Genomic DNA, 121,896 nt, shown 5'->3' with positions numbered 1-121,896 from the left:
ACAGTTTGCCTAATAATAAACCTCAAACTAAAATTAAACAAAATAATAGTTAGGCTGGGCATGGTGGCACATGCCTGTAATCCTAGTACTCAGGCAGCTGAGGCAGCAAGAATGTGAGCGTGAGGCCAGCCTGGGCTACTTAGTGAGACCTTGTCTCAGAAACACAAACAGTGAAGAACTAACTCTTGCTAAATAAATCGCATCTATTCCTGCCTTGGAAAAGGTAATACAGTTGGTAGCTATCAGGCCGGATTCCTCACTACTGGCTTGTTTTGAAATACGGAAGCTTGAAAGTATGTATAATGGGTTAAGGTCCACTTATCTTGTTCTTTCTTAATCTTGGGGGCGTGGGGCGGGGGGAGTGTAACAAAAGGACATAGTATAGGTCGGCCCTTGCCCAAGAGCGGCAGCACCAGTCTTCACTCTGCTTTGGTCCTCGGTGTGATCTATGTAGCCATCACCAGGGTCCTAGATACAGTCAGCTCCACCAGGCAAACCCCCAGCCTGCGGAAGCTCCACTAGGTGACCTCCCTTTCGGAATTCTGACGATGGCCTGGAACTTCTTCTCACAGAGATCGAGGCCAGCAGTGCAATCCGAAGAGTTCTTCCATCACCGGCCATAAGGTTCCGGGGTGCGAGTGTGTGCGCGGAGGCGGGAGGGGACGGAAGCTGGTCCCCAGGGCCGAAGCAGAACCAAGAGCTTGGCCACCTGAACCTGGAACTGGCGCAGCCGGTAGGACCAAACCGCGCAGACAAAGACAGCAAGCTCCGCAGCCGGGGGCTCCCACAGTCCGAACGCACGTTCTGCTTCACCTTCTCGGGAGCCACCCAATGAGGCCTCAGCCTCTCCCAGGAAACGGACAGCAGCGGCGGGCCAATGGGAGGGCGGGCTGGCGAGAGGGGGGCGGGTTTGGCCCGGAGGCCCCGCCCCCGGGTCCGCAGGGCTGGGGCGGAGCCAGACTCGCGTCAGGTGGTCCCGGGCGTGCGGGGAGGCGGGGCGCGCGGGGCGGGGCGGGGCGGGGAGGGAGCGGCCAGCGGGCGGCGGGCACGGGCGGCACGAGCAGGTGGGAGCCGCGGAGGGGCGAGGCCGCCCGCGAGGGCGCCAGGCGGCGGGCACTGCGCCGCTCTCCTGTCCGCGGTGCGCGCTCGCGGTGCGCACCGGGCGTCCGCGGCTCTCGCGCGCCCCGCCTGCCCGGGCCCTACCTGCGGCGGCCGTCGGGGGCGCGGAGCCCCCAGCGCTGCCGAGCCGCATGAACAATAGGCGGCGGCGGCTCCTGCGGGCGGCCGCCCCGCACCCTATGGACCGGCCGCTCCATGGAGTCCTCCAGATCGCTTCTCGGCTGCCTGGCGAGCGCCGCTGCCGCCCCGCCGGGGGAGGATGCCACGGGCACAGGGGCCGAGGAGGAGGAGGACGAGGAGGAGGCGGTGGCCGCCGACCTGGGCTCCCACGCCGCGCTGCCCTACTGGACGGCTGTATTCGAGTACGAGGCGGCGGGCGAGGACGAGCTGACCCTGCGGCTAGGCGATGTGGTAGAGGTGCTGTCCAAGGACTCGCAGGTGTCCGGCGACGAGGGCTGGTGGACCGGACAGCTGAACCAGCGGGTGGGCATCTTCCCCAGCAACTACGTGACCCCGCGCAGCGCCTTCTCCAGCCGCTGCCAGCCGGGCGCCGAGGACCCCAGTTGCTACCCGCCCATTCAGCGTAAGGAGAAGGCGGCACCGAAGCCCGGTGGGGAGGGGAGGGGAGGGTGAGGCCTGGGGTGGGCAAGGAGAGATCAGGGGTGGGGAGTGATTGGCCGGGGTGTGAGAGCTGCAGGGGCTTTAGCTGGTGCCACCGAGAAGCTCCAGAGCCGCAGGCCCTGCCTGGAACACTGGGCTGCTTCACCTTCACCTGACTCGCGCAAACAGCAACTCGTGAAGCCCCCAGCACGAGTCTCCCTTCCCCTCCCTCCTTGTGCCCCTCCAGATCTGGAAGGGTTTCTGGAGAGCAGGTGGTTACTGTCACCAGTAACCTTAGTCCCCCACCCAAGGACCTGGCGGACCTCTTCTGTCGCTTGTCCCCGCCTCTTAAAGGTATTTGTCCTGAGAGAAGTGGAGGCGTCTCTTCGCCTGCCTGGGCAGGCTCACAAGTCCCGGAAGCATGTGTGAACGAACTCAAGAGTCAGGTGCCTTTGAAATCTCGTGTTGGTTTCTTGGGTTCTCGTCCTGTATCTCAAAGTTGTACTTGAGGAGTCTCACCAAATAATATGTTAGGAAAGGTGTGTATGTGTGGGGGGAGGGCGCACAATCATGAGTGGAGGAATAATTAGAGAGAGAAAGTACGTCTTTCCCTCGTGGGAGTTCAGGATCACCAGGTACAGTCCTTGTCCCATACAGTCATATCGTTCAGACAACACATATTTTTTTCACCCATAATCCTTGCCTATATTTGGCATTGGCCAAATCTCGGGGGGTATGGGGGCCCGCAGGCCCAGAGTTCCCTTCCAGGGCCTTTCTCCCTGTGTCCTGGTTTTCATCAGTTTTCCAAGAACCCCCTCCCTGTTCCATGCCCCTAACGAAATTTTCTTTGCTGTTTTTCAGAGGAGTTAAGTTGCCATTATAATTCCTTAATCATTTGTATATACTTGGTTATTTTAGAAGATGTGAATCTCTCTAAGTGTAGCTTATAGTATTTAAAAGTTTCCATAATTCCAGTTAGAAGACCTTACTACATACTTGGTAGTTAGTTCCTTGTTTTATGTACTTTGCATCCTACTTTAAGTCACTTTGATACTTAGTTTTACATTTTCATCTGCAACAGTTATCTTTCTGTTACTTATTTTTACATGAACAATTACATTACTTTAAGATGAGTTTTAAATACAATTGCAACTTCTTTTTTTCTTCTTTTCCTTCTGGTCCTTTGACTGTCAGATTGTTCAGATCTCTAGTTCTTCTTAGATCTGTTCCCCTTTCATTCAAAGTTTCTTGTTTATACATTTTGATATGTATAATGCCCGGAAATGGCAAGTCACTTTAGATTGTTTCTGGGTGCTACATATTTTTGGCATATTTGGCAACGCTGGTGGAGACATAGGCCAATCAAAGGTCCTGGCATGGTGTTTGGAATTATTGGTGTTGGAGATGAGCTTGGTTGATGAACTTACGTTGAATGAGGTTTTGAAACTCGTTGTGGGTGGAGTTCTGTGATGATTTTAGGGACAGCTAACGTGACAGTGTACAAGTTATGTGAAGTTCACAAGCAGCCTCTCAGTTCCCTCAGCATCTTGTTGTGCTCCTGGCTGTCAGAGCGGTCAGGAGTGAACATGACTTAGGTTAAAAGAACCTTTCCGCTGAGTGCCAGACATGACAACAGTGTGCTGCCTTGGGAGACGAGTCTCTGTAATGTGACCAGGACTCACCTTATTGGAATAGACAGTACCTTGGATGGAGTGGATTCCTAAGTCTGGAACCCAGATGGGAGGACCTTGTACTTGGGGAAAGAATTCACTTGAGGAGCTTGGCATTGAAAGTTCTGGTAAGTGCTCTAACTTGGCCTTCCTTGGGACTGGCATTATTCTCGATAGTTCACAAAGCTCCAGTCAAAAGCTCATTCTTGAGTACCTGGTGAGTGGTGGCTGCTATGTTAAGAACCAAGGGATAAAAGGATGGTAGGAGATGCTTCTGAACACAACAGGGAGACTGGTGAAGTAAATATGAAATTTTAGTAAGCGCTTTGAAAAGATAGGAATGTCAACTGGGAGAGCTCTGTCCACCAGTTGAGTTAGTGTCACTCAGAAGATAAAGATGATTGACAAAACCTTGTCCCCCCGGGATCTGGAATAGTAAAGCCACTGACAATTCTTCCCCAGAGTTACCCTTTTAAACTTCCCCTCGCCGGGCGGTGGTGGCACACGCCTTTAATCCCAGCACTCGGGAGGCAGAGCCAGGCGGATCTCTGTGAGTTCGAGGCCAGCCTGGGCTACCAAGTGAGTTCCAGGAAAGGCGCAAAACTACACAGAGAAACCCTGCCTCGAAAAACCGGAAAAAAAAAATTGTAAACTTCCCCTCTGGGACTTATAGCATGTGACATGTTCAGGATTGGAATACCTATGTCTAGTCAAGCAGTGAGAATCAGGTTTAGTTTTACAGTGTTGTTTTCAAGTGAAAATTTTGCTTCAAGCTTTATTCAATACAGAAGGGGAAATTACTCTTTTATCAAAGAAAAAATACACTAGTGATATTATAAGCCATTTTATATCCTGCTACTGTAGGTACCAGGGGTTGGCTCTCCATGGATGACAAATCAATATAACCTGAGAGATCTCTCATCCTCTATGTTGTAAAAGGCCAAAAGTTTAAAGCTTCAGTTTGTCACTCTGGGAGATACATAGCTATTAAAATGTTTCTTCTACACTAGTGTTAGTTTGTTTGCAACACAGCATTAAGGTCACTATTAAGTTACATTTGTTTTTCCTGAATTCACTACAAATGTAAGAATGTATTTTCAGATATGTTTAAGGTGTGTGTGTGTGTGTGTGTGTGTGTGTGTGTGTGTGTGAGCAGATGCATCAGATGCATGTACCCATGCACACATGTACCCGTGAACAGAGGAAGCTGGGTGTTCTCTAAAGATCTTTGCCTTATTACCTTCAGAGGGTCTCTAACTGAACCTGGAGCATTTTCAACTAGCCTCTAGACTGGAGGCTAGAAGTCCTAGCGATCCCCATATCTCTGTCTCCTGCCCAGTATAGGTTTGTTTTTTTTTTTTTTTCTCACTTATTTACCTTTCTTTTTACAGGATCTCACTATGTAGCCCATACTGTCCTTGAACTTATGATCCTCCTGCATCTACTTCCTGAGTACTGGGATTAACAGCTGTGTACCACACACCTGGCTCTGTATAGAAGACTTTGAAATTAACAAAGTATACCATTCCCTTGCCCCTAAGCCCACAAGGCGGGCTGGTTCAGTCAGTCTCCAAGCATACAATCTGGAGAAATAACATCTTGACTCCAACATGAAATAAGGTTTTGTTGATGTTCCTAGAAATAGCTTCCCACAGAAAATTTTTTAAAAAGTGTGCTGAATGCAAGTTGACCTGATTCTTGCTTAAAACCAGGTCTTGACTGGAGCAGAGAAGGAAAGGCAAGCCCTCATGCTCTCTGCAGCTGAAGGTCTAGTCCCTGGAAGCCTGTCGGAAGGGACTTCTCAGTAGGGAAAGGAAAAGAAAGTCCTTGCTCCCGCTCCAGGTTGTCTTTGTCTGTTGGAAAGCTATTTTTTGTACTTTTCTTGCAGGCTGGCTTCCTTATGTTTCTTAACTTAGTAGGGGAAAGCTGAGATCTTAGCTTCTGCCCCAGAGAGGTCACTGCTTTCTTTCCCTTCCATTTCATGCCTCTCTCTGCCCAGCTGCTGGAGGAGCTGTCCTTTTCAGCACCCTAGACCAAAGTCCCATCTTTTCTACCCTCGGGTAAACATTGAACACCCACTGTGTGTTGACAAGTATGTTTCAGAGCTGAGAAACAGAGGGTGCACATAAGAGAAGTAGTATAGTTAATTAATTCAAAGACTTAGTTGAGGAAATAGGGCGATCAATTCAATTCATTCAAGAGGCATGGAGCTTTTCTGGTAGAGAAATAAAATAAAAAGGCCATTCCTTGCCTCCAAAGACCAGGTAGACATGTATCTTTCAAAGAAGTTTCTAATCTCTCTTTACTGTCTGCATGTTTTCTCATTCGTGTGGATGACATCGGACAAAAGTTAGTAATTAGTCAGGATTCATTTTTAGGACTCAGAAACATTGAAGCTATTTTAAGCAAGAATTGGATTCAGCACAGGAAATTGGGCGCTTACAGACTTGTTGGGAGGGCTTGGAGAAGAGGCTCTGATGGGGAGTGCTCTGGGCACTGCAGAGCTGCACCAGCAAGCAAGTTGGCACTGTTCTCACAGATGAGGTTCAGCATCTGGAGCTGCTGTTGAAGATGGCAGCTTCAGGAACAGCCTCTTGTGTCTGCAGCCTGGAGAATAGGCAGCCACTTCACTATGGAACATTCATTTGCACAGCTATAGAGCTAGTGACCGGACACTGGCATGCTGCTGCAGACAGCCATGCTTGCCAGGAGAGGCAGCCAAAAAATGGTCTCCATCTCTCTTTGCTTGCAAATCTTGTGTGTCACTTAGTTCACGTCCAGTGCCTTTGCCATAAGGGATCCTGGGACTTGTAGTTTCTTAGCTTTCTAGCCTCTGATACCAAAAGGCGAGGTGCTAGAAGGATGTTGGGGTGGGTGCTGATTGCTAGTCTGCAGGTTCTGCCATGTCATTTGTTCTTCAGGGAACTCCCCCCCATACCCGAAAAGACAATAACTTTCCCCTCTTTTCTTTATTTCATGATATCAGGGACTGAACCCAGGACTGTGCAGATACTAAGCATGTACTTTGCCACTAAGCTGCACTACATCCCCAAAGGGTTAGTTAGTCTTGTGGAACTTGGAGGGTCAAGATGGGCTCTGCTTCTTGTGTACATAAAGACAGTCCATTTGACTTAGTCCCTGAGAGTTTTCTTTGGGCAGATCGACAGTTGCTTTGCAAAATACAAGAAGAGGAGAAGATTAAAAGAATTATGGTTAAGTAAGAACAAAAACTTGAGCCCTATCAGCATCCAAATGAGCAATGGAGTGTGATGGGGCTGACCACATAGGGAAGAACAGCCATCCAGTTTGCTCTTGCCCAAATCTAGAAACACGTCTTTGTTTCCCTAGGTTTGTTTGTTTTATTTATTTATTTTGGTAGTGTGTGGTTATTCTCTCTTCCAGAAACCCTACCCACCCCCTTCCCACCCCTTCTAAACAGATCTAAATTTGTTTGCCCTACCTAGGTAAATTTCTTGTATTGGTCACCCTTTAAATATTTGTCACAATGAACATAGTGGTGGCAGACAGAATCTCTGTCCTGTGGCTGTCATCGTGTCAAGGTTATAGGCAGTGAATGAGTAATTAAATAGTGATAAATCTTGGTGAGTCTTGTGGAATAGTTTTCTGCAAAGGTGTTTGATAGGAGCTTGCCCTCGTTTGGTCTTGAGGTTAGAAGTTTCTCTGTGAAATGGATGTTTAAGTTCAAATGTGAGGGATGAGTCTGAATTAGTCAAAAGAGAACAGGGTTTTAGGAGAGACACATGAAACAGCACTGTGCTCAGTTAGTTCTTAACATTCTATCTAGCCCAAGATAGATAATCTCTGGTAGCTACTGTTATCTTTTCCAAATGGTGCTGAAGGTATAATCAAGTACTTTAGGTTCAGATTCTAGATCTTGGAAGCAGGTTGAATGGTTGAGGTGACTGTCAAGGATAGACCTGAGGCACTGAGGTCCATCCACCAGAGTGAGATGTTTCCCATGAGGCTCCTTTCCTGTACCTCTCAGGAACTAAGATCCCGATAGAACCAAGTCCTGGAAGTCTTTCACATTGACTCAGTTCTTTCTGTGCTCAGTACCTCTGAGGCTCAGCAGGCCTGGGTCACTGCAAGGGCCTCCTTAATGGTTCTTCCTTTTGAGACAGGGTCTCCTTTTAGATCAAGCTAGCCTCAGACTTGCTATAGAGCTTCGGTTGTCCTTGAACTTGTGATTCTCCTGTCTCTATCTCTTTAGTGTAGATTATTGGCGTGTGCTGCCACCCTGTTTTATGTGGTGCTATGGATTGAACCCTGAGCTTCATGCATGCCAGACTCCACCTGCTTTGACTGAGCTGCACCCTGGTCCCTTAGGGGCTCTTTGCTCCAGACTTTCTTTCCCATTATATCCTGCATGGCTGTCACAGTTGGTATCCTTTCTAAACCACAAATCTCCCTTTCTAAACAGTACATGTTGCTTCTAGAGTAATTTTAAGTTCTTTAGAATTGCTCGGAAGCTTATTACCACCTGGTTATCCCCAACAAGGCTCGAGTCTTACCTCTTATCCCAGTTAACAGTCCAGCCGCTGTGGGCTCCCTAATGTCCTTGGGGTGTCAGGTACCCTGATGTTGCAGTAGCATGTGCCATGTTACTGCTCATGTCCCTCTCTCTGCCCAGATTGTCCTTTACCCCGCCCCTTCATTGTCTGATGAGATCCCCCTCTACACTTCCTCTAGGGCTCTTTTCACGTGTCCCTTTTCCACTCAGTCTTGCCCTCGTCCTACTGTGGGAGTTACTGTCCTTCTTTATCCACTGATGCTATTTCTCCAGAAGCTGTTTACAAACCAAACTGTAGCTGCTGTGTGTCTGCTCAGCCCTGGGTTTTATGCCACTCACCACCAAGAACAAATGAACCTAAGCAATTTTCAAAAAAGGTTGCCCCGGTATTCCTTTGGGTTAAAATGGGGTGGTCTTGTATAAGAGTCTCCTGATTCTCCAAGTAGGATTTACTTTACATTAAACACCTGTCGAATGCCTACTCTTTGCTAGTCACTAAGAATAATGCACATGAAGTTAACCACAGTCTCTGCTGCGTGTGGAGTTTACAGTGTGGAGACAGGGAGGTCCTGCTTTTCCTACCATGGCTGTGTTTGCCCATCCAGTGGAAGTGTGGTTAGTTATATGGTGTTCAAAGGAAATGTTTGACTTCCTGTTTTCTTCTTTCTCAGTGCTAGAGATTGATTTTGCGGAGCTAACCCTGGAGGAGATCATCGGCATTGGGGGCTTTGGGAAAGTTTATCGCGCTTTCTGGGTAGGTGATGAGGTCGCTGTGAAAGCAGCTCGCCATGACCCTGATGAGGACATCAGCCAGACCATAGAGAATGTTCGCCAAGAGGCCAAGCTCTTTGCCATGCTGAAGCACCCGAACATCATTGCCCTCAGAGGGGTGTGCCTGAAGGAACCCAACCTCTGCTTGGTCATGGAGTTTGCCCGTGGAGGGCCTTTGAACAGAGTGTTGTCTGGGAAAAGGATTCCCCCAGACATCCTGGTGAACTGGGCTGTGCAGATTGCCAGAGGGATGAACTACCTACATGATGAGGCAATCGTCCCCATCATCCACCGTGACCTTAAGTCCAGCAACAGTGAGTATGGAGAGCTGGGCTGGGCTGGGTATGAGGAGCAGCCACACCCTCACTCGGCGGCTTCAGTCGATGTGGGTGCCTGGTGGAGCTTTATATCAAAACATTCTGCCATTGAGTGGCAGTGTGAGGAAAGAGGAGGGAGGCCCCGAGGGGTCTGGGGTGGTGGTGGACTGGTAGTTTGCAGGCAGAGTGGTCAGTATTTGAGACTGATATATGCAGAAAGAGATTTATTTTCCTACTTGTGGGAAATGTGGATGTAATCCCCCAAAAGAGGATATCCCCTTTCTGGAGCAGCAGAGAAGGCAAACCTACACAGCCTGCATTTCAGCCTCCACATCTCAGCTGACTGGAGAGGCAGCCACCGGAAGAAGAGGTGTGTGTTTAACTGGGTCCCAGTGTACTACAGGTGGCGGTGGCAGTTGGTGAGCGTGACCTGACTGGTGGTGTGGTAGACCTCCTGGTAGCCCAGGGGTGCTATTAATGAATTCCATAACTAGCATGTAATTGCAGGGAACTGAGAAGTAACTGTGTATTAAATACACGGAATCCATAAACTGGGCTGTAAAGACGGTGTTAGGTATAATTAAATGAGAAGTTGGTAGAGACTTCAGGCTTGCACGTGGGCTGGCAGAACAGCTAGAAATGTGCTTCCTGGTGTTCTCCCTGGTCCATACTGACTGCGGAGAGGATACATGTGATGAGTGTATGTATTTAAGATCGTTTGGAGTAGCCTGTCCCTGAGAGGAGGGTATTTCGGGTGAAGAACTTTGGGGGTGACATGGACTCTTGGGACTACTCTCTGCATCTGTGTGCTTTGGGCCCAGAAGTTCTTCACACTTGGTTTTTTGTTTGTTGAGTGTGTGTGTGTGTGTGTGTGTGTGTGTGTGTGTGTGTGTGTAGCCTTGGCTGTCTTGGAACTTGCTCTGTAGATCAGGCTGGCCTTGAACTCAGAGATCCACTTGCCTCTGCCTCCAAAACACTAGGATCAAAGGCGTGCGCCACCACCTCACAAACCACTGCCCAGCCAGATTTTGCTTTTATCTGAGCTGTTCCTAGCATGGCTTATTTTTCTGTGGATGCTGTTGTGAGTCTGCTTTCCAAGATGCATTTTGCAGTTGTGTAAGTAGATTTGTTGTAGGAAAAATAGAAAATGGGAAAGAAGAGAGTATTTGCAATTCTTTTCCTTAGTGAGAAGGGATGTTTCTTTTTTCTTTCTTTTCTTCGAGACAGGGGTTTCTCTGTGTAACAGCCCTGTCTGTCCAGGAGCTCTCTTTGTAGACCACACTGGCCTCGAACTCAGAGATATGACTGCCTCTGCCCCCCAAGTGCTGGGGTTAAAGATGTGTGCCACCACCACTGAGCCAAGAATGAGTTTTATATATATATATATATATATATATATATATATATATATATATATATATATATATGAGAGAGAGAGGGGAGAGAGAGAGAGAGAGAGAGAGAGAGAGAGAGAGAGAGAGATTATACTTTGCAGATTCTTTAAAATGACCTTTGTTTCATTTATCCCTTCTGTCTACTCCCTGCCCCTTTAATAATAGAAAACTTCCTCTTTTTGAGAATATGAACAATTAGGTATATACTTTAACAGTGGGTGTGAAAGAATTGAGTTACATGAGTGAAAAAAATCTTACCTCCCTTTTCTCTTTTCTGTGACTTTATGGTTTTCTCATTCCTTGTCCAAAACTCTGCTCTTTAAATGTATTAACTGAATTGAAACTTTCAGTGTCTAAATGTCAGCCCAGAGGTACTTTGGGTGGTGGGATAAGAGGCAGATGCATTGGTTAAAAAAAAAAAAAGTGAGGTAGAAGCTGAATCCTCTTTAACTTTTTCTTATGTCCTTACTATTCTGAGAGAGCTAGGCAGGGTGAAATAATGTTATATAATTTGGCCCATTGAGAAATCTGGGCCAGGATAATGGAAGTGTAAAAGTTTACAATTTCCTTGATCAAGTTTAAACTTTGACCATAATCTGAAGCTACACATACAAAGTTTGACCTTCTACAAGATTACTGTTGTGAAAACAAGGCTCTTGCGAAGGAGACGTTGCCTTGCCAAGTTGTGCTGCTTACAGAAGAAGGCAGGAGCCTGTGTGCCTCTTTTCCGGGAGCCAGGGCTCTGGTTCCATCGGTCTTTGAAAGTGGAGAGCTTTCGGGGAAGGAGTGGACTCCTTAAAGGCCTTTGTCAAGACATAATGTGCTACCTACCATCCTGTTGGTGCCGATGTTGGTATAGGTTGTGGATCTTACGTGTGAGCAGGAGTTTGTGGGTGGGTGTTTGCCTGGGATTGTGTATGCCAGTGTGAGCCTCCTTGCGGTCATTCCAGAAAAAGTGTGCGACCACTTTGCTCATTGCTCCCATCTTGGGAATTGTGACTTCTTCATGTCTTGTAAACTGGGGACACTCTTCTGTTTTGTTTTTTACTAAGGGTTGTGGAAGGTTGGATGTTTGGTCACTGTCATATGAGGGCAGAATATTGGAAAGTATGTATCAGTTGAGCTTGAACTAGTCAAGAAAAGAATGTGGCTGTCTATGTGGAAAAGAGAAAGTAGTGGTAGGCATCAAGCAGTTATGAAGTCTTAGTAAAAAGTGGCTGATTGAAATGTTTTATTGTCTTGGTCATCTGCTTCAGTCATTTGCTGTTTACTGGCAGTGGGATGTGTATGGGGTAGAGTAACCTTCACTAGTTTGTAATTGGCATTGGGTGTCAGTTGGACTCTGTGTCACCTAAAAACAAACAGAGTGACAGCAACTGAGTGATGACCTCATCTACCCTTGAATAGAAGTCTGAGGATTTCAGGGCAGCTGCACAGTGCATTTAGAGATCCAGGCTCCTGTTTCTTTGCTTTTTTTTTTTTTTTTTTTTTTTTTTTTTTCTGAGACAGGGTTTCTCTGTGCAGCTTTGGAGCTTGTCCTGGAACTCACTCTGTAGTTCAGGTTGGCCTTGAACTCACAGAGATCCTCCTGGCTCTGCCTCCTGAGTGCTGGGATTAAAGGTGTGTGACACCACCATCTGGCCAGGCTCCTATTTCTTATGCCATCATCCCAGCACCTGGCTTCCATCCTCACTGTCTTCTTCTGGTCCGAGATGGGCATGAAGGGTACCCATTATTTGATTCAGGTACAGGCTTGAAGGAGGAGGAAAAGCAGAACCACAAAATACCTGCTTCCCTCAGCTGAGTCCATGCCCAGTAGATTCCCAGAGACCCCATTTAAATTCATGTTCTTGCCTTAATTGGCCAGAACATGCTAGCTGAAGAAGGGGCTTAGAAATAGAAAGGGGACCCCACTAATAATCGAGGTCTGTTACCACAGATGGGCACAGGTCACAGAAGAAGCAGCCAGCAGCCTCGCTGTGGAGGCTTCATACAGGGAAAAACCCTTATCTCGGTTATATAGTATCACACAGCCAAGGGAATCACCCAGGCCCTGAGATGGAAGACTCAGACCTCTTTTAAAACTAATGGCTTGTATTACTTTATGGTATTACATCAGTGACTTGAACATCACGGCTTAAAAGTACTTGTAAAAAACCATTGCCTATAAAAATGGGTCTATGTCGGCCTGTTTCTTCAAACTGGGGAAGACTAGTTACTTGTTACTAGAGGCAGTGGAGAAAGATGATCTGTTAAGGGAAATCTTATCTTCTGGGGGTGGTAGGTGGGGTCAGGATTTTGTGTGGTGGGTGGTTTGGTGTGAAGGCATTCAGCAAAATGGCAGTTGAATAGTTCCATAAAAAGCTACAAAGTGTGGCTGGTGAGATGGCCTAGAAGGTAGTGGTGCCTGCTGCAAAACTTGATGAGCTGAATTCAGTTCTTGGGACTTACATGGTGAAAGGAGAGAACTGACTCCCAGAAGTTGGACATAAACACACACACACACACACACGCACGCACGCACGCACGCACGCACGCACGCACGCACGCGCGCGCGCACACACACACACACAGAGTAAATAAAGTAAATGTAATAATAAAGTTATTATTTTTTTTAAATTATGAGGTTGGTGATATAGCTCAGTGCTAGCTAGGGTGCTTGCCTAGCATGCACAGGTCTTGGGTTCAAGCCCTAGCCCTGCCCAAAGTAAAAGTAAAATGAGCCAGGCAGTGGTGGCGCATGCCTTTAATCCCAGTACTTACGAGGCAGAGGCAGGAGTATCTCTGTGAGTTTGAGGCCAGCCTGGTCTACAGAGCGAGTTCCAGGATAGCCAGGGCTATACAGAGAAACCATGTCTTGAAAAACTGTAAGAGAAAGATACACGGGGGCTGCGGGGGGGTTGGGGGGGCTATGAAAGGGCCTTGGGAATTATATGGACTTACAAGAGAAGATAATGTTGCTACTTCATTTTAATTTAATATTTTCTTTCCTTCTCTTAAAAGACATGGGTTAAAACAATGTTTCTAGTATTTTTCTATGTGTTTATGAATTTTTAAAATGCCTACCTTTAGTATCCTGATAAACACACTGCTTGGTGTGTGCTTGTATTCCTGGTCCTGCCAGTTTCCTTAATTATGTTCCTGGGCTCTAGACTGGTGCTTGCCCACTCCTGTTGTTCAGCGGGGTATCTCACTGTTTCTTTATGGACAGTGGGGTATCTCACTGTTATTCTGTGGACAGCAGGATATCTCATTGTTACTGTGTGGACAGTGGGGTATGTCACTGTTACTCTGTGGACAGTGGAATATCTCATTATTACTCTGTGGACAGCGGGGGTATCTCATTGTTCCTTTATGGATAGTGGGGTATCTCACTGTTATTCTGTGGACAGCAGGGTATCTCACTGTTCCTTTGTATGGCCCTTTTGTAAAGCTTTTTAATTTCCTTATATTTATGAATAGTATCAGTCTGCTTGCTGAGCCATAGCATCCAAATTGTGTTCAAGTTTGGTTTATCTCCTGCCTGTGCCTTCAGTAGATCTCAAGTAGGTTTAAGTTTTGAAGGTGGAGTCTCCTATAGTCTAGGTTGGCCTTGAACTAGCTCTGTAGGCAAGGCTAGGCAACTCATTCTTTAATCCTTGCAGAGGTGAATGGAAATGTACTTGATTTGGGGCTAGTTAGACCTCCTCCCTTTTAGATGATAGCTTGACATTCTCCTGAGGTCCTTGCTGGCCCATCTCTGTCTTCCTCTAGAGGCGCTTTCTCCCTAGAGCTGGTCTCTGTCTCCCAGAACATACTGTCTTTTGCTCCCAGCATGGTTCCAGGGGCATGCCATGGCCCTCACTATGTGCATATAGAGAGTGAATGAATGAATGGTTACTTGAACTGGATTACTCATAGTTTCTTAAAATGTAAAATTTCCTTTTATCCAAGGATGCCATTTACAACTCACTTGCATAGAGCTTGCTTTTAATTCTCATTGTACTCTGCAGGGCCTTGACCCTTTCTGAGTCCAGCAGCCTGTTCTGGATCCCTGAGTGTAGCATTAAGCAGTATAGTCATTCCCACTCTTGAATGTCTCTGCCTCCTGTCTCCATGTCTTCCTAAGTGCCAGCCTGGCTAACTTGCTGTCCAGTGTCTACATGGAGTCAGCCACTGGCTGCCAGGACCTGCTGGAACAGCTCCTACTGCAGTGTCACTGGACTTCCTACCAGTCTGTTCTGGCCAGCCTCAGCTCTTCATGCTGACTTGGAGCTTACTTAGCCAGCCCTTCCTACCACCCTCAGCTTGCATTGTGTTACTTGACTGCTGCTTCTCTTGCAGCTCAAAGTCCATGTTCACCACCCGCCACGCCCAGTCCTGTGTTCATGTGTTTTGTGCCACCTTCTCTTAGGGCTCACAAGCTCAGGAAGCTGAAGATGAGTTTTCTTACAGCGTGGGGACTCAGTTGCCATCTTCCCTCTTGGCCTCACATTGACTTCCTAGAAATCTTCTCACTCTGGAGTACCTGGGCCAGACATTAGCCAAAGTCTCCTCCGCCTCAGTCTCCTGTAGGATTTTCCATGGGTGTAAGTTTGCTGGTTGATCCACTAGACTCTAGCATTTTGGTCCTAGACTCCTTTTTTTTTTTCTTTTTTTTGGTTTTTCGAGACAGGGTTTCTCTGTGTAGCTTTGCGCCTTTCCTGGAACTCAGTTGGTAGCCCAGGCTGGCCTCAAACACCGCCCGGCTTGGTCCTAGACTCCTGATAGGTCACATTCCTGCCTGTAGATGGAGCAGGTAAGGCATGGGCATAGGCACCCTGGACAGGGGCATTGTGGCCTCAGACTTGCCTGGAAGAGGATGAAGACTAGCTTATAAGCCTAAAAGTCTGGTGATAGTAGCACACGCCTTTAAGCCTAGCACTCTGGGAAGCAGAGGCAGGTGGATCTCTGAGTTCAAGGCCAGCCAGGTCTACAGAGTGAGTTCCAGGATAGCCAAGGGCTACACAGAGAAACCCTGACTCAAAAAATAAAAAAATACAAAAAAAAAAAAAAAGGCAGATTTCCTTTGGGTGAATAAAATAAGAAACCACAGCCTGGCAGTGGTGGCGCACGCCTTTAATCCCAGCACTCGGGAGGCAGAGTCAGGTGGATCTCTGTGAGTTTGAGGCCAGTCTGGTCTACAAAGCAAGGTCCAGGACAGACACCAAAATTGCACAGGGAAACTGTGTCTCAAAAAATCCAAAAAAGAAAAAAAAGAAACCACAGACTATCCCAGAGTGGATATGGGATTCAGCAAGGGATCAGCTGCAGGAACCAGCTCCTCATCTTCCTTGAGAAGTAGGCTAGTGGCTTTGTGTATGCCTCAAGAATGCACCCCCATGTGGTCAAGATAGCTCAGCAGGTAAATGTGCTTGCCACCCAAGCCTAACCTGAGTTAGAAAATATTAGAATTTTCAGATTTTACGGGGGAAAAGTATACAAATAGTAAAAACCTTGGACTTACCTTTTAGTCACTGGAAGCTGTATCTGAGTTTAACTAGTGGCTACCAGGCATGTCCCAGAGCATTGTGTTCGGTTGATGGGAAGTACTTTCTGCAGCCAAAATACATACATCATCGAATAAAGCCAGAGTGAAGCAAACAGCAAGCCAGCAGAACATGACTCTGCAGAAGAAAGCTGTGTGGCCAGTGGCCGGACCTGCGGGGATGCTGGCTTTCCCTTTCCCAGGCCCTTCCTGGCTCTCTCCTACACAGAGCTGTCTGCTTACCTACCTACCAGCCCACCTAGCCTCCCTCCCTGTCCCTCTCCTCTTTTACTTCGGTGGCACCGGACACTGAAGCCTGGACCTTGGGGAGTTCTTTACCTCTGAGCTATACCCAGAGGCCCTGGCTCTCTTTGGGTGTTAGGAATATAAACAGTCAGCTAGAACACAGGGTTAGGCCCTGCCCTCAAAGAGTTCCCTGTGAGGCCAGAGGGAAGGACCTTGATTGAAACAAACTCACACAGACGTTTAAAATCAAGGCTTGTCAATGACAAGAAGGGTGGTGGGCGACATTCGTCAGTGAGATCAAGGCACATGCCTCAACAGGGGCATTATGGGATTGCCTAAGGACGTTTTGTAGGAGAGTGATCTGAGGAGGGAAGAGCGGTTGATGACTAGAAAGTGGGGAGGAAAAGAGGGTGAGAAGATTCCAGAAAGAGAGCCCGCCCCCCCCCCCCCACCGCCCATGTGAGATTGTGGCTTGGGAAGGCGAGTGGTATCATTGGCATTCTCTTTGGATTCTTTTACTTCAGTTCCTAATGGCCACCAGCAGAGCTGAGGAACTGTTAGGCCTGAGGAGGGACAGTGAACCCTTGGGACCCTCGCCTGTTTCTCTAGAACCCTGCTGGTTTTCCTTTTCCGTCTCAGTCATCAGAGGCTTCTTTGGAATTTTCACATTGGGGCAGGGAGTAGTTCTAGACCTTGGGCACCATTTAGGCACTCACAAAGCCTGTGTTGGAGTTGAGGCAGAAGGTTGATGACTTAGTAAGGGTTTCTGTTGGTGTAAAGAGACGCCGTGATCCTGGCAACTCTTATAAAGGAAAACATTCCATTGGGGCTGGCTTACAGTTTCAAGGTTTAGTCCATTATCGTCCTGGTGGGGAACGTTTCAGCATGTGGCAGTCATAGTGCTGAAGAAGGAGCTGAGGATTCTACATGCGGATCAGCAGGCAGCAGGAAGAGAAAGTGAGCCACTCTGGGCATGGCTTGAGCATCTGAGACCTCAAAGCCCACCCCCAGTGACATGCTTCCTCCAGCAAGGCCACACCTACTCCAGCAAGGCCACACCCTGTGAGCCTCTTTCAAACCACCATGGCTGCCTTGTGTGGAAGACCATGGGAGAGATTTCTGGGATGTGACTGGGGACTCTGATTTCAAATGATATTAGAACTTTCTTCAAATTCAAGCTACCACTGCCCTGAGAGTTAAACATGTTATTTTTCAGTCTCATCCCTATATCCTCTATAATCAGAACAGGCAGTAAGTAATAATGACCACCATTATTATAGACAGATCCAACTATATCCTGTGTCCATCTAAAATAATCAGAGATGGCGGCAAGTTTCTCCATTTCTTGGAAAAAGGAAAAAAAAAATAGAATGATTTACTGAACGAGGTGCCTGGGTGGGGTTCATTCGGCCCATATTATTCCACATCACTGCTGCCGTCTGTACTGTCCACAGTTTATAGGTGAGACCAGAGCCTGCCCCCTTCTCTTTTTTCCTTCACATCTCTGGGATAATTTTCTATCCTTAACTTGGTGCTTCACCTTATTCTCTCTATGGTGTAGCTCAGGGTGGCTTGTGGACACAGAGCCATGAGATGAGCTGTCTAGTGTAGTCAGTAGAATATAGCCTCTTCCCTAGGCCCAGAGAACACAGCTCTTTACACGGAGTCCCCATGTGGGACCCTGGAAGCCTCTTGTAGAACCTTACTCTGCTCCTCTAAGTCAGGGTTGTTAACATAGGGCCTGTCTACTCTGGAACCTCTGCAGGGTTAGGGTGAGAGGGTTTCGTTTTTATTAATACAAGTATCAGAGATGGTCACAAGTGGTCATCAGCAGAGAGACCTTGAATTGGTCTCTCTGTTTTAGAGGTGGCCTGGGATAGTAGAAGGAATGTGAGTATTAATTGCATCCTTGAAATCAACTGGCTAGGCGTTGTTGAATGCACCTTGCAATGTCCCTAGAGACCTCAAATTCTTCCTCTGTAAAATGAGAGGTTTGGACGAGATAGTGTCTGAGGCCCTTCCCAGGATTAGAGTGAATGCCAGTGTTATTGGGGACAGGCAGTGACTACATGGTTTATCTGCATCTACACAGCAGATTTCAGTATGCCCAGATTCCCCCACTTCTAGGTCCCCTGAAAGAGACCCTTTGCTGCATAGTTTAATGGAGAAACAGTTGACAGGAACCTGTGCATGCTCCTCTGTCCCCATTGCTGCTCAGACTGTGACAGATGGCCTTTTGGAGACAGAAGATGCTCTGGTCACATGAATCACGATGGGATTTACAACAGACCAAGGACAATTGTCATCCTAAAAGCAGGACAGTTAGCTGTCTGCCACTTCCATCCTTGGAGCTAAGCAAAGGGTGTCGGTGGCTCATCTTGCCTCTTGCACTCTGAATCAACACAGGCCTTCTTCACATGGGGCTCGAGACCATATGTGTGGTTTTAATTGCGTTTTTCTGTATCCTCACCAACATAATTTCAGGAGGACCTGGGGCCCTGTGCGAGGCCCTGCGAGAGTAACAGAAATTAGACCTATTTTAAGCTGGATTTGGGTGCCTTCCTTTTTCCCCACTTTCCCAGTAGATTTGGGGAAGATATGGACCCTCTTTGGGAGATTTGTACGTTTTGATGGAAAGAACAATGGCTTGGGAGTCAGATTGGGAGATCCTGGTTAATTTTTTGTCAGCTTGATACAAGCCAGGGCTGCCTGGGAAGAGGGAACTTCAATTGAGAAAATGCCTTTATCGGAATGGCCCTTAGGCACATCTGTGGGACATTTTCTTGATTAATGATGACACGGGAGGGCCTAGCCCACTGTGGGTGGTGCCACGCCTGGGCAGGTGGTCCTGGGTTCTGGAAGAAAGCAGGTTGAACAAACTGGCTAGAACAAGGCAGTAAGCAGCCTTCTGCCGTGGTCTCTGCTTCACTTCCTGCCTTGAGTTCCTTCCTCCTCTGACTTCCTGGATGATGGACTGTGACAGGGACATGTCACCAAACAAAGCCCTTTTTCTCCCCAAGTTGCTTTTGGCGGTGGTGTTTTTCACCGCAACGGAAACCAAACAAGGACAGATCAAATCTTTTCACTTCCTAAGTACCTAATGCTGTCCAGGAATCTTACCTGTGGATGTAATATAAGCTGTGGACAATACAGACGGCAGCGTGATGTGGAATAATACGGGCTGGATGAACTCCACCCAGGCACCTCGTTCAGTAAATTGTTCTTTTTTTTTTTTTTTCCTTTTTCCAAGAAATGGAGAAACTTGCCGCCATCTCTGATCATTTTAGATGGACGCAGGATATAGTTGGACTTGAGTCTGAGCTGGCCTTTATAGCAGATTTATTTCCTGGGAAGCTGGAGAACGTGCTAGATCTCACAACCTCCTGATGATGGCGCAAGGCCCTCTTGTGGAAGAGCCCCATGGTTCCTGTTTCTTCTGGACTCAGCCTTAACCCTGGGTACTTGGCTTCCTGGAAAACGCTACTCATCTTGTCTGTTAGGACCTTTGGTCTGATGGAGTGGGACAGCTGGCCAGTTTCTGGCTCTGCTGGACTCTCAGTTGGTAATTCATATGCACTCCAGAACTAAGGCAGGGATTTCTTCTCTGCTGTCCCCTCCCTCCTTTTCTACTGCGGTCCACTGCTGAGGTCAAAGAGAATGCCTCCTTTCACATCTGGCTGTCCCATGCAAGCCTGTTCTACAGTCTTCTTTAAGATTTGGGGATAGTCAGGGTGAGCTGAAGTTCTCGGTTTCTTTCATTATTTTTGTCATCTTATTCTGGAAGGGAAGTCTAGTGTGTTTGCCTGTTTCCATCTCTGTATAGCAGCTCTGTTTTATACATCACTCCCCAAGTCTGTGGCGCACAGCATCTCCTAGGTCCCCCCAGACATGTTTGTGGTGTTAAGCACTGTAGAGTCCAGTCCTGTGTGTTTTCTGATGTGTGCTTCACACAGGGGCATCCTTTAAACTCACTCTTTTTCTTAGAGCCCCATCTTAGGTGGTGAACCCCCCTTTTCCCATGGAGACGACCCACGTGAGCTTAGCTGTGCCTGGCTTTGCGTCCCCTCTGGCTCTGCTGGCTGAGGACCTCGTGCAGAGGACCTGGTCTGTGTGCTGCCTTCATTTCTGCAGATGTGAAGTAGCAATAGTAACCACAGCACCTGTCTGACTTTGCAGGATGGAAGCGAGCATTAACTGGGACTGCCTAGATGAGCATGTGCCTGACACTCTGTGAGCTCGGGCTCTCCTCCGTCCACCATCAAGAGAGTCAGTCCCTCGGCTGCTGCCTTTTCTCCCCAGCATTCGGATCACACTTTGTGCTGGCGCCTCTGGAATTTTGTCTTGTGTGTGCTTTCTGGGCTTGGGTGTGTTCTCTCCAGGCACTGTGGATTTTAAATACAAAATGTGACATGACACACATACAGCTAAAAGACAGTGTAAAAATTAACATACAAAAGAAGTCACGTGCCACCCCTCCTAAACCCCCAGTTTATTTCTAGGAAACAAATTGCAATCGAGTTTTCTCTTCGTCTCCTTTTGATAATTTTTTTTTTTCTATGAAAATGTAAGAATTTCAATAGGGTTCTTTTTATTGTCATCTTTGTTATTTTCTTTTAAGAATTTTTTAAAATCGGAGTTCTTGACAACGAAGGCATTCTTGCTCCCCCTGCCCAATTTTGTGTATATTCTGTAGCAGCTGGCATGGGTCCTGGTGTTTGGCATCATCGATTCCAGGGTCCTTAAGAAATTTTACTCCCACATCTTGCCCCTAGTTCTTCTCTGGGTAGATTACAACTGCCTCTGTCAAGGTGCAGTTGTTCTCTTTGAACCTTTGTCTACCTCTTCCTCCCCCCACTTCTCTCTCTTTGTAGTCTGTAGTCCTGGCTAGCCTGGAACTCACTCTGTAGACCAGGCTGGCCTTTAACTCACAGAGATCCACCTGCCTCTGCCTCCTGAGTGCTGGGATTAAAGGCATGTGTCGCTCTGCCTGGTTTGAGCCTTTGCTTTTGGTTCCCTTTTCATAAACTTTTGGGAGCCTGGGACTCTGAGGAAGGTGTTTCTTGGATTGCCTTATGTAGTCATAAGCCTAGTGTTTTCCTCCAGGCCATAGTGTCCGCACATCCCTCAGCCACCGAGGCAGCAGGGCACTGTCAGTGTCCAATCCTAATAATCTTTATCTGTGGATCTTTGCAAGTAAATGTGCCTGTAAAGCAATGTAACAGCCAAAAATGTTGATATGAATTCAGTGGGCAGACCCAACTGTCTGCATCTTTATATTTGGTTCTCCTATTCTTGTCTGTGTGCCTCATCTCCTGTTTAAGTCATACTATACTTGCTGTCTGAATACTTAGAGTTTCTGCTTTCTCCATCCCATTCATCTCAGGAGGAAGAAAAGTACCATGTAGGGAAAATGGTGATAATTCTTAGTTTCCAATCATTCCTTACTTTCTGTGTTTGTTGATAAGAGTCGAGGTTATGGATCCTTACAGCTGTGATTTGAAGCTGAGTTAGGCATTCCTGAATCCCGTGGTGATACTTTAACATTTTTTTTAAGATTAAATGTGTGTGTGTGTGTGTGTGTGTGAGAGAGAGAGAGAGAAAGAGAGAGAGAGAGAGAGAGAGTGAGTTTTGTCTTCGTACACTGGTACCTACAGAGGTCAGGAGAGGTCATTGGCTTCTCGGAACTGGAGTTACAGATGTTTGTGAGCCTCAGCATGGGTGCTAGAAACTGAACTCAGATCCTCTGCAGGAACACTTGTTAGGAGCATAGCACGTGGGTTCTTGAGCCCACAGATCTCCAGAGAAACCAGGACTGTTATGCACATAGGAGTGTCTTTCCGATGAGAAAGATGAGAAAACCTGTCCTTCCATCCAGTCAGCTGAGAATTGGAAGTGATCAACAGCCTGGTGATCTGTGTTACCTGTGGGGCCAGGCCATATCAAACTCTTACAACAAAGACCCAAGGTGGCTAGTAATCTAAATGACCCTTATAGCCAGGGGCTTTCCCAAGCTCCCACAACCAGGACCAGAGGTGGTTAATAGCACAAACAACCTCTCTGCTGTCTTTATGACTGAGACTAGGCTAGAGACCCTTAGGCCCTTAAACTAGTTCAGGTAGCCTATCACTAGAACCCATCGTCTTGAAAGAAATGACATGTACCCTGAGTTGAGTTTCAATGTAATTATGCTTCCCTGTGCAACAAGGATTGTATCACACCAGGAAACTTTTTTCAAAATTATACTGGGCTAAATACATTGAGAATAAACGACTTGTTATTAGACTCCCCTAAGACTGACCCAGGTTGATGAAGTCAATCTGCTCGGGGTTTTCATTCTTATCTCTTCATGTTGTTTGCTCCTCTGTATGACACCTGCAGGGACCCCCCTCAAACAAGTGCTCCTCATCTGAGCCATCTTGCCAGCCCCATTCATTCAGCATCAAAATCTGTTACTTTGCCTGGAGCACAGCTAGGTCCAAAGTGTTGCAGATGGTAGTGGAAAGAGGATCCATGCACCACCTGAGAAATTGGGACGCCTAAGGCCTCATAAGGCCAAGGTCAACGATGGGGAATGAAGTGTATGTGTCCTTCCTGGTTACTAACACAAAATTCATCATTTTCTTTATTGTGCTCTGTTGAAGGGTCAAATGTTCATTGCTCTTGTGGGTTGTATAATTTTTTTCTTTTCTTTTCTTTTTTTTTTTTTTGGGGGGGGGGACAGTGTTTCTCTGTGTAGTTTTGGTGTGTCTTGGATCTTGCTCTATAGACCAGGCTGGCCTTGAACTCACAGAGATCCTCCTGGCTCTGCCTCCTGAGTGCTGGGATTAAAGGAGTGCACCACCACCACCAGGCATGAGTTGTATAATTTTTATGAAAAAAAATATTTTAATTATTTGGGCAGTAGACTCCTGGCTACCTACACAAAGGGATAGGAATGCTGGGGCAGAGGAGTAATTTTCTCTTAGCTGTTGACACGGTTGTGTAAAAAGAGTTTCCCTCTCAAGTACCATAGGAGACCAGCCCTTCTAATTACAGTTAATGATAAGACCAGCTTGCCTTTCCCCCTGTGCAGCAGCTGGCAAAAAGGGAAGAGACCCATCACATCCAGAGGTTGGCTGTGGACTCCAACTGCAGAGGCAGGTTTTCCCCATAGGAGTTCCCTTCAGATGATGTGACATTATTTTGACTTTTCTTAGCTTATTGGTCACACAGACAACACCAAGTGGAATAGCCTGGAGATGGGGGTGAAGAATAATCATATTTTCTATTTGGTTCTTTAGGACTTTACTTAAACAGCCAAATGTAGTGGCATATGTATATGATCCCAGCACTCAAGAGGCTCTAGACAGGAGTTCAAGACCATCCTCTGTGGAAGGGCCCAAAACAGCTTGACCACACAGCAGCCATGACAGGCTTAGACACAGCTTCTGTGACAGACTTACTGGCAGGCAACACCCAGATCTAGGAAAAGCCTTAAGCTGATACCACCCAAGGATCCACCCAGGGATGAGGAAGTACCTGACAGCCCAAACATTCCGACCATTAGATAAGGTGGCCAGATGTCCTTGAGTCTAGCACACACCTATTTTTATTTTACAGATATCCCTAGACAATTGTCAGCCAGTCAGGGTCCTGGACCCTGGAAATCCCTCACCCCAACCTCTGCTATGATAAAAACTCTGCCCCACCTGAGCTCAGGGCTCTCTGCATCAGACAGACAGAAGGACCGAGCCCTGGAACTTGAAATAAAGGCTCTTTGCTTTTACATGGGGAATTTGGTCTCCGTGGTGGTCTTTTGGTGGTCTCCGCAATCTGGGCATAACACCTCAGCCATAGGGAATTCCAGGTCACCCCGGGCTACATGAGCTGCCCATCTCAAAGCAACCTCAAAAATAAAACCTAAACTAATGTAAACATTGAAAAGAGTTTGAACACCTTTGTTAGATCCGTAGGATCATTCATTTGCGGGAGAGAGGAAGCCCCCCTTGGGAGCAGTGACAACACAGCTGAGTGTGTTGTCAGGTGTCACACCGGTGTGGCTGTCCCTCTGGGAGGGGAGGGGAGTGTGCCCTGTGGTGCCCACTTTTATAGATTAATGCCGTGAGAGAAATCTTTGACCTCACCGTTCACTCCTAACGCTTCCATTTGGGTCTGTTACTGGTGAAATAGCACCCAGCTGGCAGCAGAGAAAGCCCCAGTGTTTCCCCTGCTCGGCTCCCAGGGAGAATCTTGGCCTTACCACCCTGGGGCTTCTGAACTTCTGTAGTGGAACGAAGAGAGGGGACAGTGACTGTAATCCTGCAAAATTGGTGTGGCAGACTCTATCTGTCTCTGTCTCTGTCTGTGTCTTTCTGGGGGTTTGAACCCAGGACCTCACAGGCACTCTACACGTAGCCAGCCCCAGAGACAGTCTTGAAGAAGGAATTTAGCATGCAGTGGAGGAGCTCCTTTATGGGAAGATGCTGAGTGGGGTTGAAAGGGAGCATTTGAAGCCATGCTGCTCTGGACGCTGAGGGAAAACGAGTCAGACAAACTTATCTAAAATGTTGTCTTCCCCTTTCCTCCTGATTGGGCACGGCTCTGCCCTGGGGTTCTTACATGTGAATCTTTAGCTTAGGTGTGACTAGGTTATAGGAGCTGTGAATCTGGCCAATTGTGGGTTCCTTATACGCTTTTTGTTGCTTTATTTGATATGTAGTGTGCTGGAGGAGAGGCTGGGGACAGGAGGGTCACTGATCATGACTTTCCTGAAGAGTAAAGGTGTCCCCTCTTGGGGAAAAAGGAGACAGTTCTCTTTGTCCTCTTTTCGGTTAATTACATGTATTTATTGACAGTTTTATACATGTATGTTATGCACGGTGAGTTCTTTCTTTTCCCACACTCCTTTATCCCATCCCATCCCTATCCAAATTCGTATCTTGTTTGTTTATTTTGTGACCCACAGAGTTTAACCAGGGTTGTTTGTGTGGCCGTTCGCTTGGATTTATGCTTCACTGGTAGGTACACAGCTGAAGGCAGTAACTCCCCACATCCCGGAATCTATTCTTAGCTAGTAGTTCATTCTTTTTTTTTTTTTTTTTTTTTTTTGGTTTTTCAAGACAGGGTTTCTCTGTGTAGCTTTATGCCTTTTCCTGGAACTCACTTGGTATCCCAGGCTGGCCTCGAACTCACAGAGATCCACCTGGCTCTGCCTCCCGAGTGCTGGGATTAAAGGCGTGCGCCACCACCGCCCGGCTTAGTAGTTCATTCTTAAGGGATGACCCCTTCCCGAACCCACGCCTGACTGTTCGTGTCTGTTCTTGGTTGGCACTGGACTCTCACTGGCTGCAGACCCAGTGAGGCAACTGAAGCTGGTCTGAGTTCATGATTGCAATTGAGTCTTGCCCAGAAGATAGAGTTTCACAGCCCACCTCCATATCTTATGGCTCATAAATTCTTTCTATTCCCTCATCTGCAATGTTCCCTAGCCTTAGAAGGATATATATGTACGAATGTATGTATGCACACACACACACACACACACACACACACACACACACATACACACACACACACACACACACACACGCACACACACATATATATATATATCCTTCTATACATAAATAATAAAAGTAAATGTTGCCGGGCGGTGGTGGCGCACGCCTTTAATCCCAGCACTCGGGAGGCAGAGGCAGGCGGATCTCTGTGAGTTCGAGGCCAGCCTGGTCTCCAAAGCGAGTTCCAGGAAAGGCGCAAAGCTACACAGAGAAACCCTGTCTTGAAAAACCAAAAAAAAAAAAAAAAAAAAAAAAAAAAAAAAAAAAAAAAAAGTAAATGTTATATATGTGTGTTTATATAAATGTCATGCTTAGGACTAAGCAGTCAACATTCACTGATGAGCACCTTGATCAGCCATGCATTTCTGCATTCACTATAATCCTTTGGGGGGGAAAAAAGGGTTTACTGATTAACTCTAAGGGTAGCATTTGTCTGGGAGTGTAAACATAAACATCTAGTGGGCAGTCTTTGTTTGTTTGTTTGTTTGTTTTGTTTTTCACTAGATTTATAAATCCAGTAAAAAGCATAGGTTACCTCCCGTAGCCTCAAACCCAATCAGAGAGGGATTGGTTACCCCGGTAACAGTTGTTGCCAGTATTGCGCAGCTGCACGTGTCTTGCTGTCGGCTTGCTGCTATAGTTTGCAGGGTTCACAGCTGGGTCAGACTGTTGATGCCTTGTCTCTCTCAGCAGCCTGCTAGTGTCTTCTGGCACTGTGACAGCCAGCCAGCATGGAGGAAGTTTCCGCCTTAGTTCCAGTTTGATGCCTTTAGATCTTGCAGTCAAGGTGTATAGTGTCTGAAGCAACGGGATCTTATTGTCCAGTTCTGGTGGGTTACCAAGAGGGGTGGTCGCAGCCTCTAAGACTTCCTTAGCCATACCTCGTATTAGAATTTTTGTTTAATAATCAGTAGCTTCTAGAAGCAGCATTATAGAGCCTTTAAGGTATCTATACTTGTGTGTTGGTGTGTGTATCTTTTTAAATTGGGTTATGAAATACCACATTTCCCTATGACTTTTTTTTTTTTTTTTTTTTTTTTTGGTTTTTCGAGACAGGGTTTCTCTGTGTAGCTTTGCGCCTTTCCTGGAACTCACTCTGTAGCCCAGGCTGGCCTCGAACTCACAGAGATCCGCCTGGCTCTGCCTCCGAGTGCTGAGATTAAAGGCGTGCGCCACCACCGCCCGGCCCTCCCTATGACTTTTTAAAAAGATCTGTTTTAAAATTATGATAGAAATGCATGCTTCCCCACCTTCCCTTTTCTTCCTCCAACTTCTTCCATGCCCCACCTCAAGTTCCTGGCCTCATTTTTCTTTAATGATTCCAGCAACTGTATATGTGTGTATATATGTGTACACACCTATAAATACATAAATATAAAGCCTGCTGAGTCTGCTTAGTGTTGATGGTGTATCTATTTCAGGGATGACCACTTGGTATTGGATAACCAATGGGGGGCTCATCCTGGGAAAGACTAATTCTCTCTCTCTCTCTCAGCAGTCACTAACTGCCTGTAGTTTGTTTGTTTGGAGTGGGACCCCATGAGATTTCCCTGTCCATGTTCGCATGTCTATTGGTGGTGGTGTTGCTAGGTCTTGTTTAGGCGGCCGTATTTCTTAGATATCATAGGTACGGCCTCTTTGTCTTTTCTAGGAGCGCAGTCTCACAGCAGATGTCTTGGTCCTTTGGCTCTTACAATCTTTCTACCTCCTTTTCCTAAATGTCCCCGAGCTTTAGGCGCAGAGGTTGTGTTGCAGCTGCGTGCTGTGGGGCTGGGTACCTGTTGTGGTTTTCTGAAATATGCTCTCCATGGGCTGTGAAGAAAAGCTTCTTGGTGAGTGGAGGGAGCTATATTTACCTGTGGTAAATATTTAGAATGCAGTTACAAATTATGCTGGGTTAGTAAAGTGGTGGCAGTAGGTTCTCCTCAAAGATCCATAACCTCACTAGCCCCAAGTAGTTAACTCATTTCTAGCACCAGGCATGATTTCCCTTCTCTTGAGTGGGCCTTAAGGCCAGTGAACACCTGTTGGTGATGACCAGGATAGGAGCGCCACTATTGTACCTTTAGGGATATCCTGCCATGCTGTTGTTGTCCCTATGAATTGTTCATGTAGCTTTCTATTGGTTTTGCCCTCCCTCCTGGCTTTATCTTCCCCCCCCCCCAAAAAAAAGAAATATTTAAAAAAAACCCTTATTTCATCTTGAAATTCATTCTTGACAGGGAATAAGTCATTCGAACATTTCCTCAGCAGTTTTTCAGTATGTTTGTTCGGACTACCTGCGTTCCCACATGGACAAAAAAAGAATAGACTGTCCTCTTCTGCCCTGGATGCTCCACCTTAGGAATCAGTACGATTCTGAGTTTGCCCAACCATGCAAGCTGGACATGGTGGTTACTTATGATCATGCCACCAGTCAGGAAGCAGATTGTTCCTCTAGAACTGGGGCCAGGCCCTAACACTCATGGCCTGCCCCTACCTCCCCCCGCCCCAAGACTGCCTATTGGAGAAGAGAGCTCGTAGTTATGTTTGGAGGGAGACTGGAAAGGTGTATATACAAGTTTCATCTTCTCAGTAGGCATGGAGACGTGGGGAAAGGCAGAAAAGCCTCCATTAGCATAGTGTGAAGGATAGCGGGAGAGCAAAGCTTGAGATTGGTCTTCCTGCTCTTGGATGGAGAGGATGAGAATGATTCAAAGGAAGTTTTACTCTGTGTGCCCCACTTTTCCACAACCATTAGAGATACTCTGTGGTTCAGAATGGCACCTCCCAGTGTTTCGAGCCTTTGGGTCTGGGCCTCTTGCCCAGGAGGTCTGTGGTATCTGTGGTATATGGCATGGCTTCCTCAGATCCTTTCTCTTCTCCATATCCCGAGTGATGTGCAGGTGACAGCCTGGAGCGTCTGCATTGTGTGTGAGTTATGGTTCCTAACCAGTTTGACTACCTGGCAGGTCTTCCTGAAAATGGGGTGTGCTTCCTATTGTGTAGATGCTGTAGGGAATGCAGTGTGTCATCTGTCATCCACATAGCATAGGCATGACTTCTGTCACATTCTTTCTGTCCTCTGGAGGCACACTACAGAAACACACCCCAGACAACCAGGAAATGATGTGTGGCACAGTTCAAAATAATTTGCCAGTTTATGGCTTAGGGGTAGGTGTTGGTTATGCCGCGGCGCTGCCCCTTGTGGCTGGTCACTGCCCGCGGCGGCCATGCCAGCGGAGGAGCATGCTGATTAAAAGAATCATAGCCATGGTTACCTTTTTAGAGCTTTATTGGGGGCGGGGGGGGGGGGGAGAGAAAGAGAGAAAGACACAGAGAGAGACACGGCGGGGGGGGGGGGGGGGGGAGGGGGGCCGACGGGAGGAAGGAGCAGAAAAGAGAGGGGACAGAGAAGAGAGCCCACAGAGGGCCCACCCCCTTTTTAGGCTGGGAAGCCGGCGAAGGCTGATGACATAATTAAGGACCAAATCCTTACAGTAGGCAGAAGGAGAACTCAGAGCAAGGCCTTGGTGGAAGAATTAGGTCCTAAAAAATGGGGTGAGATTTAGGAGGTAATGGTGTGGGGGTTGGCAACAGGGGAGGGGGCTGGCCCCAATCGTGATGGGGCCAAGCGTTCATCGATGTTATGCCAACCAAACAGGAAATTCCTAAGCATGAAGTACTGAACATGAGCATGATACTTCCACACAGGCAAGTCTTTTATGTAGACAGCTTGTCTTCATGAGACCTGTCTCAGGGGGTGTGGTGGGTTCTGAATCAAGCAGTCTGGCCTTGGGCAAAGCCCTCAGCCTCTGAACCGTTTCCTTTTCTGTAACGAGGACGACCCTGCTCTTCACTCAGTATTGTCATGAGAAGTAAACGAAGTCATGAATGTAAGCTCTTAACGTGATACCTGGCACCTAGCAAACGCTCCTTCATTACAGAGTTCTTTTCTAAGAGCAGCTGCTTCTCCAGAAGCTGCAGATAGGGCTGAACTTACAAATTGTCGTCCACCGTTTTCATTACCACTGCTTCAGAACTGACCAGCCAGAATAAGATCCTTTTATTATGCTCATGGGACCTTGGGTCAGGAATTTGTAAAGGGTTCAGTAGGATGTCTCATCCCTACTTCTTGGTGTCCTAGACTTTAGCTGCCACAGGTAGAGACAGGGATCGTCCCTCTGAAGATGGTCTCCTATATATCTGGTGCTGGGACCAGGAAGCTTTGAAGGCTAGGACCATAGGCTTGGCCCTTTCAAAGCTCTGCACCATCTGTGGTAGCTCAAGGCTGCAAGCAAAGGTGTATCCATGAACAGGGTGGAAACTGCACCGTCTTTTCTGTTGTAGCTTAGAAGCTGTGTAGTACCACTTCTGCACACTCCATAGTTACAGGAAGCCTCCAGCCTAAGCAGAGGCCAGAAATGTCAAGGTCACACTGGAGAAAAGCACAGACGTGGGAGATGTGTGTGAACGCAGTGAGCGGAGCCTGGAGACCCTGGGGAGTCTCTGCAGCAGCCACAGGCTGTCATCATGCCAGGAAAGAGGAACCTGCTGACAAAACCCTCGAGGGTCCCGGTCTACTTCCTCATTCTTGGTTCTTCTTACCCTATTTATAGCTGGGTGTGTCTGGGCCTGAAGAGATGAGCTGCCCCTGGTCAATTTGAGCTGATAAGCAAGACAGGAAGGTGTTTGATTCCCGCCCCCCCCCCCCCCCCCTTAAGACAGGGGCTGCCTGAAAAACCCTGCTTCTGGCTTTCTGTTTCCCACTGGTGGCGTCTGTGTCTCGCTGGGCTTAGGGCTGGAGCCCCAGCTGTGTTATCTGGGCTTAATTTATACGAAATGGCAGTGACGGTAGACGTCTAAATTGACATCTTTTGAAGCGGTTATATTTTAGGATGTGAGAGAGAGAGAGGAGACTCATGCCGGGAGGCTCAGCTGGAGTGCTGGCACGTACCTTTCTGTTTGAATCACAAAGCAGCTTGTTCTCAGCAGTATGGGAGCCACGGGAAGGGGTGCAGTGGCCAAGGAGGAGATGAAAGTGAAGTCCCCATGGGAAGCTGGGGCTGGCCAGAGTCACTTTTCAAGGCTGACGAATTGCAACCTATAAATATATCGGTTCCCTGTCTTGTCCCCTGCCCTCCAGCTCAGTAAGGCCACGGATGTCCACGTCACACTGCTGAGTCATGTGGCAAACACAGGCGTGGCGCACGAAGAAGGTGGATGCTTTCTTTGATGTGTTTCTCATGCTCTGGTCCACATCTGTACATCTAGTTCTCCCCCCCCCCCCTCCATGGCACATACCAGACTTGAGTGGAGAATGCTGGAACCTTCCGGTGATCTTCCCAACCCTGAGAAGCTCGCCCTCTGTATATGAATTCATGGCCGTCTCTTCCTCTTAGCCCATCTTAGCCCATCCCCAAGCAGCAGTTGGCCTCAGCCATTTTATTAGTTGCTTTTCTCATCGCTGAGACAAATGGCTGACAGAGACAACTTAAGGAAGGGAGGATTTATTTTGGTTCACTTTGAGGAGGGCGTGGCAGGGAGAGTTGCCTTTTTATCCAGTCCAGGACTCTCCAGCCTATGGGATGGTTCCGCCCACATTGAGAGTGGGTCTTCTCTCCTTGGTTATCCCTCCCTCGGAACACCCTTACAATCACCCTGAGGTTTGTTTCCTGGGTGATTCTGAATCCAGTCAAGGTAACGATGAAGGTGTCCATTCCAGCAATCTTCCATCTCGACGGTTGTTAGGTTGTTCAGTGTGCCCTTACCACCCCTACTGCTCTTCAGTGGAATACATCTCATTGCTGCCATGGTGGTTACACTGAAGTCCAGATCTTACCGTATCTCTTCCCTGCTTAAAAACTCCCACCACTCTCGTGCAACTTCTAAGCCCCTTGGCATGATCTGTATCCTCTGGTCCTGTTCCCATCCTTCACCTTACCTTCTGCTCTCCCAAAGGATCAAATCTAGGGCTTTGCACACTCTACCACTGAGCTATATCCCTAGCCCTTCTCTCCCTTTTTTATTTTGACACAGGCTGGTCTTGAGCTTGTGGTTCTTTTACCTCAGCCTCTGAGTAGCTGGGATTACAGGTCTGCACCATCAGGTTCGATCTCTCTTCTTCAAGGATGTTCTGCTTCAGCTGCAAGGGACTACTTCCTGGATGTCTTCACACTCACCTTACCCTTTGGGCTGGAATCACATGATTTCCTCTGAAAGCCGAGAGTGGCTTTCTCTTGATTCTCCTCCCTGGACCAAGCCTCATCCTTTCTTTACAGCTCTGAAAGGGACGCAGTCTTCCTCCCAAGCACTTCTTCCTCAGTGTTTCAGTTTCCCCAGAACCTTCCACGGTAGATGTTCAAACAAGACGGGCAGATGAGGTAGAGTACTGTCATGAGAGGCACAGGGCACCCCACTTCACAACTTGCTACTCATGAAACCTAGGGAATAAATGCCACTGCTTTATCTGCAAATACAGTTCAGAAAGTATTTCTCTCAAGGCGTTCACGTGAGTAAGTTCTGTAAAGATGCTTGACATGGAATAAGTGCTCAGTAAATAGGAGTGATGGTGGTGGAAGTGGAACTTATAGCCAGTGTGAATGGAATGGACATGTGAGACTAGGGGATGTTCCTTCCTGTTTTCCTGTGTGGGATCATCTGCAGGTCCCTCTCCCTTCCTCTCCCTGTGCACACTGCTGACCTTCTTCCAGTGGCCAGAGCAGTTTTACCTGCCAAGGCCTGTGAATTCTCAGGCATAAGTATTGTCTGAGTGGACTTTTCTCTTGGTTTTAGCTCTGATCTTGGATAGGGACTGTATTTTTGAGGCTTTAGCTAACCCCAGAGCCCCACGAGCCCCCGTTTTCTCATGGGTACAGTGGGGACGCCATGTAGGTTGCAGGGTCTCTGAGAGGAGCGGATGAGGTAGTGTGGATGTGAAGTTCCTAAACTGCACCTAGGATATAGAAGGCAACAAGAAATAGTAGCTGCTGCTGTTCTTGTTGTGACTCCTTCCTGGAGAATTGAGTGGACACTGCAGTTAGGCGGGGGGGCCTTGATGTTCTACCCATTACTTCCCTCGGGCAAAGCTCAGTGTGTTAAGGGTCAGTGTGCTGCTAGGCAGGTGACTCCCTGGGCAGAGGGGGAGCCTTGTGCTTCAGGGCTCTACCCAGCTAACCTGGTCACTTCTGTTGGCCTAAGAATGGGTGACTGAAGGCAGCTACCTCCTCGAGCTCTTACAACCTTTCTGCCTCCTCTTCAACATGGATCCCTAAGCCTTGAGGGGAGGGGTTTGACGAAGACATCTCAGAAGGGGGAAAAACACGATCAAAAAATACTGCATGACAGAAAAAGTATAGGTGACTAGGACAATCCTGAGCTGCGCTGTGAATGAAAAAGTGATATAAAAGTAGGGGGGACATGGCTGCTCCTAAAGTATGGAGAAGGTTTGTATTGTAGGGAGAAAGCAGGCAGAAGAGTCCAGGCTGAACACGGCCGGCAGACTAAACTGGACCATGAGAAGAGAGATGGGGAGGGAGAGCAAGAGAGGAGCCTAGAGAGGTGGCCCAGGGCCAGGAGGCCAAGAGGGCATAGCCAAAATTGCTGAGTTATCTAGGGATCAGGCTGGGAGAAGGGAAGCAGAAGCCCCGCCCTTGGGAGGGAGGTGTTTAGGGTAAGGGGCGTGGTGAGAAGTTCTGGGAGGAGCCACAGGTGTTGAGTGATGCTGGGAGAGCTGGCCAATCAGCTTTGATATGATAATAGGCACCTCAGCCATGTATCCTGGATTTCAGTGACCTAACAGGATGGAGTAAGGACATCTACTTCTTGTGAATGGTGTGTCAACTGGTGACATAACTGCTCTACAGTATGGTTAAAGGAAGGTTTTTATTGTAGAGAAGAGAGGAGACACAGAGAGAGAGAGAGAGAGAGAGAGAGAGAGAGAGAGAGAGAGAGAGAGAGAGAGAGAGAGAGAGAACAGAGAGCCTATGAATGAGAGTATATAGCTGAAATAGCAGGGATATAAAGAGAATGAGTAACTGTGTAGAGGGAAGCCTGTGAGCTGGAGGAAGTGCGAAGGGCCAGGATGATGCTAGCTAGCATGAACTTTGAAATGTGTAACTGGTACTTGTGATACTGAGAGAGCCTGGAGGTCAGCATGTGCCTTGGTCTGCAAATAGGTACCACATAAACATATGTCCCTTCTGCCTTTTAGAATTTGGGGAAATGGAGTTCCCCTTGGACCTGACAACTGGAATCTCTCTGGTGGGGGAGTGAAGGCGGTTTCTTCCTGGGGGTGGTGGGTGGGTAGTGAGTTATGTTTCTCTCAGGGTTGGCTGAGGCTGCTGGTACACAGTGGGGCTGGAGCCCTGAAGTCTGAGCCGTGATACCTGATCTTTGCCTTGGTGCTGTATGTGAGTCACCGCTCTCCCGGGGCCCTTCCTGCTGTTCTAGGGCAGAGTCCCTGGGTGAGATACAACATTTTAGAACAGAGCAGGTAATGGATAGATGGTGACTTGTCGGTGGGTGGAGGGCAGTGGTTCTTGATGGGAAAGGGTAGTGAGACAGGAACTGAGGAAGCCACAGGGCCTGAGAGGCCGATAGGAAATGTGAGATGGATCAGTCTTGTCTTGTAGTTCTCATAGCCTAGAGTCTGAAGAACTGATGGGAGAAGGTTCTGGAGGTCCTGGATTGATGACGTTTGTTTGGATGCCAGCTGTGTTGGGCCTGCAGGTTGCGCATTCCTGCCATGAGAGTCACATTCTCGTGGGAACAAACATATCTTTAGGGTCCTCTGCTTTGTCCATTCTCATCCCTGCCTTTGTGAGCATCTTAGATTTGGCGGCCATCACAGCGCTGCTGTTCAGATGGTTTGCCTGAATTTGCCAGGGTTAAGGTGTCCTGTGGAGTTTGCAGGGTCTGGCCCTACCGCTCACAGCAAAACTCAAATCTTCTCTAGTGGTGTCACCCCTGGTGTAAGTGATGGGTTTTTAGCAGCCCTCTTGCCCCCAAGGAAAAGTCACAACACACAACAGAATCCACTAACGAGAGTTTTATCAAGACAAAGAGAAAAGGATAGATGTGATCAGGAAGGACACATTCCAGAAAGAGGCCGGGGGAACATGGGGCCCGCCTTATAAAGGCCAGGACAGCACCTGCGCACACAGGCCCACGTGGCTATTCCACGCATGTGCATAGATCACGCCGTCATGTCTGCGCACGACTATGTGACCTCATAACCATGGGGCATGGGTCACGCAGGACGTATGACCCGGAAATGACTAGGCAGAGATGACTAAGTGTCCTGCCGGGCATGCACCCCCATGGGGCCGTGGTTGGCATTCCTATCAGTAAGAAGGTGTTTGTCCTGCCTGTTGGCACTGTTATTCTAACTCTCAAGGTAATCTATTGTCTGGACCCTGGTGCTTTTAGTACGTTTGTCCTGAATTGTGCCTGGATGACTGGAGAAATGTCTACCAGCAAGCTGTTACCACCACACCTGGCTAGCGCTGTCCTGGTTTGATCTTACATACTTATGAGATTCCCAAACACTTGCTTTTAACCTGGGTCTAAAAGGCTGGCAAAGAGCTCCGAAGTTGTTAGCATGGGAGAGTTGCTCCTGCCCTCCACTAGCTGCAACACTTGGGAGAGCAGGTCCTGTACCTCACATGGGCAGTACAATAGAGCCTACCCCATTGGCAGAGGTGTGGGTGAGCCAGCCCTGAAGCTGTGAACATGGAGAGCTGTCCCCATCAATGCCTGAGGCAGGTGGGAGAGCTGGCCCTGAGATCATAAGGCTGGGAGAGATGTCCCTGCCCCTCATCAGCTGCAGCACTCAGGAGAGTGGCCCCTAAACCTTGCCTGGGCAACATAGTAGAGCTGACCCTGAAGGTGTAGATGTGGGGGATCCCACCCTGAGGACATGAAAGCAGGAGAACTGGCCCTGCCCCTTGCTCTTTGCTGCAAGGGGTGAACTTGCCAGGACAGTGCAGGAGAGCTCACCCTGGTGGTGAGGACAGGAGAGCTGATGGGCTGACCAACTGTGCAACTACCCAAGCCCAGAACCAGGGTTATGTGTTGGTCCGCCCCAACATCCACCCCATCTGTGATCTGCTGGAGCATGTGAAGGGGCTGGTCCTGCAGACCCAAAGCTGCAGGATCTCCACGACACAGGGCAACAGCAGGATAACCAAGAGGAGTCCCAGTGAGGGCCCAGCATTGATAGTGTAGCAGAAACCAGAGGCCTCGAACCAGACCAGTGACTCTGCAGTGAACACTTGCAGTAAAGATGTACGGACAAAAGGGTTTACTGCGTGACTCACTGGGTCACACTACAGCTTCCATGATGAGATTGATTTTTCCCTTCTTTTTTTTTTTCTTATTTTATTTTATTTTGTCAGGAAGGTTACAAGGGCAGAGGGCGGATATGAAGGGACGGTGGGAAAAGAATGGGATGGAGATGCATGATGGGAAAGACATAAAGAAGAAATAAAAAGAAGGAAAATAAAATAAAATATCCTCTACAGTGTAAAAAAAAAAAAAAAAAAGGCTGGCACACAGAACAATACTCAAGTAATTTGCTTTAGGCTAAGACCCCCAGGGTTCCCGTGGAAAGAGCTGTGCCCTCAGGGGTATAATTAGGCTTGGTATTAGCTTTGGTAGCGACTCTGCTAATCCTCTTCCCTTCTAAACAAAGGTCTTCTTTCTTTGTCATGACACCTGTCACCTGGACGGTGTTGTGCAGAAAACCATCTGCAACGCTGGTGTGGTCAGCACAGATGCCAGCACGAGTCTCTTTGGAACAGTAATTCTCAACCTGTGGGTCGTGACCCCTCTGGGGGTCGCATATCAGATATCCCACATTACAGATATTTACATTACGATTCATAGCAGTAGCAAAATTACAGTTATGTCGTAGCAATGAAGTAATTTTATGGTTGGGGGGTCACCACAACATGAGCAGCTGTATTAAAAGGTTGCAGCATTAGGAAGGTTGAGGACCACCGAATTACAGGTGGTCCTTGCCCAATTTTCTATGATCTGAGACTGTCCCATGACCAGAAGACGTGGCTCCAGTGCTGTAGAGAAACAGAGGGTATTGTGGAGACAGCTGCTCAAGCATCTGGCCTGGGTGGGGTGCCAGCGGAGCGCGGATGGAGAAGCCAGAGTGACATTGCAGGCCTGGCTGTTTCTCTTAGATACACGGAAAAGTCACTTAACTTTGAGCCCTAGCTTTCTCGTGGGTAAAACGGGATGCTCTGCAGCTTGCAGGGATGCTGGAAAGAGTGGGTCAGGTAGGAGGCGTGTGGAATTCCCACACTGCACCTGTGGTAGAGGAGGCATGTAAGACATAGTAGCCACCGCTATTACTGAGAGACTTAACTTTAGATAGTAATATAACTGCATGTCAAAATGGGATGAGTTTGACAGCATGGATGAACATAAGGAAAACTCATCACCTGGACTCTCCTTACACAGACAGATTCCCCGGTGTTGTGACAGATGTCTTTCAAGTGATTTCTCTATGTGACAGAAGACAGCATAGCCTTAAAATTTAAGTTGAACTATTTATTTTTGCATGCTACTTTTTATTATAATGTAGCTACAGATAGTATTAAATTGCCTACTGTATCTTCTGTAAGTGTGTGTGTATGTGTGTGTGTGTGTGTGTGTGTGTGGATGATGCAGGCACATACATGTCATGGTGCACATGTATGTGTCAGAGGATAACCTCAGGTGTCAGCCTTCTCCTTCCACCTGTTTTGAGACAGGGTCTCACGGTTGTTCTCCTGCCATATGGGCCAGGTCTGCTGGCCTGTGATCTTCTAGGGATCTCCCCGGCTCTGCGGGCCGCATCCCCCCCACCCCTCCATTCTCCATAGGAACACTAGGCTTACACACGCTCACACTATGCATCTTGCCTTTGCCTGGGTTCTGGGGATTAAGGCTCAGGCTCTCATACATTGATGCCAAGTGCTTTCAGCTACTGAGCCGCATCCCCAGCTTCTACTGTCTTTTTTTTTTTTTTTTTTAGATTTATTTATTTATTACATATACAATGTTCTGTCTGCATGTATGCCTGCATGCCAGAAGAGGGCGCCAGATCTCATTACAGTTGGTTGTGAGCCACCATGTGGGTTGCTGGGAATTGAACTCAGGACCTCTGGAAGAGCAGCCAGTGCTCTTAACCTCTGAGCCATCTCTCCAGCCCTCTGCTGTGTCTTTTGGACATCATTTTTGTTGTTGCTGTGTTGGGGTTGAACTCAGGGCCTTGTGCACACTAAACAAGTGCTGTACTACTAAGGTGCATGTCTGTCCCTGATGAAAGAATTTTTCAGTAGCGCGCAGATGATCTAGGTTAAAAAAGACAAAGCAGGCCACTCTTGCTTGGGTGTCTGTTTCACATGGCTAACACAGTCTAATTAAATGTAAAGTTCAGTACTACAAAATCTCTTTAAGGTAAAACAGAAATATAGCCAGACACAGTGGCATGCACCTGTATTCCCAGCCACTTGGGAGTCTGAGGCAGGAGGATTTCATGAGCTGAGGAGTTGTAGGAAAGCTAGAGAACCAAAGTATAGACATGGCTTATAATAGGTAGCAGAGGTCTCTGACTTCTTCCTGGCTGGTTAACCGTCTTGGAGTCTTGGTTCGATTTCTTTTTCAACACCCAGTGCTTAGCGTGGTTCCAGATTCATATGGATTTTCAATGTACAGACCTTTTCTTCCCCGTGTAAAAAGGTTTATATCAAAACTTATTATAGAACGTGACATAATACTTTAAAAATATACAGCCGAAAGCATATGTTTCAGGTTGGTTCATTTCACAGCAGCACAGAGGGGCTCTGCAAATCTCTGTATCGTGGTCTGGTTCACTGGGATGCTGCTTTTGTTTAGACATGGGGTTTTAATCCATGTCTGTTGTGGTTTGAATGTAAAACGTCCCTCACAGGCTCATGTGTTTGCACGTTGGGTCCTCGGCTGGTGGTGCTGTTTGGGGAGGCTGGGGAGCCATTTGGACATGGAGTGCAGATGGCAGATACTGGGCTAGAGAGTTACCGCCTACTTCTGGTTCCTGCCCTAGCTAGCTCTGTGCTTCCTGGGTGCTGATCCTATATACCCCATGCCCTGTACTCCCACTGTGATGGACTGCATCCCCTGAGCCATGAACCAGGGTAAGCCTCCTCCAGACTTGTTTCTGTCCGGCATTCTGACAGAGCAGTGAGGAAAGTGACGACACAGAGCATTGGTCTGGAGAAACAGAGCTGTGGCTGCCACGGGCCTGCCTGTTTAGTTCGGGCCTTTGAAACTGGTTTGTGGGAGCAATGTGGAAGAGTTTGAAGCTGTAGGCTGCAGGTGCCGTATACAGAGCTTAATGGGATGTTCCGGTGGAAGTTCTGAAGACCAGAATGTAGATAGACAAGTAGACAGCAGGCCAAACTCATGATGTTTTAGAGGGGAGCAAAGACTACTTTTGTGGTTAGTGTTTTTGTCAACTTGGTATAAGATAGAGTCATCTTAGGAGAGGGAATGTCAGTTGAGAAAATGCCTCCATCAGATTGGCCTGAAGAGGGCCTGGCCTGCTGTGGGTGGTGCCACCCAGGGGCTGGTGGTCCTGGGTTGTATAAGAAAGCAGGCTGAGCATGACGTGAAAAGCAAGCCAGTAAGCAGCACTCCTCCTTGGTCTCTGCTTCCGTTTCTGCCTCTAGATTCCTGCCCTGACCCTCTCCATCAGGGCCTGTGAGCTGTAAGATGAAACAAACCCTTTCCTCCCCGAATTGCTTGTGGCCGCGGTGTTTATCACAATAGAAACCTAACAGGGCGGATACAACACCTCTATTCCATCCCCAACTCTGCTGGCTCTGGGGTATGGTCCTGGCTTGATGGTCCTAGATGGCAGCTCTCACTGTCCTCTTCCAGGCCACACAGTGTAGGCATGGATGAAGGTTAAGGGCCAAAGGCCCTCAGCATTATGCCACTCATTAGTTAACTGGCTCTCCTTGGAGCAAGGAGACTGCATTATGTTGTAAGTCACCGTGCCCTTCTGGAACTGTGTGTAAGCGGATCCTGTTACTGTGCGGGGAGAGAGAACAACCGAGGTGACCGGCGGTGGGTCACAGCTTTCAGGCTGTTCCTGTCATTAATCGCAGCCCTTCCATGACAGGCTGCCAGGACCGCTAGTGCCACAGTCCATTTCTGCTTTGGTTTCAGTTTGACTTCTCTCACTGACAGAGTTGACTCTAAGCTCTGCTTTAACCCTTACTTAGATCTCTCTCTCTCTCTCTCTCTCTCTCTCTCTCTCTCTCTCTCTCTCTCTCATTTGTTTGCACCTCTGGAGTTGGAGGCCTAGGGATGCCCGCATGGGTAGGAGAAGGCAGCAGGCAGGCAGCTGTCGTAGAGGCTGGGATGTGCTGCCTTCTGTTTACCTAGTTTCTGGTTAAAGCATTGGAGTGAATGGTTTCCCCTGAAGGGAACAGCTCTATGTGTCTATAGGAAGCCTGGATATTTCTCCTTCTCGTTTTCAAATGTGCATAGGTGGTGGTGGTGTATTGATGAATGTAAACTCCCTCTAAGTCTTCTCTTAGGGCTGCACACTATAGCACAGTAGTCTGGAGCCCTGCTTGAGGACTCTGTTATGTCTGGCTTCTGCCTTTCCTGTGGACCAGCCTACTTGAATTCCAGGCTCCATATTTGAAAGTAGGCTTATTAATACACCTGCCTTCCTGTTTGTTGAGAGGGTTAAAGATGGTGATGGGTATAAATCACTTAGTGCGGAACCTGGCCCTGAGCGGGGTGGAGGGGCCTTAACCATTAGCTGTGGCTATGTTTTCTCTTCTAAGTCAGTGCACACTATAAGCAGCATTGTACAGACATCTTCTAAAGTAGAAAGGACATAGTTTTAAAAGTTAGAAATCATTAGTATAGATTCTTAGATGACTGATGGAAGGTCCTATAACAAGTATTTGTAGCCCAGTGCTGAAGAGATTTAAAAGAAGCATTCTGTTTTAGCTTGCTTTTTTTTTTTTTTTTTTTTTTTTTTTTTTTAATACTCAGTCAGGACACATGTTTATCCAGTACCTTGTGGTCCACGCAGGAGAGGCCATTACAGTTCAGCTTTGCTCTAGCTGAGACCTGGAGAAAGATCATTTTTGTGTTAAGTATTCCTGGCTTTGCACTCGTCTGTCCATTTTGATTCCCTCTTGTATCCCAAGAGGAGGTGGTTCTTTAGTGTCCAAAGACTCCATTTTCTGCACCCCTCTGTAGGCCTGAATGCTTGTGGGGAAGCCCAGCTTTGCTGGCTGTGCAGGTGGGACCCGGTGAGACTCTGCTGAGAGCATACACCCAACCAGGGCCCCAGATGCTGTTGGCGTCTTGTGCCGTGCTCAGGCAGCACCACACCTCTGCTGAAGCCTGGAGTCAGGGAGTCTAGGCAGTGAATCATTTGCCCAGTAAGCAAGTCTGGTCTCCCTTGGCCGTGCCTGAAGGGATGGAGTGGGCAGAGGGTCAGGACTGGGAGAGTCTGGGGGCCGTGCCCTGGCTGTATTGTTTGCCTGGTAGTGGTCCCTGGCCACTCTCCTGTTGGGCTCTTACTGAGTCAGGGCAGAGGGACTGCTCCATGTTAGCAGCAGCTCTGTGGGCACTTGTAGCTCCTGGCTGTGGCTGGGGTTCTAGATCATTCGTCTTCTTCCCTTGGAGGCATTGTGGTGCAGGAATGAAATGTTTCCGCTGTCACCTTGGGCACCCTGAAGGCTGCGGTGGCGAGAGCATGGACTTTTAGCTTTTCCTCTGGTGCAGAGTCATCTTCCCTAACTCTCCCCTTAGGTTTTTCCTTCTTATCTCAAGACAGTTGGCAGAGCTTGGCTGAGTCCTGGGAAGACTGATGAAGCTTTCAGGGAATTACAGACTTAGAGAATGTCAGGTAGAGAAATGGAGTCCTGGAGAGGATTTCACAGGGGTGGCGCTAGGACTTGACATCCTGGGTCCATGTCTGCTGCTGTTTTCTTCTTCCTGCCTTGCTAAGGCTCAGGGGTAGTTCTCCTTTAGGTAAAAGAAGCATCGACACTGTGGTGTGTCTCCGTTCCTCCCTCTTTCCCTCTGCCTCTTCCTGTGGAAGACACGTGCCAATATGAAGAGAATGGCCCGTGAGTCCTCTTGTACTCAGCCTCAACACTTACCAACTCATAGCTCTTCTTCCTTCTGTCCTCCACTCATTCCCACCTTTTATTATTTTGAAAATCACCAACACCCTGTCGATTCACGTGTAAATATTTCAGTGTGTCCCTTTAAAACTTAAGGTACACCCTTTTGAACACACGCACAGCTATGTGCTGAATCACATCAGCGAGCCAAGGATGAGCCTGACTCAGCAAAGACCTCTACAGACTAAAGCAGAGGCTGAAAAAGCCCTTCAGGAGGCTACAGTGCTGGAAAACAAACAAGAGACAGGGAGGAGACATTAGACCCGTCCTACAGAAGCAGCTGCCACCCGGGAGCGTTTGTACTTCTCTCCCCAAAATACCAGTGAGAAAATGGGGAAGAACTTTTACAACTTAGGAAACCATGATGGGGAGTAAAAACACAGTTGAAGGATCAGGAGACAGAGCTACATAGCTCAGAAAGAAAAGAGGAGCAAAGAATATGAAAAAAACAAGTAGATGAGGAAAGAGAAGGAGATTGGAGTGGTTTAGAGCGTGAAGGGGCTTGCCTCTAAGACCGATGACCTGAGTTTGATCATGGGAGGAGAGAACTGACCCCTGCAGCTGACCTTCAACTTGCACTTGCATGCTGTAGCATGAATGTCTCTACACATACACACAGACATGCACATGCACACATACACACACAAATAAATACAATTTTTTTTATTTCTAAGGCTGGAGAACTAGTCCATAAAACCCATTTCCAAACTAACAGATAGTGGTAGAACCTTTGGGACATGAGGCCTGGCTGTCAGAAGTAGGTCGCCGAGGGGGGAGGATTTGAAAAGATGTAGCTCCGTTTCTGGGCTGTGACATGAGGACAGGACCCACTGCCGCTCAGTCCTCTGCAGTGGGCACTGTACCCTCCTCGCTGTGTGGACTGAGATCCTCTGAAGCAGAGAACCTGAGTACATTTTTCCTCCCTTAGGTTGGTCCTGTCGGGTATCTTGGCCAGAGGGTGCCAAGTAACTGCTGTAGCCATTGCAGGCAGAATCTCCAAATTATCCCTCCCTCTGTAGCCCACACCCCGCATTGCATCACTGGGGAACCCCCCGGCCAAGGTGTTCCTTTCTCTGACTCTGCTCTCCTCTGCATAATCATCCCCCAACACTTTTCAACATTAACATGGGGAAGCAATAGAGAAAATGCATGGGTACATCTCAGTCAGTAACTGGCTAGGCAGGAGGGGGTTCTTGTCAAGAGCCTGACCCTGTGTGTACTTCCTGGAGCAGGGTATCATGGATTCTAGAAGAGAATGAGGTTTTTATCCTCCGGGAATCAGATCCCATGGCATTCTAGAGGAAAAGATGATAAACACTTAGATGCCCCAGCAGGGAGTATTTGGACGTGTGACCTATTGAATTGTGTGCAGTTGGTTTTGGCTGCTGAGGAAGGAGTAGCATTGGGATAGCAGAGAAGACGAATTAGTGGGCCATAGCATTGAGGAAATTGAGTTAAGCCTTAAAGACAGAGTTTCTTTCTCATCTCTGGACCACATGGCACAGATGTGGAGAACAAGGTTATGAGGTGAGAGGTGTGGATTCTGCTCCTGTCCCCCCCAACCCCTCATCAACCAGACACAACTGACCTAATCTTTTCACCTCTCTTTTGACTGGATATAACAGGGAGAGTCATCCCCCTGCATCTTAGAGAGGACTAAAGGATTCCGAAAGATGATTTTAGTAAGCAGCCATGTTCAGTTACACAGCGCATGATCCCAAATGAGCAGCTGTCCTATTTACGTATATAGCAGGAATGTATTACTATGGAGTAGTATTATCAAGCTATAATGTGACTAACCTTGAAAACATTAAGTGAAGTAAGACAGATATCATACCATATCATTCTATCTTATGAAGTATTCACAATCGGTAAGTCAAAAGCAGATTGGTGGTTTCTCATGCCTGGGAGGAGAGAGGAATGGGGACTGTTTGCTTAGTGGTTACGGGACTTCCTTTGGGGCGATGAAAATGTCCTGGAACTGATGCAGGTGGCAGCCATGCAGTGCCGTGGAGGAGCCGCACTCTACTGGATCGTTGGCTGTACAGTGCTTGATTGTATGTTTCCTATTTCATCTCAACTGACAAGTGTCCGACAGCATGTGAAGTGTACCAGTGCTGGTGCTGGGTAGACTAGTACGTCAGAACGTGGTAGCCTGCTACCGCCTGCTGAGGTGGCAGACTGGTTTCAGATTGTAGTCCCTCTTTGTTGATGAGGGTAGGACCCTAGGTCGTGGAGTCCAAAAGGGGCAAGTATGTGAGGTCAGCTGAGTAGGAGGTGAGTGGGATGGCGGTGAGCAGGTAGAACTGACCTGTAGCTAGCTGTCCTACTCCATGCAGACGGGCAGTCCATGGCTGAATCTTGCCCCATCAGTCTTACATCTCATCTAAGCCCTCAAACAGACTAATAGGAAACGCCATCTTTCTCCCTGTTCTACCCTGTTCCCACCACCCAGGGCTTTGGGTGCCTGGACCTCACTCGGTGTGTAGGAGAGGCACTCTCTCTGAGGACAGTCGATGGCTGGTGACCTCTAGAATGGGAATGGGGAATTTCCTTAGTGTCAGTCGCCTGGCTATTTGAATGTCTACTTTCCTGTTGTTTCTGCCTTGGAAGATTCTGGAAAGGTTATTTTTTTTTTGTTTGTTTGTTTGTTTGTTTGTTTTTGTTTTGTTTTGTCTCTAAATATGGAGAGGAAGGATTTTTTTCTTTCCTTGTTTTGTATCTGCTCAAGCTCCTGGGTGGGGGAAGCCAGGGTGTGGAGGGATGTGTCTGGAGTAGAGAGGGTGTGGGGAGGAGGGACGCTTAGTCCATTAGGTCTAGGGTGGGGTTGTTTTCTTTCCAGCCTCCAGTTCTGTAGCTACTGGTAATCCCGCCATACTGCTGCTTTTCTGAGCAGCACGTAGGACTTGGAGCTCTTTGGCCCCTATCCCTTCAAGATGTGACAGTTCAGTGGGTGGAGTAGGGGTGGAGAAGAGGGGTGTGGCTGTGTCTTGAAGCACCCCCTCCCATCCTTAAAGTTGACCCAAGTACTGCCATCCTAGGCTCTGTTCTTTAGCTGTGGAGGGGTCTTTGTTGTCAGGGTCTGCAGTGTGAGTGAGGCGTCTCGGTACAGCCTACTTCAGAGGCCCTATAGCACATGGAGGATAGTGAGAAACTTCTAGGTCAGCTTGGCACTCTGGGCTGAGAGTTAACTTGTTTTTACTTTTTTCCCAGGCCCAGCTGAATCCCTTTTAAAATGTAGTTGCTACACTGTCTCCAGCAGGTTTCTTCCTCACAGAGTGAAGAGGGAACCTTCCTTCTTGCTCTGAACTCCCACAGACACAGATTCAGGCAAGGCTGTGTCCAGCTAAAGAGCTTTGCTCACACAAAGCTTTTGAACCATCCCACTTAGGACAAGGAGGTTTGTCCTGCACTTATCCAGACAGCTCCCTAGTCCCCCACTTGGCAGAGTGTACAGTATGGCACCTTAGTCAGTTACGTTTGGGGTGATTTTTAGCTAGATTGTCTCCCACCAGGTTACATTTATGGCTGGGACCACCATATGGGTGAGGCGGCTTCTTCAGCTGCCTCCCTAGGAGAGCCAGGCTGCCTCCCACACTGCAGTGCTTTGGAGTCCTCCCTGCACCAGCTCATCCTCCTTGAGCATGCTCACTGAGGATATCATGAGTGTGTGTGCATGTGTGTGCCTCTGACCCTCCCCAGCTCATCAGCCATTTCTCACTTGGTTGTGGGGGGCCTCCCTGGATTATGATGAAATCTCCAGGACCCAATAGGCAGACTTACTTAAGAGTGTCAGGGGTGTCCAACCCACAGCATATGGGCTTCACGTGTGGCCCAATACAAAATGATAAACTTACTTAAAACACGCATTTTTTGGGGGGAGTGGGGATGGGTTATTTTTTGCCATATATATATGTATATACATATATATGTATGTATGTATGTATGTATGTATGTATGTATGTATATATACTGTAACTCAGTTGTATGGTTCCCGAACGTGAACTTTGTAGATGATGTTAGTGTCACTGTGTCAGAAGGTAGGTGGGATATGCTTGTAAGGGGGTCACAGATGCTGTTTGCACACTGTATCTGAAACTGTGAAAGTCCAACATGCATCTCCAGTCCCTGGGGCCTGTGAGGGGGTATAACCCAGGTGGCTGCTCCTCAAAGAGTCCTTATGACTCACAGCTCTTCTGTCAGTCACTCTGCGGCAGGAGAGCAGGCTCTCAAATCAGGCTGCCTGGGATCCAGCCCTGAACTGTGACACAAAGAGGGCAATACAGGCTGAGTTCCCCTAATCCTGAATGGGTAGGACCAGAAGAGTTTCAGAACTTGGGGTCCTTTTAGATTTGGAAGCACCTTTGTAGACTTTTACCTCTAAACTTTTTTTTGGGTAAGGGATGTTCAGCCTGGAATGCCTGCCTTGTGAGGGCATTGTGGGCACTTGAGATGATGCCAGCAGAAGTACACGGTGTGGAATGAACATGGTGTGGGTTCTGCCGTCTGCGCAAGATGGCAGAGCAGAGCCTGCAGGAGGTGGCGGGGGGATGGTGGAGGCCCTGTGATTAATGCTTATCTGTCTTCTTCTGTGTTGCTTTCTTCGTCAGTATTGATCCTGCAGAAAGTGGAGAATGGAGACCTGAGTAACAAGATCCTGAAGATCACTGACTTTGGCCTGGCTCGGGAATGGCACCGGACCACCAAGATGAGCGCGGCGGGGACATACGCTTGGATGGCGCCCGAAGTCATCCGTGCTTCCATGTTTTCCAAAGGCAGTGATGTGTGGAGGTAAGATCCAGAGGTGCAACCTCCGAGTTCCCGACAGGTCTGCTTTGCCTGCACATTTCTGAACTTGTGATTGAGGTTGCATTGGTCTAAGGCACCCCAAGTATGTCTGGATGACCCCTTGAATAATCTGTACTGATTTCTGTGTTGCTAAGGGATGCTGTGGCAATTGCTTCATCTCTGAAGGCACTTTATGTGGTAGATAGCTCCTCAGGAGAGGTCAGCAGATTCTAGGGGCACCATGTACTTCCGTCTCTGACCTGTAGGGTGGGAAGTCACCCTACACCAAGCAGTAGCTTGGCTCAGTCACATTGCTGGGCTTCAGCAGCTGCTACTGCTGGACTCAAGGTGAACTTAACCCGGTGTCCTCCCTGTAAGCTCCTGAGCCAATGCGTACTCTGTGCTGTCCTTCTTGATAACTTGGAAATTATCCTTTCCAGTTATCTATTTATTCTTCTACTCAGGACTCTGTATGTTGGACGTTCATCTAGAAATGGGAATAGATGGGTCCCCAGCAGGCCCTAAGAGCTGTGGAGTTACAGATTAGACATGGCCAGCTGTCTCTACTAGCAAGTGTCAGTCTAAGAGGTCACAAGGACATAGATTTAAAAAAAAAAAATCATGTTGCCATTGAGGGAGGATGAGCTGCCATAGGATAGACGTTGTCCTGTCTGAAAGACAGTAGTGACACCTTCACCTGTACAAGAAAAGACTGGGTTATCAGTGCACCTCAGCATAGGACCAGTGCTTCCTCTCACATGACAGAGTAGGCACGTGTGCGTGTGTTTATGTTTCTATACATGTGTATTTCCTTTAAAGTGACTTCCTTGAGATATCATTTGTATATCATAAAGCACACCCTTTAAAGTGTGTAGGTCAGTACTTGTTAGCATTTATAACGCTCACTTCAGGACTGGGATGTAGCTCAGCGGGTAGAGTAGTGTGGACAGGACTAGTGTGCACAGGACCCTGGATTTCGATCCTCAGCACCAGAGAACTGGGTGTGGTGGTATGGGTATGTAATCCCAGTACTCTAGAGGTGGAGGCAGGAGGATCAGAGGTTCAGCTAGTAGAGGCCAGCCTGGGATAGGCAAAACCCTGTCTCAAAAAACAAACAAACAAAAAAAACCAGAAACAAAGACCCAACAAAACCTAAACAAGCTGAAGTACACGAGTAAATTGAGCGTCATCCACTACTGTTAGCTGCTTCCTACACTGCTATACCACGTTTCCACACACCAGATGATTTAAAGCCACAGAGGTTTGCTCTTTCATAGCTCTGGAGGCCAAAAGTGTGGAACAGGTACAGCAGGGCCCTGTCCTAAAGATCCTAGAGGAGACCCCAGTCGACTTGTGGACTCTAAGTTCTAGAACATCAACAGATATCGTTCAGGCCTTCATTTAACCCACTGCGATCACTGTTTCCAAAAGAGGAGGCATGAGAAACCCCATGCCTCCTGCTTGTCATACTTTCTCCCCGTCTGACCTATTTGCTGTCTCCGGGTTAGACTCCCATGGCCATTTCACACCAGTGGACTCACACAAACTGTGTTCCTCTGTCACATACTTCTCACATTTAACGTAATCACAAGTCCACCCATGTGGTAGCTTCATTAGAAATGCATCACTTTTACGGCTTTTTAGTATTCCGTGATACAGGCAGGCCATGTTTGCTCACTTGCTCATTCATTACGTGATAGTGATTTTTCTCTTTGGGGATGTTATGAATAAGACTACTGTGGACATGGACACATGAATTCTTTTGCGACTGTGTGTTTTCTGCTCACTTGAGCATGTGCCTTCATGCATTTAAGTAGATGTGTAAGTTTTTGAGGGCCTAACAAAACGTTTTGTCCACAGATGCTCCGTTGAAATCACAGTGGTCCATTCCACTGACTTCTCCACTTCCATCTGTCACTTGGTGCAGCTCTTTGAGTTGTACCTAGTCTGTGAGGCAGTGTTTCACTGGGTTGGTGGGCTGTTTGTTTTTCGAGACAAGGTTTCTCTGTGTAGCTTTGGAACCTGTCCTGGAACTCACTCTGTAGCCCAGGCTGGCCTCAAACTCACAGAGATCCGCCTGGCTCTGTCTCCCAAGTGCTGGGATTAAAGGCGTGTGCCAGCATGTGCCACCACTGCCCGCTGCCTGGTTTCACTGCATTTTCAATTTGCATTTCCTGAATGACTGTTGAAGTTGAGTCTTTCTTGTGTTCATTGAGCGTTGTGTATCTTCTCAGGACACCTCTCTGTTCAACTCTTTTGCCAATTAAAAACTGGCTTGTCTTTTGTTATTTTTGAGTTTTAAAATATTTTTATTATTGCATGTATTTTAATACATGATTTAAATTTTTTTTCCACTCTGTATTTTTTGGCTAATTCTCAGTAGAGTAGTGTGAAACCCAAGTGGTTCTTAGTTTTCTCTTCTCGCCTGACATTTGGTGTCAGCCTCAGGAAGCATTGCCTCAGTCAGGGCTGTGAAGATTCTTAGCTCTGTCTCCTTCTAGGGATTTTATAATCTTGGTTCTCACCCTGGGGTTTCTGATCCATGTTGACTTGATTTTCATGTGGTGTAAGGTGGAGGCCAAGCTTTATAGTTTTGTATCTGTTCACTTGTGTCGGGACCACACATTGAAGAGACTGTTCCCTTCCTGTGGAAACACTCTGACATCTTTGCCAGAAACATCGCATGGGACATGGGAGGTTTGTTCCTGGGCTCTCAGTTCTCTGTTAACATGTCTGTGTCTGTGGGTAAGGTCTGAGGGTAAGCCAGTATCACTGTGTCCTGATAAACATGTGGCTTTGTAGTAAGTTCTGAAGTTAGCAATGAGAGTCCTCCAATTCTGCTTTCTAATGCTTTATAAATCTTAGCATCATTTTGTTAATTTTGTAAAATAAGCAACTGGGATTTTATTATTATTATTATTATTATTATTATTATTATTATTATTTTAAAGACTGGCCTCATATAGCACCTGCTGGCTTCAGATTAGATAAATAGGCAAAGATGCTCTTGAATTCCAGATCCTTCTGCTTTTGTGTCCCCAAGCACTGGGATTATAGGTGCCATCGCCTCAGTGGACACCTAGGATTTTCAGAGGAATTGCGTTTAACCTGTGAATTATTTGGAGGACTATGGACATCCTAGAGATAGTGTTTTTCAGTCCATAAATGTGAGACGTTCTCATTTGTTTAATTTCTTTCGGAGTTATTTGGTACTCTGTATATCCATTCTCATCTTGCTGTATGTTAGTTACAGAGTGAAGAACCTACTTGGGAGTAAGTTTTCCTCCTTGTCAAGTGTTTGACCTGATAGTTCACTGCTACAGATCTCTAAAAACAGCAGTCCCATTGCGGCTTAACACTCTCACTGTCTCACCACACACTGGTGAGACTGATGCTAATTAGGCCTCGTTGGTGTATTAATTAACCTGGTATGACAAGGAGACCCATCGATATGGAAGCTTCCATAAGAGAAGTGTATTTCTGCTTCAAGGAGTGGTCCAGGCAGCCCAGGTTGGCTGGACAGCTGTGCCCTGCGAGACCCAGGTCCTCCGGGTTCCCTTCCTGTCTTTGTCCCAGTGGTTTAATCTGAGCTGCAGTTACTTCTGTGTTATAGTCTGCAGGAAAGGAGGCCAAGCTTATCCATAGCCAGAAGCTTGTCTTTGATGTGAAGACAGTCTGCATGGTGTACACGGCTCCTCCGTCCTGTCTCATTGCCTGCACTCACTTGTACACAGCTCCCTATCCCATTACCTGCTCTCACTTGTACATAGCTCCTCCATCCCATTACCTGCTCTCACATGTACACTGCTCCCCTGTCCTGTCCCATTACCTGCTCTCACTTGTACACAGCTCCTCTGTCCCATTACCTGCTCTCACTTGTACACAGCTCCTCTGTCCCATTACCTGTACTCATTTGTACACTGCTCCCCAGTCCTGTCCCATTACCTGCTCTCACTTGTACACAACTCCTTTGTCCCATTACCTGATCTCGCTTGTACACAGCTCCTCCGTCCCATTACCTACTCTCACTTGTACACAACTCCTTTGTCCCATTACCTGCTCTCACATGTACACAGCTCCTCTGTCCTATTACCTGCACTCACTTGTACACAGCTCCCAGTCCCCTTGCCTGCACTCACTTGGCTCTGAAGACACCAAATGCAGCTTTGGCTACTGTGTGTCCAGCTAAAGCTCTCTTGGGAACAGGGACCCCTGAGTCACAGCTACTGGGCATGCTCTCCTTCCCTTCCCTCTCCTTACAGGATAACGTGCGTATTCTCCTGTCTCGCTTCTCTCAGGTTTTGTTCTTTACTCAGTTGCTGCTGCTGCTGCTGTTGCTGCTGCTGCTGCTGCTGCTGCTGCTATGATATGGACAGACTCACCAGGTTCCATGCCTGTTCTTGGCAGGAAGGGAGTGTGAGCACCTGGTTTAGGGTCTTATAGTGATAGAAGTGGCAGTCAGGAAAGAACAGGGCTACCGAGGGGCTTGTTTGTCTTCCATGGGGGAAGACTCTTTCAGCTTTTACCCAAATACCCTGTTAACAAGTCTGAGATTTGGGTCTTGTCCCTAAAATCACTGCTGGTGAAAGCCAGTTGAAGAGGCTGTAATGGGAGACATCTTAACAGGACAGGCTGAGTGGTGAGCTTCAGACCATTGAGAAACATCTTCCAGGAAAATACCTTGAATATTGTCACGTGGTCTGCCAGTATCTTAGTTGGGGTTTCTGTTGCTGGGGTGAAATAGAAAGCAACTTGGAGATGAGAGGGTGTATTCACCTTATGCTTCCACATCACTGTTTATCGTGGAAGGAAGTCAGGACAGGAACTCAAGCAGAGCAGGAACCTAGAGGCAGGAGCTGAGGCAGAAGCCATGGAGGAGTGGTGTTTACTGGTTTGCTCTTCATGGCTTGCTCAGCCTGCTTTCTTATAGAACCCAGGACCACCCGCCCAGGGGTGGCACCACCCACAATGGGCTGGGCCCTCCCCCATGGGTCACTAATTAAGAAATTTCTCTATAGGCTTACCTACAGCCTGATCTCATGGAGGCATTTCCTCAATTGAGGCTCCCTCCTCTCTGATGACTCTAGCTTGTGTCAAGTTGACATAAAACTAGACAGCACAACCAATGACTCTGTAGCTTAGATTGTCCTCAGGGAGGCTGGAGAAATGGTTCAGTGGTTAAGAGTGCATACTGGCCAGGTGGTGGTGGTGCACGCCTTTAGTCCCAGCATTTACTTGGGAGGCAGAGGCAGACAGAGCTCTGTGAGTTTGAGGCCAGCCTAGTCTACAGAGTGAGTTCCAGGACAATCAAGGCTATACAGAGAAACCTTGTCTTGAAAAACTAACAACAACAACAACAACAACAAAAACAAAGAGTGCATACTGCTCTTGCAGAGGATCCAGGCTTAGTTTGCAGCATCCACGTTGGGGAACTTAAAAACTTCCAGTGACTAACTGGAGAGGATCCAATACTCTCCTGGACTCTGGAGACACCTGTACTCACAAGTACACATTTCCTTCCCCCATAATTAAAAAAAATTAAGTAAATTTTTTTTAATAATAAAATTGCTCCTAGGACGTATAAGCCCTTGTTCCAGTCTGGTGGATGACTGCAGCTTGAAAACCTAATATGCCTGCCTCTTTCCAGCATTCTTAGCTCCTGTGCTGTGGAATTTTCTTGAAGACACGGTTTACTGCCTCCTTTATGTGGGCCCTCCCCCTCCACTCAAGCATACTCTGAATGGCTCTAAAAGATCTCTCGTGTTTACCAGAGGAAAATACCTGTCCATTGCTATTCATACAGCAACGCTTATGTACTGGAAACACATCACCAACTGTATGCTCTCGCTCCAGTGCAGCCTCTGCCAGAATGATTGACTGGCAGATCCAACAGGGCTCCCTGCAAGGGTGGACACACGTCTAGGAACTTGTAGAAAGCTGATTCTTTTACTCCTGCAAGTGCCACGTATTTAATTTTTACTGTGTGCCATGCACGGCCATACACGGGTCTCCATCCTCCTCCTCCCTCTCCTCAACTCTTATGCCTCCAGGTAGAGCAGATCACAGACGACCAACAGCCCAGCAGGGTAGAGCTTCCCTCACTGATGCTGCAGGGGGTAGAGCCCTGACTCCTCCCTCTTACAGGTGGCCTGAGACTTCTTCATTGGCTGCCTAGAGAGGCCTAGTGGGAAACCACCGGAGAAGGGATGCCGGGACACAAACCAGGCATATTTAGGTCTTTGAAACACACTGTACTTAGGGCCCAGACACTAATCATCTTTGCTTGGTAAAAGCTTCCAAGTGTGACTACTGTCTGGGTAAGTCACAGTCAAGGTTTGGGAGAAGTATAGTTTTTCTTTATTTCCACCCTGTCCTCCCGTTCCTCCTTCATTCCCTCTCTCCCTGCTGGGGGTGGAAGCTGTGGTCTGTATATACTAGACAAATACTCTATCACCAAACCACATCCTCAACTCTGATAGCATAATTCTTGATGGTGTTCAGGGGTTATGGTAGCACACCCACCGTGCATGCACACCTGCCTCATCCACACCACAACTCATATGTCCTTTTTTTTTTGAGAACTTCGTACGTGAGTACCATAGTTACATCATTTCCACCCCCCCTCCCTTTTCAGCTCCTCACATGTCTCTCCCACTCCCTCTCAAATTTATGACTCTGTTTAAATTATTACTGTTTTATACACACAACCTACTGAGTCCATTTAATGTTGCTTATATATACATGTTTTTAGGGCTGACGACTTGGGATTGGATAACTGTCTGGGGGCTTGTCCCTGAAGAAAACCAATTCTCCCTCATTCAGCTGACATTGATTGACTCTAGCTCTTCATCTAGGAGTGAGAGTTTCCCATCCACTTGGGCACGTCAACTGGCGTCATTGTGCATGTCTTGTTTAGGCAACCATATTGTTGAGATTTCATGGTTGTAGCTGCCCTGCTGTGTCTAGGACACACTATCCAGCAGCAGGTGTCCCGGGACTCTGACTCTTAGACTTTTTCTGCTTCCTTTTTCACACTGTTCCCTGAGTCTCAGGTGTAGGGGTTGTACTGGAGATGGACCACTTGGACACCCATAGTCACTTACTCTGCGTTTTGACCAGATGTCTGTAATAGTCTCCATCTATTGCAAAAAGAAGATTCTTTGATGAGAGGTAGGAGCTACAGTTATCCATCTATAGACACCTATTATGCCAAGTGAGAGGCCACGAGCATCCGAGGATTCAAAGCTATTAACATTGTCCCCACTCTTCAGGAATCATAGAAAGGCAAACAACCAACTACAATGCATGGCAGTTAAAACCATGGTAGGCTTGATGAGTACCTGATGTTCTCATCAGCTACCCACTAAAATCTAACTCCAGTAGAGAGACAAGACAAGCCTTACAGCTGCCCATTCCCTGTCAAGATTCATAACGAAAGTGACAGTATCTAGAAGTCTTAACAGAGTAAAGCCGGATGGCTGGACCACCCCAGGGGGCCATTTGTAGGCCCCCAGACTCAGTGCCTTGGTACATAGGCTGGTGCATTGTTTGGAGTCGTGCTAGATAATCTGGAGTGTTTCTGAGCAAACTGTGCTTGGTCATCTTTACGTGCTGACCCTTATCCTTAGAGCTCTGACTTTCCTCTGTCACTTCGCAGTCAGGAATTAGCTAAAGGTTATTTGCTTTTCCCACTCTGGTCTGGTTTAGGGTTTCCTCTTTGTGCCCTGGTAAGTCTGTTGTGGCTTACCTCTGTATCCTGTCCTCATTTTGTTTTTTCTGTACCTCTCACTAATTTCTCTATGGAAGACCTATGTCTTTTACCCTGCTTTCCAGTGTCTAGAGCTGGGCATCTATATATACACCACTAAACCCATCTAAGATTTCACTTTCTTCGATTGCCAAGTAGTGCTCATACTTGCCTACATCCTTGCAAGGATTCAGAATGATGTTGTAAAATGCCATACTCCCTGTACATGCAGGGTATCAGGAAAGGTGCCAGGCATGGTAGCACATGCCTTTAGTCCCAGCACTCCAGGAGGCAGAGGCAGGCAGATCTCTGAGTTCGAGGCCCGCCTGGTCTACAGAATGAGTTCCAGGAAAATCCAGGGCTACACAGAGAAAACAAACAAAGAAGCAAAAAATAAACAAACCAAAAACGAAGTATGATAGGTTTGGCAGAGGGGCACAGTGTCAGAGTGCTTGCCTAGCATGTGCAAAACTGTAGGCTCAGTCTCCAGCTTTGCAGGAAAATCTGAAGGAAAACAAGAGTCTAGTGTGCGGGTGCACACCTGTAATCCTAGCACTCAGAAGACTGGAGCAGGATAGGAAGTTTGAAGCAGCCTGGGCTACATAGCAAGGCCCTTTAAAAAAGCAAGGTATCCTGAAACATACAGGGTTGCTGATTATCATCATCATTTTGCCTTTACAAAAATTTTTAAATTAGATGTATTTATTTTATTTTATATGTGTGAGTGTTTTGCATGTATTTATTTATTTTTTAAAGATTTACCTTATTATGGGGGGTAGGGGTGCACATTACCCAGAAGATGGTGCTAGATACCCTGGAACTGGAGTTACAGATGGTGATGAGCTGACATGTGGGTGCTGGGAATCAAACCAGGATCCTTTGCAACAACAGCCAGTGTGCTTAACCACTGAACCATCTCCCCAGCCCCATTTTGCATGTATTTATATGTGTGTACTACGTGCATGCCCAGTGCCCATGGAGATGGGAAGGGGGTGTCGGATCCCTTGGAACTGGAGTTACAGATAGTTATTAGCCAGCATGTGGGTGCTGGAACTGATTCTGGGTTCTATTCAAGAGTAGCAAGTGCTCTTAACCACTAAGAAACCCCTCCAGATCCATCATCATCATCATTTAATTAGTACATCCTTTGTTGCAGCTGCACACTACTGAGGAGCGTTACAATAAATTTGAGGTTGGTGTGGCAGGTACAAGTAGAGCCTGCTTTTTGGATACTCACAGACTTACGTTTTCCTGTCCTAACTTATTCTTGGAAGGACGGAATGCTGTGTAGTTTTGCGTGGTTTTGGTTGTGGCTCTATAGACTAATTCTTCCATTATGGTTTGTGCTCCACATTTCCTGACTCATAGATGATAAAGACATGTTTCTGTGGACTTGCTAGGTTGGGAGACACTGAGTTCTCACATCTAGTGTGCTGCTCTACCCTGCTGACACAGTCTACCCTGTGGAACTTTACTCACAGAGCTAGACAGAGGCTTCTGTGAAGGTCCTATTTGTACCAATCTGGAGTCAGAAATGTGTATTAACCTAGCAGCAGACATTTAAAGAAATCTTTTGCAGGAACAAAATCCATGTTAAATAAGTGCTCATTGGTTTTCTGAAAAAAAAAATGTATCTGTGACAAAAGTTGTCTTAAAAATAGCAAGATTCTGTTTGGAGAGAGAGTCTCTTCTACAGGCATATTTTATTAGCACTAACAGAATCCATCATGGTGGTGCACGCCTGTAATCCTAGCCCTCAGGAGGCTGAGACAGGAGGATTAAGAGTTCCAGGCCAAGACTAAGCTACATAGTAAGACCTTGTTCTAAAACAATAAAACTGCTGTAGCCATTGAGTACTTATTGAAGCTCTTAAAGACTCATTTGATTTTCTGGCAACTTGTGAGTCTAATAGTGTTATTTGCTCTCTCCAGAGGAGGGATTACAGGCTCAGAGCAATGGAGTGATTTGCCCATGGATTTGTGGGTAGGGAATGATGGACCAACACTTTAAACCAGATGTACCTCGCTCCAGAGTCTCTGCTTTTCGCAAGTAGGCTTTGTGGCTTCCCTTTATGTTAGTGTGTCTCTTCCATTAGTCTTCTACGGGTTGAGGGTGATGTGGGATAAACCTTGGTAGCTGTTTTGATGAGGTAGTAGCTGTTGTTTCTTATGTAGTTTCTGTCTTGTTCCTCTCCCCAGCTATGGAGTGCTGCTTTGGGAGCTGCTGACTGGTGAGGTCCCCTTTCGAGGCATTGATGGCTTAGCAGTGGCTTACGGAGTGGCCATGAACAAGCTCGCCCTTCCTATTCCTTCTACATGTCCGGAGCCTTTTGCCAAACTCATGGAAGGTAAGGAACTCCTGGCCTGAGGAGAGCTAGTGGCTGTGTACCTTTACACAGCACTCAGATGACATTTCCTCATGTCATGAGGTCTGCTGGAGAAAGAGGAGATGGAGTATTAGCCACCCAGGGCAAGAGTCGGGAGGGAGAGCTGTTTCTAGACAGTGGCCACACCCTGCCAAAGCAGGTTCCTTTCTGCAGTGACGGTAGCAATTAGTAACTAAAACCTGCTGTCTTGCATTCCAGTGTCTCATTGTGTAATACAAAATAAGCTACAGTGGCATTTGTTCCCAGACCTGAGTATCCTGTGTGTAGAACTGAAGGTCATCAGGGAAGAAAGGGACTCTCAAATCACTGAGTTGGAAACAGAATTTGTGAGACATGTGAAGCTAAGCCAAGTGAGGAGGGAAGGGGCCTACTGTGTTGGTGGCCAGGCAGCGACTGGGTAGAATGCACTCTTTTGACTCACCCTGATGCTTTTCTCGGGGACGGTAGCTTGGGGGGGGGGGGGGGAATGGGGGCATAGTCACCCCTGGTGCACTTGTGAGCGGTTAGCTGCCAGCAGTATCGGGCACCGGCAGCTTTGTTCTCGCTTCCCTTGCACTGGCTCAGCAAGAGCGTACAGGGCAGCGCAACTGACTTCCACTTTCCCCTCTTCCATTCAGACTGCTGGAACCCCGACCCCCACTCACGGCCATCTTTCACGAGTATCCTGGACCAGCTCACAACCATAGAAGAGTCTGGTTTCTTTGAGATGCCCAAGGACTCCTTCCACTGCCTGCAGGATGACTGGAAACATGAGATTCAGGAAATGTTTGACCAACTCAGGGCCAAAGAAAAGGTAGAGAAGAGGGAAAGGCATGCCTTGTCTTAGCAGAACTGCTTCATTGGGGTTCTGGACTCAGTGCGCCCAGCCACTGATGCCAGTGCCTTCCTCCTTGGAGTCTGCTTGACTGTCCACAGCACAGGTGCAGCTGTGGACAGCTGCCAGCAAGTGTTTCCTCCTGCTACTTTAAAATGGACAGTTCTGGAAGGATGTCCAGGTTCCACAGGGCCCTTCTAGAGGGAGGGCCATTCCATGAAGGGTACGTCAGGGTACGTCAGCCCTGAGAGTCGCCAGCAGAGCATCTTGTGTGGTCTTTTGGAGTCAGTCAGAAACAGGATAGGAATTTGGCACCTCTTGGCTTGCTGGAGTCTGATTCTGGGTTTGGTGGCCATTCCTCCAGTGGCCCCTCTGTTTTTTTCTGTGGTCTGATCGATCCTAGCAGTCAGTGTCCACACGGGTGAAACTGATTTTGTGCAATTGTATGCCCTGTGCCGTCTGGGTAGGGCTAAATCCAGAGGTCTGAGAAGTCTTGGCTAACTTCCTTTTTCCTTCTCACTCTGTGCTGTAGAACTATGGGGGAGTTAATAGTTGTGTGATAGCCAGGCATGTTGGCACATGCCTGGAATCTCAGCCCTCAGGAGGCTGAGGAAGGAGGGTTGTAAGTTTGAGACCAAACTGGAGTACATCGTAAGTTCTAGACCGGCCAGGGTTATAAAGTGATTTCAAGCCTGGGCTATAGAGTAAACTCTGTCTCGGAGATTAAATGAATAAATAAATAGGAATGTGATAATAATCTCATTTTGTTTCTCACTTTGTTTTCACTTGAGAAGTTTCACGTAGTATGTGGGGCAGGTGCGATTGTTTCCATCTCACAGCCGAGGGCCAGTGGCTTCCACCTTCGTGGAACTAGTAAGTGAGGAAGTAGGTCCTTGAACCTGGGCCATCTGACTCTAAGCCCTGTGTTCTTTGCAAAACCATTGTTATACACCGACACAAAATAACTTCTGGATCTGAATCAAAGAGATTAGGCTCCTTCACGGCATAGTGATCCCAGGGGCAGTACAGCTGAGCTTGGCAGGTCATTCACGTGCAGTAGCGGCTGGAGGGAGCTAATGGCGAATCTTTAGGGGTCCCTCTGGGTGAGCCAGTGAGGCCTTCCTATCACTACTACTCATCCCAGTTAGGAGAACCTCCTCAAGGGGCTGGCTTTTGTTAAGACTGCTAAATCACCGACTCATGGCCACCTTTGTTTTGGATTGATAAAATCATAATATAATTTATAAGTTACACAAGCCAGTAGGAAAAATTAAAATTGGATCTCGTCAATAAGTAGTTACAGTCATCCTCCCCACCCCACTCCCATCCATGGCTTTGCTTTCTGTGGCTTGATTTAACTGCTGTCAACCACTGTCCGAAACTATTAAATGGAACATTCCAGAAGTAAACAGTTTCATGTTTTAAATTGCATGCTATTCTATTTTGTTTTGTTTTGCTTTGTTTGTTTGTTTGTTTTTTTTTTGTTTTGTTTTTTGAGACAGGGGTTCTCTGTAGCTTTGTGCCTTTCCTGGAACTCACTCTGTAGCCCAGGCTGGCCTCAAACTCACCGAGATCTGCCTCCCTCTGCCTCTCGAGTGCTGGGATTAAAGGCGTGCGCCAGCACCGCCCGGCCAATTGCATGCTATTCTAAGCGTCATGATCTAGTCTTGCTCTGCCCTTCCTGGGAACAGTCATCCTTCTGACACTGTGCATACTATCCCAACTAGGTATTATATTGATCTTGGGTTTCTTGTCGGCTATTGTGATATGGCAATTCTGGGTTCAGAAAACCCTGATTTTATTTAATAATGGTTCCAAAGGACAAGAGTAGTAATGCTGGTGATTTTAGTATAATATATTGCTATCATTATCCTCTATTATTAGTTGTTAATCTCTTACGGTGCCTAATTTAAAGGTTAAATTTTATGATGGAGGAATGTGTCTTATCTTTTATGATGTACTGTGTGAGACACACATTCTGTACTGAGGACCACTCTTCTCTCTGCTGGCTTCCCCTGTCTATAGGAGCTCCGCACCTGGGAAGAGGAGCTGACACGGGCTGCACTCCAGCAGAAGAACCAGGAGGAGCTGCTGCGACGCAGGGAACAGGAACTGGCTGAGCGGGAGATTGACATCCTCGAACGAGAGCTCAACATCATCATCCACCAGCTGTGCCAGGAAAAGCCCAGGGTGAAGAAACGCAAGGGCAAGTTCAGGAAGAGCCGACTGAAGCTCAAGGATGGCAACCGCATCAGCCTCCCCTCGGGTAGGTGGCCGAAAGAGAGCAGGGCTGGGGGGGGGGGGGGCTGGGGGGGGGGGCTGGGGGGGCGGGGTTTGCGGGAGTTAGGCTGTGCTTGGAAATGCAGACCATGGCTCTCAAAGCCTGTTGGGGTGGGCCGTCTTGCTCAGTGGATGGCAGGCTTTCTGGGGAACTGTTCCTTGTGAGTGACTGCAGAGTATACAGTGATGATAAACCCACTAGACCCAAGCTGCTCAAAGCGTGGCAGTCTATAGAGCACACTTCACTGGAGGCAAAAGCCGGAGAAGAATGGGTATCATCAGGGTGAGGGGGTTCTGGGGTGTTCACTTATGAGGAATCTTAACCCTGCAAAGTTGTTAGCCTCAGGTGTCTTTTAATAATTAGCCCTCGGTGCACTTAACGTTAGGCTAATATGTAAAAATCCATATTATAAGATTGCTTTATAGCTAGTCAGAACTACATTGGCTCCATAAAGGTACATTTTCAGTACTGTTATGGGGAGGGACGGCAGGGGGGATATGCAAAGAAATAAGAAACTGTGAATTAGAGTCTTGGTGGAGTGTAATGTGCCCAAGGGGACAGGTGAGTATTTCTATAGATTAAATAAGTTCTTCATGTTCTAAATCTATAAGGCCTTGGGTTAGCAAGTTTCTTAGACGTGTAAGGAAGCAAAGAAACATGGCATAGTCAGAGGAGCTATGGGTGATGTTTAAGCTTTGGGATGGTGGCTTGAGCACAGACAAAGGAATTAAGTCATTGAATTGAGAGACTGTGCTCATGGGAGTGCACACTGCTGTCATTGCCACACATGGGTTGTTGTTATTGTAGTTTTGTTTTGTTTTTGCAAGTATTTCGGTACCTCTGGAGCATCTAGGCTGTGCTAGGACTCTGCTGTGCACTAGTAATGCAGATAGGAAGCTGTTGTTCCCATCTGCAGGGAGAGTTTAGTCTAGTGGGCAGACCCCAGTGCCTCTCTGGTGGACGAGGAGGCTGAAACTCAGAACTTAAGAGCTAGAGTTTCATATTCTTCATGCTGTATCGAAACTACCTTTGAGGTGTGTGAGGATTAGGGTCATTTCCCCATTTCCGTTGAATCCCTGCATTCCCACCATGGGCTGGTTCTTAATACTCTGCTCTGCCTGCACTTTGGGAGCAGCATCAAATGCTTCCTGTTTGGTACCTAAAAAGGACACGGATGGTGACAGGTCATCTGAAGCATAATTTCCAGTACCATTTGCTGGAATAATCCACAAGGTGACAAGCACTGAAAAGCAGCTCTCCTTTGTAATCGCTCCACCTATATCCATTAAATAGGGAGCTTTATGAAGACTGCCATCTGTGGTGTGTTCATCTTGGCACGCGTCCCTTTGGGGAAAAAGAGATGGCTCTGAGAGAGAACATTTCCCGGATAAACAAAGCTTTTCGGGAAACCGAGGCCTATCCCTCAGGCCTGCCTGCCAGGAGACGTCGGGTTTCTTGAATGAATTTGACTGTGTGATGATCCTAACACACGCATTTGTCTCTCCCCAAGCAGATTTCCAGCACAAGTTCACAGTGCAGGCCTCCCCGACCATGGATAAAAGGAAGAGTCTCATCAGCAGCCGATCAAGCCCCCCGGCAAGCCCCACCATCATCCCTCGCCTTCGAGCCATCCAGTGTGAGACAGCTTTTCCCCTGCTCTGCTCGGCCCCTGGTTAATTCAGGCTTGTTCCAGCCATAACTGCTGCCACCTCCCTCAACAGTGTGTCCACACACGCGTGTCCATTTGCTGACCCTCAGCCCTCCTGCCCCTTGTCCCTTAAGTTCAGTGTTGGCTCCACTTTCAACCGTCAGATAGCAGCCCAGGGGCTCGTGGGTAGGGGAAGCGCTTTAGTGAATCGCCGCAAAGCAATTTGGAAACTGGAATGATGCAGATACAGACTGGTGCCCACCTTGAGGACCTTCATACTGTTCGCCCTGTTGGGCATCACTGACCTTTTTCAGTCTGTACTTCCCAAGCTGAGGCTGTCCAAAGCCTAGGTCCTAAGAAATACTGTCAAAGCTTTAGCATGTGCCAAACCCAGACTGGTTTTATTTTCACTATAGGACTTCCTTGAAAATAAGTGTGTGTGGTCTGTCTGTCAGTTTTGGAGAGACTTCTCTTACTCAACCCTTGTTATTCACAGTGACGCCAGGTGAAAGCAGTAAAACCTGGGGCCGGAGCTCAGTGGTCCCTAAAGAGGAAGGGGAGGAGGAGGAGAAGAGGTTCCCAAAGAAGAAGGGCCGGACGTGGGGACCAGGAACACTTGGGCAGAAAGAGCTCACCTCAGGAGATGAAGGGTAAGAGCCAGCTGATGTGAAATTCTTAAAGACTTAAAGACGGGCACAGCGTTTTAAAATACGATAGGAAACACTATGTTTCTCTCGTGTGTATTTTAATACTTTCTGGGAAAGTATACAGGTTTTGTTTTATTTTATTTCATTTTTTTTAAGATAGACTAGCCCAAGCTGTCCTCAAGCTCTCCATCCTCCTGCCTCCACTTCCTGAGTGTTGGAATTACAAATGTGCATGAAGCTCTTCCTGACCTTTCTAGAGTTTTCCAGTCTCCTAGCTCTTGTAGGGCAGGAATTGCCAAGCTCTTTCCACAAAAGGCCAGATGACGTTTTAGGCTTCTGGGTCCGCGTGGTGACAGAGACATATGAAAGCTGCCCTGGACTTTGAGTAGTACATACATGAATGAGTACATGTAGCTATCTTCCAGTCAGACCTTAGGAAGACAGCTGGCAGGCAGGAATGGATTCAGTCTGCTGGTCTGCTGCCCCCTACAGGTGATCTCAAAGCAGCAAATAGCCCAGATAGGATGGAAATGTAGGAAGTTGGGCTAAGTCGCCTACTTCAACCTGAGTCTTTCCTATGAAACAGAGGAAAGGGAGGAAAAGCAGGGTTTGCAGGACTTTCTCCTGTTAACCTGTTAGACGGAGGCAGCCACCATAACTCGGCCCTGATAGTGCCCTAGACTATACTGTGGGGCCCCTAACCACATATGTTAGTGCCCTTCCAGGTAAAAGGTCTTGGTGCTGTGTCCTCATTTGTAGGCTCAAGGCCTGGGAGGCAAATTCTCTGTGTCAGTTTTTCACAGGCCAGGGAGACTTCTGGCCATGAGACTCAGCTCCACATCTAACTGTGGGTGCTCGTGTTTTCTCACCTACAGAATGGGCCTAAGACTAGTCCCCAGCTTGTGGAGTGGATGTAAGGGTTCCTTGTGAGGTGCATCAATTAGCTGGCTCATGGTGAACGTACAAAGTTATCAGCTGGGATGATGATTCTCTGCCTTTCATGCCATCTACTTAATACCCGAAGTGTGGCCATCATGGTTTGTATTTCTTCTAGAATACCCCTGGCTAGTCTAAGTGTGAGGATTGTAGTCCTATCAGTTTTCAGTGATTTCCCATTAGTCACTGAACGGGGCCTCCAAACCTGTCAACCGGCTTTGGTAATCTTTTGAATACTAACATTTCACATTCAAACTCTTCCTGTGTCTAAGCTCAAGGGGGGAAAAGCAGCAATTTGATTTCTAAAGAACCAGCCCTGTCAAGTAAGGCTTTGAAATCACAAAGCTCCTTTGAATAGAAAATGTACACTTGGAGGACAAGCTGCCTGTGCTGTGTGTGAATGCAGAACTTAAGGCCTTGGAGGGCAGGTCAGCAAGTCTACAGCACTCAGGAGAGCAGAGGAGGGATGAGAGCCTTGTTGTCTGTCTGTCCTTCGTGACCTGCCTTGGAGAAACGCAGTCACCCCGAATCATTTGCTATTTCTGACATTAATTCTGAGGTTAACCAGGCTAGCTATGGATTCTGGTAATTAAAAATTTTCAACTAATTTTTCAGTGAACATACAAAGCAATGTGTTTCATTGTAGAATTTTCATTCATATGGATCATTACAGTTTTTCTTATACCCTCACCACCTTCTCCTCTGACCCTTTCTTGCAGGTCCCTTTCTCTTCTCAGATAGGATTCTAGTGACTTTTCTGGTTCTGCTTCACTTAAAGTTTTTGGTTTTTTGTTTTGTTTTGTTTTTATTGTTTTTTGTTGTTGTTGTCATTTTTTGTTTTTTGTTTTTTTTGGTTTTTTTTTTTTTTGGTCTTAATAGTAAATTAACCTTCTTTTTACACTACAAAATGCTAACTTTGCACTTTTCTTTCTCCTTACATAGATTTGTCCTTGCAGACTTTTGAGTCAATTAAGAAGCACGTGCCTTGATTATTTTCATTATTCTCAATTCTTATTGAAGAAATGAAAGTGTTTTCTAGCAAACTTGAGTCCAGATCTCTTTGATATCAGAAATGTTAGCGATCTCTCCATGATAGTATTTCTAATTTTAGTGTCTGTTGACTGAAGAAAATTTATAATGAGAAAAACCTTGGATTCAGCAAAATGAATTCCCATCTCCCCTTTTTATCCAACAGTACATGTCTGTGGGAAACAATAGTTCACTGTAGGCAGCTTGGGTATTTTCAGATTCACAGCCCCTTACAGTTGCCCTCTGGCTATCCAGTCTTTTCCTGGGGTGGGTTTGCTGATTGGAGAAGCCACCTGACTGGTCTAGCCTGAGCAGTCTGAGTGTGGGGGAGGGTGAGCTGACGGTGGTCTCCACTGCCTCTTGCTGATCCTCTTTATTCATTGAAGTTCCCCCCAGAGACGGGAAAAAACTAATGGCTTAAGTACCCCATCAGAGTCTCCACATTTCCACTTGGGGTGAGTCTGCTCTCCACCCATCCATAAGCTGTATTGGTAGCAACTGCCCTGCCATTTCCTTGTTCTCATTCCTCATCACTGCAAGGGATGAGCTGATTGTGTTTTTAAGAGCGGTACCCCGGTGCACCTTGGGAAAATCCCTCTGTTTACCCACCCCAGTTGATGGGATGCTCCTTGCATACTGTTTCTAGAGAAGGCCACTTGGCTATATATCATTGAGCACTGGCTAATTTTTTATTTGCTAATCTGGGCTTCCTTGGGCCCCGTACTAGAGGAAATGTGAGAACACTGCCGTCAGGAGTCCCGGGCTGTGGGTTTAGCAGCTTGCTTCTCTCCAGCTCGGTGTTCTGTTTGAAACCAGTGGAGTCTGGGATGTGTCTTAAGTCACCAGTGTCCCGGCAGCGCCTAAAACAGAGTTCTGAGGCCAGGGAGAAAAGTGAGCCTTCTCCCTCCCTCTGGTGGCTTGGGGCTCTGAGAGGACAGGCTTTCGGTGAACAGGTAGAGTCCCCTTGGATTGATATGCTAGGCTTTCAATGCCACCATAACGTGCCGATGCCTCGATGCTCCCTTTTATTGCCCTCTAGGGCAAAGACCAGTGCTTGCAGACCTCAGATCCCCCTTTGTAAGGGAGCCGATGGGGGATCCATTCTATCTCTGGAGAATTGCCAGACTTCCCAGTGAGCTGATGGCAGGGTTTGAAATCAAGCGGCCATCCTTTGTCACGGTGCCCAGATAAACGGAGGGCTGGAGTCCCACGTAGTGTCTTCCCCATATATGTCTGTCCCAAGTGCACTGGGTTGGTGCAGCTTTGTTGCTTGATTTTTTTTTTTTTTCCTTTTGAAGAGTGAATGGCTTTGGAAGCTTAAGCATGCGAGATAGAAGCGTGGAAGGAGAACCTGAGAAACATGAGTGGAGTGGCCCGGGCCATTTCTGCGGGTTCATCTGCTCCATGCTTGCTTTGCACTGCAGGTGTTTGCACTGAAGTACTTGTAACGTAATGAGTGTACTGTGTCCAGATCCTGTGGGTTGATTGCCTCTCCCTTAAGAAGGGCTCAGACGAGACCTTCCACAAGCTTGGTCCTTACTCTGTCCGCTTGCCCGCCTGCTCACTCGATCTTTCCATGGCTCCACAGCATGTGAGGGGCTGGATTAGACCACCGCTTTGCATCTCCTGGAGCATGTACACTTGTCTGTGAAGTAGGTGGGCTCGGGACAAGTTGTCTGGTCCCCACGGCTTTTCAGTGTGATTAAGTGGACAGACGTTTGCCGAATGCCCGTGGAAGCTAGAGTAAGAGAAGTCGCCAGTGCTGACAAGTCTCCTCTTCATTCTTCAGCCTCAAGTCCCTGGTAGATGGATACAAACAGTGGTCATCCAGTGCCCCCAACCTGGGGAAGGGTCCGAGGAGTAGCCCCGCCCTGCCTGGGTTCACCAGCCTTATGGAGATAGGTAAGTATAGCTTTTGTCTTGGTTTTCTCCCTGTTTCCTTAGAGGATTCTTGACCAGACTTCCAGGATCGTTTAAGGGTTCCTAGTATTATCCGTAGTGTTTGTCTCAGATTTGTTCCTTACCTCTGATCCTCTCCTCCGTCCCTTCCATTTTATTGTAAACCATACTTTCCTTGTATTATAGCCATGGAATCTATCTTTGGCTTCCTGCCCCAAGAGTCCAGCAATCATCTCCCCAGGGCAGTGAGCAAGGATGAGGACTTGAAGTAGACCTTTCCCCTTCCCAAGCCTTTCCAGTGTTACTCTCTGGCTGTGAATGGTGGCTGAGTTCTCTAGAAGCTCCCCCAGTATTCTTTTCTCTGTAGATTTCCAAGTCATAATAGGCCCATCAGTGGAACAGATTGCCCTTCACCCATGTAGAGGATTCTCATTTCTTGTGCAGACCAACTTTAAGACATGTTGCTCAGCATAGTGCTAGAAATCCAAAGCTCTTTTAGTTTTTTTGTTTTTTGTTTTTCGAGACAGGGTTTCTCTGTGTAGCTTTGCGCCTTTCCTGGAACTCGCTTTGGAGACCAGGCTGGCCTCGAACTCACAGAGATCCGCCTGCCTCTGCCTCCCGAGTGCTGGGATTAAAGGCGTGCGCCACCACCGCCCGGCTGCTCTTTTAGTTTTAAGGACAAAAAATATTCGAAATGTTTCTTTTATCTGGTATTCTAGGAATGCATACTGCATGTTCTTGTAAGAGTACCTATGAGGCTAAAGGTATAGCCCCGTGGCAATGTACTTGCCGAGTAAGGTTGTCTCTGGCATTATACACACACTCAAAGGAGTCCCTATGAAAGAGGCAGCAAATTAGCAGATCCCCTTTTCTGCAAGTAGAGAAATGGGCTCTGGGATGCAGATAAGTTTCCCATGTTGGTCTCAGTTGAATGTGGCAGAATTGACCAGGACCCATTGGCTCAATGCCCAATTTCATGTCCTGTATCTCTGACACAGAGTCAGGCTGGGAGGAGGACTGGACTCTTCATTCTGTATCTCTCTGCCGTTTATCTGATTTTCACAGAGGATGAAGATGGGGAAGGCCCAGGGAGTGGAGAGAGTCATCTACAGCATTCGCCCAACCAGTCCTACCTCTGTATCCCATTTCCTCGTGGAGAGGATGGGGACGGCCCCTCTAGTGATGGAGTTCATGAGGAGCCCACCCCAGTCAACTCAGCCACCAGTACCCCTCAGCTGACGCCAACCAACAGCCTCAAGCGCAGTGGGACCCACCACCGGCGCTGTGAGGTGGCTCTGCTTGGCTGTGGAGCTGTTCTGGCAGCCACAGGCCTAGGGTTTGACTTGCTGGAAGCTGGCAAGTGCCAGTTGCTTCCGCCAGAGGAGCCTGAGCCACCAGCCCGGGAAGAGAAGAAGAGACGTGAGGGTCTTTTCCAAAGGGCCAGCCGCCCTCGTCGGAGTACCAGCCCCCCCTCCCGAAAGCTCTTCAAGAAGGAGGAGCCAATGATGTTGCTAGGAGACCACTCTGCCTCCTTGACCCTGCTCTCTCTCTCCTCCATCTCCGAATGCAACTCTACCCGCTCCCTGCTGCGCTCGGACAGTGATGAGATCGTAGTGTATGAAATGCCAGTCAGTCCAGTGGAAGCTCCGCCTCTCACCTCGTGCGCCCACAACCCTCTCGTTAATGTCCGAGTGGAGCGCTTCAAGCGAGACCCCAACCAGTCCCTGACGCCCACCCATGTCACTCTCACAGCCCCCACGCAGCCGAGTGGTCACAGGCGGACTCCTTCTGATGGGGCTCTTAAGCCAGCAGGAGCCCCTCCAGCGCTCGCAAGCCGGAGTCCCTCCAGCAATGGAATGAGTCCCAGTCCTGGGACAGGTGAGTTCGGGCCACTTCCTCTTTTCTCTTCGCTGCTTTTGTGGCCCCCAGGGAGTAAAGATGTTTGTAGGTGGCTCATTTCCTCTTTCTGCTTCAGGATTGGGATAAGCCCAAAGAAATTTGAATTTCTTTTCTTGCTCAACCACGCAAGAGATATGATCTGGGATTGGCAAGGGTGTCCAGGGCTGGCTGACGTCTCTCTGCCCTGGACCATGGGCATCTTCTCCTGAGTGTGAAAGGAGACAGGCTGGTTGCAGGAAGAGCCAGCATGGACCCAGTGGCACGCTGAGACCCTGCTCTGGTGCAGGGCAGTGGTCCCAGCGGCAAGCTTATTGTTCCTAAAGATCCTGCAGCTACAAGGAAGGAATCTTTACCACACCTAGGAAGGGTGTTTTCTGCCGCATGCTTGGGCCCTGCCATTATGGCGTGAGCTCAGAGACACACCTAAGGTCAGCTGCCACTCACCCATTATGTTCGCTGTCACTCCTCCTTGAGTCACCCCTGTCCCTTCAGACCCGGAGACGTGTCCGGCGGGTGGCTGTCCACATGCACGAGCCCGCCTTGCATCCGACCCCAGAGACTCCTGGGAATTCATGCTTTCAGCCTAGGGCTTTGCTGCCCTTGCTGCCCTTGCTCCCTAAAAGCCCCGAGTCTGTCTAAGAAACATCCCCTAACCCAGTGAGAGAAGCAGAGGTGGCCACAGCCCCTCTGGAGAGGTTGAAGTGTGCGGGACAGTTGTGCCCCACCAGTTTGTGTGGCTCCTCCTCCTGCAGGTTTGTGTGTGACCTCTTTGGGAATAAAGACAGCATGAGTCATCTTTACGTTTTTTGCTACCCAGCTCTTTTCCTGTCGTATGATTATTACATGGATGAACAGGGAACAACAGGCATTCCCTTAAACCAGGGGCCCCCAAACTGTTTTGGGAAAGGACCAGATGGTAAATATTTTGGGTTTTGTGGATTGTACAATTTTTTTTTTTTTTTTAACTCAGCTATACTACTGTAAATGGAAAGCCGCCTTGGAGTGTATCCAGATTATGTCCCAATAAAACTTTACTTACAAACACAAGTGACCATCTTAAAAGTCCTTTCCCAACCTTTGCCTTAAATTGGTCCATTATCCATGTGACCTCCCCTCACCCCCCCCCCATATGTTACTATTACTTGACCCAAGGCTCCTTGGTTTCTAGTTCACGACCATATCCCTAGCACCTTGCAGCACACTGCATGACCCACAGTAGGTGCTCTTTAAACATTTAGTTCCTTTGGCCCACGTGCCTAGGCATGTGGCAGCATGGGGAAGGTGCGTATCTCGCCCGGAAACATGACGCCATCATCTGATGTCTTTCCCGTTGTCTCTCTGACCAGGATTGTTGAAGACTCCCAGCCCCAGCCGAGACCCAGGTGAATTCCCCCGTCTCCCTGACCCCAATGTGGTCTTCCCCCCAACTCCGAGGCGCTGGAACACACAGCGGGACTCCACCTTAGAGAGACCCAAGACCCTGGAGTTTCTGCCTCGGCCGCGTCCTTCCGCCAACCGGCAGCGGCTGGACCCGTGGTGGTTTGTGTCTCCCAGCCATGCCCGCAGCGCCTCCCCAGCCAACAGCTCCAGCACAGAGACTCCCAGCAACCTGGACTCCTGCTTTGCCAGCAGCAGCAGCACTGTGGAAGAGCGGCCTGGACTCCCAGCCCTGCTCCCTTTACAGGCAGGGTCACTGCCCCCCGCTGAGCGGACGCTTCTGGACCTGGATGCGGAGGGGCAGAGCCAGGATAGCACGGTGCCCCTGTGCAGAGCTGAACTGAACACACATGGGCCTTCCCCTTACGAGATCCAGCAGGAGTTCTGGTCTTAGTGTAAAAAGGGTCAGGGTGGGCAAGGGGGAAGCCGGAGGAGATGGAGGGAGCTGGCTGGCACAGCCCTGTCTCAGTTAGGCCCCCTGGGATCCAGACCTCCTCCTTGCACTAAGAATGCACTTTGAAGATGGAAGGGATGGAAGCAGGGCCAGCCACTTCAGGGGGTCTCCTGCCCTGCAGGATCTTTTTTCCACGTTCACTGGAGGGGTTGTGTCAGCTCTGGCTGTGTAGGAGAGGGAAGTCATGTCCCCACCCTCCCTCCAGTCTTCCTCACCTTCAGGGTGACACTGCAGAGTCATCCAGCCAAATCTGTCCGCTGCCTCTTCTCCCTCAGCCGGAGCTGTCCTGGAGTCCCTTTGTCAGCCCTGAGTTCTGTACTGATGTTCTGTGATTGATTTAGCTTGTCTTCCTTTAGTATGTGATGAATGTCTTGTGTCCGAAGTCCTTTTATGCTAGCTGGTGGGGACAGGTTGGCCTTATGAGGGCCAATGGGCTTGAAAGACCTGGTACTGCCTACCCGTGCAGATGTCAGTGAGAACTGAGAGTGTGAGGAGGGAGGAGAGGAGGCAGTCAGGGGAAACGGTCAGGTTGGGTAGAAAGGGCCCTAGAGTCACTCCCTGGTTTGAGTTTGGGTTTTAGAAAAAGAGGCAGAAATCAACACCTGCTGAATGGCTCCATCTACCCCCTTGGGTTCAGGCCATGGCTACACCAGATGTGAATATGAGCGTATTCATCTCAGGAATAGCTGTTTGGGAGACGCACTCAGTGATGCCAGGTCTGAGGTCAGACACAGCTCCTGCATGGACCTGTCTTGTTGGGACTCTGTTGTTCTTTCCTCTAGTTCCTGGAATCAGTGGCCTGTAGGTTCTATGTAATTCACTGACATATCTGAAGTATGTCAGGATAACATATGGGGGTGGGTCCTGGACCTTGGGATGTGTGCACCTTGTGATGTCCTTGAAGTAAACGGAACCCTTAGTAATAACTCTGGGTGTATGGAGGCAGTAGCATGATACAGTTCTTCAAGTGCTCGGTGGTCTGTTGATAGGTGCTGACCAAGGCCACCTCTGTCTCTGCACAGACAGCCCTTGTGCTGGGCCCTGTACTGTGAGCTGGACAGCAAGGCCTGCCAGAGAGGCTAGTGCTGACGTGTTTAGAATGTGTTTCCTGAATTTGAATACTGAGTTTCGTCTAAAGCTTTCTCACGAATTTTCTTCGATGTCCACCTCCTCTGGGCCCCCTGTGTTGTATGTGCACCATGGCCCTTATGTGACAGTAACAGCTTGGTTGGGGTCACAGTCCCGGGTGGTGTCGGAGTCAGTCTGCAGGCTCCCCGTATTGGCTGCCTGGATGCCCATGGGTTAGAGTAGTACACGTGGTACAGGTGACAGATTTCATGCCTGCTGTGTCTCTGTAACTGATAGACATCCTGGCCTGGGAGGCATGTTGGTTTCCACAGTTTTTTATGAGCCCATTTGCCTTTGGCTTGACCCTGCAGCCCCCTAGACTCGACGGGGAAGCGGTGCTGGTGGTGTCAGCCAGGGTTTGGTTGTAGAGTCTCATCTTCCCTCTTGGTTCTGTGAAATGAGGATGTAAGAGATTACTACACACACACACACACACACACACACACACACACACACACACACACTCCGACTCCTCAGATAGGAGAGGAGAGCTTGTGAGCCCTCTCAGAAGCCCCAACCAACTTAATGATGATGCTTTGTCCGTGAGGACTAGACAGTCTGTTGTGTGCCCCTCTCTGGGTCTTTGAAAACCCCTGTTGCTAAGCCACAAATATATCTGCACACCTTGGCTGCACTAAGGCTTTAAGGTGGGCTGCAGCTGGCTCCAGCCCGTGCTCCAGCCTGGGCTCCAGCCCCACGCAGGGTTTCTTCTCCTGTCCATGTTTGGTTGTGGACATCTTTCTGGGAAAGATGGAGTGTTACAGATGGAATATACACTGTGTGATAACTACCTGCCATTGAGTGACAGGTGGAATATTTCCTTGTCCACCTAGTGTTCAGACAGAGGAAGGCTTTGTTAAAGGAACGATTGTACCTGCGAGAAGAGAAAGCAGGGCTGTGAGCGTATGTTAAGATGGGGGGATTTCCTGTTCAGTTCCTCCAAACCTGTGCAGTGCTGGACCACTGTCTGCCACGCTTTCCGTGCGAGCTTGGAGATGGGATGAATGTTAAGGAAGTCAGTTTGTGTGACGTAGGTTCCCTCCCTCTGTGGTCATGGTTAGGACAGGCCTGGTAGCTGTGGATAAACTCACTTGAGTGACGGCCGCCAGCTTTCCCTTCTCTCACTATCTCTCCTCAAAGACTTGCTATCCTGCGGCTGCTAACAGGACCTTTGCTGTCTCCTCAGGTCTTCAGTTCCCAGTGCTTACCCTTGGGGAGGGAATCCATACAGTTGGAACTGAGTAGATGCCTCCATTATCCTTACTGCTGTTTCTAGGAAGCTGTGGTGGGCGCTCTTAACTTGGCATTCTTTGACATCCCTGTGATCTGGTAGGCGTCATAATAACAATAGCATACATTTGGACAACTCGGAATAGGGTAGCTTTTCCTTCTGGCCTTTACAAAATGACATCATTTTCCTTCGCATTCGATACCTGTGTCTCAAAAACAGACAGACAGACAGGCGCTGTTTGGATGATTGAGTCTGGCCACCAGGCTCTGAGACAGCACAGGTTGGCCCTGCTCCTCTGTTCTGCTTTCCTTGCATGACTCCGGTCCTGTGTCTTGACCCCTCTCAGGTTCCCTTGTAAAAAGGAAGTCTATATTCCTCTCATATACTTCCCTTGTGAGGGCAGAGGAACCCTGTGGCTCCCTACCAACTCGAGGGGCAGCTGCTTCCCTTGCAGGATGAATGTACTGGAGCCACAGTGTGGTTCTCACCCCCTTTGCCTCAGGGCGTCTTCCCTGGGTTTTATCCTTTGGCTTCTGGAAGAGGAGTGATTTGGGGTTGGCTTGACACACCTAGTGGGCCAGGCATATGCTCTCCTGCCACATTATGTAGCCCAGGTGACAAAAGCATCATTTGTTTTCTGATTCCCTCCCCCACTTAACCTGGCCAGTTGGGTGTCCTTACCGTCTGTGTCTTACTGAGGAAATGGGAGCTTGGTGAAAGCACCTGAGGGACAGCTGTCCCTGCCCTGTGAGGGTCATCCCCAGGGTCACATTTGATAAGAGTTTAAAATCAGGCCACTCCTGGAAGAATCTTTGGGAAAGGGGCCCCTAGCCCATGGGACATCATGTGCCAAAGTCTGATGCTCCTCACAAAGCCCCTTTACACTCAGGCTATTGCTCAGGGACACAAGACATTGCCAGCATGTCTAGACCTCCCCTAGCTCCATGTTGTCGACATTTCTTGCCCCATGAGAGGGGCCATTCTTAACTCATGAAGTTCCTCTTTTGCCCTTCCTCTTCTGTCCTCCACCACCCACACCCACCCGCTCCCCATAGCTGCACCTGCCGAATGCTAGGCAGAGACCTGTGAATATCTAGCTTACTTTTAACAGAGTAAAGAACAGAGGGCCCTGAAGCCTGGGTGGCCGTGAGTGGACACCTCAGGGCCTAAGTGTCCATCTGTCCAGTGGTGCCCCACCATGGATGCAGAACCCTGACCTTTCGATCAGGTATGTATTTGATCATGTATGTGCCTTTGTTTTGGTGTGTGAAGAATGGCACAGTCCGACAATTTAGAAGCACACATCTGGTTGCCTCTAGAAGGCCTGGGAGGAGAGGCAGGTCCTACTTACTGGTGAAGTACTGGACTTTCTCTAAGGAAAGACTGTCCAGACTGGATTCAGGGGCAGAGGTAAGAGTGGCCCTCAGGGAGTCGTGGGTGGCAAGAACCTGGATACTTAAGCCTTCCATTTTCAAGTTGTAAATTTGCCAGTATCCGGCCCCCAGAAGCCCTTCTGTGAGCTGGGGGTGATGCTCACTCTCCTATTTAAAACTGTTCTAACTGTAAAACCTACCATCTTAGCTAGGTTCAGTGATTCATTCTCGGAAACCCAGACTGGGGCAGGACAGTTGCTTCAGCTCCAGGTGTGACGTCAATCTGGGGCAACACAGCAAGACCCTGTCTCTCCAGTGTGTGGTGCCAGAGCCCCACGTCCAGTGCAGATAGCGCCACCAGGCAAGATTGCTTCCCTTGGTGGAGAAAAGTATGAATGTATGTGTGATTGGAGGTCAAAGGCCAGTACTGGCCATTTCCTATGACTCAATCATGTGTCACTTGTCACTGTCCTTGGCTTGACCTGAGAACCACTTCTTGTCAAGATACAGTTGTTGTTGTTGGGAACACATTTCCAGATGGCAAAACATTATTTTCCTAGTTCACAAATTATAATGAAGTCCGCACATAAAAGGAGAAAAGCCCTTCTCCTTGGACTCTTCCTGGCATTGCTGCTTGGAGGCTCGCTGTCTCTGGTACTGAGCTGAAGGGTAGGAACCAGCAGCAGGAATCCTGTTTGATGAAGGTTAATTAATATGGTTCTAACTAGTGTAACCCAGACCCACGTTCCTGGTTGGCTCTGCAGACCAGGTGAGTTTCTTTTACTTTTTCATGGACTGTGTCTAGGTATTCCCATTCACCGCCCCTTCTGTCCGTCTCTGGTCGTGGACCCTGGAGGCATCCTGGCCTCCCTGAGCTGCTGGGGAAACCCTAGACTTGCTTTTCAGGATACTGGCTTCTCTTGAGCTCTGCCCTGGGACTGACTGCTCCTTCTTGGTGTCTTACGCCTTGGTCCCTACATCCCCTTGAGTCTTGTGTTGGAAAGAGAAGATCCTGGTGATTGAGGGGAGTTGTCTGAGCGGGCGCTCCGTGCTGCTCTGGTTTCCTTGCCCCTGACTTCCCTTCTAATTGTCGTGCCCTTTGATTGTCAGGTGTGAACATGACAGCTAGATGGTGGTGTCTCTGGGTGGGAAATTCAAACACAAATCTAGTGTTCAGAGACCAGCCTTTCTTACTAGGACAGGACGGGTGGAAGCTCAGAGGTCAGAACGGCTGTAAGGGAAGCGCTGACATGTGAAGACCCCACAGAAGTGATACGGTGTGCTTTGCAGTCACTCAAGACCGCCTTTCAAAAGTCCTATGTTATTATCCTTCCTGAAATCCTTCCCACCTTACCACCTGCACAAGACGGCCTTAAGGCTAAGGGCTGATCATGTCATGGATGGTTTTACTAATTTGGGCATTTTAGAAAGTGACATTGAAGTATGGTTTAGCCTTTGATTGCTGATGTTTTACATTTTATTTTATTATTTTTTAACATCCCTTTGAAATTTGTATCCGACACAAGTGCCTCACTCATCTCAACCTGGTCTAGGCCCTGCCTGCCTGTCTCCTGGATCTCCAGATAGGGCTGTGACATCTAACATAGGTTTGATGTCTTATTCTCATTTCCACCCCACACAGCACGTTCTAAGTGCCGCTCGTCACTCCTGGGAGCACTTGCATTCAAATACAGTGGTCAAGCACCCAGTTCTTAACGTTGGCCCTGTAGCTGGGGTGACTTTTCCTTCCTTCATGTTCCATCATGTTCTTGGGCTGCCTTTCAAGCTCTTGGGAGCCATTTTCCAGGGGTTTGTGTATTCCAGGAGAAGGAAAGTGATAGAGAGAAGCCTGTACATTCTTATCTCCAACTTCTCTGGGAATTCTAGAAGTGAAAAGACGTCATTCATCCAAGATCTCAGAAGTGAGTGAATGGAGGATTTCTGTCATTGCCACCCCCCCACACACACACACACATACATTAAGCTTTGCAGTCTCTACCCCTACCCAGCAAGCCTTCTAAATAGTCCCTTCACACCCCCCACCTGTGTCAGGTTTCTGCCATTATTACCCTCCATCGTCATTTCACTCAATCATTTATTCTACCTCCGCTTTGAAGGCCATGTCTGCTATGGCTTTTATTTTTTATTATTAGTAGTAGTAGTATTACTTTGGGCAGGGTCTCATGTAGCCCAGACAGGCTTCAAACTTGCTGTATAGCCCAGGATGACCTTGTACTTCTGATCCTCCTGCCTCCACTTCCCAATTGCCAAGATGACAGGCACATAACTTCTATTTTCTTCATTACTGTCAGAATGAGACATGGGTTTATCCTGGCCCAGGTATGGAGTTGAATGATAAATCTTCAGAAACCACTAAATCATCCACATAGGCTCTGTCTGGACAAATGTGCAGACATTTTGTGACATCTTACAGTACTTCGCAGAGTTGGTGGGTATTGCCTGCATCCAAGGATGTGTGAACAGATGTGGAGTGTTCATGCTGCTTGCCTGACGTCACAGAGCTGGGAAGCAAGTTGCTGATCTGTTTAAGATATGACGCTAGCCTGGGAGCACATTTCTAGACCACTGTTGAAAATCCTTGAGGTGAATTTAGGCCAGCCTGGGGCCAGGTGGGTTCTGAAATCACTCTTTTCCTAAGGTGTGTGCCCTGGCTGACCTGTGATTCCCCCCCCCCCCCCCCCAGCTCAGCAAACTTCATTTTTGCTGATGGTGGCTCTTTCTCCTTCACCTGTTTCTCCTGTCTGCAGGGATTCTGAGCTCACTGGGATGTCTGTCGCTCCCCCTCGCTCCCAGGACCACCTAAGGCTTTGTTTCTCTTTCCTGTTTCCAGCTCTAGCTTCCCTGGTGTTCCTCATTGTAGCTCCACTTTCCTGTGTTCCCAGTTCTTTGAGCTTGGAAGCCTACTCCAGCTCCAGTCTTCTAGGGAGATGATGCTGCTGCCTCCTTGTCTCCTTGAGCCTTGGTACCCAGCTGCAGCAGAGCAGGGAGGTGGTGAACGCTAATGTTCTGCTTCCCCTAACCCTCTGTTCTCATTTGTCCCCAGCCACAGCTCCACAGACGGCAGTCTGGGGCTCTCTTCAAGGTTGCAGGAGAGGCATTGGTTGGGCTCTAGTTTTCTGCAAAAGCTTTCTTGGGCCTTTCTCCCCTTAGGGCCCGTGAGTCTAGGAAGTACAGTGAATGTTCTCTTTGTTTTGTCCTCCAGTATCTAACTACAAGTTTCCTGTGCCAGTGTCTGCCTCTTCTCCGTGTGTCCCCCGAATTGAGCCCTCATGTCCTTTGGAATCTAAATTATTGTGTGTTGTCAGAAATATTTAAAGATGGAAGTGTCCTGAAGGAAGTTTATGTTCAGGTTCTTTCCTTTGGCTTTTTCTTTTCATTTCTTTCGAGGTACTGTACATTGGTGACGAGGGACGCCAAGCAGGCTTGGTTCCGTGGCCAAGCCTCCTACTGTATTACAGTGTAATGCTGATCTCGGCCTGGTCCCAACACCAGGGCTCTCAGAGACTTGAATAAAACTGTCATAATGGTTACTCCTGGTTGGCTGTGGTCCTGTGTGACTTGTTCTAACCCACTCTTTCTTTAATTAAACCAGATGCCCAAGTAACCAGGCTGTTCCCAGGGAAATGTTACCCATAGGACACGAGTATGAGAGATAGGAAGATGCTGTAGGAAAAAAAAGCCATGGGTGAGACCTCTGAGGGTCCTTGAGACCCCAGACTGACCATAGGAGCCTTAAAAGAGGGATGCTGATGGGTGGTAGGTACGGGGCAAAGGATGTGAAGCTTAACACGCAGGGGACAGAAAAGGCTCCTTTCACTCCGGGGTGTTCTGGGGAATCAAACTTAGGTCACCAGGTTTGGCAGCAATTCCCCTTATTATCTGAGCCATCTCACCAGCCCAAAGAAACCTGCTTAATAAAGTATAGTTAGTGCTGTGATGGGATGCTGTGGGGGTACTATGGACTGGATGGAGCCTCACAGACAACTTCCTAGAGATGTCCCTGAGAGCCCTGAAGGGTGGAAGCGAGGCTGACAAAGTAGCTCAGTTGGTACCTTGCAAGCATTAGGACCTTAGTTTGATCCCCAGAACCCACAGAAGAAAAGGTGAACGTGGTGGTGTATGCTTGTAATACCAGCGCTGGGAAGGCAGGGATAGGCAGGGCTCACTGGCCAGTCAGTCTAGGCTACTTGGTGAGATCCAAAGATCCAAACCAGTGAGAAATTCTGTCTAAAAAGGGGGGAAGGCAGATGGCACTGGTACCTGGGAAATAATACCCAGGGTCTTCTGACCTCCACATACGTATGTGTGCACACACACACACACACACACACACACACACACACACACACATGGTTAGGGGAGAAAGGTGAGGTTGAGGGGGAAGGAGGAAGGAAATGATGCAGCAGCATCCTCTCATATCAATCTCTGGGTTTTTTTTTTGTTTTTTGACATAGTCTCTTGTGTAGCCCAAGCCTCCCTCAGACTCCTGCTCCAGCTTCTCAAGTAATAGGCTTGCACTCATGCAGCCATCCTCATGCCTCCCTGTGTTCTCAAAATAAACCCTGGCTCCAGTCTAGTTTATCATTGACTGGATTGTTCTAGAACCACCAAGATTATTCAAGAATAGCTGAGGAAACAGGGAAGTGTCCAAGGGCAGTCAAAAGGCGGGGCATAAGAACTGTCGAGGACAAAAACCAGGTGCACATGCCTGTATCCCAGCAAACGGGGCTTAGGCTGGAGGTTCACAAGTTTGAGCCCAACCTGAGCTACACAATAAAACTCTGCCTCAAATAATTGAAACAAAAACAATATTTAAAAAAAAAAAATGGTCCCGCAGGGTGGTGGTGGTGCACACCTTTAATCCCAGCACTTGGGAGGCAGAGGCAGGGGGATCTCTGAGTTCTAGGCCAGCCTGGTCTACAGAGTCAGTTCCAGGACAGCCAGGACTGTTACACAGAGAAACCCGGTCTCAAAAAAATGCCAATTTTTATATATATCCATTCAGATCTTTTTAAAAATACATTTTTATAGGCATACCAAAAAGACTCGGAAAGAACCAAATGTGATGTTTGTAGAAAGGTAATGTGGATAATTTTAGAGTGCTCTCAGAATTTTCTAAACTTATTTTTTTTACAATAAATATAAGTTATTTTTCTATTCAGTAGAGCAAGTACAAAGAAAGTAGCTTGGAGATAATTTCTTTGATACTAACTTCTTTTCAGATAATTCCAGAGACCCAGACTTCCTCTTGCCCTAAATAGTAAGCTGGTGACCGAAAAGGCCTAATTCATAGGAGGTAGAACTAGAGCTCGGCGAGGGTGCCCCCAGTCCTGGTGGAAGCTCCTCCTAGCCCTCTTCTTTATTCCTTCCTCCCAAAGGAGGGGTGGCCAGAATGTGAATCACCCACGAACTGCAAGCAGGACTCAGAGAGGACATGTGAGCAGAGAAAGTTCTAGGAAGAGAGGTGCTAGGCCAGTCTAGAGGCCTCAGCTGCATAGGAATGTCAGGGCCTGGATGGGCAGAGAGCAAGCTTTTACAACAGACCTAAGCATACAGCTCTTCAGAAAGAGGCTGGGCCGGGTCCGCCTCTACCACACCCTGTTTACCTGGCTGGAATGTGTTTCATTCAAGAGTGATGTCTAATCCTATGAGCCCTCTGTCCCCACCCAATCTAGTCCAACTAGCTGAAGTTGGAGAACACGTTTTTGGCACAAGGAAGTTAAGTTAGGAACGTGTTTTGGCACTCACTTAGGGAAGTGAGGTGGTATGCGAGGTAGGTGTCTACTGCTCTGCCCAGATCCTCCTCTGCCGTCCAATCAGGACAACTTGTGGGAGGCACTGGGCACTTCTTTGGAAGAAAGGAGTGGGACATAAGATCAGCCCTAGGAAATATGGAACAGGTCACATCTGTTGGAGACTTGTTTGTATTGTTGCTCTGAGACAGACAATGGAGTTGGGCCTTGAGTCAGAGGGTGGACTGAATGAACCATAGAGTTTTCTTGTGGACTCAGATGAAGATAGAGAGATTCAGAGAGGCATAAGGAGGGGCTTGGAAAGATTTGCAGGCTCTTTCAATCTAAGGTGGAAAGACAGCTGGTCTTTTTCTCCATCCTTCTGTGGATCTATCAGGTTAATACCCTAATATCTGATCCCCAAGCTTTATTTATTAGTAAGACAATAAAAGAACCCACAGTATCTGGCATCCAATCGTGGTCTTAGATCACACCAAAGCAGTTGAGGAGCCATCACTGCCACAGTTTCCCCCCATCTTCCCAGACCCTACCTCAACCATGCATTGCCTGCACTCTCTGCCCAGGCACAATGACAGTCAGCAGGGTTTGCACTCCCTGGGCAGCTGCCTTCTGCGCTCACAGCAGGCTCTGTCGCCTCTAATGCTATGTCCCAGCTGCAGGCTTTTCCTACGTGTTTCCCCAGATTCCATTTTCAGGTAGCTCACTCCCCCTCCCCACATGGTGCATGAGTAATACAGTGCCCCATGCAGTTAGCTTGGCTCTGGGCATTCTGTTGCACTCGCCCTCCCTGCCCACACAGCCAAATATCATCTCTGAGCACCCCACCAGCCCCGCCCTCCCTACAGCTGGATACCCCCACACAGCACCATCTACGCTATCACCATCAGCAGATCTGGTGAGACACCTGATCTTTTTCATGCTAAGAGTGGAGAGCAATATTACGTTACAGAAATTTAGATCGCTGTATGGTTCCACAATGGATGTTTTGAAAATCAAAAAAATTAAAGGGATAACCAACTTAGCAGGGATTGACATAATGTCGATCATAATTATTATCAGTTTGGTAATTCATATTTTATCCTTTAAAAAATGGGTTGACGACTGTGCCAAATATGAAAATTTGACTGATAAGATACAAACTTTAAAAAGACTTACAACTGATAAGATACAAGCTTTAGACAGACCTACTAATAAAAAAAAACAACTCAGTCACAGACAGGAATTTAGACAGAATCTACTGTACCACTGCATGATGAAACTGAAGAGGGGCAGCCCAAGGTTATTAGAAAACCAACCTTAGTTTATCCAGTTACCATACAAGAATGACCATCAGATGACAGGCACGCTCCAAGGTTATGCAGAAATTAACTGGAATCCTGTAAAAATGTTATATTTGAGGAGATTTAAGGAAGCAGTTGTTTCATACAGTATGTATTCACCCTGTGTGAAGGAGATGTTAAATTCATGGGCAACCCAAAACAGAATTATCCCCCAAGACTAGAAAGATTTAGTTACAACAATATTGGAAGCTGGTCCTCAGTTATAATGGTAAGCATGGTGTAGAGAGGAAGCTTGGGTCATAGAACAATGAATAGGGTTAGAGGTATTAATATTTCCCAAGATCAGTTTCTATATTTTTTGGTTGTGAGCCTAGCCTTTAACGGCTGAGCCATCTCTCCAGCCCCCAAGATCAGTTTCTAAATGAAGGCCCATATGCTGAGTTGCAAAGATAGTTTAGATTTGATGATCACACCTTGGCCCTATGCCATACAGCAGCTTTAAATGCTTAGGACAAGGTTGAAGAATCAGAAAAGAAGGTCTGATTTATTTATTAAAATTATACAAAACCCAAAAGAAGCCTTCACTGATTTTTTTTTAACAAAGATTGATTTCAACTATAAATAAAACAGTATCTGATCCAGAAGTCAGATGACTATTAATTGAATCTTTGGCTTTTAAAGATGATAATTCAGATTTTAAAAGGGTGATTATGTTTTTAAAGGCAAGATTAACACCAATAGATGGATTAGAAATATGGGGCGATGGTGGTACACGCCTTTAATCCCAGCACTCAGGAGGCAGAGGCAGGCGGGATCTCTGTGAGTTCGAGGCCAGCCTGGTCTACAAAGTGAGTTCCAGGAAAGGCGCAAAGCTACACAGAGAAACCCTGTCTCAAAAAAAAAAAAAAAAAAAATTGGGGCCTGGAGAGATGGCTCAGTGGTTAAAAGCACTGACTGCTCTTCCAGAGGTCCTGAATTCAATTCGCAGCAACCACATGGTGGCTCACAACCACTTGTAATGAGATCTGGTGCCCTCTTCTGGCCTTCAGGGACACATGCAGGCAGAATACTGTATACATAATAAATAAATAATAAATTGTTAAAAAAAAAGAAATATGGCTGATATTGAATCTCACCTTTCTGATGCTGCTTTGATAGGAGAAGTAATTTCTAAAAATTTCAATAAAAATAAAAAAATCAGATGTTTTAATTGTGGTAAACAAGGTCATCTGAAAAGAAATTGTAGGCAAAGGCATTCCTAGAAACAATGTTTTTTCTAGAGGTGATCCAAACAGAAGGCCCCATCCTGGCATATACAAAAGGTGCAGCAAAGCCTGGCATTGGACTAATGAATGCAGAACAACAAGGGACAAACAAGGTAATACTTTGCCATCAGGAAATGTGTTGGGGGCCTCTCTCAAGGACCCAGTGTCAAATTTGGTTCAATCATTCCCTGTTGACATTGGGGGGAACTCCTCTTCAGAGCAATTAAAAGACCTAATGCCTGTTTTAAAGACCATACTACTCTGGATGATAGAAAAGCTTCAATAAATTTCAAGAATGACCATAAAACACATATTTGGGCAAACTGCTATACATGATTGAAGACCAAAACTAAAGATACAAATAAATGGCATTGTAATTAAAGATTTGCTAGACACAGGCACAGATGTAACAATAATTTCACCAAAATATGAATCCAGGTTGGCATCCAGATTGGCTTCTTTAGGAAGCAAATATTCAGCTTCTAGGAATTTCACCTTAATCTCAGGTAAAACAAAGTACAAAGTAGGTCAATTGTATAGGGCTGGAAGGACAGATAGGGAGATTAAACCATATGTGGTTAACATAGCAATGAATTTATGGGGACATGATCTGTTACAGCAATGGAAAATACAGATTAAATTCCTCCAACCTCAGAAACAAACCATAAAGTAAAAAATGCTTCTGAGAAAAATATTGAAAGGTATTATCAGGGGCTGGAGAGATGGCTCAGAGGTTAAGAGCACTGAATGCTCTTCCAGAGGTCCTGAGTTCAATTCCCAGTACCCACATGGTGGCTCACAACCATCTGTAATGAGATCTGGCACCCTCTTCTGTATACATAATAAATAAATAAATCTTTTTTTTTTTTTAAAAGAAAGGTATTATCAAGAACAGCCACAGACCGTTCAGGTTGTACATAAGCAGGACACAACAGCTGGTGATCTTTCAAAGATACCAACAGCTTTATCTTTGAAATGGTTAACTGAAAAACCTGTCTGGGTGGAACAATGGCCTTTGACATCAGGAAAATTATAGACTAGAACAGCTGGTATAAGAGCAGCTAAATGCTCAACATATTGTAGAATCGACCAGTCCTTAAAATTCTCCTATATTTGTCATTAAAAAGAAATCTGGGGGCTGGAGAGATGGCTCAGTGGTTAAGAGCACTGGCTGCTCTTCCAGAGGTCCTGACTTCAATTCCCAGCAACCACATGGTGGCTCACAACCATCTGTAATGAGACCTGGTGCCCTCTTCCGGACTGCAGGGACACATGTACGCAGAATACTGTATACATAATAAACAAATAAATCTTTTTTTTAAAAAAAAGAAATCTGGAAAATGGAGAATGGTAACAGATCTAAGAGCTATTAATAAGGTCATACAGCCAATGGCTCTTTACAGCCTGGAATTCCCCTGCCTTCTCTATTAACTAAAGGATTGTCTATTATAGTGATTGGTTTAAAATATTGCTTTTTTACTATACCTTTATAAGAACAGGATAGACAGCCTGGGCTACCAAGTGAGTTCCAGGAAAGGCACAAAGCTACACAGAGAAACCCTGTCTCGAAAAACCAAAAAAAAAAACAAAAAACAAAAAACAAAAAACAAAAAAAACAAAAAACAAAAACAGGATAGAGAAAAATTTGTTTTCACAGTGCCTACTTACAATAATTCTCAGCCTGTTAAAAGGTATCAATGGAAGATTCTCCCACAAGAGATGTTAAACGGCCCCACCTTGTGTCAGTATTTTGTACTGCCCCGCCTGCAGGGCTTCAACGGGTTCTCGACCACCCTAAGGACGGAATGATAGGGACAGGAGATACAAGGAAACACACCAAGTCTGGATTCTGATCAAGGTGCAACTTTATTTTTCTCCAAGAGGGTTTATATAGTTTCTGCAGGGTGGGGGGAGCAAGAAGCTGTCATCTGCATAAGGTGGGGCAAGCTAAGGATGTTTGCATAGGATGTTTACAGGGTGAAAGGGTCAAGGGCTCTGCCTCAATGTCCTGTTGCTAGGCAACCTGACTGTACGATGATCTAGTTCCCTGTCTTATGGGGGTCTGTATTTTTCCACTAACTAGAGATTCTGTCCTTGTCCCTGACATTGTACAAAAGCCATTAAAAATAATTCATAAACAGTTTCCTCAATCTATAATTTACTGTTATATAGATGATATCTTATGCTGATTCAGATGAAGATACCTTAGAAAAAAATGTTTGAAGAAGAAAGAAAATTTTGCCTTGTTGGAAATTACAAGTTGCTCCTGAAAAAAATATAAAGAAAAGATTCTATTAATTACCTAGGATATAACATAGATTTACAAAAAAGTCAATCACAGAAAGCACAAATCAGGAAAGATTAATTATGAACTCTTAACGATTTTCAAAAATTGCTCGGAGATATTGTAAGCAAGTGTTATAACTCTGGGTTGGGGGAAGCTCAGGAAGTCAGGCTATACCTTCAGCTGCTAGAACAGCTCTGGCAGCTGGAGCTGCAGTGGGACAGCTCAGCTCTGGAGGGAAAGGTGTCCTGACTGTTTGGGGAGTCAGGCTATACCTTGAGCTGGGGTATAGTGGGGAATGGTCTCCCCACAGGATATAACAATCCTGCTTCTCTCCTGGAGAGCCACTACAGCTGAGCTTTGCTCAGACCCCACTTAAGGGGGCTTCCCAGCAGAGCTTTGCTTCTTTTCCAGCCTGAGATGTTGCTTCTTTTGCTTCACTCTGCTAAAGGGGAAACCCCTGCAGAAATGAAGCAATCTCCTGGGGTGGGGGAGTTGTTACTTTTTCTGCTCTGCCTTACTCAGTCCCCTAAGGAATCCCAGCAAGGTTCTGTTCTGCTCTGCCTTGCTCAGTCCCTTAAGGGAATGTCTTTGCAAGTTTTTTTCTGCTCAGTCCCCTAAGGGACATCTTAGCAAGGTTCTTCTTTGCACAGGTGAATGAAGATCTTCACACCCAAAACTCTTTGAGAAAGAGATTTATTTGGGAAAGAGTCCACGAGAGTGGCTGCCTCTACCGGGGTGGGAAAGAACAACCCACAACTGAACGAGGGGGGGTATGTAGGAATTCTTAGGGGAGGAGTTTCTCCAGGGAGAAGATATTCTGTCCAGGGATTGGTTAATTTTGTTGACAAAGAGTTTACAGTCATTTTTTTTGGGAGAGATTAACAACAAATATCCCAAAAGCAAGAGACTTCAGTTTTTAAAAGAACTAATTGGATTTTTCTTCACATGGTACAAGAAACACCAATATCTGGAGCCATTGTACTCTATACTGATGAAATAAATCAGGAAAGGCAGGTTATTTCAGGGAAAATAAGTAAAGTGACTCAAAGCCCTTATGATTCTGTTCAAAAGTCAAAATAATCCACATGACACCCAAAGTCTGTAGGAATGGATTTGTATTCCTTACCATGACCTATGGGGTTCTCACAGCTTATCTTCCCCAGTTCCCGTCATAATTTCTGTCTCTCTCTAGCCCTTTTCTCATGTTTAAAACTGTATTCATGTTTCTTATAACTTGATTTTCTTGCTTGAGAATATCTGATGTGCATGCCTGCATGTGTACATATGGAGTCCAGAGAACAATTCAGTCCGGTGTTATCTCCAAGGATCTACTGCCACATCCTCTCACTGATTGCGTACTGAAAAACCCCAACCAGGGGTAGCCAGGGAATGAAGAAAAGAAAGGATAGTCACGACTACAGAGAATCTGGGGTTGGGCGGTCTGGGCCCTGATATGGAGAAGACCAGCACCCTGGAAACTCAGTGGGTTTTTTTAATATATATAGTTGAATGGGGAGGTGGGGTTATTGCATACAGCTGAACAAGGAGGCAGGGCTATTACTATAGATAAAAAAGAAGGCAGAGTTCCTCTATACAGCTGAAGGAGGAAGCAGGTTTAGCTAATCTCTGTAGCAGTTTCTATAGGGGAGAAGTCTTCAGACCATGAACATGGCATGGGGAGCTGGGGAATGGTGGCCATGCCCATGTCAACAACACACATTCACTCAGGACTTCATTCACTCCATACAGTCTACCTCCTTTGAGACAGGGTCTCCTCAATGAACCTAGAGCTCACCAATTAGGATAAACTGACTGACCAACAAGCCCTGGGGAGCCTCCTGTCTCCACTTCCCCAACCCTGGGATTACAAGCATGTACTGCTTTTGTACATGCTTGACTATTTTGTGCATAAGTGCTGGACTAATTAGCATGATGCTGTATCAGAAACCCCTCTTCCCATAAAACTGTTTTCCCAATCACACTCAAAGTGGCTTGCCCTTTTCAGTGTGCTGACACGGTGTGTGTAAAGTCCTTAGCACACGACACGGATCTCAATTGGGGCAGCATTCCGTGTGCTTCCCCACAGGCTCACCAGGTAATGGGGATGTCAGCTGCACCTAAGAATGTCCTTGACAAAGCAGGAATCAAGTCCTAAACTACTAAGTTACTTCTCGACACCCCCTGCCCAAGGATATCTTTTAAACATTTTTTTTTTTTTTTTTTGGTTTTTCGAGACAGGGTTTCTCTGTGTAGCTTTGCGCCTTTCCTGGAACTCACTTGGTAGCCCAGGCTGGCCTCGAACTCACAAAGATCCACCTGCCTCTGCCTCCTGAGTGCTGGTATTAAAGGCGTGCGCCACCACTGCCCGGCACTTTTAAACATTCTGTGTGGTGAAAGTCCACGTCAACACTCAAGCTGTGTAGTGAAGCGTGAGGGTATGCACACGGACGGGCAGAGTTGTAATGGAACTGAAGGCTGCTTTTCATGGAACGCTATTTTTTACTTAGAAGAATGATTGTCAATCAAACTGTGGGTTTTCGGCTCCAATAATTGGCAAGTATTTTCTTGAAAAAAAAAAAAAAAAGACTGAAGCAAGGTTGCCAGATCAAATAAAACAGCTATTTATTGACAGTAATAGAAGTTAAGCCTTTCCACGAAAATAAGAATTTTAGAAAATGTGTCATGAGCTTAACAATTAAAGTTTCTTGATACTTGGGATTTTTGTTGTTGTTGAGACTGATAACCACATTCATGCATGTGAGTTGTTGATGTCATGTAATGTAATGTTTCAATATTTAGAATATTTGCATGAATCAACAAGCCAATATCGGGCAAATGAAGTTACAAACTCATCTATTAAAAATTCACCTAGAGAAGGGCCTGGAGATGTCACTTAGCAGTGACAGTGCTTGCCACATACATGTGGGGATGTGAGTTTGGACCTCTAGAATATCCACGTAAATCCCACATAAATGCTGAATGCATGCAGCAGCCTGCCTATAGTTCCTCTCTGGGGACATGGAATCCCACAGAGCAAGCTAGCAAGACTAGCCAGATCAGCAAACTCTGGGTTTGATTGAGAGACCCTGACTCAATGACTGATGGAAGAGTGATCAGGGATGATTTCCAACATCAACCTTGGGCCTCCACAGGCATGTATATATACACACATGCTCACACACTCTCACGTACATGTAAAAACGTATCTACACATCCACAACACGCTGTGGAAAATCCCCTCACAGTTTAATATAGACCAGTGGCTTTTAACATGACACAGTATAAGAAGTTCATAGACAAGTTCAAATTCTGCATTTCAGCTAGGCTTTCTGAATGAAGCCATAACTTCCTGAGTCTGAATGTAGCATCAGAGAAGAATACACACGATTATTTGAAAAGGCATTAAAATACTTCCGCCTTTTCCAACTTCCTATCTGTGTAGGCCAAACAGAAGTTGTAACCAGAACAAGACACTGAAACAGACTGAATATAGAAATGGACGTGAAAATTTAGACATTTTCTTGTGAAGCCAAGCACTAAGAGAGATGAAAAAGTTCAAATGATGTAACTCTTCACAAGGTTTTGAAATTTTTTGTTTTGGTTTTGCTTTGGAAAGTATTTTTTTCATTAAAATATGTTAAACGGCTTGGTAGGACATGCCTTTAATCCCAGCAAAAGGGAGGAGAGGCAGGTGGCTCTCCGTGAGTTTGAGGCCAGCCTGGTCTACAGAGTGAGTTCCAAGACAGCCAGGGCTATACAGAGAAACCCTGTCTTGAAAAACCAATAATAATAATAATAATAATAATAATAATAATAATATATGTTAAACATTTAATAGGCATATTATCATCATTTTGAAAAGAATTGGTAAGTATTTAAAATATTTTTATTTATTTTAGAATAGGCTAGATAAATATGATCAGCACAGACAGGTACGTTTGATTTTTTTAGGAGTCGTAAAATATGTGAAGTGCCACTAGGTGGCAGAATAAAGTGCAGATTTGGGGAGGGGGCAGAGGAGAGTGAACGTGGGGTGAGGGAGAGGTGGATTTGAAGCGGTACATTTAGAGTCGATTTCTTAATAGCAATGTTATTTGTAGACTCCATATGGAACAAAAAGTTATAGACCTGAGAATTACTCAATAGGTTGTTCACAACCTAAAAAAGATAGGTGATGTAGCAGGAATCTTAGAAGGTCTTATTAATAAAAACAAACCTGGAGCTGGGTATTGGGGTCAATGCTGGAAGATCAGAGAAGCAGAACAAGCCACAGCCACCTCACCTCGCCAATTCCTCAGCTGATCCCGTTTCCTCAGACTGGAAGCTTCTGAGTTCTCATCCAAATAGATCTCAGCTGCACTGCTGCTCAAAAGCCTAAAAGCTATAATTCCTCTTCCTCATGCCTTAAATACCTTTCTGCCTCCTGCTATTACTTTCTAGGATTAAAGGCGAGAGTCACCATGCTTGGCTGTTTCCAGTGTGGCCTTGAACTCACAGAGATCCTGGTGGATCTTTGCCTCTGGATTGCTAGGATTAAAGGCGTGTGCTACCACCGTCTAACCTCTATGTTAGATCTCTTCATCTTTGTGTGAGAAACTTCAAGTGCGGGCATGGGTAATAGGAGCAAGAGCTGAACTGGGGACTGGGTGAAGAATTAAGGGTTTCTGGGCTGTTGGAGAAGTGGGCACCTGCAAGCTGGAGTTTGTGTTCTCTGATGCTTACCCACTCGTTCACAAGCTCTTTTGTACCATGCAAGATGCTGAGGCTGCAGCTGACACTAAAACAGACACGACTTTACTCGGTCTTGTGTCCTCCTTTGGCAGAAACAACGCCTATCCTGATACATGCGGCTTCACGCCAAGCACCCCCCACACCCACCTTTGGAAGTTTTCAAAGTGCCCTCAGCTTATTCTCTAAGAGGACAGATGTGGAACTGGCCCATCTTCCACATGCAATAGTGCTGGGAGTTGTGGCTGTAAGAAGCTGACAGAGAGTGACCTGGGGGATGCTGTTTAACCATGGTTGCTCTTTTGTTTCCTCTCTGCTCCATCTTCTTCCCACTGTTCCTCCTAAGCATCCTCGAAGCGAAAGGTACTGAGGCAACAAGGCTTAAGAACGTGCACATCTGCAGCCTGCTGTGTGCTTACTACACCCGTGTGGACAGCGGGTTGTAATTGGCACTAGGAAGGACATTTGGAAGATGGGAACCAATTTTAGATCAAGAGCGTCAAATGGAGTCACTCCAAGGAAGGGACTTTAAGCTGTGGATTTTCAATCTTGGCACTATGGACATTTGGGGGCAGACAATTCTCTGTTGTTGGGGACCATCCTGTGCACTGTAGGACCCTTAGCATCACCACTGGCCTCTGCCCACTAGATGTAGTAGTAGCTCTACGTTCATTGTGACAATCAAGGATGGCTCCAGATGTTGTCGACTATCCTTGTAAGGCAGAATTACTTCCAAGTGAAAGCTACTGGGGGGGGGGGGGGCATCCATACTGAGGTGTAGAGGTCACAGTAAGCTGTTTTTAAGTAACTCAAATTTTTTTCAAGCAGGGGGTGACAGTATCTTCTTTGAGTTTTGAGAAGTTCATTCAGACTTCAGAGTGGAAGGTGGGTTGGCAGGGGTGATGTTGATACCCAGAGGAGGTGTGATAGTTAACCTCAACTGTCAACTTGACACAACTTAGACTCACTGGGGAAAAGAGTCCCAACGAGGAGTTATCTACATTGGATTGGCCTGTGGACATGTCTGTGGGGGCTTGTCTGAATAAAGTTAATTGATGTGGGAAGACCCACCTGTTTGTAGGTGGCGCCATTCCCTTGGCAGGGCCTCTTGGACTGTGTAAGAATGGAGAAATGGAGCTGAGCATAAACACACAATCCAGAAAGCATGAACACATCCATTCCTCTTTGCTCTCGACAGTGTGTGTCATGACTCGCTGGTCTGAGTCCTTGCCACCCTGAGTGCCCTGTTGTCATGGATTGTAACCCGGAACTGTGAGCTGAAGCAAACTCTTTCCCATAAGTTGTGTTCTGTCAAGATATTTTATCACAGCACTAAGAAAGGAGGCCATTGAGTTGTCCACACCAAAACCAAGAAAGATGGCTGCCAGGATTGGGATGCTGACAACAGAGATGGAGAGAACGAGGTAAGTGATAAAGGTTTTTCGAGTAGGGTGTCCAGGTCACACTGATGGTTTGACATAATGACCTCACCCTTAAGTAAGTTCCACAGTGCCTCCTCTGTCACCTGGTAAGGTGGAAGCATTGGCTGAGGCATTAGACTTCACACACATCTGCTTGCTAGGAGCTCTTATAAGCACTGGTTGTTGGAACTAATGTTTGATTTGAGAGGTGCAAAATATGAGTGCTCTGGAGGTGGGGTTCTCTGACCTCCATGGTGCTGGCTGATGATGGGGTGTCTCAAAAGCGCTGATTCCACACAGAAAACCCAGCCACCCAGAGAAAGCAGCAGTGGTTGATAAATGAAGGCGAATCTTGGTCAGATGTGACATCTCATTCAACTTTCAAAAGCCACCGGAGATGCAAAGTCCAGTCATCAGGACTGGAGAGATGTCTCAGCAGTTATGAGTACCAAACCTCTTGCAGAGGACTGTGGTTCAGTTCCTAGCACTCAAATGGCAGTTGACAGCTGTCTGTAGCTCTGGCCTCAGGGAATTCAGCACCCTCTTTTGGCCTGTCACAGGTACTGCAGGCATGGATTGCCCAGCTGTACATAAACAAAAGGAAATATCTAGTCGGCATCCTCACCTCAGTCCAGAATCTCATGATCCTCAATGAGGGGTGGGAATAGGAGGGTAGTGATTCATAACCAGGGAAGGAAGAATGTAGTTTATTGGTTCGAATAGCATCTGACCACGAGTGACCAATGGAGCCTGGCCATGCCCCAAGTTGGACAGTAGCAGGCATTTGGGAAGGGAACTGAAGTATTGTAATAAGAGCCTTAAGTGTTAGAGGGAATTGGGTGAACAGCCGTGAAGATCTCTAACCAAGTATTAGGGGCACGAGTAAAGCCTGTTTGTTAGTTTTTAATTGCATAGAACATGGCTGCCAGGATTTTAAATTGTAGGCCTTCGAGCATGTGATTAAGGGAGAGGGCTTAATAGGACCAACAGGGACCCCAAGCTGGTGATGCAGCTTGTGATGATAGTCTTCTGATATTAAACTTCAGGTGCTGAGTTGTCTATGTCCCTAGTTCTATTTGTGTGTCTTACCTCTAGACCTCCACCTTCCAGGCATAAATAGCTGGCCCCTTAGAGTGTTTTTCTGCTGTCTGGGAGTTGATAGCACTTGCTACTGAGATGTTTAGTGGGGCATTTTCTTTCTTGCTGCGGGCCGCAGGAAAATATTATAGGAACTTAGCTGGTTATGGCAAAGCCACCACCTGAAGGGATCAAGGAATTCCTCCAGAGGAAGCCAAATTCCAAGGAGCTTTTGGTGTTATTTGGCTTGTTATATGTCAGCTGTCTTCTGTTATGAAAATCATGTGTGCCTTCATAGTTTTTCCCAATTGACATTTCCCTAAGAAGGGCTAACAATGTGGACTGATCACTCTCTAGACATACACATTCAAGGTATTTGGAGAACAGCCTCAGGAAAGGCTTCCTTCCCCCCAGCCCATCCATTTCTCCCCTTTCAGCACTGGAATCAGATCTCTCCCTTAGCCACATTCTAGAAATAACAGAAATAACAGTTCAGACCACCACATGCTAGTCTCCTGATTTAAGGTAAATTTCACAAGGAGACAACACCTAGGTCTGGTGGACCTTAAATAATAGATTTACACAATTTAGCTTAGACCCTCCTTTCTTACAGCCTTACTAACTTTATAGACCCCTAACTTCTTACCTAACCACTTCTAGGAATGTAGACTGAGCACATAGATCCCCTTTTTCATATACTAACCGGTCATTAGCACTCTGTTGACCTCCTCTTTACCACTCCCATTTTAGATTGTAAAAGAAAGCCTGGTGGTCACTGCCTGAGAAAAATTCTTACCTGCCTTTATGACCCTGTAGAAATCAAGCCTGGTGACCTTGCTCAGCCAGAGGATTGCTATTGCTTGGGTTTATAACTGGATTCCTGGGAGACTTAGAGAGAACTGAGAGATGGAGAAGAGGAAAGAGAATGGAAGGACTAGATGGGTAAGAAATGGAAAGGAACAAACTGAGACAGGGAAGAACTAGATTGAAGGACTAGAAGAGAGGACTAGAGGAACGAGATGGGAGATGAGGAAGAGCCAGATGGGGAAGAACAAGAGGAGAGAGAAGGAGATGGGAGAGGAGCTGAGATGGGAAAGAGCTAGATAGATGAGAACCTAGAAGGGACAGAACTAGATGAAGGAATTAAAATAGAACCTAGAGGGGACAGTAGATAAATGTAGAGAGAAATCAGGCAAGAAAGGAGCTAAAAAGGGAGAGCAGAATAGAAGCTTGTAAAGAGAGAACTGACACAGAATAATAAAATATATGGACTAAGGAATTTCGTGGTACATAGATTCATTTCTTTTCATCAAAGATTAATTATCAGCTGGTTGTAGATTCTTCCCAGACCCTGGGAGGGGACTATCAAGGGGCTGGACCTCCATAGTCCTCAATGTTTTCTTTTTTTAAAAAAATTATTCTTTGATATTTTCTTTTTTTTAATTAAGAAATTTTGTACTCATTTTACATACCAATCACAGATCCCCCTCTTCCCTCCTCCCATCCCTCCATACTTCCCCGCTAGCCCACCTCCCATCCCCTCCTACAAGAAGGTAAGGCCTCCCATGGGGAGTCAGCAGAGCCTGGTACATTCAGTAGAGGCTGGTCCAAAGCAAAGGACAACCAGACTACAACCCATAGCTCCAGAGAAGCTAGCTAAGGAGGACCCAAAGAGGGATGAATGGATACCCCTGGAAAGGGGAGATGGATGAGATCTCCATGAGTAAACTGGGGGTGGGGGTGGGGCAGTGGAGGGTAGGGGATGGGGGATGAGAACATGAGAGCATTTTCTTGATGCCAAACACGGGCCCCTCAGCCCAGCTCCACTGCCAGCCATCCCCAACTCTCCTGAGGGCCCTGCAACCTCTTTTGTTTAAAGCCACGGCAGTCTAGCCCTGAGTGTGGATGCAGTAACTATCTTCTTCTCTCTGTAAAAGGCCTGAGGAGAAGCCGGAAGGGGGTGGCTCATACTTGGAACCCAGTGTTCAGGAAACTGAGCCAGGAGGATAAGGAATTCAAGGCCAGCTTGAGCTACACAGCGAGTCTGAGCTCATCTTCTCTGGCTACTCAGCTTCTGGGGAGTGTTGAGAAATGAGAGGCACTAGAAGTCGGGCCCACAGCTCTTTCTGGAACAACCCTTAGGCCCCTTACTTGGCTCTAGCACAGCGTTTTCTCCGTCTCCACACTTGTACCCCGCCCCCCTTCAACAAAGAGCTCCCAGCTCTTGGGACTCTGTGCTGTTTGCCCAGCCTTTGGGTCAGAAGCATGACCCTGCTGTGCCGTGGACGAGGGGGAGGAGTCCTGTAGCCCAGGTAACCAAATGCCTTGTGAAGGGGCAAGTGACAATTCACTTTTCAAGTCACAGTCACGGGGCGAGCATCTTACCCTGGCGAAGACACTTAGTGGATTTATAATATCCTGGAAGGGTTCTGCCCCTCCCCAAAAGTGAGCAATTTCCTCCTTCAGCTCTGCCTGCACAGGCCCATGACATCATAACGACCCTGTGTGTTTACTCTGTAATTGTCTGGAGTGGCAGCCAGCCCTTTCAAGAGGTTCTTTGATCTAGTCCTAGAACACCCTCAAAGGTGGATGGCCAGATGGAGGTCCTCTTCCCAGGGGAGGGAAACCAAGGCAGACAGCCTTGGGGTACACAGCAGGTGGCAAAGTTGACCTGAAATGGGGAGTAGTCTCTGAAGCTCCCTGGCCACCCCCTGACCCTGCATTCTGTCGATTTGGACTTCGTTGCTGTCTTAGCAGGTAGAGAATTTTCAAGAAGGCCAGTTTCTCCCCACCCCCAGGCCAGTGAAGGTATTTATCAGCGTCAGCTAAACATACAATATTCTCCGGCCTGGGGGATCAGGAAGTGTTTACCCTGGGTGCCTCTCGGGTGCCTTGGTTTCAGATATTCCATTTGCCCACACTACCCCCTCTTTCTGTTTTGTGTGGAATTAGTCTTGTTATGTAACCCAGGCTGGCTGGGAATTTAACAGTCTCTTGCCTCCACCTTCCCAGTTCTGGGATTACAGATGTGTACCACCACATCTGGCTCTCAGCCTGCTTTATTTGATCATATACTTATTTGTTTTAAATTGCATTCTATTTACTCGTGTGTGTGTGTGTGTGTGTGTGTGTGTGTGTGTGTGTGTGTGTAGGTCAGAGTTGGTTTGCAGGAGTTGGTTCTCTCCTTCAGCCAAGTGGCTCCTGGGGCTTGAACTCAGGTTGATGGTGAGCACCTTCACTCACTGAGTCATCTTGTCAGCCTGATCCTATACTTTTCAAACTTATATTCTGACTGGTATCTAACTTGGGGTCCCTCAAAGCCCTTCCTGGATGACCCATCCAGTCACTGGACCCTGTCAGCTGAGTGCCTGTGATGAGGCAGAACTGGAGTCAGATCACAGCTTTTGTTTTGTTTTGTTTGTTTTGTTCTTTTTCAAGACAGGGTTTCTCTGTGTAGCCCTGGCTGTCCTGGATCTCACTCTGTAGACCAGGCTGGCCTTGAACTCACAGATCTGCCTGGCTCTGTCTCCCCAGTGCTGGAATTAAAGGCGTGCACCACCATGGCCAGCTCAGATCACAGCTTTTAACATCATGATGTGCAATGTTATTGATGGGTTCACAACACGCCCCCACGGTTGGGTGTGTTTGCGCATGCCCAGCGGACCTGGACACTTCCGCCTAGCCAGTTCCAGGTCAAAATAGCCATTTCCAGGTCAAAATGTCTCGAATGACCAGGATCCCATGACTTTACATGGTTGTGTAAGAGCGCGCAACACAGCCATGTGATCTGCGCAGGCGTGAAGTAGTTACGTCAACCTGTGTACACGCGTACGCCACCCAGCCTTTATAAGCCGGTGCCATATTCCCGGCTGCCTTCTTCTTCTTCTCCACACACGTGTTTCTCCCACAGGCCTGAGCACTCGTCTGTCTCTTTCCTCTTAATAAAACTCTTGTTAGCGGATTCTGTCATGTTTCGTGACATTTCCTCACAGGGTAAGAGCGCCACTAAATAACTAACAATTATTATTTCATTTCCTTGGCCCTCCTCCCTGTACTCTTCATCTGTCAGGGCTGGCTTCTAACTCTGTCCTGGTACTGTCCCTCTGTGTCTACAAGAGACTATCTTGAAGATTCCCAAATCTGCAGAGGTTCGAGACCCATCATACAATGGTGTAGTGTTTGCACACAAACTACAGCATCTTCCTGTATATTAAATCACCTTGCTCATACATAATACCTAATACAGGGGAATGCTGTGTAGATGCTATCCTGTGCTGCATAGGAAATGTGATGAGGAAACCATTCTATACGAGTTTCAGTACAGTCACATTTCCCTCCTCATGTCATTTTGTTTGGAGCTTGTTGGAATCCATAGTTGAGGGTACAGAACCCCCAATATGGACAGGAACAGCACTTGGTGCATGCCTCAGTTCTTTTGCACTCACACCTCCCTGTAGCTAGAGTTTTCCTGCCTGGCCCACAGTCAGGACAAATCTCTCTCACCCGCCAGTCCCACAGCCACTCAGACCCAACCAAATAAACACAGAGGCTTATATTGCTTACAAACTGTATGGCCGTGGCAGGCTTCTTGCTAACTGTTCTTATATCTTAAATTAATCCATTTCCATTAATCTATACCTTGCCACATGGCTCGTGGCTTACCGGGATCTTCCCATGCGGCTTGTCATGGTGGCGGCTGGCAGTGTCTCCCTCTCAGCCTTCCACTTCCCAGAATTCTTTTCCTTGTCCCGCCTATACTTCCTGCCTAGCCAATGGCCAATCAGTGATTTATTTACTGACCAATCAGCAACACACTTGATATACAGACCATCCCACAGCACCTCTCTTTTTCTGGAATGTTCTTTTTTGAGGTCTGTGTGCTGGTGTCATAGCCTCTCTGGGCCTTGGCTCAGTCTTTTCATGACCATTTTTTTTTCCCAGACAGCAGGCATCCCCCTTCAGAGCACCTTCTCCGTTACTAGGGTTCTCTGAGGTTCTCCATGACTTCTCTAGCATTTCACGATCACTTATGCTTTCTGTTCATCCCCTAAATTTGGTGTAAGCAGCATGAGGGCAGGCTTTATTTATTTATTTATTTATTTATTTATTTATTTATTTATTTATTTATTTATTCTTGTTTTTCAAGACAGGGTTTCTCTGTGTTGTCTTGGTGCCTGTCCTGGATCTCGCTCTGTAGACCAGGCTGGCCTCAAACTCACAGAGATCTGCCTGCCTCTGCCTCCCTAGTGCTGGGATTAAAGGCGTGCGCCACCAACGCCCAGCGGTTTATTTATTTTTATTTCATATACGTTGGTGTTTTGCCTACATGTAATGTCTGTATAAGGGTGTGTTGGATCCCCTGGAACTGGAGTTACAGACAGCTGCCATGTGGGTGCTGGGAATTGAATCCCAGTACTTTGGAAAAGCAGTCAGTGCTCTTAATTGCTGAGCCATCTCCCCAACCCACCCCTCCCCCTCCCCCACCCTACCGCTGCCCCTGCCCTGCTGCGTCCCGGGTTTGTTTATTTTTTTAAAAAATGTTTTATTTTTACTTTTAGTTATGTGTACATGCATGTCCATGCAATGTCCATGGTGGCTAGAAAAGGCTATCAGATCCCCTGGAGCTTTGCAGGAGTTGTGAGCTGCCGCCAGAGGTGGGTGCTGGGAACCACATGCAGGTCCTTTATAAGAACACGTGCTGTTAACCCTCTGAACCATCTCTCCACCCCGAGAGCAGAGGTTGTTGTGATTTTATTTGCTGTGGTATCCCCAGAGTTCAGAACAGCGATGGGATTCTTGGAAGGAGATTATCAAATGTGAAAGTAAATAGATTTGAGCAAATAACTGAGTTCCTGTTGTCCCTTGCTTTGAAAAGGAGGTATGAAAATTAAACAGGAAAACTGCTGTAGATAAAAATGATCACTAACATAAACCCAGGGCTTATTTGGTGTCTGTTTCGAAATGTGGTGGGTGCTTCACACGGATTACTTTATTTAATGGCCTTTTATCTCCATTTTCCAAACAAGGAAGTTGAGGATTAGAGAGCTGGAGTCACCTTTCAAGGTCACACAGGATTCAGGTCCGGTATTTTGCCTGAGCTCAAACCCAGAACTCTTAATCCTCAAAACAAACAGTTTAACCCATGGTAATTACCCTCTTTAAGTCACCCTTGGTAACAGATCGGCAGGGTCTGTGCCCCTCCCCCTTAGTGAGCCCATCCCCCCACTGAAAACATCCCTTGCTTCAGGAGGTGGTGTGTGGTGGCCGTGAGATGGGAAGCTTGTTAGAATGGCGTTTCTTGCCTTCTGCGGTCCCCTGTGTTACTCAGCACTGAGCTATCTCCAAGCTCCAACACTCTGCCCCTCGCCTCACAGACACCCAGGCTGGGGTTGTGACCGCTCTGCTCTGTGATAAAGTCCAGCCTGATTGAAGGACACCTCTTGAGTTTGAATTTGAGGCTGTGGATATGAGTGGGATGATGAAGGAGGCGTGTGTAATCTCTAAGGTGACACCAAAAGAGTGAAATAAAATACGGAGCCTTTTCCACCCGTCCAGAAGGGGACCCAGTCTCCCAAGAGCCTCAAGGTATTATGCTCAGATCTCGGGGACCCCCCCAAAAGACCACCACAGAGACCCAATTCCATATGTGAAAGCAAAGAGCCTTTATTTTCAAGCTCCAGGGCTTGGTCTCTCTGTTTGTCAGATGCAGCCGTGAGAGCAGAGAGTCCTGAGCCCGGGCGGGGCAGAGTTTTTATCATAGCAGAGGTTGGGATGAGGGGATTTCCAGTGTTCAGGACCCTAATTGGCTGACATTTGTCTAGGGGTATCTATAAAACAAAAATAGGTGTGTGCTAGACTCCGGGACATCTGGCCACCTTATCTAATGGTTGGAATGTTTGGGATGTCAGGTACTTCCTCTTAGATGCAGGCCCTCCCTGGGTGGGGTCAGCTTATGGCTTTTCCTGAGTCTGGGTGTTGCCTGCCAGTAAGCCTGTCACAGAAGCTGTGTCGGGGCCTCTAAGTCTGTCATGGCAGCTGTGTAGTCAAGCTGTTTTGGCGTCCCTCCTCACATGTGTCTGTGTTAGAAGGGCTTGTGCCTAACAGTCCCTTTCCAATTCCTGTGATGAGCCTTCTGCTAAGGGTCCTGAAATTGGCTCACTTCAGTTATAAGTTCTAAATTGGAAAGCCCCATTCCCTCCTTGAATAAACCAAACTAGCCTAGAGGCCTGGGTATTTCTCCTCCATTCATTTATTCATTCATCCATCTGTTCAACATTTATGGCTAGACTCTGCCATAATTAGCTAGGTCCTGACAGTTTAAATTGAGCGATTGATAGTGTGAGGAGAGCTTATTTATTTTTTAAAGCATGAGAACAATTATATTAGAATTTAAAAGAAAGGCCACACCACAGGGCAGGCAAGCTATAAATCCTGGCAGCTGCCTGGAGGGAGATGGAGAAAAGGAAGAAAAAGGTATGCCTTTTTGTAGCTAGAGTTTTCCTGCCTGGCCCACGGTCAGGACAAATCTCTCTCACCTGCCAGACCCACAGCCGCTCAGACCGAACCAAGTAAACACAGACTTATATTGCTTACAAACTGTATGGCCATACCAGGCTTCTTGCTAACTGTTCTTACAGCTTAAATTAATCCATTTCTATAAATCTATACCTTGCCACATGGTTCGTGGCTTACCAGCATCTTCACATGCCGTTTGTCATCGTGGCGGCTGGCAGTGTCTCTGACTCAGCCTTCCACTTCCCAGCTTTATTCTCCTCCTTGTCCCGCCTATACTTCCTCCTGCCTGACTACTGGGCAATCAGTGTTTTACTTACCAACCAATCAGAGCAACACATTTGCCATACAGAACATCCCACAGCACCTTTTGGAGATGGGTATGGAAGATCAGCAAACAGCCAAATGGCAAATGGGAGGTAGTGTCAGAGAAAGGGCGAAAAGCCCGAAAGTACCAGAGAAAGCCTAGTTAGGCTCTGGCTAGCATCTGAAAGAAACGGACACGAAGAAAAACAAACGCTCAGACTCAGAAAGATGGCCAGACCTCGCAGACTCCACAGTGACTGCTGGGGAAGAGAAGTGTATGATCTCAGGAAAAGGATGCTTGTTTGTAACGAGTCTGTAAGAGATCACTCCCTTGAAAGATTTCCCAAAGTTGCTTGCCTGCACATCTTGTTTTCTCAGATATTATTATATTCCTTCTTAGGTCTTTGACGGGATTGAAGACTAACAGTTACAGCTACAATCTTCTCGTATCTTAGCTAGAACAAACTAAGTACTAGAATCAGATTCTTCAGGATAGAAGAATAATCTTTTGGAATAATCTCTCTAACATTACCACTTACTTATGTTCTGGATTTTAGTGTATGTCTCTTGTTTGATGTTGTTCTTGTTGGCTGTAGTTCCATTTGTTTATGTCATTACCCTTTATTTCTCCTTGATAATCATTCCTGTTGTATATAGTTGTTGGTTAAACGGCGCGCTGCTCGTGGCTGGTGGCCATGCTGGCGGAGGAGAGTGCTGATCGGAAGAATTACAGCCATGGTTACCTTTTTAGAGCTTTATTGGGAGAGGGAGAGGGAGAGGGAGAGGGAGAGAGAGAGAGAGAGAGAGAGAGAGAGAGAGAGAGAGAGAGAGAGAACAGACGGAAGGAAAGGAAGGAGCAGAAAGGAAAGAGAGGGACGCACAGAGGGCCCACCCGCTTTTTAGGCTGGGACACTGTCCCAGGCTGATGACATAATTAAGGACAGAATCCTAACAATAGTTTTGTGTCAGGTTAGAACTTCCTTATTTAGACAAAAGGGGGAGGTACAGTGGGTAGCTGTTTGAGCCCCGTCCTGCAGCACCACCCCTAGTAAGGCAGCTGGAGCTGTTACACCTGCCTATGACGGCGGACCCTTAAGACCAGGGATGCACGTACACCCCTTCTGCTTGGCTACCTTGTGGTTATGGATGCTGAGATCTTGGGCCAAGCCGTTCAGCGTGGGACATAGCTCAGCTTTCCTGGACTCTACGATAAATCTCCCATGGTTGTGAGTTCACCCCCAAATAAATTCCTTTGATCATTAAATAGACTCAGTGGATTTATCCCATTACTCTCTCCTGTCACATTGCCTCCCCCAGGCCCCCCATGATGGACTCATCCCTCTGGAACTATAAGCCAAAACAAACTCTTTCTTCCTTCAGTTGCTTCTGGTCAACAAAAAAGTAACTAATATAGAACCCGGAGAGCTAAAAAGAAGCAAGAAGAGTATCCGTGTCAAAATGTATCCCGAGGTCCTAAGGCCTGCAGCAAGCTCAGTGTGGCTACCCTCTTTCTGTGCTTTTAGATAAATATTTTCTGAGCATCCCCACTCTGCTTGCTATGTACAGGGCAGCATCCCCCAATGACATTCAGAAGCTCATATGAAGCCCTCTATAGTTTGAATGTCCCTCTCCAAAGTGGCCATTGACCTTTTATTGTCCTTGTGATTAAGAGGCAAGCTGTTGACAGGTGATAAGCCTGGGAGTGTCCCAGCCTCCAGAACAGATAGATTCCTGTCATTCCAGGGGAAGTGAGTTCTTGATTAAAAAAAAAAGACATCTGGCTGGATGTCTTTGTTTCTCTTTAGCCAGCCCTAGCTTCTCAAATGCACCATTATTTTATCTCTTATACTAACAGGTAGATAGCTGCTGTTGGGGATACTTCCAGGGTGGGGCGACATTGTGGCGGAGCCTCTGGTTTGTACTGCACAGAGTGACAATAACCAAGGCCTTTTGGACGAAAGAATAGCTCAAGAACAGTAAGTATTGTTCTGGGTGTGGTGGGTGCTGCATGCCTGGGGTCCCTGCACTCTGAGGTAGAAGGATTCCAAATTCAAGGCCAGCCAGGGCTATATAATGAGACCCTGTGTGGGGAAAAAAAAATGAACAAAGATATGATATTCTCTTTTTCCTGGGTTTGGTATTGGGTTATTTCTTCTATCCATTTGTTCATTCTAACAGGTTTTCTGTACCCCGATAATAGATTTCTCTGCTGACGCAGTAAGCCCGATCAAGACAAACTGAAAAAGTAAAAGAACAGGTTTATTTGAGCAAAGCAACGACCAGGTAAGTTCTCCAACCCCAGAGATGAAGGCAGGAGAAGTCATGCGCCCAAACAAAAGCAGGGAGGTTATATAGCCTATAGGTGAGGGGTGATGACGTGTCTGCCACAAGCTGGGTTTGTGCCCAAGTATGGTCAAAAACTGAGGGCTTTAGGCAGGGTCTTGGGCTGCTGGCAACTTGGAGGAGCTGCCACAGCTGCCAAGAATTTGGAACTGGGCTTTTTGGTGACTTTCCCTTGCTGGAGATTCTCAGATAGGGCAGGGTTTGGACAGAGAGGAATGGGGCTTTCTGGTTGAAGCAGGAGTGAGCTGGAGATTCATCCATTCATTCAACATGTAGGTACTAGATAGACTCTGGCGGGGCCTGAGCCACTGTAAACAAAACTGAGGAAACACAGATTTGTGTGTGTGTGTGTGTGTGTGTGTGTGTGTGTGTGTGTGTGTTTTGTTTGATGATTTATTACAGGTTAGGAATTCTTTTGTTCACTTCCCACAATGGCTCCTAAGGTAGATGTTACTTAACCCTGTGTTGATATTAAGGAAATTGAAGTTCAGAGGACTTATATCATGTACCTAAGGGAACTCAGCAAATGACAGAGTAGCAATTTGTCTCTAGGTCAGTGGACCTTAACCAGAGGCAGTCTGGGCCCCCAGGAGACATTTGACAATGTCTGGAGAAATTGGGGGTTTGTGACAGGGGAAGTGGTGGGTGGGGCGGGATAAATGCTCCTGAGGAACAGGGGTGATGCTAACTAACCTGTGCGCTATTCTAGACAAGGTTTACAAAGTGTAGAACAGCCTCCTAGAATACTCTACTCCCCAGTACCAGCTCCTCTGAGGCACTGAGGTCTTGGCTATTAAACGCTCATCTCTTTTTATTACAGCAAATGTAAGAAGTGGAGCCGAGCAGGGAGTCGTGAAAAAGTGGCACAGTGTGAGAATGAGGTGGAGAACATTCTTGGAGGCCAAACTACAAGTGTTGAGAAAGATGAGCTGGAGAAGGAGAGACTGAAGCTACAGAGATCACCCTAACCTTACCCCTGAGTCACAGTCCGGTCCAGGGGAGAGGCAGGAAGGATTTGGAATCGGGGTGGTGGGGCTTCAGGAAATGGAGAGAATGTAAATGCAAGGGGGAAGGCCTCACTGACTCTGAGCTCGCAGCGGAAGGGAGAGGCAGGGGAAGTGAAGACAAGTCAGGATGACTCCGATTTTCCGAGTTCCTCCTCCTCCCTTCCCTTCCCACTCACCCTGTCTCCCTCAGGGTTCCACAGCCAGGCTTTTGGTCCAAGCTCCCACGTCCATCAAATGCAACACAGAAAAATCTGTTTCCTCTGCTTTGTTCACAGAGTGTCATAAATCAGCACCGCCCCCCCCCCATCCCCACCTCCCTTTCCCAGCCCCCAGCAGGTCACACATCTTTTTGAACTGGCTTCCCTTTTTCCTGTTTATGGAGTCATTTAAGAACTCCGGCCAGTGCCTAGGATGGTAAAGACAGACACATGGCTCCTGAGAGAACCTCAGGGGAATTTCAAATGTGAGGGAGGAGGAAGGAAACTCTTTGTCTCTCTTCTCTCTGGAGTGTTTAAAGGACACTGCACAGTGTTGACTAGGCACCCCTGGGGCCTTGTGGTTGATTCTGCTCCTTCCCTGAGCCTTAGCCTGTGCCAGTCCAGTCACTGGACAGAGAACCAGCCTTGTAGTCATACCCGAGTCCTGCTGCCAGGGGCATGCGTGTTTGGTCTCCAGCTTGGCTGCCCAGGACCCTTTCAAATTCCAGTATCTGAGTAGCCTTGTTGAGAGGCCACTGGTGTCTCAAGCCTTTGGGAAAAATTGGTCAGTAAGAAGCCTGTGGGACTGGGAATGTAGCCCAGCTGGTAGAGTGCTTGCCTAGCACGCAAGAAGACAAAGCCTTGGGTTCGATCCCCAGCACCACGTAAACTAGGTGTGGTGGACCACCCCAGTAACCCCGGCACTCCAGAAGCCAAGGCAGGAAGATTGACAGCTCAGTCTCTGCAACATAGTGAGTGTGAGGCCAGGCTGGGATCCGTGAGACCCTCTGTTAGAATAATTAATAATCATAAAAATAAACAAAGGAGGCTGCGGACACGAGCCAATTGCTATTGTCATCTCTGGCTTAGCCTGCAGCTGTCACCGTGGATCTGACAGCCATCCAGAGGGAGGTGTGCACCTCTGTGCCATCTGCCAGCTCTGCAGCCAGCCCCTCCCCTCCATCTCCCCCACGGGGCCATTCTTCCTCTTCTCTCCACCCCTCACGCCTCACCTCTTCCTTTCTATTTCTCCTGGTCGCATCCCCCCACAGCCAGGAGGGTGGAGGAAAGCCTATTTCCTCTTTGCCTTCCATCCTCCGGGGTGTCCTCCTGTGTGCCTTGCCTTCCCTCGTCAGGCATCTGTTTGTTTTTTTTTTGTTTTGTTTTGTCTGGTTTGGTTTGGTTTTTCGAGAGAGGGTTTCTCTGTGTAGCTTTGCGTCTTTCCTGGAACTCGCTTTGTAGTCCAGGCTGGCCTCGAACTCACAGAGATCCGCCTGCCTGTGCCTCCCGAGTGCTGGGATTAAAGGTGTGCGCCACCACCGCCCGGCTCAGGCATCTGTTTCTACACGCACGCACCCACGCATGCTCCAACATGCATCTACTTGTTACATGACCTCAAGGGCAGAGTACTAGATGGTACACAGGGCCCCCACACAAAGGGTTCATGAGCACCATTCATCCTGGAGCATCACTCATGTTTGTGGTCTCCAGAGTCACACGAGTGCAGAGTGGCTGTGGACTCCACTCTCATCAGACACTGCTCTGCCTGCCTTGGGGACCCTTCCCTCCCTGCTTATGGTTCTCTTTTGTAAAATGTAGGTTGGAGGAGGTAATGGGGGGTGGGGTGGGGGAGGTGGAGAGGTGGGGTTGGGGGAGGGAGCAAACCAAGCTTAACCGTAGGGATGATGAAGGCTGCTGCTTAGAATAGGAAAAGTTAGATACCATGGAGGCTAGAGCAGACCCAAAGCATCCTCTCCTAGTTTGAACTCATGCCCAAGGGTGCTTGCTGTGCTGGGAGGAGTGGTGAGGTACCTGGAGGTATGCCTGAGCAAAAGCTGCCAAGAAGCAGCTCGGAGGGATTATACTCTGGTATCTTCTACAGCGTTGCCGAGCTAATGACAGGAACAGGTCAATCAGATGCTAGGAGCCACAGGAAAACCAGGAACTCAAAAGAACAGTCAGATGTATACCTCAAGTGACGGCAATGCCCGGGTCTCCATACCAGACCCTTTCTCCATGGGCTCAGGAAGAAGGAGACAGACTCCCACACAACAGGTCAGTCACGTGGCCCAGGAGACTGCAGCCCTAGTGACTCAGCAGGAAGAGAGTTGCTGGCAGGGAGCTCGACCAAGTAATAGCCAAGGCTGGTGTGTACTGGTCGCTCTGCTGGCTTTTCCATACAGCAACGCCCTACCTGCCCCTCCCCCCACCCTTTTTTCAATCTTGAGTAAAATTGTAGCAAAAGTACCCCCAAGTCCCCAGTCAAAAGATAACTTTTCATGAATAGTGCCAGGCATTAATCATTTCATGGCAGGCTGTCAAGGAGGTCCTGTAGTCAGAGCAGGAGGTCTCGGGTGACTCAAGGAGGTGCCATTTACCAGCCTGGAAAAAAAAAAACAAAAAAAAACTTTAGTATTTTTAACCATCTGTAATTATATACATGCGAGTTGGCTACACAGCAGTCTTGCTTAGTCTCTACCCTCAATACCCATTGCATAAGAACTCTGGCCTTTCCCTTGACTGAGTATTGAGAAATATCTATGCCTTGACCAATGTGTTTTCCAAGGCTTCATTTATTAGTGTAGCTATGACTCCTTCTTCACTAGCCCAGTCCCGGCTGTTTCCTTTCACCTACCATGTTGGAGCCAAGATGAAATTTCTAAACACACCCTAAGCATTCCTGTCTGCATACCTCTGCTCATGAATTTTTTTTCTGTCCATAGGGTGCCTCTTTCCTTGCTATGTCTAAGTCCTATCCATTCTTTAAGTCTATTCAAATGCCACTGTCTCCATGAAGGTTTCCACCTATTCCTCTGCCCAGAAATGAGCCCTCTCTAGCCAAGTGTGGTGGCGCATACCCGCAATCCCAGCACTTCTGATATGGAAGTGGGAGAATTCCAGCCTGAGCCGGAGAGTGAGCCCCTGCCTATGCACGTAATAAGTAACTCCTTTCTGTCTTCTGGCATCTTAACATTTCTTTTAAACTTTAATATGGCAGGCTTTTATCGTTATCATTGCCACCACTGCCACCACCGCCATTATCATCACCGTGACTGTTCTGTCCTCCTCCTCCTCCTCATCTTCATCATCACCACCACCTGGTACTTTGTGTGGTGAGAATGTCCTGTGCTTTGCTGTCCCCTTTGCTTTTCCAGCTTGTGAAATAATTATTAATGCCTGTTTTCTTTCTCTCCAGGTTGCAACGAGAAAACAAAACGGAATTTGGAATCCAACAGTCTGGAGTGGGTTGAGTGGTCTCATTATCTCATGATCATCCATAGAATTTTGGGTAAGTTAGCCTAAGAATCAGCCTTCTTGCTGGCAGAACCCAGATTGCAATACCTGACATGGGACAGTTGTATTACATTAAATAATAATCACCATCATTTATCGAATGCATATTATATGCTGGGCAGTACTTCAAATATCTTTTCTCCATTATCTTATTGAATAATTTAAATCCCCACAACAGCCCTATGAGGAAAGAGTATCCTCATTTTACAAAGGGCCACTACAGGCAGAGAAACCAGTGAGAGCGCTTTGACTTGAGAATCAGTAGGGGTCTTTTTTTGTTTGTTTTTTGTTTTTTGAGGCAGGGTTTCTCTGTGTAACAGTCCTGGAACTCTCTTTGTAGACCAGGCTGGCCTCCAACTCACTGAGATCCACCTGCCTCTGCTTCCCAAGTGCTTGGATCAAAGATGTGCACCACCACCGCCTGGCTAGAATCAGTAGTTTTAATCCTGAGCAACAGCTGCCTCAGTAGTGTGGGCCGTGTCCAATACGGGCTTCTTACTAGCTGTACAAAATTAGCCAGGCACCTGGAGAGCACTCTGTCAGCAGCAGCTGCTAGGCTTCCATTTTTATTGCTGAGGGCCAGAGTCTACCCAGTACTTCTTTGCTGCCCCAAGGCACCTCACCATAGTAATAGCTTGCAGTAAGTAGTTAAGCCTTTTTTTTTTTTCTTGCACATGATGTCCTGATCCAAGTCTCCATCCTAGCAAGTGAACAAAAAGTGAACAAATGAATGATTGAATTAATGAGTGAATGAGAAGAGAAGGGGGGAAGAATCCTGGAACAATAGGTGAAGATGATCAGAAATGAAGATTGTTAGCTAGGCTGAGGATGAAGGGGTGTCAGGCCCCAGGGACCTGAATTATACTTAGTATTCAACAGTATTTTCATTAATGACTCCGAAGATGGAGTATAAAGTGCGCTAATCGAATCGGTGAAGGCTGTGAGGTGAAACAGAGGCTGAGCGCTTAGGAGGCAGGCTGGAGTATGCAGACAGCCCTTGACAAATTAGAGAAATAAACAGAGTCAATAGACAGAGCTTCGGGAACTGCAGCCTGCAAGCGGTTCCAAGGGAGCCGCTGCCGTGAATGGATCTGCCCACAGAAACCTTGGACCCACTTTTCCAGGTCTCACCCTGGCTGGATTGCATTGCTAGACCAAGCCTGGGAGGTACAGTGTCCTTGATGAGGGACCCAGTTCGGATCTGGGAATCTTGTGGCTAAAGCCCCAGTTAAAAGACTAAGCTATTCGCTCTCCCTACTGGCCTCTCTCCTTTACCTGTCTGCCTTGTCACTATGGAGATGGCTCTATTTGCTCCTGCTACAACTTAACACTCAGTAAAAAATTGTACTCACCGGCGATGCCTCATTCTGACACTCGGAACAATGCTGTCCTCTCTCTGCTTCTCCCTCAGCCTCGACTTCCCAGCTGCTCTGAATGTTAGCCTGGCCTTATTTTCCGTAGCAAAATGCCCTGTGTGGAAAAAGTGGAAGTGAGGCGATGGGTCTGGTGGTGGATCCCTACACATCCCTGCCTGCCTAGAAGAAAAAAACCCTAGTGAAATGGCAGCCACAGAAATGAATGAGCCCCAGCTTCATGCTTCTCAGCCTCCACGGTCTTAGGTCAGTACCTCACTTCTGAGTCAAGCTCCCTTGGCTAGAAGTATTTGAAAGCTACTTGACGTATCTTATTCAAAACAGAGCATTTAGGGCTGGGATACAGATCAGTGGTAAAACACGCTGGTAGCAGGTACAAGGTTTGGGATTGATCCCTAGCATGCAAAAGAGATTCAAAATCAGAATGGAACATCTCATTGGAGGAATAAGAGATGGCCACAACCGGGCGGTGGTGGCACACACCTTTAATCGCAGCACTCGGGAGGCAGAGCCAGACGGATCTCTGTGAGTTCGAGGCCAGCCTGGTCTACAGAGTGAGTTCCAGGAAAGGCGCAAAGCTACACAGAGAAATCCTGTCTCGAAAAACAAACAACAACAAAAAAAGAGATGGCCGCAGAAAACCTGGGACTTGGATATTCAGGTGGCCTTAAGGGATAGGATCTGGGGTAGGGCTGCTGTTGTGAACTACAGCTATGTGGTTTTCTTTGTCATTGTGAAGTGATGCTTCTGGTCTCTACAGCAACTGCAGAATTTCTTACCCATTGGCCTGGGGTACCTGTGGCCAGACACTGGGGCTCCAGTTCCACCTTGTGGATACCTGATGAGATCAGGCGAGTTCAGGGTGGTATAGCCACAGACAAGAACACCTATCTGTATTTAGATCTGCCTTTCTAGTAAAAAGGAACAGACCAAATCCACTAGGTCCAGTTTTTACCTTGGCGTGACCTGTTGAGTGGAGGGTAGGATATTCCAAGTACCAGCATGCCAGCCAGCAGAGCCCACCTTCATGCATAGGGGAAAGAATCTCAAAGAATGAAAATGAGAATGTTCAATGTGGTTTCTAGGCTCACACGATCATGTGAAAACAGGATAGTGTGGCAACCGGGGGATGGCTCAGTGGGGAGAGTGTTTGATGTGCAAACCTGAGGATCTGAATTCAGATCCCAGCATCCATAACCAAACCTGAGTGTGACAGCTTCCTGTAACTCCAGCTCTGGTAGGTAGGGATAGGTAGAATTTAGGGGGCTCCCCGGACCAGCCAGACTAGCCTAAATGGTGAGAGGCCTTGTCTCAAAAAACAAGGTAGAACTTCTGCCCTCCGGGGTTCTCCCATTGTGCTGTAAGCCTGTATTCAAGACCTCCTCCCTCTTTCAATAAACGGCATTCGGCATTAAAAAAAAAAAAAACAAGGTAGAAAATAGATGGTTGAGAAAGACATCCCGATATTACCTCTTGGGGGTGTGTGTGTGCATCAGTTCATATGTGTACCACACACATACACAGTATCTATCTCACAATGAATAAATAAAAACTCTACATAGAGCACAGAGGCTGATATGTAGCAAGTATGGCCATTTGTTGAATGATTGCTGTATTCAAAATCAGCTTCACTGAGTGGGGGCATGGTGGGTAAGGAATCATCTCAGAAGAGACAGAGCAAAGGGAACTGAATACTGGGAATGTCTCTGTTCGTGGTCCGTTTGGGGTGACAGAAATGTCAATGGCTGGGGCAAGGAGGCCTGAACCCACATCCCAGCTAGGAGCAAGTCAGGGCTACTGTGTTATAGGCTCAAGCATCTAAGCGGTCTTTTCATTTATTCTTTCTTTGAACACATATCTGTTGAGTATCTGCTGGCCACCTACTGTTCTGGTGCTAGAGACACAGGAATGCTGGGAAAGAAAAAAAAAAAGCGATTTCATAAGTAGAAGGTATATTCCTGGAAAGTGGCCAGGAGAAGAAATAAAGCAGAAAAAAGAGGCATATGAAATGTCAGCCAGGTGTATGATTTTAACGTCCTCACTGGGGTAGCCAGGAGGGTGTCACTACAAGGGAAGTTTTTTTGTTTTTTGTTTTTTTTTTAAGATTTATTTATTTATTATATATACAGCATGTATGTCTGCAGGCCAGAAGAGGGCACCAGATCTCATTACAGGTGGTTGTGAGCCACCATGTGGTTGCTGGGAATTGAACTCAGGACCTCTGGAAGAGCTCTTAACCTCTAAGCCATCTCTCCAGCCCCGGGAAGTTTTTATTTAAGGCCTTGAAAACAAAGTCATGGAGCTAGCCATGTTGTCTGGGGAAGGGGGAGAGACGAGGAGAAGATTCTGGGGAAATGGAACAGTCTGCATAATGGCCCTGAGGTGGGAGTCTGCGCGGCAGGCACGTCAAGGACTCTCTGATGCAGATGAACAGGACAGCTGATGAAGTCAGAGCTTCAGATGAACACTGGAGTAGTTGAAATTGCAGGGAATTTGGCTTTTGCTCTGAGAGCGTTATTGGAGGGGTTGAAGAGGAACATGATCTGAATTGAGGTTTTCTTTTTTTCTTTTTTTGGGGGTTGTTTTGTTTTTCTTTTGAGACAGTTTCTGTATATAGCCTTGGCTGTCCTAGAACTCGCTCTGTAGACCAGGCTCACAGAGATCTGCCTGCCTCTGCTTCCCAAGTGCTGGGATTAAAGGTGTTCACCACTACCGCCACAGCCTGAACTGAGTTTTGATGGGTTCACTTTGGAAAAGAGTGCAGGAGTCAAGGACAAAAGAGTTAAGTCTCGCGCTCAGAGTCTAGATAATATCAGGAAGCAGAACTGATAGGATTTGCCCAGGCTCACTCTGGCCTCTTGGTAGTGACTTCAATTTTGACTCCAGGCCCAGAGACACAACTTAGCCCCACCCACAGAGTGTGCCTTTGTCATTTCGCTCAGGGGCCGTCCTGTTTCTATGGAGACGACTGCTTGGAGTCACATACTGAGGTCAGGAGGCTTTGTGGCCAGTTCTGTAAAGAGCAGGCAGGGAGGGACACTGCTACAGGTCCTGTGGGACAGACCCAGATAGTGAAGCCCCAAAGTCGCTTCTTCTATCTTTGAGGACATACACAAGGGGCCCAGGACCGAGCTGCCACACTGAGAAGTGAGCCTCTGACCCAGAGGTAGGCACTGAACCTGAATTCCCAGCCCCTGCCCTCAGGGGCCTCAGTGGGTTTACAGGGATTCATATGTGGGGACGTGACAGGCAGCCCTAACCTGATGGCACTGTGTTTTTGCCTGCCCAGAAATGAACTGCTCTATCCCAGTCACTAGAGTGCTCAGACCTGAGTAATAATTTACATAGGTTCCCCGTGATGACTAAAGAGACTTAATATGGAGCCAGGCATCCCTTAAGGGCTGTTGACCTCTTGCTCGGGAATGCCTGGAGATCCTAGTGGCCTGCAGGTGATACAAGAATAGTATAAGTATAATGGGCTGGGAGGCATTATAGGAGGCATTAACAGCTGCCTTTGCTTCTGTAAAACCTGCTTATTGATATGGGAAAGGGATGGAATGGTCTTTTTATTACTATATATAGCGGGAAAGGAAGAAAAACAATGTTCCTGCCCAGCTGTGGATTTCATGGAATGCTCATCTTTCTGATGTCCGCCTTAAAACCTTAAGCCCCCTCCTGCATGGCATGCTGTATTGGCTCTAAGGCTGTCGCCCTTCTGCCAGTGGTAAGAATGAATTCCTCTAATCTAAATTTGAATTGAGTCTAAGTCTTGGTTTCTCCCAGTGAATTCAAACCATAACACATGAATTTCTGGAAACCTCCCCTTCCCGGTATTTTATTATCTGGGATATTTGCTTCTCCAGGCTTCAGAGCCTTCAAGTTCCTCGTTCTTTGAACTTGAAGTCTCCTGTATATCCAGAGAGATAGACGACTCTCATTTCGCTGAGATGGCATGATGACAGACAGGATGCCTTTGAGCTAGATTCCTGGGCAAGGTTTGAGAATCCATCACTCACCTGTCACCTGGCCTAACTTCTGAGCCTGAGCAAAGACACTGATCTGGGAGGCAGGGAGTGAGTCAGCAGAAGTGAGACCGGAAGTTGACGCCTGCAGAATCGGAGTCTGTTCCCATTTATCTTTACTCTCATGTTCCCTTCAAACTCTTTCTCTGTCAGCTGGAGGGCTACAAGTGTGACACGGGAAAGGTGTCGCTTTTATATGTGAAGAAGTGGGCATGTCCATTTTGGGGGTGTTAGCAGGTCCCCTCCCTTGCACCTTTTGGGCTGGAGCGATGACTCAGTGGTTAAGAGCACTGGCTGCTCTCCCAAAGGATTGAGGATTGAGTCCCAACACTCACATGGCATCTCACAACTGTCTGTAACTCCAGTCTTAGGGAATCTGACGCCTTCTTCTGGCCTCCGTGGGCACCAGACACACTTGTGGTACACAAACAGACATGCAACCAAAACATCCATACCCATAAAAATAAATAAATCTTTAAGAAATAAATAAATGCTTACTCCAAACTGATAAGAGCCCCGTGGGTTATGACTGAACTATCATCAAGGATGAAAAAGTAAGCAAGACACGTACAACCTTTGCCTTTGCAGGGCAAAAACAAAATATACTAACAGCTGCGTACTCAACCCGTCACTGAATAGCTGGAGATTATGTTAAATACAGACTTCTAGCTTGTGTCCAGGACACTTTTAAAATGTTCTGTAAGTAAGAACCTGTTTTTTCTAGCGTGATGCTAGGCTGTGTTTTATTTGAGACAGGAACCCCAGGCTGGCCTCAAACTCACAACATAGCCATGGATAATCCTGAACTCCTTACATGCTCTTGTCTCAATCTCCCAAGTGCTGGGACTATGGGTGTGTGCCACCGTGCTCCGTTTATGTAGTACTGGGGATTAAACCCCAGGTGCATATTAGCAAGCACTCTACCAACTGAGCTATATCTCCCATCCATGATGCTATACTGGCAAAATTGGCTCCAACACTTACCATACTCTTAGTCCACATTTTACTGTCTGAAAGCTCAAACATTTCCTACTAAACATCCATACTAGCTCCTCTATCTTGCTCTGTGTGTCATTAGACTCTCCATAATCAAGAAGCTCCTGTTTCCCATTCTAAGAGATACTGAGATGTTTCAGCAGATGGGAAAGAATTGGCTACTTGGCCCCTATTCACTGGCCTTGAAGGGAGCTCTCCTACAGTCTTCAATTCTGTTCTATTCTATTCTATTCTATTCTATTCTATTCTATTCTATTCTATTCTATTCTACTCTATTCTACTCTACTCTACTCTACTCTACTCTACTCTACTCTACTCTACTCTACTCTACTCTATTCTATTCTATTCCATTCTACTCTACTCTACTTTATTCAGAGTTGCAAAGTTATCAGACAATTTTAGACTTCCCCAGGGTGTAAACTTTATTCCAAAGCTCCTTTGCTATTACCTTGCTTGCTCACATTTAAAAGAGCAAGCCATAGTTCCCATAATTCAGACCTGTAAAGGCCTTGAGAGTGGAGACAGGAAAATGAGCTGCACAGACAGCCGTGGGTCTACTATGACACACACAAAGTCGTGTAACCCAGCCGTGGGCCTACTATGACACACAAAGTTGTGTAACCCAGCTGTGGGCCTACTATGACACACAAAGTTGTATAACCCAGCATCAAAATTTCTAGGTGTTTCTGAGCATTGTGCCGCATACCTGTCATTCCAGCATTTGGGGAGAGCCTGGATACACAGACAGACTTTGTCTTTAATAAAATAAATCATCTGAGCCCTAGTTCCCATCCCTGTTTGTGCTCCAGGGATCAGGGACCAGATCCCAAGGATGGCATAGCAGTGCCAGATGGATGAACTCCGAACTCTCTGCAAGTCTGCATAAGCAAGTTAACCATGTTACCTCCAATCATAGATTTCTTTCTTTTTTTTCCCTTCTTTTTTTTCCTTTCTTCTCTTTTTTTTTTCTTTCTTTTTTTTTTGAGACAAGGTTTGTCTGCACAGCCCTGGATGTCCTGGAACTCACGCTGTACACCAGGCTGCCTCTGCCTCCCGAGTGCTGGGATTAAAGATGTGGGCCACCACTGCACTTTAGATTTCTTCTTTAAGTGGCATCTGGTTTAATGAGTATTTTGGTTTTAAAGTGTCTAACCAAAGGTAAAAACCAACCCATCTGGCTAAGAGAGGAAGGGAGACACGATAAATTAAACATTTATTTAAAAAAAAAATTCAACTGTCTTAAAGTTGCATAAAAGGCAGTGAGGGAGGCCAGAGCTTCTGCAGGGAGCTCTCTCCCGGATCCCCGGTGGACTTCTATGTACCTTTCTCTTTATTAGCTCCTCAGCAAACATTTACTGAGTAACTCTGCTGTGCTTCCAGTCTGGAACACACACACACACACACACACACACACACACACACACACACACACACACCTACCTTATCCCCGCTTCCTTTCCTTAGCAGCCATTTATCTTTCAGCCCACAGCTCCCTGAGATAAGGCTTACAATGCCAACTTCCTAAAAACCCTTGTGCATGTGAAGACACTAACAAATGGTTCCATAGCTTTCTCTGAGAATACCTTTTGATGCGGGAGGCCAGGGCTTTAGAGAGCAAAGGAAGGCAATGAATGGGAGGAAGTGGTAAGGCAATCCCGAGGGGTTCGGCTGGAAGCTTTGGGAAGGAGACGGTGGGAATCTCAGAGGCCGGTTTGGCCCAACTCCTCGACTGCTGAAGATATTCAAAGACAAAGCCGTATATTTTATGCGGCTGTCTGAGATTTAATGCAGTTTTAGTCCAGGCTGAGGAGAAATAACAAGTAGCCTGAGTGAGTTAGAAGCAGATTTAATTTAGGTTGAGGAGAGGAAGGGAGTAATAAACCCTTGTCATCCCAGAGAGAGCAGAAGGGTCGTTCTAGGACCCAACTTCCTATATCACAGTGAGACAGGAACTTGGACTTTGGGGTAGGACAACCTGGATTCACCTCTTGGTATTTGTACTTAATCAAATAGCTTCAGGCAATGTATTTAACCCATTGGGTCTCAATTCCTTGTCAGTAATGCTAAGTTTTAGGCCTCCTGAAGGCCTCCCGAAAGCCTCCCGAAGGCCTCTCCGCCATCGCAACAAACCGAATCAGACCAAATCAGGAAAAGCCCCTGGTGATTCCCCGGCCCCTGCAGAGAAGAGAAGGGGACTAGACCAGAAGAACCATGAGTCTCTTTTCTGGGATGCCAATTACATATCCCCTGTAGGAGTCATCCTGAGCCTCTCTCGGGGAGGAGCTGTGTTTGGTGGGCTTTGAAGGGGCGGGTTTAGGGAAAGAGATGGGGAAGGGAGCCGAGGTGGATCTTCCACCAGACTCAATCCAAACAAGTAACTCGGAGGTTAAAATAATAACTACTTCACACATCGGTATTTACAACCCGGCTGAGAGGGGCCAACCACAGGCTGGCACATGGCAACTGCAGCTGTTTCCTATGCTAGGATTGGGTTACACAGGAGGAAGAGGAGGAGGGAGGAAGAGGAAGAACTAAATGATAGGTGGGGGGTACGGATTATAAGGGATGGGTTGGAGTTATACAAAGGAGGATTTAGCTAACAAGAGGGTCGACCTGGAGGGGAGTCCTTATTCTGTTTCCCACTCAAGAGTCCTGTCAATTGTTTAGAAGTAATCATAGATAGATAAGGATAGGGTCCAAGGAGTGATTAGGTGGAAGGCTGGAAACCTCTGACTTTGCAGAACGTCTGCCTCTGCCCAGGGCAGCCACCCAGTATCCTCCTAGTAACGGTGCAGGCCACAGACCAGCTGGGGTCATGTTAGGCAGAATCCCAGGCCTTGCTCAGACTGACTGAATCAAAGTCTACGCTTTAACAAGATCACTAGATGATTCATGGCACATTGAAGTTGGGATGGGGAGAAAGTCCTGTGGGGAGTGTTAAATGCTTCCCTGCAGGACAGAATGCCATCAGATGCTGTTAAGAATCTGATCACTGGCCTCAGTGAAAAGACACTTGCTGTCTAACCCACTGCCCTGAGTTCAAATTCCTGGGATCCACACGGTAGGAGCAGAGAACCAACTCTGCAAGCTGTCCTGTGAACTCCGTACATGTACACACACGCACACACACACACACACACACACTGAATAAGTGAATAAACATAATAATCTAATAATAAACCAGGTATGGCTGCACTTGCCTGTAATCCCAGCACTTGGACGGTAAAGGCGGGAGGAGGATCAGGAGTTCAAGGTTGTCCTTGGCTGCACAGTGAGTGCCAGGCCAGCCTGGACTATTGTGAAACTTGAGAGGAGAAGAGACCAAATCCACAATCGTCCAATTAAAGCAAGCTGTATTTTCAGGTGCACTGGGACTGGCCAGCCAGCTGTATCACCCTAAGTCGAGATCTGAGCGAGCATCCCCTGATGGCCTCTTGAGGTCTCTTTTGTAGGAGAGATAAGGTGTTCCCAGGGCCGAGAGAGCTGGCTGTTACACATTGTTAGAAAGATACAATGAAGGGGAAGGAACAAGGTTGAGGATATACATCACGTGAGTGGGGTTGCAAGCAGTTTACATCAGATCTAAGAAACAGGAACTTATTCTTAATTACAAATAGAAACCTTAACTTGCAAGGACTTAGCACAAGGACAAACAGGAGCTTATTCTTGAACTGCACATAGAAGCTTTAATCTGCACAGGACAAACAGGAACTTCTTAATTACAAATAGGAATCTTAACTTGCAAAGACTTAATGCAGGAAAAACAGGAACTTATTCTTAACCGTCTTAACTGCAAACAGAACCCTTAACCTGCAAGGTAAATTGTTCCTGTTTTGGTTTCACACTATATGATACCCTGTCTCAGACAAAACAAGATCTGATTGCATTATAATTTTAAATGAAGTTTATGCTTTAGTAGGCTTATTATCTCGAATCATTCCCTCCATCCTTTCGTTAGGTTTAGAGACAGGGTCTCAATATATAGCCAGGGCTGGACTCCAGAGTGCTAAGATGGCAGGGATGTAGATCTAGGGGGCTTGTTTTCAAATAAAGCCTTTGAATATAGAGCAATGCTGTGGAAAGGCATATAACTAACATGCCCTTGACACATCAAAAATTACTGGCATTGGCATATATGTACACACACACACACACACACACACACACATATATATATATATATAAAATAGATCAGCCTTAGTCAGCATAAGTTATGATCATTGGACAATTTCTGTATTAGTTAATTTACTAGACATTCCCTAATGCATAACTTCTATTAATAGTCTTATTAAAAATTCTTCTATTGCCACCTGCCAGGGAATGCAGGAAAAAAATAACCAGTCAACCCCCAGTAGCTGGACTGAGACCTAAGGTTTCTGTACAGTAAACCTCAGAAGGTCTGTGAGCAATGTCTACGCTGTGTCTGTGGCCAGTGTTTCTTCCTCAACTCACTTTGTGTGCCTCAGATGCTCAACTGCGAAGCTGTTAAGTGTCTTAGCTTGTTAAACATGCTTAGCTCCCTTTCTTTTTATATTTTTCTCTCTTTCTTTTTCTTTTTTCTCTCTTCCTCCTCCTTTTTCTGTGCTCCTGGGGATGGAACCCAGGGCCTGGAACACTGTTACATAAATGAGCTATATACCTCCAGCCCCACTCTTCCTTTTTTAAAAGAGCCTTGGGTTGCTTTGAAGCTTGTGTCCACGCAGCAGGTGTAGGTGTAGATGGATTGTTCTTTGGGCTGCCAGCTCACAAAAAATGACACGGAGACTTACTATTAATTATGAAACCACAGCCTATAGCTTAGGCTTGTCCCACTAGCTCTTATAACTTAAATTAACCCATTTATATTAATCTCTGTTTTTGCCTCATGGCTTTTTACCTCTCTTTCATCTTGCACCTCTTGTTTCCTCTCCATGTCTTCTGGCATCTCTCTTGCACCTCAATTCATCTCCTCTTCCTCTCTCTCTGCCCGGAAGTCCTGCCTAACCTCGTCCTGCCTAACTATTGGCCAGTCAGCTCTTTATTAAACCAATCAGAACGCACCTTGACAAAGACACACCTTCACAGTGTACGAAAAGATTCTTTGACCAAATGTGCCACTGGCATGCTTTTTAAAGTCCCACCATGTCCTTATCATAGAAGTTTCTATTAAGTACCAGTCTTCTATGAACCAGAGACTATGCCTGACCTCAGATTCTCAGGTCCATCGCCATTGCCTACATCAGTATCCCTTCATGAGATCTCAAATCTCTCTGCCAAGAAAGAAGTCTATTCCTACCTTTGAGTCAAACCAGTGTTCTTATGCATTTTAATGTAGGCAAATAGAAGCACAGCCTGGAAAGGACTACTTTTGCTTAGCTAGCATACTGTACCAGGAATTTATAGATGGTAAAACCATAAATGTCTTATCATTCAGTAATTCCCCACATACCAGTCATAACATTTTTGTCTTAGGAAGTGAGGCTAGGGTCTTGCTGTGTTGCTCAGGCTGGTCTTCAACAGCTGGACTGCAGTCCCAGCCTCTTCTGCTTAAGCTCCCTAAGAATCAGATATCATAGGTCCATGCAATTGTGTGTAAAATTTGGCTTTTAAAGAAGATACTAAGGTTGAGGATTCAGCTCAGGGTGGATCATTTTCTTAGCAGATATGAGGTCCTTGGTTCCATCCCAAGTACCACCCAAACAGAACAGAACATGCCTCACCTGGACCTGTATTTTTTTTTAATGTTCATTGGATAATTCTGACATCTTAATAGATTTATAATTCTCATCCATCTTTGGATGAAATGAAAATAAAGGAAGCCTGCTTAAAGTCCAACCCAAACATGGCAGATCCAGGCTTACACTTCCTGTCACAAGACACCTGTATTCCTAAGTGTGCCTGTATTTCAAAGAAGTACAGTTTGGATATATGGAATCAAAAAGTAAACATTTAAGGAGCGTTTCTATAAGGTGACCTTTACTAGAGTGTTTCACTGAAGGACTGAGAGAACCAACATGTTCCCAGTATCCCGACCCCCAATCCACCCCCCACCCCGGCCTGTTCTCAGTCTGTACTCCAAGCCTCAGTGCTTTGTGGTTGAGACCTGGGAAGGAACTAGGTATTTTACGTGATTTCATGGTCCCAGCCGCTTCTAAATCTAGGAAAATTGTTTTTCCTTACAAGCTGCCGGGCTCTATTTAGGACTTAGCAAAACAAACAAAATGAAACAAAGCATAATATTAAATGCAAACAATAGCACAGGGTTCCTCAGGGAGGGAACCTTGGAAACCTGGGGCCTTCCCCTGTGGGTGACTGGTGTGCTCAGTTCTCTCCCTTGGGACCTCCTTCCACCTTCCACTGAGAGCTGTCTTCCACAGGTGTGGCTCTCAATCCCACTCCTGAGCCCTGTCCTCTCCCAGCACACATCCCACTCCCAACTTCCCTCTTCCGATATATGCCATCTCTCAAGATAGAGCATCCTGGAATAAGACTGTAAGTGAGCAGGCTAGGTCACCCCAGAACACACATCTCTGCCGAACTGGTTATTGGATGGTTATTTTGAGAAACCACACACACCAGGTATCTCTGAGAAGTTGTCTTTAAAGATTTTTTGCATCTGGGGCTGGCGAGATAGCTCAGCAGGTAAAAGCCCTTGTCTGGCGACTTGGGTTTGAGCTCTAGAACCCGGGTGGTGGAAGGAGAGAATTAGCTTCCAAAAGTTGTTCTCTGACCACACACACACACACACACACACACACACACACACTGAAATAAAAATTTCTAAAAAAAAGATCTGCATCTAACTTTTCATTAGTTAAATCTGTGTATTGAGGGCAGGAGAGATGGCACAGTAATACCATCTAAGTAGCACCATCTGAGTTCAGTTCTCAGCCCCGTGCTATTGACTGCTCATGATTGCCTGTAACCCCAACTCCAAGGGGTCTGATGCTCTCTTCTGGCCTCCATGGGCACTGTACTTGTGTGTACAAACCCATACACATATACATTATATATGCATATACATATATATAGTCCCAACACTTGGGAGATAAAGCTAGGTAGTCTGGTCTACATAGAGTGACTGTCTCAAAAATAATTTTATAGATCACAAAGGGGATGTTCTTAGATTCATCTGAAAGACTTTTTTTCTTTCTTTCCTTCCTTCCTTCCTTCCTTCCTTCCTTCCTTCCTTCCTTCCTTCCTTCCTTTCTTTCTTTTTTGGAGACAGTGTTTCTCTGTGTAGCTCTGACTGTCCTGTATCTCGCTCTGTGGACCAGGCTGGCCTTTAACTTAGAGATCCGCCTGCCTCTGCCTCCCAGTGCTGGGATTAAAGGGGTGTGCCACCACTGCCCATCCCTGAGAGACTCTTAATTACATAACAAAGCCACATTTTTTTTCACCAAGTTTCTTCTTTTCATCCTCTCAACTAGTCCCCACAGCCCCCTCAATCTCCAATTCCTTTCTGTGGCCCAGGATGCTATATAAGCTCCAATCATCTGGCTCTCCGAGAGTCTCATATTTTTTGTGGCACTTTGGTGCATAATTAAAATGAGCTTTCTCCTGTTAGCCAGTATGGTTTTTGTCAGTTTGATTCAGCCAAAGAACCCGAAAGAGTGGAAGAAAGCCATTTCTTTTCCACTATAAAGGAATCCCAATAGATCTGGATTCGGTCTGTCAAGGAGGATTGCCTTCCTGTGTCTCCTTGGTCCAGGGCTTCTCATCTGCTAAGATGCAGACTGCAGATTGTCTAGTTAAGTACCCATGGGCTCCTTTGTGGTTCCTGTCTGCGGTTAAGTTATGGACAGAAAGAACTATTACCAAATCTGAAGGTAGCACAGAGTTGAGGCAATCAACAGCTGGGTGTGGGTTGGGGCGATGAAACCAAAATGCCTTTATAGCAGACCGTGAAGAAGGACTGAAATCTATATGAGTAACTTACTAGGAATAAAATTGGGGACTAAGATCTCACGCTGTGTTATTCTACTCACAGGAATTTCTGTTTGTGAAAAGGAACCTGTGAGGTTGGAAATCAGAATAGTGCTCGCTCTTTGGAAGCTTCAGGAGGATTGTCTAATGAGACAGCATGAAGATGTCCTAGGATAAGGATGATGCTTCGCTGGTCTGTTAATGCTGGACAGAATTCCTTTACACCCGAGAGCAGGGCATTTTGGAGTCCTATAGTCTTCCTTCTCAGGGGATATGTTTCAAGACCCTATGGGATGCCTAACGTGAAATTATATCTAGCTGAATTCTGTATATGCTGTTTTATCCCAGTACACAGGTAACTATAATTTACAAATTAGGCAAAGGAAGAGATTTTCAACAATAACCAATAACAACAATCATAATCAGCAATAAATTTTACTATAAACACATTGCAATGGAAGTTACATGAATTGTCTCTCTTTGTCTCTTCCAAGATCTCATATTGTACTTTTCACTCAGAAGAGGCATTTTAAAGTATCTCTTGGGCATATCCAATTCTACCTCATTGGTCCCTCACCTTGAACCATTATTAAGTATGATAATGGGCACTTGAACACAAGCGCTGTGACACCATGACTGTTGATAACTGAGGTACCTGCTAATGACTATTAGGTGGGTAGCGTATACAGTGTGGATATGTTGAATAAAGGATGATTCATGCCCCATGCAGGTTGGTACAGAATGATGTGAGATTTTATCATGCTTCTCAGAACAGTGCACCATTTAGAATTTATGGATTTCTCTTCTTCCTTCCTTCTTTCCTTCCTTCCTTCCTTCCTTTCTTTCTTTCTTTCTTTCTTTCTTTCTTTCTTTCTTTCTTTCTTTCTTTCTTTCTTTTTTTTGTTTTTGTTTTGAGAGACAGGGTTTCTCTGTGTAGCCTTGGCTGTCCTGGAACTTACTCTGTAGATCAGGCTGGCCTCAAACTCAGAGATCCACCTGCCTCTGCCTCCTGAGTGCTGGGATTAAAGGCGTGCACTACCACTGCCTGGCTTAGAATTTATGGATTTTTTAAATGGACTTTCCCATTTAGTATTTTCAGACACAGTGACCACAGGTAACCAAAATAACACAAAGTGAAAGTGTGGATAGTGGTAGGGATACTGTACACATAATTATAACAATAATTAAAAGTCAGTGATACAAATATAAGATAGGATAGGAGCACACTGCACACTGTGCGAGATGATCTGATAACAAAGCCAAGCATGTAAATAGTCCCAATGTCAGGAAGTCTCTTTCCAGTTCAGTCTGTCGCATTTAAGGACTGAAAATTAAGGCTTAGAGAGGGAAAGTCTGTGAAATGAAGAGCTGAAGAAACCAAGGATATACAGGCTAGGGAAATGGGAGACTGAGAGAGCTCAGAGACTGTCTTTAACTATTTGGAACGATGCCATACTGAAGAACTTGCTCTGAACAGAGCCAAAAGCAGGCTGTGAGTGGAAGCTCCTGAGGATGCCTGCCAGGTGTAGGAGGGTGAATTCCAG

At 47.0% G+C, this 121,896-nt stretch overlaps 1 protein-coding gene and 1 long non-coding RNA gene across 2 annotated transcripts; one reads left to right on the top strand and one right to left on the bottom strand.

The window, feature by feature from the left end:
- The first annotated feature begins 1,314 nt into the window (after positions 1-1,314).
- Positions 1,315-77,116, top strand: Map3k9 (mitogen-activated protein kinase kinase kinase 9). Its single transcript, XM_059279552.1, has 11 exons — positions 1,315-1,702; positions 8,592-9,005; positions 46,479-46,659; positions 56,602-56,750; positions 57,407-57,582; positions 59,629-59,869; positions 61,398-61,520; positions 62,029-62,182; positions 65,934-66,046; positions 67,109-67,921; positions 69,289-77,116. Exons 1-11 carry the CDS (start codon positions 1,315-1,317, stop codon positions 69,771-69,773), a joined length of 3,237 nt encoding a protein of 1,078 aa, XP_059135535.1. The 3' UTR covers positions 69,774-77,116.
- A 29,470-nt stretch (positions 77,117-106,586) lies between these two features.
- On the bottom strand, positions 106,587-112,649 carry LOC131924683 (uncharacterized). The gene is made up of 3 exons (XR_009382993.1): positions 112,436-112,649; positions 107,409-107,526; positions 106,587-106,756 (listed from the first exon to the last, which is right to left on the bottom strand). It is a non-coding gene; the product is annotated as an uncharacterized LOC131924683 (long non-coding RNA).
- Positions 112,650-121,896: the final 9,247 nt, after the last annotated feature.

This window comes from Peromyscus eremicus, chromosome 14, assembly GCF_949786415.1.
Source record: "Peromyscus eremicus chromosome 14, PerEre_H2_v1, whole genome shotgun sequence".
Taxonomy (NCBI): domain Eukaryota; kingdom Metazoa; phylum Chordata; class Mammalia; order Rodentia; family Cricetidae; genus Peromyscus; species Peromyscus eremicus.
Note: the sequence above shows the minus strand (reverse complement) of the source record. Positions and strands in the feature narration are given on the sequence as shown.

Excerpts from the sequence above, each read along its gene's own strand:
- Map3k9 (XM_059279552.1), top strand. The coding sequence starts at position 1,315 with ATGGAGTCCTCCAGATCGCTTCTCGGCTGCCTGGCGAGCGCCGCTGCC. Across the intron at positions 46,660-56,601 it reads AAAGGCAGTGATGTGTGGAG|CTATGGAGTGCTGCTTTGGG; the intron begins GTAAGATCCAGA and ends TCCTCTCCCCAG. Across the intron at positions 66,047-67,108 it reads CACCAGCCTTATGGAGATAG|AGGATGAAGATGGGGAAGGC; the intron begins GTAAGTATAGCT and ends TGATTTTCACAG.